Source organism: Heloderma suspectum, chromosome 4 (genome assembly GCF_057233095.1).
Source record: "Heloderma suspectum isolate Gila_16-S chromosome 4, 16-S_ref, whole genome shotgun sequence".
NCBI classification, from domain to species: domain Eukaryota; kingdom Metazoa; phylum Chordata; class Lepidosauria; order Squamata; family Helodermatidae; genus Heloderma; species Heloderma suspectum.
In genome coordinates this window covers 172,267,344-172,411,522 of record NC_139461.1, presented here as the reverse complement: position 1 = coordinate 172,411,522, position 144,179 = coordinate 172,267,344, and the positions used below count along the sequence as shown (strand labels likewise).

The following is a 144,179-nucleotide window of genomic DNA, read 5'->3' as shown; positions in this document are numbered from 1 at the left end:
ACCCTCTCTTGTGGCCCCACCAAGAGAAGGGCCTCCCCCTGACATTTCACTAAGGACATGAAATGTCACACCTCAGCCCAGATGTGACCACCCACCACTAAAGAGGAGAGGGAGCAGAGACCTACGATGCGATGGCCCTTCACACAAATGGTGGCCCTGGAAACTCAAAGCCTCCTGAGGCACACCTGATATTGGAGGTGGCCAAGGGGGCTTCAATACCAGGGACCCCACTGTCCCTTGTGGGCACCCATCCCAGATCTGGACTCTGCCCCCTCCCGCCATCATCTCTGCAACCACAGGAGTGGCAATGGATCTGGGCCAAAGCTCAGGGCTGTTGAAGCAGGGCTTGATTAGCAGGCTGAGGCTTCCCATCCATTGGGCGAACTCAGGAGGCGGCGGCAAGGCCCATGCATGCTCTGTGTCCTGGCCCCGAGCAGCTTCTGGCAGAGGTGGGGGCATTAGGCCTTTTATAGAAACATCCGCCCCTGGCTGCTCAGTGCTAATGCAGCAGTTCCATGAGTTAATTCCTCAGCCTCGTAGCTCCTTGATCAAACAGGCAAAGGGGGGTGTCACTGGCCCCATCCTCTTGACGTAAGCATAGTCAGCATGATGTCCACAAAGGGGGCATTTATGCATGCACAGGCGCTCCATTCAATCTGTGTCCCAGCACAACTGGGAGCACATACAGCTGTGTGTATGGAGATGCCCCTTTGCAGATGTTGTGCTGAACATGTTACGTCAAGAAGGAAGACCAGCTTCACAGTCCTGCTCCCTGCCCTATGCATTTCGTGTGCGCATGGATACGGTCTGAAAAGGGTTTTGTCTATTTCATATCCAGTGGCAAGTAGAGACCATCACATCATAAAATGACAAAGCTGCATCTATTACAGAGTGGATGCTTAATGACAGGTGGCAGGAAACCTTAACTCCCTGACATATACCTGTATAATATACGTATTGGTAAATACATGTTTGTCACATCCACCCCTAACATTTTTAGGTGTACATGTAAAACAACAAGTCTCCAGCAATCTGTAATTCTCTAAATTTGTGGCATTGTGAAAGTATCCCCCATTTGGCCTTTAACTCTCCCAGGTGGCACAGTCACAAAGTCTGAATATAATGTGTATTGCTCATAATAATCTATGTATGCTAACTGTAAGTATAGAGTGATTAGCTATGTATGCTGTAAGTTATACACAGTGGAAAAATATATTCTTGGAAGTAAAAAGCTCATTACCTCATGAGGAGATGGATCTCTGCAGGGCTGCTTCTGAAGTAAGCTGTAAGCTTGGCTGCATTGGAGAGAGGCCCTCCTGAGGTCAGGAGTACAAGCTATGACTAAGTCCAAAAAGTCAAGATGCACAGATGTGTGTTTAAGATAATAGGACTAGACCTATTGCTAGGTTAGATGGTAGAACTACAAGGAGTAGTATGACCAGGTCTGACACTTAGGATGAGGTCATCAACGTAGGGGTTATAAAAAGCAAGTTTGATCTGTTTGGGAGAGAAACCCTGGAGGAACAAAAAGCCTACCAAACATGTTTACCTAAGCTCTGCTAACCAAGCTTGCCAGATAAGCAACTATAAAAGCTTAACGATGACTGTTTCATCATTTCAAAGATTTGTTATTCTCTAATACTGTTTGAGCAATAAGTACATATTTGTGATACCATTTTGTGTTCTTTGGCTTGAAGAGTGTTTCAGAGACCACAACCCATATTAATTAATTCCTCAAACCCAGAACACACAGCTGAGATTCATACATCTGGTGCTGAGTGGGGTTTGTCCATATTTTTTTGTTGTTTATTCAGATAGTCACTTCCGACTCTTCGGGACGTCATTGACCAGCCCAAGCCAGAGCTTCCTGTCAGCCGTCGCCACCCCCAGCTCTCCCAAGGTCGAGTCCGTCACCTCCAGAATATCATCCATCCATCTTGCCCTTGGTCAGCCCCTCTTCCTTTGGCCTTCCACTTTCCCTAGCATCAGCATCTTCTCCAGGCTATCCTGTCTTCTCATGATGTGGCCAAAGTACTTCAGTTTTGCCTTTATATCATTCCCTCAAGTGAGCAGTCTGGCTTTATTTCCTGGAGTACGGACTGGTTTGATCTTCTTGCAGTCCAAGGCACTCTCAGAATTTTCCTCCAGCACCACAGTTCAAAAGCATCTATCTATCTTCCTTCGCTCAGCCTTCCTTATGGTCCAGCTCTCGCAGCCATAGGTTACTATGGGGAATACCATTGCTTTAACTATGCGGACCTTTGTTGTCAGTGTGATGTCTCTGCTCTTTGCTATTTTATCAAGATTTGTCATTGCTGTCCGCCCAAGAAGTAAACGTCTTCTGATTTCCTGGCTGCAGTCAGCGTCTGCAGTAATCTTTGCGCCTCGAAAGACAAAATCTGTCACTGCCTCCACGTTTTCTCCCTCTATTTGCCAGTTATCAGTCAAGCTGGTTGCCATAATCTTGGGGGTGGGGGTTAGGTTTAACTGCAACCCAGCTTTTGCACTTTCTTCTTTCACCTTTGTCAGAAGGTTCCTCAGCTCCTCCTCGCTTTCAGCCATCAAAGTGGTATCATCTGCATATCTGAGATTGTTAATGTTTCTTCCAGCAATTTTAACTCCAGCCTTGGCTTCATCAAGTCCAGCACGTCGCATGATGTGTTCTGCGTACAGGTTGAATAGGTAGGGTGAGAGTATACAACCCTGCCATCCTCCTTTCCCAATCTTAAACCAGTCCGTTGTTCCGTGGTCTGTTCTTACCGTTGCTACTTGGTCGTTATACAGATTCCTCAGGAGGCAGACAAGATGACTTGGTATCCCCATACCACCAAGAACTTGCCACAATTTGTTATGATCCACACAGTCAAAGGCTTTAGAATGGTCAATAAAACAGAAATAGATGTTTTTCCCAAACTCCCTGGCTTTCTCCATTACCCAGCGGATATCGGTAATTTGGTCTCTAGTTCCTCTGCCTTTTCAAAACCCAGCTTGTACATCTGGCAATTCTCATTCCATGAATTGCTGGAGTCTACCTTGCAAGATCTTGAGCATTACCTTCCTGGCATGTGAAATAAGTGCCACTGTTCGATAGTTGGAACATTCTTTGGTGCTTCCCTTTTTTGGTATGGGGATATAAGTTGATTTTGTCCAATCCGTTGGCCATTCTTGTGTTTTCCAAATTTGCTGGTATATGGCATGCATCACCTTGACAGCATCATCTTGCAAGATTTTAAACAGTTCAGCTGGGATACCGTCATCTCCTGCTGCCTTGTTATTAGCAATGCTTCTTAAGGCCCATTCAACCTCACTCTTCAGGATGTCTGGCTCTAGTTCACTGACCACACCATCAAATCTATCCCCGATATTATTATCCTTCCTATACAGTTCTTCTGTACATTCTTGCCACCTTTTCTTGATCTCTTCTGCTTCTGTTAGGTCCTTGCCATCTTTGTTTTTGGTCATACCCATTTTTGCCTGGAATTTACCTCCGATGTTGCTAATTTTCTGGAAGAGGTCTCTTGTCCTTCCTATTCTATTATCTTCTTCCACTTCCACGCATTGCTTGTTTAAAAACAATTCCTTATCTCTTCTGGCTAACCTCTGGAATTCTGCATTTAATTGGGCATATCTCCCCCGATCACTGTTGCCTTTTGCTTTCCTTCTTTCTTGGGCTGCTTCCAGTGTCTCAGCAGACAGCCATCTTGCCTTCTTGGTTTTCTTTTTCTTTGGGACGTTTTTTGTTGACGCCTCCTGAACAATGTTGCGAACTTCTGTCCATAGTTCTTCTGGGACCCTATCTACTAAATCTAGTCCCTTAAATCTATTCTTCACCTCCACTGCATATTCATGAGGAATATTAGTGAGCTCATATCTAACTGATCTGTGGGTCTTCCCTATTCCCTTTAGTCTGATTCTAAATTGTGCAATAAGAAGTTCATGATCTGAACTACAATCAGCTCCAGGTCTTGTTTTTACCAACTGCATAGACGTCCGCCACCTTTGGCTACAAAGGATGTAGTCAATCTGATTTCGGTGTCAACCGCCTAGTGAAGTCCATGTATAAAGTCGTCTCTTATGTTATTGGAAGAGAGTGTTTGTTATGCACAGTGAGTTGTCTTGGCAAAATTCTATCAGCCTATGCCCTGCTTCATTTTGTTCTCCCAGACTATGCTTGCCTGTAATTCCAGGTGTCGTTTTACTACCCACCTTAGCATTCCAGTCTCCTGTAATGAAAAAAAATCTTTGTTTGGCGTACTATCCAGTAGGTGCTGCAGATCCTCATAGAACTGATCTACTTCTGCTTCTTCAGCATCTGTGGTTGGGGCGTATATTTGGATCACTCTGATATTAAATGGTTTACCCTGAATTCGAATTGCGATCTTTCTGTCATTTTTTGGATTGTATCCAAGCAGTGCTTTAGCCACTTTATTATTAATTATGAAGGCTACTCCATTTCTTCTGTATATTTTATTTTATTTTTTACAATATTTATATACCGTTCCACATCAAAGATCTTGGAGTGGTGGACAGCAAGATAAAATAATTAAAACCCATAATTAAAACAATTAAAACATTTTAACAGAACAGATTCTGAACATAATAAACTGCGGCTGGTCACTCCGGGAAAGCCTCTTGAAATAACGCCTTCAGGAGGCACCGAAGGCAACACAACATTGGCACCTACCTGACCTTCAAAGGCAGGGAATTCCACAGGAAGGGCGCCACTATGCTGAAGACTTTCTTCCTGGTGGACTTCAGCCAGACCATACGTCCATGTGGAACCACCAGGAGCGAGCCCTCCAATGACCTCAGTGCCGGGCAAGTTGGTAAAGAAGGAGGCGCGCTCTCAGGTATCCTGCTCCCAAGTTGTTTAGGGCTTTGTACACTAGTACTAATACCTTAAACCTGGCCCGGTAGCAAATAGGCAGGCAGCCAGCGCAGTTCCCTCAGCAAAGGAGTAACATGCTGAAAAGGGGCAGCTCCCAACAACAGCCGAGCTGCTGCTAGCTCCAGCTTCCAGACCAGCCTCAAGGGCAGCCCCACATAAAGCGCGTTGCAGTAATCCAGTCTTGAGGTTACTAATGTGTGTACCACTGTGGCCAAGCTATCCCTGTCCAGGAGAGGCCGAAGCTGGTAAAAGGCACTCCAAGCCGCAGTGGTCATTTGGGCTTCCAGCGACAATGATGGATCTAGGAGAAGACCCCTGTTCAGAGAAGAGAAACAAGCTAGCTGGGTGGAGCAGCCCATCCCAGCACAGCCCCTCCCCTTTGGAGAAAGGTGTGTGTGGAAGGTCAGGTGGGCCGGTGCAATGGAGGAGGGGGCTCTTGGACATTTAAACCACCATTTAATCATTGTGCAGGAGAAAGGATTTCAGCAGGCACTGCTGCAGAGGGTGGAAAACGCTGCCGCGCTTCCTTCTTCTCTGCAACTGTAAAAAGTCTGAACAGCACTGCTCTCCTTTTGTGTCTATTCCCCCACATGGGGGGGAGAGGGATGCAGGGAAAAAAGGAAGCACTGTATAGCTCTGTCTTCTACCCTTCAGGAGCATTTCTTTATGCTTTGTTACCATTTAAATCTTAAATATATTCTAGAGCAAGCATTTGAATATTGGTGTGAATCTCCCTCCTCCATGCCCCTCACAGCACCCCCCATTTCTCTCACACAAACCTGAAATGGCACCCCAACATTCCCATGTGTCAGCCACAAAACACTCAAGTACAACAATCCACCCAATCTCATTCAGATTTTTTTTCAATTTTTTTCTTTTGTTTATTTCTAGACTTGTTCAGGGACTAAGCAATGCTTTGGAGTATGATGTTTCCATGGTTACTTTGTGTGGCAAGGGTAATTGAACTCTTGGGGTTCACTGTTGAGTAGACGCCTTTTGCCTTTGCATATCCCCTGTAGAAACACACATAGCCTGTATCGACTTTATATTTTCAAATACAAACCAATATGAATTCTAACCCCCTTCATCTGCTTTATAGGGATTAACCAGAATTTGTAGCCTCCCTCCACTGCCCCATATGCACAGCCTGTTCAATTTCCCCAATTTTTGCTGTTCCCAGGAAAATCCCCTAAGGCATGAGGGATAATGCCGATTCCCCCCTAACCAAAGGGCAAGGTATCCAAATCCAGACCCAAAGGGAATTACAGTATTATTCTGACTAACACTGTATCTTACTTGCAATTCAGTCCTTCGCTGACATTATCAGAGCCAAGATCTTAGTGCCGAGACTGTTGAAAAAGATCACAGCTATACACACCTGTGGAGTATCTCTATAAAAGCCTGCTTAGGTTGTATGCCTGGAGTTCTATTATGCGATGTCAAATTTAAACTCAAGTTCATCTCCTAATCCACAAGATGTTGAACTTCAGAGCTCCACACAGGGGGAGTGATATCAGATTTTAGTGAGGGAGCTTTAAAATAAAGCTTGTCCTTTGGTGGATTCAAGATTACGTTGTGAAAAAACTGATGTGAGAGCTTTTACTCTGGGTTCTTTTTGTACCTCACAATACAATGACAATGTTATGAAAGGCTCGCCTTTTCCCCTTAAGAGGCCAAGTAGAAATTGACACTTTTTATGAAATATGGTGTCCATTTATTGTATTCATTAATATTAAGAGTACACAACAACCATAGAATTAGTACACAGAATTCTATAGCATGATTTATTAGGACGAATTCAGGTAATCTTGCTTGTACCAAATAGAAATCCTGAATGATCAGAACAACTGTAAAGATACTGTCTCACATGTGGTATATTTGGATTTGTTACTGTCCATTGTTACTTGGGGAAAAAATCAATAAAAATAAAAGGAAAGCGAGTAATTCTTTGGCATGCACAACTAGTCCACAGGCCCCCTTAGCTGCTTTACTCAGCACATAGAATAAGTGAATTGTTTGGAAATAGCAGCACAACTTGGGAGGGATCGGATGTGGCTTGAAACAGAGGGTGGGGCCATGTGCTCCCCCCATCTAAAAGGCCCCCCTAGCTGGAATCTCGCCAGGGTGGAGTGTCACTTTTTCTAGGTTTAACCTTCACAGTCAGAAATCTTTACACCAAGAGTGAGCAACACATTAGCCCTGCATGTATTGCACATTCCCATGCCACAAAGCAATGCATAGAGTGGGAGATGTATGAGAGGAGGGAGGTGGTTTCCAGGTCATGTGGGCTGCTCCTCCGCACACCTTTTTTCCCCTGTCAGGTAAATGTCTGTGGGTCTGCACATAGTACATTGTGGATGGTGTCACTGCAGTCTTTTCTGGAGCTCTCATCCTTTACCCTGTTTTCAAAGGGAGAGGAACAGATAGACATGGAGAAGCTTCCCTGGGCACACCCCCCCACACACACACACACACACAGCTGACGTCCCTCCACTGATCTTCCTCCTTTTGCATCCCTTCACTGAAGGAAACACCAAGCCACAGTGCTTGCTGTCCATAGAGATGGGCGTGTCACCCGCTGGAACTGAACTGGGTTGCCTTTACCCATCCGTGAGTTCCTCCACCCTTCCCAAAGAGACTGTGCACTGCGGAGAGAATCTTCCAGGAGTCCATCACCTCTGGTGCCCTTCCACCATCTGTCATAGTTGCATGGAGATGATGGAAGAAACCTTTTGCATCTGATGGTGTTGCTGTGGCTTTGCAGCTTCTCAGTTTTTCCCCCAAGTCCACATTATGCTCCACTCCCCACCCTCCAGCAAAAACTATTCTCCACCATTCCAAGCCAACAGGAAAGCCAATGCTCCCCTCTCGTATGGCACACACATTGTCATATCTCAAGTACACCTCTTTACTTTTTCCTGTACCCTCCTCCTGAGTTATCTGCTACTACTGTGGGAAAGAATTGGGATTTGCTTTTTTTTTTTTTTAAGACAATCCACCATGTCACTCTTTGGCTGCAATCCTATTCCGGGAGTAAACCCCCCTGAAGTCAATAGGACTTACTTCTGAGTAGACATCTATAGGGTTATGCTGTCAGTTTCCTCCTTTTTGGCAGGGAGGGGAATGAAAGAGAGAAGGGAGTAGCTGGGAAGGCTAGAAAAGACATTCTGAACCTCATTTCTTTTGAAGGGAAAAGTGGGGGTGGGGGGCACATTGATTTAAGTCCCTCCACTGGCTGAAAGCTCCAGTGGAAGCTTCCATGAACAGGAAGGGAAGTGAGGTGATCTTTCTTCTGCAGTCCTCAGCACCATCTCCTATGCTGTTCCAAATAACCCTCCAACTTTCTGGAGCAGATTTGGAGGGTGCAGGGAGCTGGAGAAGGAAGGGAAAAATCAAAGAAACTCATCTTCCCTTCTCTTCTATTCACCTAAGCCTTCATTGAAGAAAAGAGCTGCACAGCTCTGCAAGTGTGTTTTTATAGAATTTTTAAAAAGCTGCACAGCTGCACTGCTGTGTAAGTGCACACTGAAAGGACGCATCCCTCCTGCCCCACAATCAATCAATCAATAGTTGGCCATTCAACCTGATCAACAAAGGTTAGGATATGGTGAGCAAAATTCTTGGCCACAGAACCCACCCCCCCACCAGCCAAAGGGAAGGTAGTATGTTGCTTGTCTACACCATAAAACTAGCAAAGTGATGAAGAAAAAATGAAGAGAAAAACGATCACAAAACAGATCTGAAAAGGTAGCAGAATAAAAAGCAGAAATCATTGGAGCACTACAGGTTCGACCTCACAATAATGGAAAAAGACACCTTGTGTAGATGATACCAAAGACAAACTAGATAAGATGCTAATTATATCAAAAGACGTTTCCCTCATGATGCAAATAGCAACTGAGAGGTGTGACTTTCATTTGAACCTCAGCCAGAGGGAAGAGTAACCTCTCCCTCCCAAGCCCCTGTAGTCCCTATGCTGATCAGGCCCTCTCACAGCTGCTATTCACATTTTCAAAATACATGCACGTTAATTGCACCCACGCCATTAATGCCATGTCTAGCTTGACCCCCTCTGCCAGCTTTACTAGGAACTGCTGCCATGCTACTCTCCCCAAAATAGCTAAATATCTTTTGGATATTGGAGGTAATTGACACACCTAGGAAACAGACAGGATATTGGTAATGACTGAGCACTGTTTTTTTTCTTATAAGTCCACATTTTGTATCCAGGATAGTACACATCCCTATCTCTTAATGACATTAAGACATCACCCAAAGTGTCTGAATGGACCGGCCTTTGGATTCCATGATAACAAAACACATGAATGTTGGAATATTGGTGGTGCTATTCAACTGATAACATGGGATGGGCTTTGTATACACACGAAAACTGCCCACCTGGGCTTCCACCCCAAACGACACCACAAGGCAACGCAAGGGCTATCTCGCAGTTTTAAAATGTTCATTGTTTTAATTGTTTTATGTAAACTGCTTTGGAAAGTCTTTCTGAAAAGTGGTATATAAATATCTTAAATAAATCATAAATATGCAGCTAGTACATTTGGTATGTCTTTACAGATGTAAAGTATGTCTTAATAGCAACTCTTACTGGTATGATTTATTTTTATGTATAAATTCAGCTCTCTGTGGCTTTCTTTCTTTTCAGCCAGTGACACACACACACAAATATATATATATATATATATATATATATATATAAATATAAAATCAATCTGTCAATCTGTAATGGTTCACAATATCCCCCTTTGGGCCTTGTTTACCATGAGATACATAATAGAGGACCAGAGAGCAGGTCAACGAAGAGTTGAACTGCTCCATGATAAATCCAGCATTCAAGCAGTGAACCACATCTGCCTGCAACTACCAGCTAGGTTTCAAATTGACAGACACACACACACAGGGAGAGCCAATTCGGAACACATGAAATTAACATTAAAAAGGTAACAGCACCCTAACGAGATTGTCATAAACAAGATGGAGAGAGCTAAACTCTCAAATTGCAGTAACGCCAGAGCAAAATTAGAGAGCGGGCTAACATTTTGCTCAAAAGCAGTGAGATGAGACTGCTTATTCCCACACAGGGGGGAGACACTCATTAAAATATATAGCAGGCATTTATGTGATGAAAAACTAAGCAAAGGCCAAAAGCAATTTTGTTCTTTCCAGGGAAATGGATGGTTAGGACAACAGGATTGATAGCTGATTGTGGCCAGAGAAACTGTGTCTACAAAGTACAAATAGCAAGCAGAAACAGGAGGTTTTTTTAAAAAGGGGAGAAATTAGCCTTTTGCTAGCGAAATAAAAAGATACAACCCTAGCGGGGGAACACCAAAGCTATCTGCATTCACACAAGAGTTCCAAAGTAAAAGTCAGCAAACAGAAAAGTAAAAAAATTCTGCAAGAAGGATACATTATATGAACTTTGCAAATGTTTCAGTTAATATGAGGCAGTCAAAAAGTCACAACCACCACTATAATAGCAAAGTAATGTGAGTCCTTATCAATAAAACAATGGAAAACATTATTCAATCAGTTATTTGGCAATATAATGGGATATCAGAGACATTACAAAGAGCACTTCAATATCCAAAATCACAATAACCCAGCATCACTGTACATGTGTGCGTATAATTTTAAATCAAATATCTTCTAAAAAGATGTAACTCCTCTCCAGCAATATCACAGAATCATAGAATAGTAGGGTTGGAAAGGACCTATAAGACCATCGAGTCCAACCCCCTGCTCAAATGTAGGAATCTTAAGTCAAAGCATCCCTGACAGATGACTGTCCAGCTTCATCTTGAAGGCCTCCGGTGTGGGAGAGCCCACCACTTCCCTAGGTAACAGGTTCCATTGTCATATTGCTCTAATAGTCAGGAAGGTTTTCCTGATACTCAGCCAGAATCTGGCTTCCTGTAACTTGAGCCCATTATTCCGTGTCCTGCACTCTGGGATGATCGAGAAGAGATCCTGGCCTTCCTCTCTGTGACAACCTTTCAAGTACTTGAGGAGCACTATCATATCTCCCCTCAGTCTTCTCAAGGCTAAACATGCCCAGTTCTTTTAGTCTCTCCTCATAGGGCTTTGTTTCCAGTCCCCTGATCATCCTCGGTGCCCTCCTCTGAACTCTCTCCAGTTTGTCCACATCCTTCTTAAAGTGTAGTGCCCAGAACTGGACACAGTACTCCAGGTGAGGCCTAACCACTGCTGAAGTAGAGGGGAACTAGTACTTCATGTGATTTGGAAGTGATACTTCTATTAATGCAACCCCAAATAGCATTTGCCTTTTTTGCAGCCACATCACATTGTTGGCTCATATTCAGCTTGTGATCCTCAACCATTCCAAGATCCTTCTCACTTGTAGTATTGTTGAGCCACGTATCCCCCATCTTGTAACTGTGCATATGGTTTCTTTTTCCTAGGTGCAGAACTTGGCATTTATCCCTATTAAATTTCATTCTGTTTTCAGCCCAGCACTCCAACCTATCAAGATCACTTTGAATTTTGTTTCTATCTGTCATGCCTCCATTGGACTCCTCCGAGGATGAAGGGAAATGGCAGGCTCCAGACCGAGGGGAGCGGACCAGCACAGAAGGAGCCCGAGACCCTGAGCCCCCTGTGGAGCTTCCAGGCCCAGCTGCAGTCTCCCCAGAGGATTCGAAGGGCGAAATGCCACTGACCCCCGCAGAGCGAAGGCAGCCAGTTGCATGTCTGGGAGCAGCATAGGCAAGCCTCAGTCCATTTAAGACAGAGAGGCTCTCAAGGACAGGAGGACTGATTGGATGCAGCTGCCTCAAGTTGTGGCCGTTAAAAGGGGTCAGCAGGCTGGGGCTAGACTGCTGAAGAAGCAACGTTGTCTCACATGCCAGATCTCAGCCTTGGACCTTGCGCACCACCATGCTCGTGTTCCTTTGTGTGTTTTGGACCTCAGACTGGACAACGAACTTCACTTTGCCTCGATGCTTTGGACTCACTGCCCAGGTAAAATATTCCTTGCAAAAGCCGCTTTTTCATTCCCCCAGGCTTGGACAAGTTTATAGGGATGTCAGAGAATTCCACGACGGATCTCAGTGAGGCCGAATGCCAGTGCATTCGGCCCACCGAAATCTGTCGTGGAATGAAGCCCCTGCCCCCCCAACCCCCGAAAGGCGCACGAAACGGAGCACTTACCTGCTCCCGTCCGCGCTACTCTGCGAATGGCGGCTGTCCTGCGGCCGCCATTCGCTTCCTCCTCTTCATAGCCGTGATAGACTACGTAAATATTTGCGTAGCCTATCATGGCTAACACAGGGACGCCATTTGCGTCCCTGTATTGAGCCGTGATAGGCTACGTAAATACTTACATAGCCTATCACGGCGGGGGGGGGACACCCAGCGTACGCAAATGGTGCTGGCTACCGCCATTTGTGTACACTGGGTTTTTCCCCCCTGCCGTGATAGGCTACGTAAGTATTTATGTAGCCTATCACAGCTCAATACAGGGACGCAAATTGTGGCGGCTACAACAGCCACCATTTGTGTCCCTGCTGGGCTATCCAGCAGCCGGATGTCCGGCTGCAGGCAGCCGGAGCCAGCCAGGCAGGATTCTGGGGAGGGAGGACCGGAATGCCTCCCCCATGTCGAGGATTCCGGGGGGAGGGATGGAGCGCCTTCCCCCCACCGTGGATTGCCCGGCGCAGAGCCAGGTAGGTGTTTCATACATCCCTACAAGTTTACAACCCTGTTATCAGCCTGTGATTTATTTAGGGATGGCAGAGGATTCTGCCACGGATTCCAGTGAGGCTGGATTCTAAAGAACCCGGAATCCATGGCGGAACGGCCTCCTGCCCCCCCCCGCCGCGGAATCCCCCGGGATGGAACTTACCTGGGGCAGATTCAGTGGCGGTGGCAGTGGTTCCAGCAGCGGATTCGGCGGTGGTGGCTAGTCTCCTGGCTGGCCATGGCCAGGCTGCTGCGGCCGCCATTGCCATCCTTCCAGGCTGCCATGATAGGCTATGTAAGAATTTACGTAGCCTATCACAGCATGCCCCCCGCCAAAAAATGGCATATGCAAATGGCAGCGGCTACAGCAGCCACCATTTGCGTTCCCTATTTTTTGCCATTCTAGCCTACATAAATATTTACGTAGGCAATTACTGTGAAAAAAAGGGAACCGCAAATAGCGCCCACTACGCTATTTGCGTTCCCCTTATTTTCGCCGTCTTAGTCTACGTAATTATTTACTTAGACTAAGACAGCCCAAAATAAGGAACGCAAATGGCGGCGGCCATAGCCGCCCCCATTTGCGTACGTGGTTCCCCCCCCCCCGCCCTCCGAGGCCGGAAATCCGGCTGCGGACGGCTCTGGCCTGGCTGGGCCTGGTCTGGCCGGCTGCTCTGCGGAGCTGCTGCGGAGCACAGCCGGCCGCGGAGGATTCCAGGGGGGAGGAACGGAGCGCCCCCCCATCCAGGATTCCGGGGGGAGGGACGGAACGCCTCCCCCCCACCATAAACATAATCAGCAAACAGGTAAGTGATTTTCATACATCCCTACTTCTGAGTCCCACTGTTTTCAGGGAATTGTCCATGCACGTGAGTCTCTGAGCAATTCTACACCAGCCTAAAATCCTGCATTTAAAATGGGGCTTTCTGCTTCCGTTTTAAATGCAGGCTCATGACTCCCTTTACATGCACTTCCTTCCCTCCGCCCCTCCCCCCCCCCGTATCTGAGTTTTCCATTATCTTTCATTGATCTTGTTCCTCTTGCCGCTTTTACTCTTTTGACAGAGGAAACTGAAGCGAACACAACGGGGTAATTTGATAGCTCATTATCTTCGATCTATGTCATTGCGTCATGTAAAGAGCCTGCAAAGTTCCTTGAAGGAGCAATCTCAATCGCAGCATAAAAGCTCCATGTGATAAGCCCCCCCCCCCCCGAAACCGAGATCTGCAGTGCAATCCTATGAGTGTTTTCACAGGAGTAAATCCCATGAGTTCAGTGGGGTTTACTCACAAGTAACTGTGCTTCAGACAGAAGCCTTGGGTTCAATGCCTGAAATGTGAGAAGAAAGAGCTGTGGGATGGTGGAAAGAGGCTTCCTCACGGCTAATGGATCCCTGGTGGCCAATGGGGGCCTAATAGTGGATCTCCTCGACGCACTTCAATTGCCCCTACAAGTGGCCGTCATCCACGTCCGAGCTCATGGAAAGGAGAAGGAGGACAGATGGAGAAAAGGAAATAAAAAAGCTGATGAGGTGGCAAAGAGGGCAGCCTGAGAGGGAGTTCAAGGGGTGTTCCTAGTCCTACCGGGGCAGGAGGACCCACCCACATATTCCTCCTCTGAGTTGCAGATGGCGCAGGAACACGGAGTATATCCTCGGGCCGATGGGTGGATCCAGATAACAGATGAGAGGTTACTTCTACCACAGACCTTGCAGAAGGCCGTCTTAGAACAGGTGCATCACTCCCTCGGACACCCAGGGGCCTCAGCTATGATTGAATACTGTAAAAGACTGTTTGTGTCCTAGGGATGTACGAAAGTCACTTACCTGGTCCCGCAGCTTGCTTCGCGGCGGGGGGGAGGCACTTCGGTTCTCCCCCCGAAGTTCAGGCTGGGGGGGGAGGCGCCCCGCCTCGCCCGGCCGAAATTCAGGCCGGGGAGAAGCGCCCCATCTCCCCAGCCGTGAAATAAAAAAGTGAATTTAAAACACACACACACACACACACACACGTGATAGGCTACGTAACGATTTACGTAGCCTATCACGGCTAGATTTCCAAAGTCAGCCGTGATAGGCTATGTAAATCGTTACATAGCCTATCACGGGTGACTTTGGAAAAAAAAAAAGCGCGTACGCCCTTATTTTCGCCGTAGTCTACGTAAATCTTTACGCAGACTACCCGGGCCCAAATAAGGAACGCAAATGGCGGCGCCCATGGGCGCCGCCATTTGCGTACGCACTTTTTTTTTTTCCCCAAAGTCACCCGTGATAAGCTACGTAACGATTTACGTAGCCTATCGTGGCTGACTTTGGAAATCTAGCTGTGATAGGCTACGTAAATCGTTACATAGCCTATCACGGGTGTGGTGTTTTTTAAAAAAAATTCACTTTGTAATGGCGGCGGCGGCAGCCAGTCGGAAGACCGGCCCCCGCCCCCGCCGAACCACTGCTGAACCGCCGCCAAGATGGACATTCGAGGGAGGTAAATCCCATCCCGGGGGGGCCAGGGGGTGGGAGAATTTCACCGCCAATTTCGGGGGGCCGAATGCATTGGCATTCGGCCTCCCCAAGATTCGTGGAGAAATTCTCCACCATCCCTATTGTGTCCTCAGGTTTGACAGTCCGCGCCCATCGGCTAGCATCAACTTGTGAAATCTGCCAGAAAACTAACCCTGCAAGATCACCTCCTCCACTCAAAGGGGGGAGGCCTTGGGCATATTCTCCCTTGCCACCTTGCAGGGTTACAGATACCTGCTTGTCATTGTGTGTCAAATGACATGATGGATAGAGGCATTCCCATGTAAAAATTGCCAGGCAAAAACTGTAGTCTCCAAACTATTGCAAGAGGTAATACCATGATTTTCTTTGCCCAAAACTATTGAGTCAGACCAGGGTTCGCACTTTACTTCCACCGTTACCCAAGGGTTGGCCCAAGCTTTGGGGATAGATTGGCAGCTCCATTGCCCCTGGAGACCCCAGGCAAGTGGCCAAGTTGAAAGGGCCAATCGTAGCCTCAAGGAAACTTTAACTAAACTCCAGAGAGGGGTTAGGCTCACGTGGGTTGAGGCCTTGCCCGTTGCTCTGACAAAGGTTCGAAGGATGCCCAGAAAGGGGATAAAACTTTCTCCCTTTGAATTAATGTTTGGATTTCCCCCCCGGGTGCATTGCGGAAGAAGGGAGGAGGTTAAATGGGAATTGGGGGATCAGATGTTGAGGGGGCAATTAACTACTCTGCAGTCTGTTCTCTCACAGCTACAAGCTTACTCTGTGCCGTTCCAGAGGCTACCGTTCGATGCACCAATCCACCGATTCCAATCAGGGGACGAGGTGCTGCTGAAAAAGTGGAATAAAGAGACTCTAAAGGAGAGGTGGGAAGGGCCTTATTTGGTGGGACCAGTCACTCATGCGTAAAACTTGTAGGATCAAGTAAGTGGACCCACTGCAGTCGAATAAAACCTTTCCGGAGGCCCCTGTCTCCTCCTGTCACCCGGAAAGAACAGGAGGACACGGGCAAGAACAACAGCCCTCTGCTCCCTGGCGCTCACCCGGAAGCTGCCAGGAACACAGGCGAAGAGATCAACCAGGAGCCACAATCGCCTGTTATTTACAAATTCCAACACTTGGGGAAAGCTAAGGTTTGACTCAGCCGAGCCTGAGATTCAGGGGATTGCCTACTGACAATCAAGGTAGTCGTGTAATAGAGGCAGAAAATCCCATACGCTGACAAGTGATTGGGAAAATGGAGTGGTTCTGGGTCCTGGCACTGCTTGCCAATGGGGTAATGGGATCAAAGCAATCTTGTTGCCAAGAAGGAGGAAAAATAGTCTTCAGAACCTCTCTAGGGGCAGAATACTACAAATCCATGAAGTCTATCACTTGCTTAGGAAGGAAGGTTTTCGAGATACAATTGACCAAACCCTACATCTATTACACTGGTAGTCAGAGAAGCCAATTATCAGTAGGGGCCAAAGTTTGCCTCACTAAGGGAGGGCAGTGGGGATTAGATAAATGGAGCCTGCAGCGGGCCCATCAGACCATTAAGCAAGCTGGGTTAACCCCTGCAGCCCCACGTCAGCCGCCCTTCATAGAAGTCCCAGAGACAGAAGATCGCCCCTGGAAAGCCCGGCTTGGAATTCAAGTGGCCCAAGATACTGACAATGTATGGTTAGAATGGGTAAAATACACCGCCAAATCCTTGAACAAGTCTGATTGTTTCGTGTGCGCAGCTGGGAGATCTGTCACCAAGGTATTGCCCTTCCCTTTTGGCTGGGATCAGCCCTCCCTCCTCACTTGTATAATCCGTTTGTTCCAGCACTTCAATGCATGGGGGGATAAAAGCTACCAGAGCCTTAATAAACTCCCCCCCCCCCGCGCCTCAAGAGGGAGGATCGCGTTGTACCTCCCGTGGCTTCTGTAGAGGGATGGAACCATACTGGGTGCATCTCTCGGGCCCTTGAGGAAGATAGTATTTCATTAGGAAACCTCTTGACCTGTACCAACATCACCATGTTTGCTAATGACTCTGCCAATTCCCCGTGCTGATCTTTGGTGGTATTGTGGAGGCTCAGAACTCTTTGAGACCCTTCCCTCAAGCTGGTCTGGAATCTGTGGACTGGTCCAGCTTGCGGTCCCCTTCTCCATCGCCTTCCACCCGTCCCAGCAACCCACTCTCCGCCGCCAAAGACACAGCGCAACCCTCTTTGACAATCAAATATACATAGATTCGATAGGAGTCCCGAGGGGGGTCCCAGATGAATTCAAGGGAAGAAATCAAATAGCTGCAGGATTTGAATCCACCCTGTTTTGGTGGGTAACCATAAATAAAAATGTTGATTGGATTAACTATACTTACTACAATCAGCAGCGATTCATAAACTACACCCGAGATGCCATAAAAGGACTAGCCGAGCAGCTAGACGCCACTAGTCAAATGGCCTGGGAAAATAGGCGTGTCCTTGATATGATGTTGGCAGAAAAAGGAGGGGTGTGTGTGATGTTGGGCGGAAGGTGCTGCACCTTCATCCCTAATAACACTGCTCCTGATGGCATAGTGGCAAAGGCACTACAAGGTCTTACCACCCTATCTGAGGAATTGGCCGAAAATTCCGGGATCAGCAACCCCCTCTTCATTTGGCTAGAAAAGTGGTTCGGCAGATGGAAGCATCTGACAGCTTCTGTCCTTATCTCATTGGTAGTAGTGGTAGGAATCTTGGTGCTGTTTGGCTGTTGCATCATCCCATGTGCCAGAGGCCTGTCCCAAAGACTGATTGGAAGTGCTTTATCAAAACAAATGCTTCTATTATATGACACAGCTGAAACAACTAGCTAAGCACTCGGACCACCAGAAACCAAGCTGTGAGACATGAATAAAGACTTAAAGGGGGGAGTGTTAGATAAAAAGGAAGGTCATAAGTAGCTAGTGTAGCTAGTGACTCGGACACGAAGGCATGATACGTGACAGATGAGTCAGCTTAAACAGAGCAGGCAAAGAGACAAAGAACAATGGGTCAGTTTATACTGAGAGCATGCGCAGAGACAAGACCTGATGGAGAAGTATTGAGCTGTTAAGGGGGGTATAAAAAGATTGGGCGCGCCATGTTCTGGGTCCAGACTGCTCTGTACCCGTTTTGCCAAACGATCAATAAAACTTTGTTGGTTCCACTGTCGCCTACCTGGCCCTTCATTTGACCAGAAGCAAGAACTTTTTCTAACAGTTTCAAATTTGGAGTGGGGAGTGAGATGGTTAGGCCAGACTCAAGTCTCTGAAATGCAGAGTTTTCTGACAGTCCGTCTGAAATTTAAATTGGATTACATTTTATACCTACAATGTCAACACCATGTACTCTTTCTCCAAAAACTGTGAAACTCTGCTTGAAGAGAAGTAACAGGCTGTGGTGGTTGATTTCTCCCTATTAAGTATCACCCAAATTCTGCATTAAAACCATCAGTTTAAAGCTTGACTCCTCCACAGCTTCATTAGCAAAAGAACAAATGCATCCTTCTTCTGTTAACACCGCTATTAATAATGTCATTTCTGAGAACTTACATGCCAAGTTAACAGCTTCTTTCAGCCATTGCAGCTTTAGTTTAAAACAAGGGAGTCCACACAGCACCAGTTTTCTTTACCTTTTCGATATTGCAGCCAAGTAAAGAATCCAGCACAGGATGTGATGTGATGTTCTTATTTCTCAACAAACAGTAGAGAAGGTGCATGGAAAGAGGTAAAGACCACCACCCCTCCTCCTCGAACGGCCACAGTCCCATCTGCAGATGAGTTTAAGCATACCATCCGACATTGTGCAGATGTAAATAAGAACACTCTTGTGCCTTTGTAACACTCTTTTTCTCCTACTAAGGATCACGGCCTGACTACCACCACACCCTACACACTGCTGAAAGTTCTTCTCCAACTGCAGTAAGTTCTTTTTCAACTGCTGTATTCAAACGTTTTCCATGTGCTGGTACTGTAGTGCTTCTGAATTACATTGTGTTCATAAGCTGAACAAAGCAACTGCATTGTTTTTTTAACTTAACTGTTTAAGCCAGAGCTTTCCAAACTGTGTGCCGCGACACATTAGTGTGTCGGCGGCAGTGTGTAGGTGTGTCGCGCGAAATGCAGAAAATTGTGCGGCCGCCATCTTGGCCAGTCGGAACGGAGCTCAGTACAGGCCGGAAGCCTCGGACTCAGCATGCTCCCAATCACCCGGGCGAGTGCAGCTGCAGGCTGTCACGCAGTCAACCTACCTGCTGCTGGCTGAAGGGAGGCCACCCTCCCAAAGCCAATGTGGCACACAGCAAGGCACCCACCACGTGGCACTTATGATTTGATTTCTGCCATTTATTTTTATTTTTACTCTGCTGTAATTGTGGATTAACCACCCACTGGCAGTGTACCACCGGAGAGTGCTGGAACGGGACTCTGGACATAGGCATTGCAAATATTTATAGCGGTATAGCCTTGTAGTGAGACATATATATTTACACCATTTTTGTTGAACTTTTGCTTCTCTACTTCATGTATTTTTGCAGCTGAGCTCCTACCTGGACCTATGTGTCCTAATATGTATTGTAAATACTTTAGTTAATTTGGTTTATTTTTCACATTTTCTCCTGGTCCTGATTCCTATCTTTATCTCACTTTATCACTGTGGGAGTAGAGCGCAGGTGCTGTTATTTTCATAAGAAAAAACAGAGAAAGATAAGCGCTAAAAACAGTCCTGTTATTTTCATATTTAGTTAATGCTAAAACCTAGAAATAAATTTGCATAGATTTATTCATTTAATTGCAGTTGAATTACCCGTAAAATGGATACCTTTCTAATTAAGAAAAGGAAAGCTGGTGAAGATGATGTTTGCAATGAACAAAATGTAGCCGCTATAGAGGAAACTACACAAGAATCAACTGTTGAACAGTCTGTATTAGTACGTAAGAAGTGTAAAAGAACAATTTCCAAGCCTCGTTTATACAGTAAAGATTATATGAAACTGGGGTTCACATTTTCTGGTAATGAAAACAATCCTTGTCCCCAGTGTTTAGTTTGTGGGGATATACTTGCAAATGAAAGCATGGTACCAAATAAATTAAAGTGTCATTTTACCTCAAAACACTGTCATTTGTCAGAAAAACTAGTAGAATACTTTATTGAGCTTTCAGAATCTATAAAGAAGCAGTCTGCATCATTCATAAAGAGAATGAAGACATCAGAGAAAGCTCAAAAGGCAAGTTACTTGGTTGCTCAAATAATTGAGCAATTATTTGAATTATTTGAATTATTTAATAGCGTGTGGGTCCAAAAACAAGGACCCACACGCTATTGGCGAAACCACCGTAAAGGAATCTTGCTGTGCTATTGTTTGAACAATGTTTGGGCCTGAATTTGAGATAGAAGTTAATAAAATCCCTTTGGCAGATAACACAATCGGAAGACGTATTCAAGACATGTCTGATGACATTAAGCAGCAAATGAGGGATATTTTTCAAGACGATAATATGATCTTTACATTGCAATTAGATGAAGCAACAGATGTCAGTGGGTTAGCACAATTATTGGTTTTTATACGTTTCATTCATACTGACAGAATTATTGAGCAATTCTTATGTTGTCTAGGACTTCCAATGAGAACTAGAGGTGAAGATATATTTAAAACTTTTGATTGCTTCATGAAGGAAAATAATTTGTGATGGTTAAATTGTGTAGGAATATGCACAGATGGCGCACCCTCGATGGTTGGTTCAACAAAAGGTTTTATAGCTTTAGCAAAGAAAGAGAATGAAAATATTATAATTACTCATTGCTTTTTACATCGCGAAGCACTAGTCGCACAAACCATTGGAAATGAATTAAGAAAAGTTTTGGACAAAGTGGTTCAAATGGTCAATTACATTAAAAGTAGACCTCTTCAATCAAGATTAGTTGCTCATATTTGTGAAGACATGGGGGCAAGGTTTAAAAAGCTTCTACTACACACACAAGTTCATTGGCTCTCAAGAGGTCGAATGCTTTGTTGTGTATATGAATTGAGGGAAATGATGCTTAAACGTTTTGAGGAAAATCAGCAAAATGAATTCTGTGATCTAATTCAAAGCAAACTTTGGTACACAAAATTGGCATATCTTGCTGACATATTTGAACATTTGAATAAAATAAACACCAGTATACAAGGAAAAGGAGAAAATATCTTATCAGCGGTAGATAAAATTTGTGCTATGAGAGACAAAATAGCAATTTGGAAAAGGAAAGTGAAAGAAGGAAATTTTGAAATGTTTTCCAAAACTGCTGAGTGCCAGCAAAAATGTGATAATCAGCTCGCTCATTGTTGACCATTTAACATTGCTTGGAGAGAAAGTTCATCATTACTTCCCAAATGTTGAAATCCAAGACTATGACTGGATCAGAAATCCATTTCTTTCAACTGCAATGAGGAACTTTTCACTTATTGAAGAAGAATTAGCTGACATAAAAAATGATCGAAATCTGTTAATGATGCATGAACAGGGTGATGTAGACAGCTTTTGGATTTGCATTTCAAAAATGCATCCAAACATAGCTAAAAAAGCATTAAAAATTCTTCTGCAGTTTTGTACTACATACATTTGTGAAGTATCCTTTTCAACGATGGCAAACTTAAAAGACACTGAAATGTGGAAGCTTAAAAATGCTTGATGACGAAATGCGAGTGTCTTTATCTAATATTCTTCCACCAAATATTGAAAATCTGTGTTCATCCCATCAACCTCATACATCCCATTAAAATGGTAAGTAGTTATTGGTGTTATTCAACTTTTTTAAATTCTTGCACATATTTTTTACATACTGTTACTCATAAATGACAACAATGTATGTTATTATCTTACAAATCATATATTTTAAAAAATATAAATGAAAGGTTTTCATGAGATATGTTGTATCCCCATACATTTCGTTATTACAATTTATGTATGTGTCCGTATCTCTTATAACGGGTTAGTTTAACCTCCAGTTTGCCAGTAAAACTGAATTACCATGTCACAAAATGATGCATGTCTAAAAAGTGTGTCACCAACATGAAAAGTTTGGAAAGCTCTGGTTTAAGCTTACAATGGATTTGACCGTACATACAGAGTTGTTGGTAACTACCACATCATCCACATTGTTAGATTTGCTATCTAGACAGGCGGCAGCTATGTGGAAAGGAGGGAAGGGAACCATTACAGTGGCATTTTGTTTCCATGTCTGCATATATACATACATGGGCAACAGAGTCACAAACAGAAGCATCCACTTTTCTCACTGGGACCACAGAGACCCAGAAACAAAGCCCTGCTCAGCCATAAAACTTACTGGGTGATCTTGGGCCAATCACTATCTCTCAGCCTAACACACCCTTCCCCAACTTGGTGCCCTCCAGATGTGTTGGACTACAAGTCCCATCACCCTCAGCCAGTGTACCCAATGGCATGCTGGCTGAGGATGGTGGGAGATGTAGTCCAGCACATCTGGGGGGCGCCAAGTTGCTGTGAGGGAAAAAGAGGGAACCATGTATGGCACCTTGTGGTAGTTGAGGGAAGGGTGGGATATAAATGCAATAAATAAATCAGGCACCACAAAACAGGAATTGTTCCTGGTAAATATGAGCAGATAGTTTACGCCTGCTCTGGCCCCTGGCCTGTGAGCAATTACATCATCTGCCTCTGAGCCCTTGGACTTCAGTCTCCCTGTACCAGAACTGGATAACCCCCCCCCCCCAAATGGTCTGTCTGTGAGCTTGGCCAAGGCCTTACAATGACCGGAGATAGCAGGGAGATGCTCTCTGAGGGGGTTCCTCCAGGGGCAGAGCCTGGTGCTTAAGCCTTACCCAATGGAGGAACCCCAGGAGGCTGTGTGGGCTGGATTGGGGTGTCCCGCCGGGCAGAGATTCTGCACCCCTCATGCTTCCTGAAAAGAAAGGTGCTAGGGTTAAAGCCTGCCCGGAAGTCATATCTTCTGACCCAGGAGCCTGTCCTGGCTTCTTTCCTCAAATATGTTTGGACCAACTATGGTTATTCAGTGGTGAAGGAAAGGCACTGTACATGTACTCAAAGAGCATTTGTTTTCAGTTTGCATATATCAGGTCTTGCTACTGGCATTTTAGCAGGAGCGAAGACCTGGCTGAAATGCAGCATTGTGCTAGGAGCTTTTTGCTTTCTGGGTTTTATTCCCGAGAGACTGAAATCTCACTGCAGGGCCTTAGACCCTTTCTTTCAATCTGCCCTTGCAGACAGCCTGGAACAGATTATGCTAAAACACCTATCGCTGGCCTGTGCTATGCTGCCCCCCTACAAATCTTGGTTTGATGTTCATCAATACATCTGACACTGAGTTCCCATGCTGGGAACCCAAGTAGGCACTTAAGTTACTGCACTTAAAAATTATTTCTGACTGAAGGGTGTAAATATACCACTCCAGTTTCCAGTGTAAGACAATTCTGAAAGAAATCTTGTAGTAACTCAAGGACTTGGTCTCAGCTGTTGCCACATCTACCTTGAGCTGCCTGGCCATGTCTCCTCCCTAGGGATGGCGGAGAATTTCTCCCCGAATCTTCGGGGGGCCGAGCGCCAACGCATTCAGCCCCCCGAAATCGGCGGTGAAATTCTCCGCCCCCCCGCCCCCGCCCGGGACGGGACTTACCTTTGGCGAATGTCCCTCCCGGCGGCGGGTCCCGGCGGCGGTTCGGCGGCGGTTCGGCGCGGGCGGCAGCCAGTCTCCCGACCGGCTTCCACCACCGCCATTGCAAAAAAAAAAAAACTAAAGTAAAAAAAAAACAAAACACCCGTGCATAGGCTACGTAATAATTTACGTAGCCTATCATGGCTAGATTTCCAAAGTCAGCCGTTATAGGCTACGTAAATCGTCACGTAGCCTATCACGGGTGACTTTGGGAAAAAAAAAAGCGCGTACGCAAATGGCGGCAGCCCATAGGCGCCGCCATTTGCGTTCCTTATTTTGGCACGTCTAGTCTACGTAAAGATTTACGTAGACTACGGCGAAAATAAGGGCACGCTATTTGCGTTGCCCTTATTTTCACCGTAGTCTACGTAAATCTTTACATAGACTAGACGTGCCAAAATAAGGAATGCAAATGGCAGCGCCCATGGGCCGCCGCCATTTACGTACGCGCTTTCCCCCCCCCAAAGTCACCCGTGATAGGCTACGTGACGATTTACGTAGCCTATCACGGCTGACTTTGGAAATCTAGCCGTGATAGGCTACGTAAATAGTCACGTAGCCTATCACGAGATCTTTTTTTTTTTTACTTTTTGTTTTGCGGCCGAGGAGACGGGGCACTTCTCCCCGGCCTGAATTTCGGCCGGGTGAGGCGAGAAGCCTCCCCCCCTTCGCCTGAACTTCGGGGGGAAAAGCGAAGCGCTTCCCCCCCACCGCGAAGCCAAGCTGCGAAAAGGTAAGTGACTTTCGTACATCCCTACTCCTCCCCAAAAAGCTCTTCCTTATTTATCTTCATGAAATTATTCCCCCACTCCTCCAATCTTGTTTAATGCATGATTGCCCCATTCCAGTATGATGCTGGTGTTCAATAGCAAACCTCCTAGAAAGTCAATCCAGGACAGTGGCTTGAGGTCAACCTTGAGGTCAACCAAACAGAATCCAACACCAGCTAAAGTGTGGGAAAAGAGATTGATGTTGATTATTGAAGCATGGGCAGGGTAGTGGAAGGGGCTATAATTCCATGGGAGTCCAGAACCACCCACACCCCCGGAATATGGTTCTGGGTCCAGAGTTCAGCTTAAAAATCTAAAAGCTAATGGACAGAACAGATGCACAAACCAAACAGCGAAATAACCATTTCAAGTCCAAACATCAAGCTATAACACAAATCTCTGTGTGCCTAAGACTAGAGCAGTCAGATATCCTCTTTTACAGACGGCAGTCCCCTATTTGAAGGGCTGCCAGAGGACTGTGCTGTATTTGAAGGACTGTCCTATCCAAGCCCAGTTTAAAGATAAAGAACCATCAACAGAAGGGCCTTGAAGTTGCCCATCAACAGTACTTGGCAACAGACTGAGCAAGGCACACAGGTCACTTGGTTACAATCTTCCACGCTATGATGAGATTTACTTTACTTTATTTAAGTAACATATAACAATTACTTCTAAATTTGCATACATATAAATTACTATATGCAAATTTTATCAAAATCAGCATCTTTTGTCCTCGTTTGGGGAGATGCATATTCTCTTTTTTGGCAATTCATAAGTTGCTGCTCTATGTGCCTCTTAAAAGCATTCTGTTATGCACTCCCCATGAACTTGAGCACGCTCCGGGAGAGAGCGGAGGACAGGAAGGCCTGGCGTGCTATGGTCCATGGGGTCACGAAGAGTCAGACACGACTGAACAACAACAATGCACTCCCCAATTCCAAGCAGGGGGAAGTTCCTGGGGAAACCCTACAGAGTTAAATTTCCTTTGGATGAAATTTAAGGCCTAGTGCCTTTGTAATTTGCTTAATTTACACATATTCATGCAGTGCTTAGCAGAAACAAATATACTTCAGTAAACAGGTAGTGCAGCTGCTACTCCTGCGTGAGGCCCCCAAGAAGAGCAACTTCAGCCAACTCACATTCCCTTCCTTTCTCTAATTCTCATTAAATTCAAGGAGCAGACACACTTGCACTCTTGCACGCTCGCTCTCTCTCTCTCTCTCTCGTACACACGCACACACAGACACACTCTCCACAAGCAATGGTTGCAGATTCCTGCAGGTAAGTTGCACATTCAGTTGGGGGGAAAAAACATCCACAGTCACTGAGAACCATTACATTCTTTTGTCAAATCCCCAACTCCCATCGGGCAATAATTTAGGCAAAACCCTAGTGTCGGACCCATTCATGGTAATCACCCAGAATGACAGACTCATTCAAGGGAGCCCAAACTACTAACAGTATAATGACAGATTCAGGCAGGCCTTCCTGGGGAGGGAACACCACAGGCAGACGGAGAGAGGCCCCTTACCTCAGCTGCTTAAGAAATGCACAGTCATTTTCAATAGAGCTAGTAGTTACTTTCTGCTTTGTTCCAACTTGAGTTGCTTTCTTCAGCAGCACACTGCCTTGCTCAGAGATGTTATGCTACATTATACACTTGAAAAGCAACATCTCTACAATTAGCGATCGATTTGCTTTGCACCAACAAAAGCCTCCCCAGATCTGGGTCACTGCCTGCTGATCTTCAGGACATGGGGCGTTTTGATTTTATGAGCACGTAAGGCATGGAGAGGTGGGGGAGGAATTTGCTCTTGTTTTGTATTGTATGACAAATTCGTCCACATTTCTAAGCTTTGCTTTAAAAAAAAAAAAAAACTCCAGAGAGGAAATTTTGGCTGGCAGAAGAGCTCTTATTGATATTCTGACAGCCATTCTATTTTCTTTCCCCTGGATATAAAGTAATGCCATCTGGAATAGCCACCCACTACATATATGGTCGCATTATCACTGTGCCATTCTCCATGCAGTGTGTATGTGTGCATGCCATGGGCAACAGTGCCTGTCTCATATCATTTTCAACACCCTGGCGGGGGGCGGGGGAATGCCTCCAGCCTAAATCCTCTTTGCTTGGGAGGAAATTGTCTTGGGTAAATGTGATTGTCAAGTAGTCTTATGAGCAGCAAGGCTGGCTGTAAAGGCAAACTAAGTAACTGGGTGCCAAAATTCCAGAGGTGCTTAACTCAGCTATATAAATGCCTGGGGTGGGGGGGAGGTGGCGGCACACAGAATCAGCTTGTTGGCTAGGCAATATCCCTTAAGAACATCAGAAGAGCTGTGCTGGATCAGACCAAGGCTCCATCTAGTCCAGCATTCTGCTCACACAGTGGCCAACCAGCTGCCCAAGGGAAACCCACAAGCAGGACATGAGGGCAACAACACCTTCCCACCCATGTTCCCCAGCAACTCCTGTACATAGGCATACTGTCTCGGATATGGAGGTAGCATATAGCCTTCAGGACCAGTAGGTGTTGATAGCCTTCTCCTCCAGAAATTTGTCTAACCCCCTTTTACAGCCATCCAGATTGGTGGCCATCACTATGTCCCTTTCATTCCTGGGGACATAACTGAGTCTTCTCATCTCTAGGAGTGTCGGACACTGGCTTGTACCAAATGACACTGGCTTGTACCAAATGTACCAAATGACACTGGCTTGTACCAAATGGTCCTCCAGCTCGGTGTTGCCAGCGGTGACTACCACTGAGATACAAGCCTGTTGGCTGCCCAAGGGAGAGATATTGTAAAAGGAAGGAAGAAAAAGAAATGAGCGTCGTTAACAACAGAAACGAGAAAAGAGTTTCCTAGTCAACTTGAACAACAAGGAGTCTTGTGGCACCTTAAATACTAACTAATCTGTTGTGCCATACGCTTTCGTAGACACTGATCACTTCATCAGAGGTGTCTGGTGAAGTGGACCGTGTCCTCAAAAGCATATGCGAAACAAATTTCTTAGACTTCAAGGTGCCAGCCTACAGAAGTCTGTTGTTTTTGCTGCAGCAGACTAACATGGCTACATCTCTGGAAACCAGTCATCTTTTGTTTTGTCTATGGCAGCAAGAACAACAACAACAACACCTTCGTTTGGAACCAACTATGTGCCAAACTAGCCCAAATTTGGCAGCCTTTACAATTATGCAAACAAGTATATTTGCATATATTATTTCCATGGGAAGGGGTGGAAATATTAAGACAATGATGCCCAGTCTGCTGACCACTGGAAGTCTCCCCTCTGCTTCCCACAACCACACCCAGGCAGGCTTCTGAAATCTTAATACTCTGTGTCCAGACATTTTCAAACTTATTTTCTCAGCCTTATGTGCTAAAAACATGCTTTTAAAAAAACCTAAAGAATAAAAATGATACTCTTTCCATGCTGAATTCCACAAATTCTGCATGAGCACAACGCAATTATAGTCTGTAACAACAGAATGCAGATAATCAAGGCCCTACTTGAAACCTCGAGTATTTTCCTTTCCCAAGGAATAATAGAGAGCCCTATATAAATTTGGGGAGGGGGGAATGGTCACTTTACCCACCCTGACAAGCTGTAGTGAACCCCAACAGTTATTCTTTTCAGTAAATAATAATTACTCCACCCAAAAGCAACCACCTACATTTTTGGTCTTAGAAAAGATCTTTTGAATCTTTTAAAAAGATCACCTTTAAGAAAAGCAAGTATAGAATATACATCACAATCACCTTTTTAAAACAAATATGAATTTATCTTATTTAGCATTTCAAAAATAATCCACCATCCATCACTGTCGAGTGCCAGTTCTCCCCCCTATACACACAGACTTTCTTTGCTGTTGTTAAAAGTGAATTTATTTTTAACGACATAAAAGGTGATCATAAAATGACCATTTCATAAACAGATTGTTACAGCTAATAAAATAACAGTGCAATCCCTTATGCGTCTACCAAGAAGCAAGTCCCATTGCATTCAGTAGGACTTACTCCCAGGTAAGACTGTACAGGATTGTAGCCAATGTTCCAAAGGCAAACAATTCACTTTTAAGAGTTCTGAATTCTCGGTTAGCTCTTTGTAAGGCTCAGGGCCGGCCCAAGCCATTTCGCTGCCTGAGGCAAAAGTCAAGATGCTGCCCCCTTCCCATTCCATGGCCAAAAGCGCCAACCCTTTCTCAGGCTGAGGTCCAAATTCAACTTCAGAGATGCTCCAGGGGCCTCCATTCCACCAGTGATCGATAGGGCCAAAGGCAAAAGGGGCAGGATAAAAAATACCAGCATATCGTAGCCTAATGTTCTTACTGCCAGTAACTTAGCGTTCAGAGAGGCACTTCAACTAGTGCTGTGCCAAACATTCCTTCTACATTTTTATCGACCCTTCTCATTCAATCTGATAGAAAAGAAATTGCTTTTGAAAAGAAACTCGAAGGAGGAGAGGTTTCAGAGAAATTCTCATGGGTTCGGTTTGGGGTTCTTGTCCTTACTTTACGCATGAGGTGGCTGAGGAGTGTGCATGAGTGTCCTGCCTGTAATCATACAATAATCTCTGTGGCAGCCTGTAGCCTCCTCGGCTTCCTGCACTTCAGTTAAAGCCATCATGAGGAAGACATCGTGAGGCAATTCCTCCCGTGGGGCTTTTCCAGTTCAGAAAGTGCAGGTGGCCCGGGAGGCTGCAGAGCAATGGAAAGATGCGTAATAGAGAGAAAACACACAGAGCATCCTCGGCCACCTCGCAGTGATTAGGTAAGCTCAAAAATACCACCCAAAGACATTCTAAATTCTGCTTCAAAAAAGTATAAGCCTCAACACAGTTGATGCCGTTGCCACCTACTGAAGCAGTGCAATAAACCAAAAACCCTTAGGAAAAAAGAATTTGTGCTACAACCCCTGCTGATAGTGAGCCCTACCTGTGAGAACCTGTTGGATAATTTCTCCTCCCCTAGGAGAAATTTGGTGAAATGGTTCTCCCAGTTTCTCTGCCCAGAAATAGGCTGGAGAATTTTGAGAAGCCATTTGCATACAGCTCTAATTTCAACCTTTTTTTAGAACAGGGAGGGGACGTGTGCTAAAGCTGGGAAGCCACTGAACACTTGGCAGTTTGCAGGAAAGGGGTGTAGCCATCTGTGGAACCCTGGAAGGCCAGACTGGGACCCTGGGCAAAGTGGGCTTGACCCCCAGGCCTGAGATTAACACCCCTGCTTTAAAATATAATTGCAGAAGCTGGCCCAAGGCGTGTGGCATTCTGTTCAAGCCTGGACTAGAAAGCTGAATACAAACAGAATTTAGTCTCGCTGAGTGAGGGGGATCCAGGACTTCCTGTGAATTCCCAGGAGGCAATGCAATCGCTGGAGCGGCTTCCCAATAACTCCTGGCACCAGGCAGCCAACAAACCTGTTGAAACAAGAAAATGCAAAGCCAGATTTGTTGCAAAACCATGCTTATTGCTCCATTATCCCCATACATAAGCAAAAAATATACAGCCTGAGTTCTGAACTCCAGCTCTAAATAAGACCTAGCTGTCATCCATATGTTATCCATGTGACATGAGCACTGCTCACCTGTGTGTCCTGTCCAGCTCCTTGCTGTGCAAACACACGCACAGTTAATTGCAATGGAGGAGTCAGTTAAGGAGGCCAAGAGTAAAACAGAGTTTTACAGCAAACAAGGATTTTCCAGAGGTAAGTCAGCGACCTAGTTAAGGTACCGGATAGCAGGCAAGTATATAATCAGAATCCAGAGGTAGCATCAGGTAGAACTCCATGGTTGATAACACAGAGGTCCAAATATGACCTAAGGTCAGGAAGTGAGGATACATTAAGGTGAAGCTGAGAACTGGTGTCGTTTTCAACAAAGTCCAAACAGACAATGCAGGCTTATATTCCCAGGGACTCCTGAGCCCCACCCACAGCTCAGCAGCTGTATTTTACAATCCTAAGCAGTTCTTCCTTGGAGTCGGCTACTTAATCTTAAAGGAGCTTTACTTCTCTGCCTCTTGAGGCGATGGCGTTCTCTCAGATTGCATGGACACTCAGCCTCTGCCTCTGAAGCAGGACTCCCCTCTTCTGGCAGGGACAGACCTGTGGTCTTTTCCTCTGAGGGCCCAGGCTCCCCCATGCCTCCTGACAGAGATGGCTCCCTGATGTCATCTGCCTCAGGGAGCTCTAGCTCCTCAGAAGAGGAGGAGGATCCCTCCCTCCTCTGTGGCTGGATCCCACAGCATACTGGTAATGTCTGAATGACAGACTTCCATAGGATAGGCAGGTCACATGGGAACTTCCCATGGCAGCACTGCTAGTCTGAAGGAGTGGTGGCATTGATGTACAAACTTCCCATATAATACATCTACCATACCATGGTGCAAGCCCCATGAGGGACGGTTGAAAGAGCCTGGAAAATAGAAGATTAAGGGGAGACATGATAGGGGTCTTCAAATATCTGAAAGGCTGTCATGCAGAAGAGGGAACAGAATTATTCAATGTTGCTCCAGATGGCAGGACTGGAACCAATGGGTGGAAACGGCAGGGGAGCAGATTTCGACTAAACATTAGAAGATGCTTCCTAATAGCTGTTTGGCAGTGAAATGGAGGGCGAGGGAGGTGTTGTTTCTCCTCCCCTCCACTGGAGGTATTTAAGTAAGCAGAGGCTGAACAACCACCTGTCAGGGATGCTGTCGCTGCATCCTGCATTACAGAACCTGCACTGAGCAGGGGGTTGGACTAGATGATCTCCAAGGTCCCTTCAAACACTATCATCCAGCCACAGGGAAACAGCAACTATGCCACACTAGTAACATATGGATCAGGCCTACAAGCTGAGTTATACAATTAGCAAATCCAATGATACAGTTCTTGCTAGACTGTGCCCACTTCAGACCGCTGGTAGGGGACCACACACCTTTCACTGGACCACAATCCTCATCATGATCATCCCATCCAGTAGCAAATTGAGGTGGACAAGTGCCAATCAGACTGGAAGCAAAATGAAGCCACACAGATAAGTGTTTTTTTACATACTCCAGAGACACCCTCGATATGAAGAAGGATATAGATGTGTAAAATGAAAGATTTTTTTTAAAAAAATCAGCCCTATCAGCTTCCATGTTTCCCAGTGAACACCATGTTTTGTCTTCCCCAGGATGGAAGTGAGAGAGCTGACTAGAAAAACAACAGAGAAACCCAGAATTTCAGTGTACATAAGAAGAATCCCCGCTCCCACAGGGGTTGAAAGAACAAACAACCTTCAATTGACATTACTGGAGGTTTTTCCTCGTTTTTTAACCCCTGTGTGGTGGTAGTCAGGAAGCAAGCAGCCAAGGAGAAAAGGTTTACACCTCCCCTCCCGGCATGTGGTGGTCCACATCTGGATCATAGCTGAGTGCACTTACTCTAAAGAAATACAGAGAGGGGGCAGCTGCGCACTATGTAATTAACGTAACATGTAGTTCAATCCTTAGTTTTCTACAAAGAGGGATTTTATTTATTTATTTATCTATTTTGGTATGGCGGAGCATTTAGTCATGTGAACTGGTACAACCTAGACACAGCTTTATCACCTTAGTAAGAACTAGGCCATAATGGAAAGGAGTATTTGCTTATACTTAAGTATTTATACCTATTTCCTGAGGCAGGTCCACCCCTTTGTACTTTGAAGGCCATGGCTAATGGTGTAACATGGCAGGGATCGGCAACTTATTCTGAGCTGGAGAAACCATATTTACCAAGAACATGAGCTTAGAGGCCTCTGCTAATTTGCACACCTCAGTGGCGCGTCACATAATTTGCAAATCAGGTATATGACCTCTCCAGATGCCAAACTACAGTGAGTGGACATGAAGCTACATAACTCTGCATCTCCAGGCAAGGCATGTTCTCATCATCCTGCAGGGTATCCACTGGTGGGAGGAACTGGTGATGTATGCAGGACTGCAGGTTCAGGCACACACACCCCACCCCAGCCAGCCACACCAATCTATTTTTACATGCAAGTAGGCCTGGCGTCAAGGGCAGGCATGGTTGGTCACTTGCCAAGGGCCCACACCCCAACAGGGGCCCACTGACAAACACCCTCTGCACTTGCTCTTCCTTTTCACCTTTGCAACCTGCTTGTTCACCTGCCTCTTGCTCTGGCCCAGGCAGCGGTGGTGGGGAGGAGCAGATGCCACTGTCTACTTGCTCCCCGGCTCTCTCACTGTCAAACAAGCAAGTGGTAGTAGCAATGATGAGAAAGAGGAGGAGGAGCAATCTCAGTTGGTGACAATGTCGATGAGAAAGCAGACTCACTGAGGGAGGGGGCCCACTGAGGATGTCTTGCCCGGGGGGCCTCAAAAACATGGACCCGGCACTGCATGCAAGCTTGGCACATCAGCTGATGAACTTCAAGCAGGAAGAAAAACATCAACAAGTAAAGAAATAGCATGGAGGAAGGGGCAAGAGAAAAGAAAAGTGGACTGTAGACCAACATGGAATTCAAGATGGAGCAATAACGCCTGATCACGAGGAAAGAAAGAATCAGGATGTGAATCTGCCTTGCACTGTCAAACCGTTCGTGTATCTAGCACAATACTGTATTCTGAGTGACAGTGCCACTCTAGGATCATACACAGGTATTTTCTCAGCTCTGCTTTTTAAACTAGAGATGGCAGGGACTGCACACAGGACCATCTGATTGCAAAGCCTCTTCTCTGCAGTTATACCACAGTCCTTTCCGTAGGCCTTTTGGATCAGGCCATTTGTTTTAGGGAGCAGCAAGCATGCACCAGTGGAGTGGTGAGCTGGTGACAGCAAGGTGTTGGAGGCCACAGCTGTGTGTACCACGTGGCCCATCTTACAACACCTACGTTAGCCTGGTGCCCTTGGGAGCTGAGCAGAGGACACTGTCATATTCCCAGTGCTGAAGTAAGAGTCATCTGCCTGTCTCATCAGGTTCTGTGTATGGAGGAGGGAAGTGCCATGTTCGCCTTAGGCAGCAAAATGTCTTGGGCCAGCCCTGATTAGGGAGAATGAAGGAGACCCCGATGGGGCTCAAACAAAGTGCAGGACCAGTCAGGTAGCAACAAGGGCCAGAATCTAGGGTGGAGAGAAGGGCAGGAGCTGTTATGCAGGCCATGGTAGATTTTAAGTTAGCTTTATAAACCAAATTTAAGCAAAAATGGCCTTAAACTCATCTGTGAAAACACCTGTAGTCTCCCCCAGCGATCTGAGACAAAACTAAATTCTCAGCTACCTACAGGCGAAGAACACAGAGGAAGCCATCACAACAGCTGAAATTGTTCTCTGACAACCTGAAGGGCCTATCAAGATCACAAACTTAAACAAAATAATTCTTTCTCCCCCAAGGATCCCCGGAACTGTAGTTCTGTGGGAGGCAAGCGAAGGATCTCTCTGGAAGAGAATTCTCAGCAACGTCACTAAACGACAATTCCGAAGATATTTCGGGGGAAGCCGTGAGTGTTAAACTGGGTGAAAAATTGAAAACCATAAGGAAAACCCTGCTGGATTAGATCAATGGTCCATCTAGTCCAATATCCTACTTCCTATAGTGGCAGAAGCAGATGCCTCAGCCTAGGAAGGCAAGAGACTTCTCTTGTGTTGTTCCCTAGCAACTAGTACGCAGCAGCATACTGCCTCTCACAGTTCAAGAGTAAATGAGGTATTTCTGCATGAGGTATTTATTGTGTGCTTGTCATTCCCTACTTATGGTCGTTTTCAGGTTCTTTAGACAATGACATAACCCTCCAGTTTCACTTGTGTTTTTAAACTTTTGGCGAGTTTTTTTTAGAGCAGCGGAAATGTGGTATTATTCATGAAAGTGACAGAAGGTGCTTTTGCCACTTGTGTATTGCACTATTCCACTATACCGCAATGCCACCAAAAGGTGATATAGTGGGAAAGCAGGAAAAGAAACTCTCTTCGTGTAATTCTCTGATCTCAATTCTGCAATGAAACTGAAAGTAGATACAGTAGATTAATGGTCTTGTCTAGAAAAGCTCTGAAACTCAGAATGCTGCCAGCTGAGGCTTTCATCCTGCAATCATTCTGCCTCAAACATGGAATTGGGGGTGGGGGCTGGACATCATCATCTTCCACGTGTAATCCTCCCAATTTTCCCACTGTTTCTTCTGTCTTTTTTCTTACCAGAAAAAAATCCGATGAGGAAAAGACTAGGTGGCGTAATGCCTTTTGATTTGTAGTGCTAGGAGCCTTCTGTCTGGAAGCACCCTCAGTATACGGTTCTGGGTGTTCTGGAGGTGCTGAACCATTGTCTGGACTCAGTAATGTGCTGGATGAGGACCAATAAATTGAAGCAGAATCCTGTCAAAACAAAGGCAGCGTGGGCTGGTGGTTTCTGGGTCCAGGAAGCTGGTATACAACCTGTTCTGGATGGGGTTGCACTCCTTTTGAAGGAGCAGGTGCGTACAATCATAGAATCATAGAATAGTAGGGCTGGAAGGAGCCTGTAAGACCATCGAGTCCAACCCCCTGCTCAATGCAGGAAAGTCAAAGCATCCCTGACAAGTGGCTGTCCAGCTTCATCTTGAAGGCCTCTAGCGTGGGAGAGCCCACCACCTCCCTAGGTCATTGGTTCCACTGTCGTATTGCTCTAACAGTCAGGAAGTTTTTCCTGATGTCCAGCCGGAATCTGGCTTCCTGTAGCTTGAGCCCCTTATTCTGTGTCTTGCACTCTGGGATGATCGAGAAGAGATCCTGGCCTTCCTCTCCGTGACAACCTTTCAAGTCCTTGAAGAGCGCTATCCTATCTCCCCTCAAGTCTTCTCTTCTCAAGGCTAAACAAGCCTCATAGGGCTTTGTTTCCAGTCCCCTGCCTCGCAAAATGCTTACATACTCAACACTCACAGATTTTGATTTAACCCAAGCGTGGATTACAGGCATTTTTCCACTGGTTTACTGCTGTATGTCTTCTTACCTCTGCCTCTGCACAGTTTGCACATCAGTAGTAGTTCAGTGTTAAGTTGCCCTTGGAAAATGCAGCAGGTGGACTGGCTCTGGCCCCTGAACTGCTTGGGAGAGAGATGGTACAAATGGTTCAGGACTAGAGTGTAACAGTTCTGAGCAGAAATAATTGCTTGCAGCATCCTTCCAAACCCCGGCTCCCTGACTCAATAAAGGGAGAACACGGAATAAGCATTCATCTCGGCGGGTGCAAGTACAGAAAACCGGAACACAGTGTATTTATCAGTGAAGTGGCCGTGCAGGCAGTACAGAAATTAAGTACTTGGTTGCTGAAGTTAACATGGAAGTAAATGAGTGCCGTTTAGAAAGATAGGGGTGAACACCCCTAATTCCCCTGTTGTGTATAGCTGAGCCTGCTGTCTCTTCTAAATGTTTTTCACAAAGTAGCAGTAAAGCAGATGGACCATCAGCCCTCAGGGCTCAGAGATGATCAGTACATTCTTTCAGCCCAGTTCAACACTTTGTTTTTTACTCTTTAACCACCAGTGCAGTATACTGTCCTTCTCCAAATTCTGGGTGTCTCTACGTTAAAGAAAAAACCTGCAGTCCTACGGTTGTGGAGCCTTTCTGCATGCACTGCATGATTGCTGGGAGGGGAAGTTTTTAATTTTCAATGTTCCATAGATCTCAATGAAACAGTGCCATCTAATGGCTGTTTAATATCACAACAATGAATGTTCACAGTAAGTCACGTCCAGGATATTTAAATACCTCATTATCTCCAGAACTTTTTAACATGGAGGAACTGGGAAATACCGCCAGAGGTGCCCTGGAGGTTGACGACGTCATGAAAAGGACTCGCAAACTTCTGTGAGTGACCTGCCACAAGTGCACCATAAAAGCTTTGTGTGATGGCACCCACAGAGAGCATAATGTGATTCTTCAGCTGCTCACCAGCCATTTGTACAGGGCTCCAGACATCATCATAGCCTGTGGTCAGTTGGTAGTTGAAGCCCGTGCCCCAAGCAAACTCCCAGCCGCCAGAGGCCACTGCATAGCCAACCCATTCCCCATAGGATACCGACAAAGCCTTTGGCAGCCCCAAGAAAGGCACAAGTGCACTCTTCTGTACTTGGGCATCTTCCCCTAGGCCCAACATACTGTCATCTGCCCTGCCCTGGCTGTACACAGTACCTGTTGCAATGGAGGAGAAGCCCACCCATTCAGAACGACAAGGATGCTTAGGGTGCCTCCAGCCTGCGGTTTCTTGTGCGTCTATCTGGGTGCAGGAGTGCTCAACCAGCACCATAGGAAGCATCCCAGGAAATAGGAAATGCCTTTTCCTGCAGGACACTCAACTCTCATTTCAGGAAGTCAGTTACAGGAGCAGTCCAGCCTCTCCTAGTCTCTATCAGCCACATAAGATCACTGAAGAACCAGCATGAGCTGATGTAGCATGGATGGATGTCTGGTCTGTGTGGATCTGAAGCAAGCACCTAATCTCTGTAGCTAGTCATCCTCCCCCTTCCAAATCATGTTCACATTCAGCCTTAAGATAATGTTTTCAGAGAGGAAGATGGTGCAATAGAGCTGGAGGTAGCATAGAAAAGCCATCCTTGCTGCAACACACACGCATACACATTCTACTATCATCTCTAGCCAAAAAGGTGAGTTTTTAAAGAAACCCTGCTAAGCCTATTTGATATGAGCTCAGAGCAGAACAAAAGAAATGAGTGTACATCACCTTTAACTCCCTGAAAACAAACATTGTCTATTCAACCTTCCCCAACCTGGTGACTTTCAGATATGTTAGAATATAATACCCATCATTCCCACCCAACATGGCTGTGGATGATGGGGGTTGTAGTTCAGCACATCTGGAGGGTACCAAGTTGGGGAAGGCTGGTCTCTCCCTCGCCTTTATTAAGCAGAACTGTTGCTTCCTCTTCATATTTTGTTGTAAATGGAACCGAATGGAACCCTGCAGCCCAGCTAAACACTCCAACCCACAAGATTTACCCAACAGTGTGAAAGTGATTTTTTTTTTATTGAGTTCTCTTTTTCTGTTGCTGTAGGGCACTGCGTCTGGTAACTACTATTAACAGGGGGCATATTTTGAACAGAGCAAGTCCTAAATGGCTAGGTCTAATTCAGTCCCACACACAAGCCAAGATATAGGCAAACTATGTGTCACCTCCAAGTCCTGAAGGGTTTTTTAAAGTGAAAAGCAACCACAGAAGGTTGCAGTCTTGCGCAGATATGATTAACCCTTTCCCCCAGTTTTCTGTTCAAAATCGCCCCACAAGCTCATTCACACACACACCCTGTGTTATTCCAGATGCAGGTTTTTGAGGGTAAACAAACAAAACAACTTCGGGGGGGGGGTGAATTTGAGCAGAAAAACAGCCAGGGAGGAAACAGTTAAGCACCGCTACCATTTATTTGCTCAAAATCACAGCCTCCCATGCCTGTTTTTCATTTTAAAAAACAAGCAAGTCAGGAGTTCATTAACTGCATTTGCACATAACATATTTCATTTGCCCTCACTCTTGTTTATTAATGAAATCTAGATCCTCAGGATTATAGTAGGAGCCCATGAGTCAATCTTTAATATAGGCTCTTTTCACACCAGAGTTTTTTTGCAGGATCATTCCTCTTTAATCACTGGTTTTCACAGGAGATTTAGATGATACCGCTGCTCTCCTGCTGCTATCTCACAACTTCCACTACCTCTTTCCGTGTTATCTGAGAACGGGAAAAACTCGGCATTTTCTGTGCTTGCAACTGAAATCACCATTTCCCCCCTGTGTATTTCCCCTTTAGAGCTTTGTCCTTCTTCGTGTAGGCATGTGCTAGGGGGCGTTGCTGGGTGGTGTTTAATAACATTGTCATGACAACAAATTGGTAGGAATGGGGGGCAGGTCACTGACTGGGCTTCCAGTGATCATTTCTGCCTCTTTCCCATTCCACTATGGGCTCTGAGATCCCCTTGAACACAGCAATGCTTACTTCTGAGTAAACCCATTTGGCTGTAAGCCTTTCCTTTCCTGGTAGTAAGTGCCATTGAAATCTGTGTGGCTTGCTTCTGAGTAGGCATGCACAGGAGTGCATCCCCTTCAATGCATTTACTTGGAACTTCCCCCTTCCATTGACTCCACTGACTGCTTCTTCTCCCTTTTGCTCACCAGTTTGATGGGCTTTTTTTCTCCCACTGGGGAGTCTCCCTTCTCAGCCACGCAGGAGAAACACTTGACAGGATTTCAATGGGTATGAAAAGTGCCTTTTCTCCTCCCCTGAATAAATTCATCATGCAGAGCTTGGAATGGTCATTTTTAATAGTTCCCTTTTTAGGTGTGGAGTTGTTTTAGGTAAGGCAGTAATGCTGAGGTGGTTTTCCATAGTACTCCCTCCCACCTAGCCAGCCACAATCTCTTCTCCTAGCCCACCTTGCAGGGTCATTGGGAAGGCAGAATAAGAGGGAACAGCAACAACATTGTGGGGGGGGGAAGCAAGCCAGGTCTAATGAAGGTGTCCCCCCAATGAAGTGGTCACCTGGGGGCAGGGGCTGCTAGAGATGGCTTGGAGCATTGACTGAATACAAGTCCATTTGTGGATTTCTTACTTCTTGGGAACCTGGAAATCAGTATACCCTTCAAACTCAGTAGTGCAAGCAATATACTGCATTTAATTCCATCAAACACTGACATATTTAGCAGAAAACGACTAGCAGCAACGGGGTAAGCCACCGAGAAGTAGGGATGGGGGAGAATTTCTCCCCGAAACTTTGGGGGGCCGAGTGCCAACGTGTTCGGCCCCCCGAAGTAGTTTCGGGGAGAAATTCTCCCCCGCCCCCCGCACCCCCCCTGGGACGGGACTTACCTTTCCCAAATGTCCCTCCCGGCGGCGGGTCCTGGCGGCAGTTCATCAGGTCTTCGACAGGGGCAGAGGCGGCAGCCATTCCAATAAAAGTAAAACAAAAAACAAAAAAACGCCCCCATGATAGGCTACGTGACGATTAACATAGCCTATCATGGCTAGATTTGCAAAGTCAGCCATGATAGGCTACGTAAATCGTCACATAGCCTATCACGGGTGACTTTAAAAAAAAAAAGCGTACGGCTAATGGCGGCCCCCATAGGGAGCCGCCATTCACGTTCCTTATTTGGTCGCTGTAGTCTACGTAAAGATTACGTAGACTATGGCAAAAATAAGGGCAACGCTATTTGCGTTGCCCTTATTTTCGCCGTAGTCTACGTAAAGATTTATGTAGACTACAGCGACCAAATAAGGAACGCGAATGGCGGCTCCCTATGGGGACCGCCATTTGCATACGTGTTTTTTTTTTAAAAGTCACCCGTGATAGGCTACGTGACGATTAACGTTGCCTATCACAGCTGACTTTGCAGATCTAGCCATGATAGGCTACGTTAATTGTCACGTAGCCTATCACGGGGGCGTTTTTGGTTTTTTTTAAAACTTTTTATTTCGCAGCCGGGCGAGGCGAGGCGCCTCCTCCCCGGCCTGAATTTCAGCCAGGCGAGGCGGGAAGCCTCCCCCCCCCGGCCTGAACTTCGGGGGGAGCAGCGAAGCGCCTCTCCCCCCACCATGAAGCAAGCTGCGAGACCAGGTAAGTGGCTTTCGTGCACTCCTACCGAGAAGACCCTCTCTCCCTCGGAGGAAGGAGGGGATCAGCTCCCATAGCCCCCTATCCAGATCACTTCCGACTTCCGTCCTGCTGTAGAGGAGTGGATGGATGGGCAGAGCCATCAATCATGTTACAGGAACCAATGATGAGGGGAGGGGCAGGGGTATGGAGCCGGCAGCCCCCTTCTGTCCTGATTGTTCCGTGCAGCTCGGCCCAGCCATGAAAAGATATAATGCGGAGGGACACCCTATGAGAGATGCCTGTATACCGGGCCAGTCTAAATCCCGGAAAGGATCAGAAATCAAAAGGAATGGTTTGTAGTGGAATAAAATGCCAGGTGTGAAGAGAGCCATAGAATGTTCTAGCCTCCTAGTCTCCCGGAGTTAAAAAAAAAAAAAATCAATGCAAATTAATGTCATCTATGCACAGTTGATAATTGTGCATAATCTTGCCCATGCTGCATGCTAAATTCTGAACCCAGTGCTTTAACATCTGCAGATTTGTGAGCTCTCTCAAAAGAGCAATGTGCTGGAAATAGAAGGAAATACACAGACCAAGGATGGAGTAGACAGATTTCGGTATTTAAGGGAGTTGCTATTCTCTAGCCAGTATGTCAGGGACCAAAAATATATTTGCATCTCAACACACACAACCTTGCTGGGCTATATAACAAACTCAGCAGCACCCACCAGCAAGGACTTTATAGTTATGGAGCTTTTGTATATAACTGTTATGGTTATGGAGTTTTATAGATTTATATGGTTAAGGAGCTTTATAGTTATGGAGCTTTATAGTTATGGAACTCTGCCAAACACCAGACACAAGACAAAGCAAAGCTATGCAGCCTAGTCTTGCACATTTTCTCAGTATGAAAAAAAGACAGCATTTAGAAAGACTAATTAAGAGGGGCTTACTTTGGGGTTCTCCCACACATTTGCTGAGCAATTTTGCAACCCAAGAAACACCAAATGTTTGAGAAAGCAGCTCAACAGCAGCACTCGGGGCGGAATATCATCAGCATCACAGCAAAGGAATCTCAATTTCTCAGGGTCTTCCCAGGGGTTGTTGTTGAAGTCACTGGGTTACATTACACAGCCAAATTACTGCATAGAGAACATGAGCTTATTGCAGGAGTGGTGCTCCAGTTGCCACCGAACTGCAACTCCCATCTGCCCTAGCCAGCATAGCCACTGGTGAAGGATTATGGGAGATGCAGTCCAGCACCACCTGGAGGGTCACACATTCCTGGCTTAGTGGACCCTTGCAGCTTTCAGAGATTGTGCGATTGCTTCACTATATGCTTATAACGCAGTCCACATTTACAATCCTACCAATGGAGCTTTTGGCAGCTCTTCGTCGGCACAATAAAGATGATTTGAGATACAAGCTAAGTGAAAGGTAAAAAAACAAATGCACAAAATAATTGATTCACCATGCATCAAAATCTGTACCAAGCTGTCCAACCCGTATTCTCAACATGCTAACTGGATTCCATGAACTGGCTTTAACAAGTATATTGTACCCACAAACCAGTACTCAGGGTTAATAAAAGCACATGTGACACTGGAGATCCCTGATCGGACTCTCAACTCTCTCCCCTCTTTGAAGCAGCCAGGAGCTGGGGAGTGTCCAATTTTAGGGATGTACGAAAGTGACTTACCTTTCGCGGATTATGTTGATGGGGGGGGGAGGCATTCCGTCCCTCCCCCCGGAATCCTGGCTGGGGAGGGAGGCGCTCCGTTCCTCCCCCCGGAATCCTCGAACGGCCGACTGTGCTCCACGGCAGCTCTGCAGAGCAGCCGGCCAGGCCCAGCCCAGCCAGGCCAGAGCCGTCTGCAGCCGGATTTCCGGTCGCGGAGGGCTCTGGGTAAAAAACAACAACCGCGTATGCAAATGGTGGCGGCTACGGCCGCCGCCATTTGCGTTCCTTCTTTTTACCATCTTAATCTACGTAAATACGGCGAATCAGAAGGGGATGCAAATAGTGCCTGTTACGCTATTTGCGTTCTCCTTGATTTTCGCCGTCATAGTCTACGTAAATATTTACATAGATTAAGACGGTAAAAAGAAGGAACGCAAATGGCGGCGGCCATAGCCGCCATTTGAGTACGCTTTTTTTTTTTTAAACCCACCCCCAACCATGATAGGCTACGTAAAGATTTACGTAGCCTATCACGTCTTTTTTTTCTTTTTTTAAAAACCTAGCCATGATAGGCTACGTAAATCTTTACGTAGCCTATCACAACTTTTTTTTTTTCCCACAAGCCTGGAAATGGCGGCGGCGGTGGCAGCCAGTCGGAAGACCGCCTGCCGCTGCCGAAGCCGCCGCTGCCGCCCGGAAGATCCGCCTCAGGTAAGTCTTGTCCCGGGGGGGATCCGCGGGGGGGCGGGGGGGTGGCAGGCCGTTCCGCCACAGATTTCAGGGGGCCGAATGCACGAATATTCGTGGCGGAATTCTCTGACATCCCTATCCAATTTTGACTAAAAAAGCAGTGCTGGAGGACAGGATGTTTAATCCTTTCCCCCTGCACTGCTTTCCTGAGACCAGCAATTTTTAAAAAAAGAGAACTGAATCAGATGATATGAGAAACCCATTATTACTCACAGAGAACATATGAATTTCTGTATCCCATCAACACTGTTGGTCAAACAGGTTTTTCAGGGTTATGTAGCACTTTAAAAAACCTGCAGCACCTGTTTGTCTAGGAACAGAGATCTAGTTCTCACTGAAGTTGAAACCTGTCCCTGGGCTGTACACACTGAAGGTGAAGGCTCACATGATTTAACGTTTCAATGTTTAAAAATGCCTTCATACACATAAAAAAAAACAAGTGTGTCAGGGGGAACACTAGAAGCCTTCTTCCTGACATCTAGTTTTCTAGCTAGGTTTTTTTGTTTCATTTTGCATGGTGGAGCATTCAGGCATATCAGCCCCCACCTATGGTTTGAAGTGCTAGAGTCAGACCAGATATAGGTTTCCACCTTAGGCCATAGTGGGCAAGGGAGGGGGGAGGGAGGGGGGAAAGAGTGTAGGCACCATAAGCAAAGATGTCTGTTACAGCTTTCCAGGGGGCTGAAAAGGCTATCTTTACTCTTTAGCCTTAGTTCAATGGCGAGTAAAAACTTTTAAGAACAGATAAGGATATTTATCCACCTTTCCCATAATCAGCAGTGTCCTGGTACCTTTTGCAGCTCACCTTCTGAATCAAGGCAGACTGTGTGGTGTTGCCCAGCTGAGAATACAACTCAAGAATGCAATCTGGTGGAGCACCTGAATGACATGGGGACCTCTGGTGAACAGAACATCTCAGCACCTTGAGAGCCTAGCAGATGGTAGTCAGAGAGGCCAAAAACATTTCTGTCGTGGGCAATGGCAACAGAAGGGTAAGAGCCACAGAAGACATCCTGGAAGTGGACTTTGGCCTTCCAGCCTTCTGGCCTAAGGACAACAGGCTGCAGGAGAAGCAGCCCTTCTAGCTCATTCCATGCTCCCAGTAGAATGGAGGGCGCAGGCACCTGTCCCAGCTGGCCGTAGTCTCCACAGGTATTCATGATGCCACTGACTGAAAGCAGCACGAAGTGGCTCCCGGAAGCAACTTTAAGGGCTGACACAGCCAACGCAAGGTGCGTGGGGAAAATGCTCCCCTTTATGGGCTCCAGTCCCCCACTCTCTCCCACAGGTGCCAGTAAGCCAATGACTGCATTCTTGTCCCAGAAAGACCCCCAGATAAACATGCACTCATCTTCCAGGAGTGCCGCCGTGGGGTTATCGCTGGCAGTCACCTGCACAATCTTCTCTTGCGGATCCACCAAACCTGGAAAAGTATCAGGCCTGTCCACAGAGGTGTCATGCCCCAAGGTGCCCTCATAGTTGCAGCCCAAAGCATAGATTTTGCCAGTCTCAATGGGGCACACCGTGGGAACTGTTGTCCAGCTACATTTAGTACCTGGACAGCAGACTGAACAGGTAGGCATATTGAACACCTAGTCACCGTTTCCTGAACTATTTAACTTAGAGTATTTTACATTTGCATATATACATATGTATTGGCATATGCACATTTTATGTAAATCACTGTCCTCTTTTGCCCTCTTTTTTGGTGATGCATTTTGTCTTTTTTGACAATTCATAGGGCGGAATCCAACAGGGTGCTTATGCACCTGCCAATTCTCTTCCACCATGCAGATTCTGTTGTGCAAGGGGTGGGTCCCACAGGTTCCACACCAGAGATTTAGCACTTCCCAGAGGAAGCCCTGAAACAAGTGAAAATGCTCATTTGCTGGAATGGAACAAAACAGTGAACAGGGTGGCCACTTAAGGGCAGAATCCAATGGGGCGCTTATGCCTCCACTGATTCTCTTACGCCCCACCAACTCCCATCTGCAGGCGACGCCCACCGCTTGCGGAATGAAGATTTAGTGCTCCCAGGGCAACAAGAAATGAGTGACAATGAGCTCCCTCATGCGAGTTCCACCAGCCTGCCCCATTCAAGAAATGAGCATTGTCGCTTATTTCCGGTTGCCCCGGAAGCATTAAATCTTTGTTCTGCAACCAGTGGGCGCTGCTTGCAAACAGGAATTGCCAGGGCAGAAGAGAATTGGTGGAGGCGCAAGTACCCAGCTGGATTCTGCCCTTAAGCGGCCACCCTATTTGCTGTTTTGTTCCGTTCCAAGAACACCAGAACCGAGATAGCCTCCAGGAATACCTAAGGATACATGTACATTTGTAGCCTCACTGATGAAGATTTATTCTTCCCAATCGAAAATCAAACAAAGCATTAGGTGAATAATCTATCGATTAAAACTTCTGGGCATAGCTCATGGGTAGTAGGAAGAGAGCCACATCCCAGTTTAGGCCTCCTAGTCTTTGTAGGAGTGCAGGTCTGAAATCAGGGAGAGGGCAAGGAAAAGCTCACACCTGCGAGAGCACTTCCATATGGGAGACCCATCTCACAATGTGGGAGCCATGATGCATCAGTGGTGGGAACCTTAGGCAGCCACAGGGTAAAGACCTGATAGGCACAATTGTGATCGCTGTTTTGTCCAGGCAGAATCCCAGCCTCACCCAGAAACCTTCCAGGTCAGAGGGGGAGAGGGGCTTACAGCCCTGATAGCTCAGCACAAGGGGCAGTGCCTAGGAGGAAGGGACTTCCTGGCTCCATCTGAGCATTCCTGAACCTTAGGCCTGCAGCCTAGATCTGCCCCAGCTGGAGTCCCAGTCCTGCCCTCCGGAGTTCCCCAGATGGCCATGCCCCCTTCCCCTGGCCCCACCCATTTCCCCTTGACCACCAATTGTTGGGTGGCTTCCCTGCCTTTGTGCAGTTTTTCCCACATTCCAAAAGGTTGAAATGCTTCTCCTGAGACTTCGTGAGTGGCAGTAAAAGCTTTAAGCTAAAACATGCTGGTGCGAGAATACAGCCCCTGAGAGCTCCTCTGAAAGTGAAGGTTTGATAGCCCTGATCGACCCTCACCAGTTCTTGGCACAGCAGAACTGTAAGACAACATTAGGGCTACTAACCAATTAAAGATGATTCATATGTCTTGACTCTTGTTATCAATTAACTAAATTAAAATTTGTTTCCTTATTACTAAAGTTCTGTTCTAAGTTCTTGCTTGAGATAATGAAGAAAGTGTCTGTTCACTACACCCTTATCTGGACAGAGACAGCCTTGCTGCAGTTGTCCATGCTCTGATAACCGCTCGTCTCATCTGGATTACTGCAATGCGTGGCACTGCCTTTGAAAATGGTCCTGAAACTTCAGCTGGTCCAAAAAGAGGGTAGCAAGATTGTTAACAGGGACTGGCCAACATGGTCACATCATGCCAGTACTCTTCCAGCTGCACTGGCTGCCAGTCCACATTCAGGCCCGATTCAAAGTCCTGGTATTGACATTAAATGCCCTAAATGGCTTGGGGCCAGGTTATCTGAAGGATCATCTCCTCCCACATGTACCTGCCCGGACCCTAAGATCATCTTCAGGGGTCCTTCTCTGGGAGCCCCGGCCAAAGGAAGTGAGGCGGGTGGCTACCAGGAAGAGGTCCTTTTCTGCAGGGGCACCCTGGTTGTGGAATGAGCTCCCTAGAGAGGTTTGCCTGGTGCCTACATGTGCTCCTTTCAGCACCAGGTGATGACTTTTTTATTTTCCCAGCATTTTAGCATTCTAGTCTTTTAGCTCTGCTGTTTTAAATCTGTATTTTAAATCTCTGCATTGCTGCTAGGTTTTATGCTGGTTATACTTTTATATTGTGGTTTTAAGTCTTTATATTTTCTATTGTTTTATGTTGTACTATGTGGTTTTAATTTTTGTGAACCGCCCAGACAGCTTTGGCTATTGGGCGGTATGAAAATGAAATAAATAAATAAATAAAAAACATTTTGATTAAAGTAACCACATAGAAGCACCTGTTTCGTGGACTTCTTTAATATTTTCTTTTTTCTTTCTGTATTTAAGTAACCCATAAGAATCAAACAGCCTCAAAACAATAAAAACAACGAAGTGAGCTCTTGACTTTCAACTCCATTAATCTAGGTTTTGCCCTCACCAAATTAAAACTACTCCCCAACTAAAGCTATAGGTGAATATCTACCATTTAATGGGTGGACCCCTAGTAAAGGTACTGAATATTAATGCCTCAAACACCAAGACTTAAATCTTTTTTTTAATGTAAAGTATCTTCCCAAGTTGTATTTCAAAGGTAAAACTTCATAACCTTCATGATTCTGAATCTGAATTAGACTTCTGAAATATTATAATAACCACAACAGCAAAAAAAAGTGTTATACATACAAAAATGATAAGGAGGGAGAGAGGTCAATGTTAAAGACTTACAAACAGGTCATAAGGAAATACAAATAGAATCACGTTATTCAAATGACATGTGTTACTGAAACATAGTATTGAAATAGGTAGTATGTTTTTAAGTATCACAGAGCTCTTCTTTCCTCCCTAAGAGTTCTTTCAAACCTGATAGTTTGTCACCCTACTCTAGCAAACATTTGGTCTAATCAAAGCTAGTATCGGAACAATTTCTTATTCAGTGTGAAAAGAGTTCTTTGCAACATTCCGTTTACACTCTACTGCTAACATTTACAGGGTGCCAGCTTTACATATTTTTTTAGTTTACAATCTTTAGATTTCCATTAAGGCCCACGCATGGCAAATGCCCCCTTGAAAAATGCTGCAACATTCTTGTCAAGAGCTGTAAAAGCTTCATGAGTTCCTACTACTCCTCCACTTACAGCATTTGTCAGAACATGGTACAGGTTGATGAGAGAGGTAAAAATCACCCAGCTGCAGCTGCAAACCTGCTTCCCTTCTGAACAACTCACAGCCAGGCACATCTGGCGCCTGCCTAATAACACACCACTATCGGTCTTGCATTTACCAGAACAGAAGGGCAATTGTCTCAGCTTGGAGGTGCACTGAACTTGGAAGGAGCCAGATGTAGCGTGTCCGTTAATAAACAATGAGAACAAGGCAGCAACAATTAGTCATGCCAAAGGGACTAACTGCGTGTTATACACTAACACGTGTAGCTGTGCCCCCACAATTTTTTTTAAAGGAAACATACTTGGGGAGGAGGGAATTTTAAAGTGTAGAAGTAGTAGCAAAGGGAGAGAGGGAATGTGTGTGCAGCACTTTCTGCACCCACCATTTCACCGATCAAAATGTAAGAATTATTGAGACCACATGTGGGAAGTGTTTTGAACGCATCACAGTTTTGTTTAAATGCTAAGTACTGTTATTAATTGTTGCAGTTGTTGATCTTCCTTCCCTGAGGCCCATCCAAAGCAAAGGGCTGGTTCCCACAGATGCATTCGCCCATGCAACCACGTACACAGGACCTCGACCACACAGAGCAAGGTTAAGGCAGGATTTATGATGGGACTATTCTTGGGGTGCAAAACCTCAGGGCCAATCCCAAGCCGGCCCTCCTGCATTCCCCAGATGGCTACACCCCCTGCTCCTGGACTACCCCTTTTCCCCAAACCACCAATCATTCGGTGCTTTTCTGGCTGTTCGGGAGTTTTTTTTCCATTCTAAAAGGTTGAAATGCCACCCTCACGTCTTTATGACCTAGCAGCAGCAGCCTCCATGACAGCAGATGCTGTGGCTATGAAGAAGGCTATTGGCTCCTGGGAAGGACGTGAAATTCAGCATGGTCCAGAGGCCTGCTCTTGGGAATCTTCAAAGGTACATTGTGCAAGAGCAGTGTGTTTTAAAAAGAAGTTTTATGTAACCACATATCTCACACAGGCCCACAGCCGGTCATTTTGTAGTGAGGGGGCTTAAAGGGATAGGAAATCATTGCAGAATGGCCAGAACATAAGTACAGGCAGCTTAATGTGTTTTAAATGATTCAATGATTCTACTTCTTGGTGAGCAATTGGATAGAGTACTACCCGCACGCTTTCCCCTATATCTCCACAAGTAAATGTTCTGGAGACCTGTCTATGGTAGCTTAACATGCAGGGAGAAGGCCTAAAGGAGGGACAGGAAGCCTTTGCCCACCCAATCTTCAAGGCCTCCAGTGAGCCCCCTCCACCCCAAGCCCCACACCCCAAGAACATAAGAGGAGCTGTGCAGGATCAGACCAAGGGTCTATCTAGTCCACCATTCTGTTCACACAGTGGCCAACCAGTTGCCCACAGGAAACCCACAAGCAGGACATGAGTGCAACAGCACCCTCCCACCCATGTTCCCCAGCAACTGGTGTACATCAGCATACTGCCACTGATACTGGAGGTAGCACATAGCCATCAAGTCTAGAAGCCTTTGATAGCCTTCTCCTCCATGAATGTCTCCAGTCCCCTTTTAATGCCATCCATATTGGTGGCCACCACTACATCTTGTGGTAGTGAATTCCATAGCTTAACTACGTGCATTGGAAGGGACAGTGGAAGGGGCAGAGGGTGAGATCGCAAAGGAAGAGCAAAGCCACATCTCAGTGGGTTCTGCTCCCCTTGGGCTTTCCCTATCTGGGGAAAACTGACTGAGGGGTCCACTGGAGCACCCCTGACCCCATATAGTACTCCTATCTCAGCAGTGTCCCTGAGAATTGTTCTCTACTTTCTGCCATAGAAGTGAACTGGCTCCTTTCATTAACAGACTGGGGTCAATACTATGGAGAACAACTCCTACTTCATGGGTTGGCATCTCCCTTTACTAGCGCTGTGATGGTTGAGAAGCCCTTACCCCAACTTGGTTCTCTCCAGTGGTGACCCTGGTTGATCTCAATCTACCTTCTCCCCACCCTGAAATAAGCCCTGATCGTGCCTAATTCCAGGGCAACTCAGGGCTCAATGTTTATTCATTCACTCATTATATTTCTACACCGCCCCATAGCCGAAGCTATCTGGGTGGTTCACAAAAATTTAAAATACATTAAAATACATTATATAAAGTATAAAACCATTCATGCAATGACACAGAACAAATAGCACAACAAGAAGAACATATATCTAAAGCAATTTAAAACCATCAGCCAGAGACATTCAAAGAGACTCATTATATGCTGCCAAATGCCTGAGAAAAGAGGGCAGTTTTAACCTGGCACCGAAAAGATGACAATGTTGGTGCCAGGTGGGCCTTGTCAGGGAGATTATTCCATAAATAGGGAGCCACCACTGAGATGTCCCTCTCCCTTGTTGCCGCTCTTCAAGGGTACAACAATCGCTCATTGATTGTTGTACCTTCAAGGTGGGAATCAGTCATAACAGCGGGATCACCGCAGACAGAAGCAGTTTTATCAGTTTTATCACCCTGTGTGTCCACTGAAACACAGTGCTTTATCCTAGAGAGTCTGTTCACACATTCAGCAGCAGTGATTTAGTGTCAGAGTAATCAAGTGATGTACCTGCATGTGTGAACCAACCTTCATTTTCAATGGAAATAAGAAAGGTGTCTCCTTATTTAAAGCAAGAAAAAAATGATTCAACATTGCTCTTCTTTTTTTTAAAAAAAAGGTATTTTCCTTGACAGTGCAATGTATTTCCATAATGACCACAAGATTTCCATAACGACCACAAGTACCCAAGCTTTACAGCTGGCTGATGGCCATGTTGTTGCCAACCACTCCTTTGGGGTTTCCTCTTTTTCCAGGTGCTATGCCATCAATCCATTATTTTTAAAACATAGATCTAGCAGTCTTAGGTGGAGCTCAGTGAAGCTGAGGGATTCCAACACAGAAAGCCGCAGGTTTCCATATGGGCACTCTACGAAGCAAACCTCTCTCTGCAACAAGCATTTTCCCGACTATTTTCCCATCACAGGTTTATTTTCTTTTTCTCCCGTCATTCACGCAGTCATTCAGATTTTGTTCCCTTAACAGAAAATTGCATCTACAAGTGGATCAAAGGAGGAAAGAGTTGCTATATTTAACCAATGAATAGGGTTTTTTTCCTTTCTCTCTCTCTAGATAGCATATGTTGCCAAAGCAACTGATGTCTTAAAAGCCCCCTCCTCCAACTCCTGGCCCATGGAAAATTGTTTGCTTTTATTCCATACAGAGAGCAAAATAAAATGCACATCCCAGCTGTAAATGACAATCACGGGGAACTAAGTCAGAGATAAAGCTTTCAAGCATTTCATGGTCTATCAAATTCTTATGACATAGGAGAATTCTTCCCTTCGCCACACTCAATGATACGTCTGGAAAATGTTTGTACACCTGACTGAGCCCATCAAGGATTTTTAAAAAATGAACAACTACTAAGTGGACCTGGCTTTGCATGGGTGGGAATAGCAATTACGTTATTACAGTGAAGGCTGCAAGCAGTTGCAGCTCCAGGTTTGGGGGGCCCTTGGGCAAGTTGCCCTCAATGGACGCCTTCCCGCATTGAGTCATTATTACTACTACTTGCTGGCTTGACAGGCAGAGAGCCAGTGAACAAGTGTAACCCACTAGTATATTTTTCTTTAAGAATTCTGAGAGAATATTCCTGCGCATGCTCAGTAAAGGAGTGAGATAGGGAGTGGTCACCGTTTTCGGCAGTTACCAAAATTGCAGTGTAGAAGAAGCTTGTTTTCTCCTCCCTGTAAGACCTTGAACCTTTGAGATGGGTTAGTAGGGAGGGTTCCTTCTGAAAAAAAATTAAAGAGTTATAATTTGTTTTTTTACAAACACTATGACTTCCTTGTTTATGTTTTTATATTGTATAAAGGGCTGTTTAACAATGTTTCTGTGTTGCTGGATCCTGATCCATATTGAGAAGATAGCTGCAGAGCTAAAGTAAGCTGAGTAGAGATTGTTTTCTTCCTTCAGCCAGCAGAAAAATCAAGCTTCAGAGAGAAGTTTAATTATATTTTTGTTATGGACTCAAGCTGAAAAAAAGACAGAACTTTGGGAGGGCTGTGCACTGTTTTATTGTTTGGGAGGGCTATGCATGTAAAACTATTACCTGTGCATTATTATTGTTTTTAGTTAAGATATTAAAACATATGTTAATTGTCCCTGTACAAAGCCTTTGCGGTGAGTCCCTTTAGAGACTCTGAAGAAAAAGTGTTACACAAGCAGACAATGACATCAGCTGCTCCTCCTCACCATCACCACCACTGTTGTCTGGGCCAGGGCAAGTCAGTGGGCCCTTGCTGGGCTGACAGCCCCCAGCAGGTGCCCAACCATGCCCTTGATGCCAGGCCATGCTGCTAGCAAATGCCAGAGTTGGACACGTTGTGCCTGCTCCATCTGAGTGACGCCAAGCCTCTGGGGTGGCCCCTCCGTGGTACGCTCCTATAGCACCCTGAGGGAAGGGTTGGTCCACTCCATTCCCTTGGGGGGGGGGAACTGCCCCACAGCAGGGAGGAAGGGCAGCCACATAACTCTGTCCCGTTACCTGCTAATCTCTCTGGGCTTCAGACTGTGTTGCTGGTTTGGGAAGTCTGCACCTAGTGACTGAAAATACTTCAACCATGCAGATACATTGGAATTAATTTAAATTATTTAATGCATTTGAAAAACAAATTAACCCCAAGGTGCAAGCCCCTATGGTCCCCTTACTATGCATGTTGAGTTTCAGTTGTCTAGGTTTCATGGCCTTGGAGTTAGGGTGATGGTGGACTGACGGATGGACACACATCCTCCCCTATTATTATAGGTAAGAGTTCTCTAAGGCACCAGACTGGTAACACTGGCAGCCATCCATAGCAGCTTGTTCCCTGGGCCACTATGGTAGCTTATCAGGGGCTGCCTGTTTGTTAGGTGCTGCCAACGCAGGTGGGCTAGAAGCGGTTGTAGCTTACCTACTCTGTTGTTGTCTGGTGACATAAGAGACCAATAGGATTTCACCTGGCTCTATAAATGCTTGAGCCCTGATTTGATTCTTCAGTCTGATGAACTTTACGAAGGGAATTGCCAGAGTAAAATAGCCACTGGCCTTCCTTTGAGCATCTCTACACCAGCCTAAAATCCCACATTTAAATCAGGGCTTTCTGCTTCCGTTTTAAATGCAGGATCAGGCTCCCGTTACGCGTCCCTCCCCCTCTTAACTGAGTGCTATATGTTTACACCAGCCACTAGATGGCACTGTGATCTACCTCCTCATTTGTTGTTGTTCATTATCTCCCATCTTTTAAAAAATGTAATAAAGGTCATTTAGCGTGGGAGATGCCTTGGAGGTTGTTGACGTCGTGTAAAGGACCCATAAACTTCCATGAGTAACCAATCTCAATAGCAGGATAAAAGCCCCATGTGGAGAAGCCCTCTATCTCGCCTCACCCAGTCTGCCTACTTGGTTGTAACTGGCCAGTTACACCTTGACGGTGTTTAATATTTCCCTGGACTCTTGTCACATCAGACAGCAGATGAGGGGGGATCCAGATCACATGGTTGAATACTCCCAAAATGAAATTCTAAAGGATAAAAGTCCTCTGCCTGACATCTAGTGTGCTATGTGAGATTTGATACCACCTGCAATCTTCAAATAGCATAGTCCGGGAATGTTTTTCCACCTCATCTGCTGTTTTGTGAATTTAATCTCTCAGCATCCACCTGGCCACGCCTGACCAGTTCTAAAAAGATTATAATAATCCAGCAAATCAACCTTCCCCAACCTATTGCCCTCCAGATGTTTTATTTATTACATTTCTATACCGCCCAATAGCCAAAACTCTGAGTGGTTTACAAAGACTAAAAACATTTAAAAATACAGTATACAGATTTTAAAGCCAATTCCATAAAAAAACACACACAGACAAACAATATATACAAGAACCTATATCTAAAACAACTTCAAACAAGCAATCTCAAAGCAGACAACCATAACCATAAGACCATCCAGGGTGCTGTAGGCCAGAGCTCCACAAGTTGCCCACCCCTGCCCCAGAATGATAACCAGCAATGCCTGCCCGCAAGTGAAGGCAAGTCCATATTCCTCTGTCTGCACGATTCCCCCTAAGATAGCACTGTCTTCTCCACAACAGCTTTTGCTAGTAGAATTACACAGATAGCTTAACGCAGGGGGTCTGCAACCTCTTTGGGCCCATGAGCACATTTGGATGTTTGAAAAAGTGTCTTGGGCACCACCACAAATTGCCAGGAGGAGCACACAATGTTGGGGGCGCCCCCTTTCCGTTACAGTATAGATGTGTGCTCTCTCTTCCCCCCACCCCTCACTCTCTCTTTTTTGATCTCTTTTTCTTCAGCTTTTTCTTTCTCCCCAGTCTCCTGATACTGTCTTCTCCCAACCCCCATGGTGCCTTTCCTAGCTCCTGTGCCTTCTCCAACCTTCCTGCCCCACAAAAATCCCCTGACCCTGTGCTGCCTTCCCCAGCCCCAAGGATTTCTTACGGTTTGTCCTTGAGTTATGTCTCTGGCTTGTTTTGGACTACAATTGCCCTCAGCCCCAGCCAAAATGGCCAATCGTCAGGAATGCTGGGAGTTCCTAGTCCAAACCGTATGGAGGGCACCAGGTTGGGGAAGGCTTAAGTAAACAATTTCAATGGATAAAACTTTACTGATGATTGACATTTTTATATTTTCTGTAGGAGTAAACTATAAAAAGTGGGTGATTCCTTTCATGCAAACCTATTTATTTATTTATAAGACTGCTATCCCGTTTTTAGATCAGATGATCCCCAAGGCAGTTTGCAGCAGATTGTAATAATACACACACATACATATACATACATATATATATATATATATATATTCAGAACCCCCCAAACACCTAGAGCCCTTGGTCCCATGGCCAATGGATGGGAGGGCAGACTTTGTACTACCTAATGGTTGTCCACCTTCTCTGGTACAGGAGCAGAGCAGTTCTGTGAATGTCCCAAATTGTAGGGTAACGTGGTATCTTGAAGTCGGCGGCCCTGTTCAGGACATTGGGAAAGGGTGGTTGCTGCTAACTATTGTGAGCGCTACTGCCACATGTCAGGTAACCATGTTCTGCAACTTAGACTAACCATTCTCTAACTACCATCCCTCTCACAGGAATCTGCAGTCCTCCAGATGGGCAGCTGTGCATCCCAGCGGCCTTTACACTGTCAGCCATTTTGGTGCTTGGCAGCTACTCCTTATTTGGCTGCTCTTGCCACAGAGCTCTATGGCAGCTCTCAGTCAACCACAGAGGCTGTTCAGACATCATGCTAAACGATGGTAGAGCCCACTAACCATCTTGCAGCAAGTGGTTAGTGAAAGTGGTTAGTGGTTAGGCCATGGTTAATAAACCACCATAGTTGGGACAGACGCCTGTTCAGACATCACACTAAGCCAACATGGTTAGCTTAAAACTCCTAACCATCATGGCTTAGTATGATGCCTGAACAGGTCCAGTATTTTACAAATTCTTTGCAATGGCATGACAACAGATCCCCCCACTGACACCATTCGAGCAGCTCACTCGTTACTGTACAATGAGCCCCTTATTCCTCTCCTATACAACAGTAACTCCCAAATTTTGTGCAAGGGCACACTAGTGTGGCATGACAGAATTGCTGGTGACTCTCACAGAAAATACAGGCAATGGCTCCTCTGGGGGTGGGCAGTTCCTATCCTTAGACATTCTAAAAATGAATTTCTTTACACATAAGAGTGAAGCATATCTCCAATTTTAATTCAGAGGAAACATTTATCTTATTTATTTCCAAAATGTATTGGCCACTCCAAGATTCCCAAGCAGTGAATAATAAAAAGAGAAAGAATCAAAATGCAGAATAAAAATATTTAAAATCAAGTCAATCAAGGAAAGTTTGTTTGAATAAAAATGTCTTTAGCAGGTGCCAAAAACAAAACAATGTTGGTGCCAGCCTGAAATCAACAGGCAGGGAATTCCAGAGAGCGAGCCAATACACTGTGCTCCAAGTACATTCCTAATGTGCCACAGGTCCATGCAGAACCCCAAGGAGCCCCTCATCTGATGACCTCAGGTAAGGGAGAAGGCAGTCCCTCAAACGTAACTAGAAACATGTAACTAGAAAGTACATACATGGGGAGACAAGGATCCCTCTTCTGGGAAGTTGCCATCTCCGCTGCTTTTCCTTTGACTGACACACAACAGTTTATTTTTCTCCAGCTGTAACTTCGGCTTTGTACTTCTGCCATTCTCCCAGAGATTGCCCATTTAGGAACCTGACAATGTGCCCCAATCAAACTTTTAGCCTTTGCACACACCAAGTGGAAATAATTACCACAATCAATTGCAGTGTCAACTCATGTCAAGCACACCATTTAAGCCTTTAAGGCTCATCTACATTGCAGCCTCCCACATCGCAAGTGTTGGCAGCCTGTTGATTTACAGAGCACCCCCTACCTACCTGCCCACACACACACTTTTGTATCTGGCTGTCGACTCTTATAACTTGCAGGTGGATTCGGAGTAAAACCTTGCTGTATAAACCAAACTGCTGTGTGGCTTTCTGATTGTCTCCTGTTGGTGGGGATTTTGCTTGTCTGTCCCCAAAGACAGAATTGCTTAGCCAACCTATGATCTATCATATTTACTGCAATACTGCTCACCATAGAGCTGCTGCCAAAAAATGGTAGCCCCATGTTCTCCCCAGCATCTAAGCATGCTATGCTTAATGTTGTGATGTCATCACGGGATGCTTCCTCCAGCTCTGCAACACATCACTGATGGGGGGAATGAAATGGCACAGGCATACAACATGTAGTGATGGCCACCAATTTGGATGGCTTTAAATGGATCTTAGACAAATTCATGGAGGGTACGTCTATCGCTGGCAACTAATCCTGATGGCTATATGCTACCTCCAGGACCAGAGGCAGTGAACCTACGTGCACCAGTTGCTGGGGAACATGGGGGATAGGCTGCTGTTGCACTTGTGTCCTGCTTGTGGATTCCTGGTTGACAGCTGGTTGGCCACTGTGTGAACAGAATGCTGGACTAGATGGACCCTTGGTCTGATCCAGCAGGGCTGTTCTTATGTAAGTCTGGCTAAATATTTCAAGGAAAAGTAGGACAAAACACAAGGCTACCCCCTTTTTATTTTCATGTTTTGCATCAGCCCCATGTCAAGTATCATACCTGGTTGAACTCTTATACCCCCGTTCTTCCTCCAAAGTGTTCAGAGCACTTTATACATAGTCCCCTAGCAACCCCCAATCCAGGCAGTTTACAGAACCAGGCCTGCTTTAGTTTCAGCAGTAGGGGATGTGATAAGAATTCCATCCGATGCCTTCAGACCAATACAGAGCCAGGGTGGGCTCAGACATGGTCGCTCAGTTGTCTATAGCTTTGAACCCAGCCTTTCGAAGTCTCATCAAGAACTGAATCCGTTGAACTACACTGGCACTGTTGCTTATTCATCTTGTACTCTGGAAAAGGACTGTCTTGTTCCCATGTTTGCACATTGCTGAACTAATCTTGCCTGTGTCTCACCTTCTAAGTGTTAGAGTTTCATGCCTTCACTAGAAGAATGCTCCTCAGAGGAGGAACTAGAGCCTCGAGAAACTGTGGGTGCACTAGATCAGTCGCTGGCACCAGACCAGGAGAAGCTTGGGCCTTCAGGGGAGACGGCTACAGGTCCTTCCCTGTTGGAGGGGTGGGGATGGGATGCTGGAGCAGAGGCTGAGCAACCCCCTGGCCCTCAGGAGCCAGGCCAGGTGGCCTCCTGTAAGAAGGAGTGCTTGCTTACAAAGAAGGTCTCCTCAGGAGAAAGCAACTCCTCTGGAGTTGAGCTCCAGCCAGAGAGCACGAATGGACAGCAGCTGAGCCAGGGTGAGGCTCAGCAGCTTTGGGCTAAAAGCCTTCTGTCACAGCTTACTAGGAGCTGGAGACCAGTTCCTCCTATTCTGGAGCTCTTCACACTGAGCTTTTATCCTGCAATTGAGATTGCTCCTTCATGGAAGTTTGTGGGCTCTTTACATGATGCCTGACCCTCCAGGGCATCCCCTGCACTAAATGCCCCCTTGTTCGGTTTTTAAATAGATCACAGATAATGAGCTATCAAATCACCCTGCTGTGTTCTGCTTGAGTTCCCTCCGTGAAAAGAGGAAAAGCAGCAAGAAGAGGAGCGAGACCAATGGAAGACTTGGATAGGGGGAGAAAGGGGGGAAAGGAAGCGGGTGAAAAAGGGAGTCAATGTGAACAGAAGCAGAAAGCTCTGTTTTAAATGCAGAATTTTAGGCTGGTGTAGAGAGGTTCTCTGTCTTCTGACCCTGCCTTGTGAGTAAACCTCTGTGTTACAGTCCTCAAACTCCTGCTTGACTCTGTTGCTGGATTGTGTATGTATCTCACTGCCTAAGGGAGCAATCCTATGGCCGCTAGTCAGTGGCTAGATGGCCATAGGATATCTTGTTTTCTGGGAACAGACCTCGGAGCCTGCGCTCCAAGGTCAGTTCTCGGAGAACTGACCTTCCCCCCTTCCGCACTGACTTGCAGGCAGCGCAGAGAAGCCCTGTGCTCCATGCTCGCAAGGGGCGCCAGAGTGGCAGAAACGGGGCATTCCGGGGCGGGCGGCAATACCTGTATGACACATCCTATGTGTCGTCCGGCAGCCTCCTCCCCAGCTCTGCCCTCCCATGGCTAGACAGCCAAAAGCGGCTGTCTAGCCGAAAATGCAGGGCAGGAGGAGCGGGGTGGGAACGATCCCCTCTGTGCTTCTCCTGCCTGCATTGGGTAGGTGGTCACCTCCGAGTTCGGAGGCAGCTGCCTATCTGCATACGATTGCACCCTGTGTTTGACCAGTGCCTGTTTAACCCCTCTGCTTTGCCTGACTCCACATGCTGGACTGATTACCTGCGCTTTGACCCTGTGCCTGTTATCTTGATCCCTTCTGCCTTTGCCTGCACTCCCTTGAACTGAAACCTCTCTGCAGGAACATTGGCCTGGTTTACTACTTGGCCTTGTGGCCAGCTGGATCACTGAGACTGCTGCAGCTAATGCAGCACAGAGTTGGAGTCTCTTGGCGCCCACCAGGCTCCCTTCCTGATTTTTCATTGATTTAACTGGGAGGCTGGCATGCTGCAAAGGGAAGTGCCAGCCTTCAGTGCCATCAGGATGGATTGATTTAAATGAAGGTGATTTAAATCAGCAAGAAAAAAGATCAGTTTAAATCAATGATTTAAATCAAGTTCCCCATTGAAACTTCATTTATTTCCTAAACAATAGTGCAAATCTAACCACCAAACCATGTTAATTTACAGTTAAATAGTGTTATTTACACTGTTTTAATTCCCACAAGCCGGCTTTGCATCCCTTTATCACACTGTGTATATTTTGTATGCTTTCCTTTTTACCTTTAGCGGGGTTGTTGTTAAATTTATTTATACCCTGCCTTTTCCCCAGTACTGGGACACAAGGCGGCTTACAAAAATTAAAACATATACAATTAAAACATATGAAAATATACAAAAGTTAAAATATACATTAAACAATACAATTAAAATTATATTAAAACAGCATTTTAAAACAGCATTTAACAGCTTACCCCCAGGTTCCAACTATGGCCCAAAGGCCTGCTGGAACAAAAATGTTTTAGCCTGCCTCCAGAAACACATCAAGGAGGGAGCCATCCTAGCCTCCCTGGGAAGGGTGTTCCACAGCCGTGGGGCAGCCACCAAGAAGGCCTTCTCCCAGGTTCCCACCAAACATGCCAGTGACAGCAGTGGGACTGAGAGAAGGGCCTCCCCAGAAGATCTCAGGACACGGGCAGGTTCATAAGGGAAGATACAGTCTTTCAGATAACCTGGACTGGAGTCATATAGGGCTTTATAGGTCATAGCCAGCACTTTAAATTGTGCCTGGAAACAGACTGGAAGCCAATGAAGCTGTTTTAACAAGGGAGTTGTACGCTCCCTGTAACCAGCCCCAGTCAACAGTCTGGCAGCAGCTCTTTGAACCAACAGCAGTTTCCAAACATTCTTCATAGGCAGCCCCACGTAGAGTGTGTTGCAGTCTTTAAAATATTCTTTAAAGACATTTAAAATATTTTAAATGTCTTTAAAATATTCCTGCATATAAGTTTTGTCTTATGACTAGTGCCCATAACAGTTTGAGGTAAACAGCACAATCCTACACGTCTCCTCAGAAATAAGTTCCGATGAGTTCAGTGGGGCTTACTCCCAGGTAAGTGAGTATAGAATTATAGCCTTACTATGGGAAGACAGGAAGATGCACACTAGACAACTTTGTCTTCTCTTTTTCTTTCCAGTATTGCACCTTTCTGCTTCACTCGGTCTTAGCCCAGCCTGACCTGCACAAAGTAGCAAACAAAAATGAAATGTGTAGGCCCCTTCCAACCCTACTATTCTATGATTCTATTATAGGTCTAAGCAATCTGCCTTGTACTTAGCTTTCTGGGCAAGTTACTTTTCTTTTAGTCTCACCAGTTTGTCTTCTGAGAAATGGGTGTTTTGTGAGCAGCCATGCCCAACATGGCAACCATTTTGTGAATGGACAACCCCCTCACCCATGGCAGCCATTTTGTGAGTGCCATGAAACTCTCTCAACATGGACACCTGTGTTAGTGAACAGCAACAGTGTGGGACATCCAGGTGCAAATATTGTTTGTGGACAATGCCAATAGCTGTGATTTGAGCCATGTTTCCATGACAACTGAAGAAGAAGCGAATGGAGGAGTACTAGGTTTTTAAAAAGGAATCAGCTTTGCTATGTTTTGGTCCATGCAGGGCTCCCTGAGCAGGTTCTCCGGACCACTAAAAATAGCTTCACAGAACATACTTCCTGGTGGGTGGGGGTTGGAGTGAACGTCATCTGACTGGCAGTGGCTGCTCAACCAATAAGAGAGGTTTTGCCCCCTCTCCCCCTTTCTCCTTTCCCCTGAGAGTCCAGATGCACCTGCATTTCAGGAGCAAGCCTCATTGAGCACAATGGGAGTTACTTCTGAGTAGACACACATATGCTTGTGCTAGGAAAGAAGGGGGGAACACAAAGATGGAAACCAGCCCCCATTTTAACCCACAGGACTTCATTGGCCCCAATGAGAGTTACTTCTGAGGAGATAGTAATGGGTTTGTTGTGGGAAAGTCAGCAGTAAACACACAGAGACAGAAACCAGCCCCCATTGTAACCTGCAGGATATCTATAACCAAGCTGTGAAGAACCACTTCCTAAGGCAGTGAATCGGAGCCTTCACGCTCAATCGCACTTAAGGGATTGGGCTTTCAGTGTGCCATTTCAATTGAGGGGGAATCTCTTTAAGTTCTGATGTGGGCATTCAAAGGCAAGCCTCATTCAGCACAGCAAGAGTTACTTCTGAGGAGACACTAATGGGTTTGTTGTGGGAAAGAGAGGGAAACCAGTCCCCATTTTAATGCATAGGAGTTCTGTAAGGAAGCTGTGAACAAGTTACTTCCTAAGGCAATGAATCGGAGCCTCAAGATCACGTTTAATCACACTTAAGAAATTGGGCTTTAATATTGGCCTGTCAGTTGAGGGGCTTCTCTGTTATTTCTGTGGTCATTGAGAGGGCAAGCCTCATTCAACACAATGGGAGGAAACACCCCTTGACTGGGGTCACGGTGAAAGGCACACCCCTGGGCAGGGCTAGCATACCCAAGCTAAATGCGGGGGTTGGGGCACACAACACCTATACCGGTGTTGTGTGCCCCAATTTCCTTTCCCGATTTAAGGGAAAAAATCGGACTGTAAGCAGTCTCAGGAAATCCGGTTTTTCCCTCATAAGCTCTAGGGTGGCTGCTGGACGATTACGACGTCATGTATCCCTAACGACCTCAACGTACAGCCGGCTCTGAGTAAATCGCTGGTGGAAACAGGCCCTTGATTTATTGCTTTTAAGTCCAAGAGGTGACAGAGTGTTTGCTTAATGAAAGAAATACCCAAGTCATAATGCAAATTGGTAAGGAAATTCTTGGCAACAAAAGACAACTTTCTACCCCAGCATCAGCGATGCAAAATAAGGGACATTTTTCTTGGGCAGACAGCAGAGGGAGGTAAGGACATATGGAATGGCTAAATTAATTCATTCCCCTGGAGGCTCAACATTTGTACAATTTGGCCACTTTACTTGGTTGTAAAGTTAAGAGAAGAACAATTATTGATTAATTGCACCATTTACCCTAAGATTACATTTCCCAGGCATACTCTTTTACAATGTACAAAAACAAAAGGAAAAAACAGCAACAAGAGAAAAAGGATTTGAAAAAGGGGGAAACAGCCAAATACTCCAACTGTGTCTTTTTACTAGGGAAAGTCCTATTTTCTGGTACATCTCCTTGCTAATTCCTCCTCCCTGTGTGGTATTTGGAATGCAGAAAAGAAAAGAAAAGGAACATGCACACCTCTGCATTTGAATTGCCATTCTTGGGCTTCCAGCCCCCTTCCCAAAGTCTCTAGAACTTTATTCTCTAGGTGGGGTGAGGTGGGGTGGGGTGGGGTGGTTGCATCTTGACTGTAGTGCACAGGCATGGAAATACAGGCACATAAGCATTAAGGCACCATGTAGTACACAGCCTGCCACTTCACACACTGCATCTGATGAGGTTCATCCTGAGCTGTTAAGGATAACATACTGTAGAACAATAATGTTCTCTGGGGTATCCTTTTAACCAAAAGGACCTGCTTCTAAATCATATGAAGGTGCGCGCGCACATACACACACACACCCCCTCATGTGATGTGTCCCTGTTTTCACCTCTGAAATGTTGGAGGGCAGGGTAAGCACTACAAAAAGCTGGGATTGATGCACCAAGGACAGTAACCCGTAGCCTAGGAAACTGTTTATCATGGGCCATGAATACTTTCAGACATGTATGTCCAGCATTTGATTTCAGGAACAAGTGATGATTTGCATGTGTGAATGAGCCATCCTAGCTCAAACACCATCTGTAGCACTGTCTCATGTTGAGCTTGTTGCTTCGTTGTTGTTTCTAATTCATGATTTATTGGTACTTGTTTTAGAGATGGGAAGGCCTAGGGAAAATGAAAAAATCAGACCCCACCTCCTCTTTTTCCCAGGAACAAAACAAAAAACAAAAATCTCTGAGAAAAAATGGGGTGGGTTTTTAGATGGGCGTTGTTGTTTTGTTTGTTTTCTTATGTGGTTTTTTGCCCAGGCCGTCACATCTCTAGTTTTATATTACTATTAGCATCTTGAAGTCCTACGTGGAATCAAAAAGCAGGGCACTTAAAAAAAAAAAACAACAGTAAAAACAAGCACCACAGACATAAGACCTCATCTCACAGACATCATGTTTTTCAATCTAATCTGTTCATTCCATGCTCATGTGAGACATGAAATGCTGAGTTATCAAGTAATGATAAGTTGAGAAATGTATGTGTGTCTGAACTACCCAAAGAAGACATGCTGACACTCAACGCATAATAATTTGGGAGAAATGTCTAAACCTGTCCTGTTCTAGCAAGTCTCAGCAGTCCTGAACAGCTGGCCTGTAGTGTGAGTCATCCACCAGGAAATAGCAAGTATCCATGTCCCAAACAGCTAAGGGTGCGTCAGACAGAACAAAATCAGAGCCAGCTCCCAGTACAAACCTGCAAGAGCAGCCTTCCCCGACCTGGCACTCTCCAGATGTGTTGGACCACAACTCCCAGCTGGGAGATGCTGGGAGTTGTGGCCCAACACATCTGGAGGGCGCCAGGTTGGGGAAGGCTGCGCAAGTGCAATAGAAGTCTGGTTTGGTCCTCAGGTACTTGTCAAGCCAACAGTACGAGCTTCTCTCCATTAAGGAAAAATCCCACAGGTTTACTGGAGCTTTGTCTTCTGGAGTCTTTGCGGGTTTACAGTGGGCACAATACATGTCCTTCCCCCCTCCCCTTGTTTTTCCCGGTCCCTTTGTGGGCACATTCCATATGTTTCATTGATTCAGCCTGGAGATGGCACTGCAAGGTTTCTAAAATATCACACAATTCTTGAATTACACCACTTCTTTGATGTGTTTTTTGGTGTGGGAGGGGTTGTTACTGCATTTTCAGCGGGTTTTAAAATGATGGAATAAACCTAAAAAACTATGAGACAGGTAGCGGAGGTTGACGACGTCATGAAAAGGACCCGCGAACTTCCATGAATGAACAATCACAGGTGCCTGATAAATGCCTCGTGACTACATGTGGGCGTTTTTACACATCCCATGTAATGCTCTCCTAACATTTTTTTTAATGAAAAGCAGCCTCAGGTGGCTGCAATTAAAAATAGGAAAGCGATGGGTGCTTTAAAGTTCCCCAGTGGCCATTTTTCTGCCTACAAGGCCCCCGCTCTCCACAAAAAAGAAAAGAACCTGAAGCGGGGCAGGATGACTCGATTAGCTTGATTTTGAAATGTTGGTAACTGGAAACTGTAACCATCAGCTCTGGGCAGCGCTACTCAACTGGAAACTCTAGCAGTAAGAGCCTTACTAGCCATGTAGCTGTGGAAGCTTACTAGAAGAGGGAGCTCCTGGCTTGCCCACAGCAGTGCTTTTGGCCTCACCACCAGGGATGACTGGAGGGCAAGATTTGCAGCTACCAGCCCAGAAGCGGTCAAATGACACAATGTCACTAGGGGCTTTCCCCTTCTCCCTATAAGGCAAGAGTGCAGGACCTCAGGGGCCAAATCTGGCCCTCCAGAGCTCCCCATTTCCCACCCCACCCCGCCTGCCAATAATGTGCTGCTTTCCTGGCTTTTGTGTTTTTTTTTCCCCCATTAGGAAAGGCTGAAATGCCTCTCAAAGGCCGAGTTAGTGGCAGTCAGAGTTTCAAGCTGTCATTGCAGGCTTTTAAGAAGGCCTTGAAAACATATTACTTTACCGTGGCCTTCTCTTGATATGACTGCCATTGTTGCTGTTACTGCTGTTCTTGCTGCTGCTGTTTTTATTGTTTTTATGTTTTTATCACTTTTAATACTTTTAACTGTTTTGATGTATTTTATTGCTGTAAGCTGCCTTGGGAGAGCTTCTCCCCTGAAAGGCGGCCAAGAAATGTTTTAAATGAATACAATTTAAATAAATACATTAAGCTAAAATATGCTGGTATTATTGGGATTGGGGGGTGGGGCACCCCTGAGTGCTTCTCCAAAATGGAAGTCCACCCTCGGGCTGAAAGAGGCTCTGCGTCCCTGCTGACTCTGGCCTGGCTTCTCAGACTGCTCATTCCTGCCGGCCTACATGCCTTCCCTTCAGACCGCCCTCCCGCCTCCTTCCACCTCCTGCCCTGCCACTACATCTCTCCAGGAGCAGACTGAAATTTGACCGGCTCCTCAGAGAGCTGCTGCAGCAACCAAGGAGCTTCTTCTTCCACCGGCACCCAATGCTGAAAGGTGTCAGCTCAGCTCCAGTAGTACAGCTTAGCAACTTCAGAGCAGGCGTGAACAACACAAGCCTGAGCATGCCACACTAGTGTTCAGAAAAGAGCTAGACTGATTTCCCCTCCAGACGTTTCAGACCTGATAACTCTGTGTGCACGCCTGTGTGTGTACGTATTGAAAGAGGTATTTAGGTCAGAAGATGCAGAATGATGTAAAATGTGAGCCCCCTGTTAAAATGAAATGAATTATAAATGCCGCCTAAATATCTGTTGTGGGTGTGTGTCTTTAATTAGTCATAGAGCATTTCTACACCTGGCTTAAATCCTGCAACTTTTCCAGGACTTCCATTTTAAATGCAGGATCACAATGGGCTCCTTCTACATGCGCTTCCCTTCCCCTCCTTTCCCCCCTTATCTGAGTCTTCCATGTGTTTCATTATACAGCCACTAGATGGCAGTGTGGTCTAGCTCCTCTTATTGCAGGACTTCCTCATTTCACCAGGGAACTCAGTGTGCCATAATTTGATAGCTCATTATCTCCAATTTATTTAAAAATGGAATAAAGTTCATTTCCCCTTCATGGATCACTGCCTTGTTGTGGCGAAGGGGCTTGCGTAACTCAGTGAAGCCATAAGCTATGCTGTGCAGGGCCAACCAAGACGGACAGGTCATGGCAGAGTTCTGACAAAATGTGGTCCACTGGAGAAGGAAATGGCAACCCACTCCAGTATTCTTGCCAAGAAAACCCCATGGAACGTATCACAAGGCTAAAAGAGATGACGCCGGAAGATGAGCCCCTCAGGTCGGAAGGTGTCCAATATACTACTGGGAAAGAGCAGAGGGTATTTCCAAGTAGCGCCAGAAAGGGTGAAGCGGCTGGACCAAAGCCGAAAGGACACTCAGCTGTGGATGTGTCTGGTGGTGAAAAGAAAGTCCAATGCTGTAAAGAACAATATTGTTTAGGAACCTGGAATGTCAGATCAATGAATCAAGGTAAGCTGGAGGTGGTCAAACATGAGATGGCAAGATTGAACATCGACATCTTGGGAATCAGCGAACTAAAATGGACAGGCATGGGCGAATTTAATTCAGGTGACCATCATATCTACTACTGTGGGCGAGATTCCCTTAGAAGAAATGGAGTAGCACTCATAGTAAACAAAAGGGTGGGAAAAGCAGTACTGGGGTACAATCTTAAAAACGATAGAATGATCTCAGTACGAATCCAAGGCAAACCATTCAACATCACAGTAATTCAAGTCTATGCCCCAACCACTGAGGCCAAAGAAGCTGAGGTTGATCGGTTCTATGAAGACCTACAACACCTTCTAGAACTAACACCAAAAAAAGATGTCCTCTTCATCATAGGGGATTGGAATGCTAAAGTAGGAAGTCAAGAAATCACTGGGATAACAGGCAGGCACGGCCTTGGTGTACAAAATGAAGCAGGACAAAAGCTAATAGAGTTTTGCCAACAGAACACGCTGATCATAGCAAACACTCTTTTCCAACAGCACAAGAGACGACTCTACACATGGACATCACCAGATGGTCAATATCGAAATCAGATTGATTATGTCCTTTGCAGCCAAAGATGGAGAAGCTCTATACAGGCAGTCAAAACAAGACCTGGAGCTGACTGTGGCTCAGATCATGAGCTTCTTATTGCAAAATTTCAGCTGAAATTGAAGAACATAGGGAAAACCACTAAACCATTCAGGTATGACCTAAATCATATCCCTTATGAATATACAGTGGAGGTGAGGAATAGATTTAAGGGATTAGACCTGATAGACAGAGTGCCTGAGGAACTATGGACGGAGGTCCGTAACATTGTTCAGGAGGCAGCAACTCAATCCATCCCAAAGAAAAAGAAGTGCAAGAAAGCCAAGTGACTGTCTGATGAGGCTTTACAAGTAGCTGAGGAAAGAAGGGAAGCGAAAAACAAGGGAGAAAGGGGAAGATATATCCAACTGAATGCAGAGTTCCAGAGAATAGCAAGGAGAGACAAGAAGGCCTTCTTAAATGAACAATGCAAAGAAATCGAGGAAAACAACAGAATGGGAAAGACTAGAGATCTTTTCAAGAAAATTGGAGATCTCAAGGGAACGCTTTGTGCAAAGACGGGCATGATAAAGGACAAAGAAGGCAGGGACCTAACAGAAGCAGATGGGATTAAGAAGAGGTGGAAAGAATACACAGAAGAACTATACAGGAAAGATCTTAATGTCCCTGATAGCCATGAGAGTGCGGTCACTGAACTTGAGCCAGACATCCTAGAGAGTGAAGTCAAGTGGGCCTTAGGAAGCATTAGTAACAACAAAGCTAGAGGAGATGACGGTATTCCAGCTGAGCTATTTAAAATCCTAAAAGATGATGCTGTTAAAGTGCTGTATTCAATATGCCAACAAATTTGGAACACTCAACAATGGCCGCAAGACTGGAAAAGGTCAGTTTACATTCCAATTCCAAAGAAGGGCAACGCCAAAGAGTGTTCAAACTACCGCACAATTGCGCTCATTTCACATGCCAGCAAGGTGATGCTCAAAATCCTACAAGCTAGGCTTCAGCAGTATGCGAACCGAGAACTACCAGAAGTACAAGCGGGGTTTCGAAGAATCAGAGGAACTAGAGATCCTATGTTGTCGCCCTGCTTATTTAACTTATATGCAGAGTACATCATGAGAAATGCCGGGTTGGATGAATCACAGGTCGGAATTAAGATTGCCGGGAGAATTATCAACAACCTCAGATACGCAGATGATACCACCCTAATGGCAGAAAGCGAAGAGGATCTCAAGAGCCTCTTGTTGAGGGTGAAAGTGGAGAGTGCAAAAGCTGGTTTGAAACTCAACATTAAAAAAACCAAGATCATGGCATCTGGCCCCATCACTTCCTAGCATATAGAAGGGGAAGAAATGGAAGCAGTGACAGATTTTATTTTCTTGGGCTCCAAGATCACCGCAGACGGTGACTGTAGCCATGAAATTAAAAGACGCTTGCTCCTTGGGAGGAAAGCTATGGCAAACCTAGACAGCATAGTCAGAAGCAGAGACATCACCTTGCCGACAAAGGTCCGTCTAATCAAAGCTATGGTTTTCCCAGTAGTAATGTATGGCTGTGAGAGCTGGACTATAAGGAAGGCTGAGCGCCGAAGAATTGATGCTTTCGAACTGTGGTGCTGGAGAAGACTCTTACGAGTCCCCTGGACTGCAAGGAGGTCAAATCAGTCCATCCTAAAGGAAATCAACCCTGAGTGCTCATTGGAAGGACAGATACTGAAGCTGAAGCTCCAATATTTTGGCCACCTAATGCAAAGACAAAACTCTCTGGAAAAGACCCTGATGCTGGGAAAGACTGAAGGCAAAAGGAGAAGGGGACGGCAGATGATGAGATGGCTAGATAGTATCACGGATGCAATGAATATGAACTTGAGCACACTCGGGGAGAGAGCGCAGGACAGGAAGGCCTGGTGTGCTATGGTCCATGGGGTCACGAAGAGTCGGACACGACTGAATGACTGAACAACAACAACAACAAAAGGTCATTTAGCACGGGAGATGCCCTGGAGGTTGACGATGTCATATAAAGGATCTGCAAACTTCCGTGAGTAACCAATTTCAATAGCAGAATAAAAGCCCCATGTGGAGATGCCCATAGGCATAGGAGAGCAACCTCTGAGTGGTGGAAATTAAGCAGGAAAGCTTCCCTGCTCTTACAACGTTCTGTGCAACTTTAACCATTCCCTACAACAAGGGAATGGTGGTACTGGTTCCATCTTGCAGGGCTGTTGTATGAATTACTGAGATAATTATATATGTGGCCATGCATGAAAGACACCAATCAACCTGTGGTGATGTTAGCCATGCATGGAAAGCACCAACCAACCCATAGTGAAAGCCTTGCCAGGCTACTGCACTTGGCCTAGACAGCCTCTGGGCCAATAAACCAAATCTCTGGGTAGTGTGGGCTCCTGGAAGCTGCCACCACCACTGCACTGCCCCACTCCACCTGCCCGGCCATTTCCCCTTTCTTCCAGTTTAAAATGGAATGTGCATTGTTCTGCTTCTCTTCTCCTGCTCCTCTTCCAACTGGCCTGGAAGGAGAATGATATCCAGCTCTATTTCTTTTCATCATCTGGGGGCTTTTCGACTCAAGCTTTATTGTGCACTGATCATTCCTTACTCAGATTCTGCCTTCACTGAAGCATCTGAGTCCTCTTCAAGGGTAGCCTGACATATAACACACTACAGCAATCCAACCAGGATGTCACGTTACTGGAGTATGGATTACTGTGGCCTGAATATCCTTGTCCAGGAATGGCGACAGCTGCTGAACCAGCTCATATTGGTAAAGGGCACTTCATGCTACCAAGGCCATCCGAGCTGCTAGTGACAAAGCTGTATCAAGGAACACCCCCAAGCTGCAAACCTGGGCGAATGCAACCCCATCCAAAACAGGTTGAAGTGAAAACCACTTCCCCAAACCCAAGAACCATCTACCCACAGCCCTCCATCTTCCCAGGATCCAGCTTCGGTTGATTGGCCTTCATCCACCCTATTATCCATTCCAGGCAATGCTTCAGCTCCTGCACAGCCTCACCTGACTCAGAGCTTTTCTATAAGAGGCTGTTAATCCTCTGTATCTACTTTCAGTTTTATCCCAGAACTCAGATCCAAGCACTATGCAAGATGTGTTTCCTTTCCTGCTTTTCTGCTACATAACCTCTAGGTGGCACTATAATATAGTGGAATAACACAAATACACAAAAGGAAATCGCACTTTCTTTCAATTTCGCAATTAAATGCTGCATTTTCCCTGCTCTAAAAAAATCTTGCCAAATAGCTGGTTAGACACAGAAATGACACTGGAGGGTCATGACTTCATCTAAAGAACCTGTAAGCAACCATTAGTTGGGAATCACAAGCGCACGATAAATGCCTTGTGTAGAAAAGCCCGTTATAAGCATTTCTCTACCTTCATCTGTGGAAATGTTGGAGAGTATAGCTTTGTTAATCCAGACAAATGAAGCACCAATCCTATCTCCAGTAGAATTACCACTTTTGAGTCTTGGATCTAGGAGTTTTGCAGCAATGTAATTAACTGAAACACTATTATTTTAAAAGATTACTCTGACATAAGCCTATCACTCAACATTCTGAAAAAGAAAATATTGCAAAAGTGTTTTACCATTTCTCCCCCCACCACATTCCTAATTTTTCCATTGGATGAATTATTTGGGATGTGGAGTGTAAAAAAAAAATGGGTGCGACCTTTTTTCCTGATCCCCTCCCTTTCTCCCAGGCCTTCACATCAAGGCTCTGCCCCTTTGCCACTTCAGAATAAATCTGCATAGAATCAGGCTGTAAAAAATGCAAAAAAACTTTTTAAGGTTGTTTCAAGACCACCACCATCTCACCACCCCCCATCCCCCAGGGCTTCTAGGCTGCTGCAATCAGACAGCCACTGCTGTCTCTTACCTGCCATCTTTCCACCTAGGAGAGCAGATGCCCCGCTGAGCTCTAGGGAGCTTCTTGCTGGGCAAGCTGTAATTATGATCCGTAGGAAGCATTAAGTTGGCTATCTTCCCAAGGGTCTCTTATGCCATCCAGATGCACATGACTACCAATCTCTCTTCTCTTTCCCTCCCTATTTACCTTGGCTACAGTATTGACTGATCAAGCACAAGGACTAATTACTTCCTACATGAAGGAGCTGTACAGGATACAAGCCAAGTGGGACACAGCGAGACAATGAAGAGACTTATATAAACCACAGAACAGATATGCAATGCAGTAGTGAGCAAAAAGAAAACTAACCACCCTGCACGGCTGTAATTTTACTGCAAGTCATAAAAAAACAACTTCCAGCATGATAGCCAGTGACCATCAGATTCTGTAGAGTTCTAGTTTAAATGAGAGCAAGTTTCTAGCCCTCACTGTGGCAGAAAAGCCTTAAAAGTGGAGCAGACTCTTCCCAAGGCTCCAAGACCAGAGGGTATATGGGTAAATGTGGCTTTGGGCAGCCATTAAAAATCTCCTTATCCTTTCTCATGACTGTTAGTCTCAGCTCCCTTCAGTGCCAGCGTCAAGAGTAGGCATGGTTGGGCACCTGCCGAGGTCCCACACCTAGCAGGGGCCCACTGACAAGAACCCTCTAGAGTTGCTCCTCCTCTTCACTGTTGCACTCTGCTTGTTCACTCTGCTTGTTCACCTGCCTCTTGCTCTGCTCAGACAACGGTGGTAGTGAGAAGGAGAAGCAGTAGATGCCACTGCATACTTGCTCACTGATTCTCTGCCTGTCAAGCAAGCAAGTGGTAGCAGTAATGGGAAAGAGGATGAGTAGCAACAGCAACTGGTGACAAGTAAGAAGGCAGATTCCCTCACGGAGGGGTCCCAGTGATGGTGTCTTGTCCAATTGCCCTCAGAAATCTGGAGCTGTCAGTGGCTTCTTTCCACTTGCCTATAACCCATCAATATCTGAGGTTTTCCTCCTCTGCCTCCACACACAAAAACCAATGTTTCCTGCACTGGAACCTACCTTACAAGAGAACTTATAATAGGCTGACTGCAAAACATCCTGTTGATCAGCAAACTAGGAATGGGCCTGTCCCCATACATTTTGCTGCCTGAGGCCTCCCCCTCATGTAGTCAAGCTGCTTTGTACCAAAGACTACTCAAGATATTTTGGCAGCTGAGGCAGAAAATCCCTCTTCCCCCAATAAAATAAAATAAAGTAACAATAAATTAAATAGCTGACAATTTGCTGCCCTTTCATGACACCCAAAGTCAGCTGCCTGATGCGGATGCCTCTCCCTCTGCCTAATGGTAGAGCCGGCCCTGAGTAGGGAATATAACAAAACACTCCTGTTAGAAACAGTGAGGGCCTTGGGTCCTCCCCTTTCCCCCACCCCATAGGATTAGAAACCGCCTCTTTTCATATTCTCCTTTTGGATCCATTCACAGCTCCCAGTATGAGGGTTTTGCCTGTGTTTCTCCACAGATTTGAAGCTGCTTTTTCATTCTCTAAGCTTCACCTTCTTCCTCTCCACCCACTGAGGCAATGCCAGCTCTCTTTGCCTCCTTTGTCTGGGAAGATCTGACGCCAGACAGCAGAGGCACTTGGTTTGGTCTTTCTGGTCTCTCACAGCAGGCTAGATTCAACACACTTACATTAAAGGTCACTGTTTTGGACCTTATTATACACGACTGGCTAGAAAAACATCTGGAGCACTGCTTATTTCCCCTTTTTTCTCATGGCTAGCCACTCTATTTTGGAACGTCTACTCTCCCTCCCCTGGAGCTTCAGACAATGCCTTTAAGGAAAGCAGACCTGGTAGATCCGATTGATTTTTCCAGTTACTAAGCTTTAGGATTTAACTCTTCAGTGGACCTGGTTGCACTATCAGCTTTTGCCAAAACCACTAACAACAGGCAGAGAAGAACAGCAAGAGGGAGGCCAAGGCTAGAATATGCAAGCTTACGAAGTTGAAGCCCAAAGCTGGAGTTGATAGGGGTGGGGCCACGGGGGAGGGGGGCACCTCAGTCACTTATCCTAGTGATCTTCCAATGAATTTCATAGTGGACCCAAATCTTCCAGCAGAAATCTGTTTCTTGGGTGCAGGTGAACTGACCACACAGCACCTCAAAAAGTGAAAACTGGTGCACACACTATAATTGGTTTATTTTTTACTGCAATACACGTGTAATCCAAGACACTGTAACTCAGTGTTCTTCACTGCAAGGACTGCCAGCAGCTCTTAATCCCCCGGAGTGTGGCCCTCTCCCTCTCTCCACCTCTCTCTCTCACATCCCACTTGCTTCCAAGGAAATCCAGTTGATTGGTTGGTTGATCAGGCTGAGCACATGCACATCAGCTCACTTCCAAGGAAACCCAAGGAAATGATTGATCGGTTAGGCTGGGTGCACTCACAGCAGCAGCATTCCTCCCTGGAGCCATGCCTTTTCCACATGGGCCCGCTTGCCTAAGCAGCTGCAGGAAGGAGGACTCATTCATCATTCGTTTCATACTGTCCAATAACCAAAGTTCCCTGGGCAGTTTATGAAGTTTTAAAACCTTAAAAATACAACATGGCACATAATATAAAAACATACAAACATATAGACATATAGACAGCACGCATGCATGCATACATGTACATCTGACCAACTTTAACAATCAACAAAAAGAAATCCAGGACCTGAATTAAAAACCTTATCATATGCTGCTAAATGCCTGAGAGTAGAGGAATGCCTTGACTGGTGCCAAAAAGATAATAATATTGGCACCAGGCAGGCACCAGTGGGGAAATTATTCCATAATTGGAGGGCCACCACCAAGAAGGCCTTTGCCCTTGTTGCCACTTTCCAAACTTCCCTGAGCATCTAGCGCCTTAGCTGATGAGCGTAGTATACAGGAAGGTTCATGCGGGGAGAGGCACTCCATGAGGTGTGTCCTAGAAAGGTGAAAGACATTGTCCCAATTTGCAAGATCTTGGTGGCTGAAACAAGCCACTGTGGGCTTGTTGCAGCCATCACACATACTGAGTGCATGCTGGGCAGATTTTGCTAATTACCCACACCAGTGTGGTTTGCGCTGTTGTCCAAACCCAGGTGGCATGGCTTGTTTGGGATGGCCAGCAACCCTCAAATAGCTCATGGGCTGTTGTTGGGTTATTTGAGGGTTGCTGCCCACCGCAAACAACCCATGCCACCTGGGTTCGGATGACACAACAACCCACGCCAGCAAGGGTAATTAAGGAAATCTGGCCAGCACACACAGTGGTTTGATCATGCAAACTGGGTCAGAGAGAGCTGTTCTGGGATTCAGCAGGCATTTATTGGCTGGGGCCATTTTGGAGACTCCTAGCCAGATGTGTTTCCTGCCCACCTGGCCGAGGGAGCTACTACTATTGCCCACCCAGGGAGGGCATGGACTAGCATAGACATGTAGGAATATCAGAGAAATCCACAATGGAATCAAATAAGTTCAGATTTTTATGAATCTGACCCAAAGATTCTGCCGTGGACTGGCTTTTCCCCAGTCAGGTGGATTCTACGGACTTGTGGACCATTTTTCTAACTTTATGGAATTTGTGTCAATTTAATAATAGAAAAAATACAGTTAAAAAAAGACACACACACCCCGAAAATGCACATTTCCCCCATAGGCTACAGCATGAACATGTGCATTGGGGGGCGGGGTGTTGCGGACTTTTGCAAGTGAAAATTTGTGCAAGAACGAATTTGCACAAACCTGGAAACTTAATAGAAAATCTGATTCAGGCAATAAATGGAACAAAAGGCGCCTGACCATATGTCAAATGCAGATGGAATGGATGTTTCACAATCCATACATCCCTGCTGTCATGGGCGGAGAGTGTCTTCACCTTTCCCTGGCTCTTCCTCCCTTCCGAGGAGGTTGGTTCTCCTTTTTCCTACCCTCAGTGAACTCTGGGGATATTTCGGAGACTCCAAGCCAAGCGCACTCCCTCCTCACCTTTCTGCTTCCATCATCAGAGCATCCCTGGAAAGCATGGTGGGCACATCCTGGAGCAGCCCCCGAAACTCTCAGAATGGTCCTGGCCCAAGTGTGTCTAACCAAATGGAGAGTGTCTCCCCGCCCTCTGTACTTGGAGGTGGCTTGCTCTTTCTCCCCACTGAAGAATTTGGTTCTCCCTTCCCCAGCCTTCCACAAACACAGGCTATTCTGGAGACTATCCAATCTTGCTAAGGGTAGCTGCCACTGTCGCTGGCCCATCTCTGGAAAACAAGGCAGGCCTGTGTGGGAGCAGCCACTAGAAGATTCCAACAGGCCCCGGTGTGGGCATGCATCCTTCTAAAGGGGGGGTCCGTGGGCACCATGGCAACTGTGGGGGCCTCCGACAGTGCCCATGAAGATGTATTTTTATTTCTTAAAACTTGAAGTGTCAGTTACAGTGTCAGGTTCTCCTTCCTGTTCCTGAATCTGCCACTGATCAGCTGTTCAGCAAGCAAGAAGAGAAGGAAAGAGTTCCTTCCTGGCCCCATCCAATCTTTTTCCATCCACACGGACCTTTTCCCTTTGCACTCTCTCTATCTCTCCACTCCGAGCCTCTAGCCTTGCCATTTCTCTCCACCCAACCACTTTCCTCAGTATTTTTCTCCCTTCCCTGTCCCTAGCCTTCTTCTTTCTCTTCCTTCCTAGCCCGTAGCCTTGCTCTTGCTCTCCCACTCACCCCTTTACTTACTCTTTCTCTCCACACCCAGCCTTTGTTGTTTATTCGTTCAGTCGCTTCCGACTGTTCATGACTTCATGGACCAGCCCACTCCAGAGCTTCCTGTTGGCCGTCACCACCCCCAGCGCCCCCAAGGTCGAGTCCATCACCTCCAGAATGTCATCCACCCATCTTGCCCTTGGTCGGCCCCTCTTCCTTTTGTCTTCCACTTTCCCTAGCATCAGCATCTTCTCTGGGGTATCCTGTCTTCTCATTATGTGGCCAAAGTACTTCAGTTTTGCCTTTAATATCATTCCCTCAAGTGAGCAGTCTGGCTTTATTTCCTGGAGTACAGACTGGTTTGATCTTCTTGCAGTCCAAGGCACTCTCAGAATTTTCCTCCAACACCACAGTTCAAAAGCATCTATCTATCTTCCTTCGCTCAGCCTTCCTTATGGTCCAGCTCTCATAGCCATAGATTACTACAGGGAATACCATTGCTTTAACTATGCGGACCTTTGTTGTCAGTGTGATGTCTCTGCTCTTCACTCTTTTATCAAGATTTGTCATTGTTGTCCTCCCAAGAAGTAAAGGTCTTCTGATTTCCTGGCTGCAGTCAGCGTCTGCAGTAATCTTTGCGCCTAGAAAGACAAAGTCTGTCACTGCCTCCACGTTTTCTCCCTCTATTTGCCAGTTATCAATCAAGCTGGTTGCCATAATCTTGGTTTTTTTGAGGTTTAACTGCAACCCAGCTTTTGCACTTTCTTCTTTCACCTTTGTCATAAGGTTCCTCAGCTCCTCCTCGCTTTCAGCCATCAAAGTGGTATCATCTGCATATCTGAGATTGTTAATGTTTCTTCCAGCGATTTTAACTCCAGCCTTGGATTCATCAAGCCCAGCACGTCGCATGATGTGTTCTGCGTACAGGTTGAATAGGTAGGGTGAGAGTATACAACCCTGCCGTACTCCTCCATTTAGTTTTCATGGCAAGAATACTGGGGTGGGTTGCCATTAACTTCCCCAGGGATCGTATTTAGTCTAACCTCTCTGCCATGACCTTCCCGTCTTGGGTGTCTCTTCACGGTTTAGCTCATGCGTCATTGAGGTGCTCAAGCTCCAGCACCACGACAAAGTAACGGCTCACTCTTTCTCTCCCCTCTACCTTGCTATTTTCCCCTCCCAGCCTCTAAGCCTCACTATTTCTCTCTCCCCACCACCTCTTCTACTAGCCTTGCTCTTCTCTTTTGACTTGCTCTTTTGACTTGCTCTTCTTTTTCTACCTAGCCTTGCTCCTCTTTTGACTAGCCTTGCCCTTGTCCTAGCCTTGCCCTTGCTACCTCTTTTGCTCTTTCTCTCCCACTCACCCCGTTATCTTGCTCTTTCTCTCCACACCCAGCCTTTAGCCTCACTCTTTCTCTCCCCTCTACCTTGCTGTTTTCCCCTCCCTCCCTCCCTCCCAGCCTCTAGCCTCACTATTTGTCTCTCCCTGCTACCTCTTTTGAGTAGCCACGGCCCAACGGCATCCATTATGCAACTGGCCACATCCTCCATGGGAACCATTTTGTAGTGGTGTCCACAGCAGTTTCTCAAATTCCCAAATGTGCCCATGGGTCCAAAAATATTGGGGACCTCTGGTCTAAACACATGGACAGAGTTCTCTCCCCATCGTATTCCAAGGCAGCTGGTTTTTCCTCCTCCTGCTCTCCATGAATACTGGCTTCTGTGCCTAGTGGGGCTGTGGGGAGGAGCACTCATCATGGGTTTGTTTACATATGCAGATTCTGGAGGAAGAAGTGAAGGTGATGGGGGCCCTGGTAGAACAGAGAGAGTTTGTGAAAGTCCCAGAGCTTCCCCCCTACCCCACTATTATTTCCATGCTTGGTGGCTTCTGACCCAGCTGTGTGTGTGTGGGGGAACATGGGGTCATTGGGGGAGTGGCAATGGGAGGCTTTTTGCATTGAGAATAGTGGAAGAAAGGAAGGAGCATAGAGCAAGGGTGTGTGTGGGGTGTGTGTGTGTGTGTGTGTATGAATGAGTGTGGTCAGGAATGCTGAGAGTTGTAGTCCAAAACATCTGGACTGGAGAGCACCAGGTTTTTATTGTTCTATTGTTTTTTCCAGTAGATTTTACTGTATTTGGCGTGAAATTTTAAAATGTTTAAGCGTAAGCCACCTTGGAAGCCCTTGGAAGGGCTGAAAAGCAAGGTATAAAACTTTTAAATAAATACATACACATAGATAGCTGCGTGGTGCTTATATAAAAAGGCATGTGCCACATAGAATTGTGGCTGAATGTATCCTTTCGCACACTGAACGGTATTAAGAATACTGAGGGAAGTGACTTGACTGTCAGCCTGCCTGTAGATTAAACTCGGTAACCTGGAAGTGAAAGGCAGCCCTCCGGAGGTCCCACATGCCTTGAGCCAACATGATGCCCCCTTTGGGGCCTTCAGAGAATGAAAGAAGAAACCTGCTGTGATTGCAGAGAGTGGAACGAGATTGTTTTGCCATTTGAACAAGACCATGAGGAAAACCGTTCATTTCACTCAAGTCATCGCCAATCTGAAGTCTTCTGTTTTATTACTCTGATGATGATAGCAAAGGTTAATTTATTGATCAGAGGAGACAATGTTGTTCCAACAATTAAAATTAATTCTTGCCTCTGTGTACAGCAAAGGGACAGATGGCAAAGTGGTAGGAGGAAAGGTAGAGAAATCGAGACTGGAGGGAAAAAATTAGCAGGAGATTTTTTGTTTCTGAAGGAAAATAAAAAAGAAGAAATATACTTCAGACCTTTCCAGGAGGAACTAGAGATTTCTAGATTAAAGACCATCCTTCTAAAACCAGTGAGAACAAGATCTGGAGATTGCGCCATACATCTCTGATCCAAATACCACTGATCTCTGATCTAAATACCACCACAACAGTAGGCCGTTCCCCTACATGCTGCCTTCCCCTGGTCCCACCCCTTTTCCCCTGACCCCCAGTGGTTTGCTGGTTTCCCGGCTCTTTTACATCCCCCGCCTCGGTTCTAAAAGGTTGAAATACCTCTCCTAAAATTTAGTTACTGGCAGTAAGAGCTTTAGTGCACAATCCTATGCATGTTTAGACAGAAAAAAGCCCTCCGATTCCCAGCATGCCCCAGCATGTTTTTGTATGTGCGAAAATGAGCATGTTTGCAAATGTGCATATTTGCGTGTGTGCGAAATGAGCGTTTTCACATAAATGTTCATTTTGTGCATACGCAAATATGTGCATATGCACATATGCACATTTTTGCCCATGTGCAAATATGCACATTTTTGCAATCGCCATTTTATTTCTCAAAAAATGGTGACCACGACGCTCGATGAGGCCGCTGGTGTGAGTGCAAGTCATTCGCCAAGTGCGGGCAGGGGGCGAGCAGGGGCATGGGCTTGGCGAGAGAGGCTCGGGGGTGCAGGCAGGGGCGGTTCCCAGACTGAATTGGGCACCTGCGTCATCCCTACTTCATGGTGGGCTGTGCTCCCGTGGCTGCTACACTTCATGGCCTCATGATAGGTCACTGGTCACGAGACCGAGGGACTGGGCATGCCAGCACAGAAGGGACTGGTGTGGTACAGGGAAGGCTTGGTTTTGGAGCAAACCAGGGTCATGAGGGGTGAGGAAAGAACCTGGCTCATTCGCTGAAAAGTGCTCCTTTTTATTTTATTTATTTACAATATTTATATACCGTTCCACATCAAAGATTTCGGAGCAGTGAACAAAATATAAAAGAATAGAACACAATATTAAAATAACTAAAGCATTTTAAAAGAAACAGATTCCAAATTTAATAAACCACAGCTGGTCACTCAAGGAAGGCCTCTTGAAATAATAATGTCTTCAGGAAGTGCCGAAAGCAGCACAACATTGGCGCCTGCCTGACCTCCAAAGGCTGGGAGTTCCACAGGAAGTGGGCCACCATGCTGAAGGTTCATTTCCTGGTGTACTCCAACCAGGCCATAAGTCTATGTGGAACCACCGGGGACATGCCCTCTGAGAACCTCAGTGACGGGGCAGGTTGGTAAAGAAGAAAGCGCTCTCTCAGCCTCTTTATAATCTCTACTTGTCTTTTTAATGCCAAATCAAACCTTCTTACCTCAGCCATGGAGACAGGTCCTATCTGGGAAAGAAAATCAAAGTCTTGGGAATTAGCTCCAAAATCTAAATTCATTGGAAGAGGCATATTCCAGAGCATCAATTTTTTAAATAAAATTTCAACAAAACAAAACCACAAACAGAAAAAGAAAAAAGATGTAACTATACAGATTTGAATATCTCTATTTCAAAACATGCATATGACATGTATATAGTGAAAATACAGCTTTCTAAAAATTACACATAAACTTCAACAAAGGCAGACCAAAGATCAATATATGTATCCATTCACAAGTGGATACCACCCGTTGAAATATTGAAAGCGTAGTTAGGTCCTCAATGCATTGCATTATAGGAGGCGACCGTTTATCCTTCCAGTGTTGCAATGTCAGTCTTTTCGGGAGCAATCCTATGGCTGCTAGACAGCAGCTAGATGGCCATAGGATATGTTGTTTTCCGGGAACCGACCTCGGTGCCCGCGCTCCAAGGTCAGTTCCTGGAGAACTGACCTCCCTCCACTTCTGCGCTGTCTCCAAGGCAGTGCAGAGAAGCCCCGTGCACCGTGCTCACAAGAGGAGCGTGGAGCAGCTGGAAAGGGGCATGGGTGGGGGTGTTCCGGGGCGGGGAGAGCGTAACTGCCTGTATGACACATCCTACGTGTCATACAGCAGCTTCCTCCCCCGCTCCATCCTCCCGCAGCTAGACAGCCGCAATCAGCTGTCTAGCCAAAAAAGCAGGGCAGGAGAAACATGGAGGGAACGATCCCCTCTGTGCTTCTCCTCTCCTGCTTTGGATAGGTGGTCGCCTCCGAGTTCAGAGGAGGCCGTCTATCTAGATAGGATTGTGCCCTTAGCTGTAAAAAGGGCTCGGAGAATCCATTTGTGCTGACCATGCATTAACTTCCAGGAAGCAGATAGATAATTTAAGAGGACATGCACATCAGTAAATATTAAATTTCAATATTTTTGTTTCAATACAAAGTTTATCTATATAATAACCTCCTCTGCCAAAGAGGCAACTATTGGACATTGCCAAAACATATGGTTAAAAGAGGCATTAGCTGTGTTACACCTCCAGCAATCAGTTGACTTAGACAACCCTTATTAAAGAGATGTTGTGGCATCCAATAAACACGGAACAAGAGTTCTTGCTGAATATGACATAACCTGAGATCCATAAATGCTCCAGATACAGACATTAAAGCAGCACTCCATTGATAAGGAAAAAATGGGACAGTCGAGTTCCTACTTAATCCTGTGTATCATATTTATTCACCGTTATACATGTTATTTATAAACATGGATCATGGCTCGATATAAGTGATCAGCCTCAATAAGTACTTCCAATAGCAAAGGAGACTCAAGCTGCAAAAGCAGCAGGGCCAAACCTACAGGCTGTCTTCACAAGCGATTTGGTGCAACGTTAGAGCAGTTTGAGTTCGTTCGTGACAGATGATGTCATCACAAATTCGCTGCCAACCAGCCACTTCCCTCTTGAAAAGCTGCATTTTCCGAAACTCCTTTTACTCTGACCTTTTTACTGAAAGAAACTCCCTGGCGGTTTTACTACAGTGTGCCATATCCCTCCCCTTCATTAATTCCTCTGTGACCTGGCAGTGACATGGTCAAGGGGGTGGGACATCCCATTCCCTCTTCTTTGCCCAATGGAAGTAGTTTTTCCCATTGAGAAAACCCCCAGGAGTGCAGCAGTGACCCCTCACATTACCACAGTAGTAGGGACACTCATTCACCTTAGGTAGACTGATTTTAATCTTTAACATATCACCCCTTCTGTGCATGTTTACTCAGAAACATGTTTACTCATGTTTACTCAGAAGTAAGAAATAAAGCTTGCTCTCCTGAAGTGAAAGGGTTAAAGGCTAACTTTAGCAACTCACCCTAAAGCACTCTTTTGCTTCTCCGATGCTCTCTTAAATCGCTATTGTGATGTTGTGCTTCTCTGCTGTAAAGTCTCTTCTCCGCTTTGTCACAGTAACAATCTTCCCAGTTTACAGGAGCTTCTCAGGGAGAACAGGGAGAAGGAGAATGGGAGAAGGGTGATGGTGGAAGTAATAGGCAAAAGTGCACACATGAGGAAAAATGGGGTGGGGGCAATAACTCTGCAGCAGATTGCTGGAATGTGGTGAAATTGGGGTAGGGACAAGCTTTCAAGGGGAGCCTTCAATGCTGCACTGGAGAACTGGGGATTTTGGCTTCTTCAGGGAAATCTGCACACCTGGGGAAAATTAGTTGCTCTCCATACATAATAATGTAGTAACAGGGGTAGGAAACAAGCTTCTCTCATTGGTTAAGCAGGCCCTGCCAGCTTGATGATGTTCAATTCTACTCCCCGCACCCCACCCGGAAGTATGTTCCTTTCAAGCACTGTGTGACCCCTGAAAACTGGATCTTAAAGGTACAGTACACTCAGCTTATCTTGCTATGTGTGTCCCTGATGGACCAAAACTGATTCTATGAAAATCTGAGTAATACTCCAATGTGCTTCTCATTCCGTTGTCATGAAGATCCACACCTAGATTCTAACAAATGTTGCAATTGCAAGTATTGCCATTCAGCCATAGCAGGCAAATCATATTTGGCATGCAAAGCCAAGAATGAAAAAACTCATAATCTGCACCCACTAGTTGATCCAAGTTTTTTAAAAAATAAATCTTATCCATCCAGGTCCACCACAAAAATATTTTCTTACCAATTTTTAAATCTGGATTTCCCTATAGAGTCAATTTAGCATGAGAAAATGGATCAAAATGTAACTGATGCGACACATTCTGTGCCACATGGCTCTGACATCCATAGCTGTGGAAACAGGTCAACAGTGTCAGTGGAAAGAGGCCGGCCCATCTCCAATCCAGCTGGGAAACAGGTCCTTTTTTCTGGGTGCCATGCGGTTCAGGGCCCTGGGTTCCCTGATCAAATGGATGAGAGGGAGCCATGGCTACTTTTCTCTCCTGCCACGTTTGGAGTACCAGCACAGGCTTAGGCAACCATAATCCCTGATCACTGTCCATGTTGACTGGGGCTGATGGGAACTATAGTCCAAAACATCTCTTGGGCACCAGGTTGGAACATCTGAGGTGGAATTTGAGAGAGGAGGAGGTGGGTCCCACAGCTAGCAGCTTCTCCCCAGAACTATTATCCATGGGATCAACATTTCACTTGGCCAGCCTGCACAGGGAACTAAGGGGATTTCTCTGCCTACAAATATCCAAAACTCACGAACCAAAGTTGGTTCATGGTCAGACTTAAATGCCGTCTCTGGAAGCTGAAACGGAGAGGCATAACGATCACTTCAATCCCAGCAGAGCAGTTGCTAGGCGACAGGAGGCGGCCTCCCCGGGCAACACTTGGTAGGAGGTGGCCCTTGGCTGCAGCAGCAGGTGGAAAGTGCCATCTTGGTAGAAATGCTCCACCTTCTAGGAAGGATGGTGTAGGAAGCATGAAAAGCCCGATGCTGTCTGGGGAGCCAAGGAAATGTCAGGCAGAGGCTCCCAGTGTCCAGAGTGCTGAGAGTTGTGGGTGAAATGTGGAATGCTGACCGGCAGGCCTCCACAGGGAGCCGCAGTCATGCCCCGGCGGAGATCGAGCTTTGGACCTCTGGAGGGGCTGACGCTGCTGAGGCACCACTGCTGGAGGTCACCATGCCATAGGGCCAGAAAGAATGGGCAGCCAGCCCCACATCCTAGGGCCAGGGCCAAGTGTCTGTGGGCTCCTGGGTAAGGGGCCATAAATGGACCCCCTCACGCAGCCTCACGCCAAAGAACAAGCCAAATATTGTGCCCGTGATGCACCCAATGGGACAGATCTCAACTCCAAGTACCTCTGCCCCTGCCTGCATCTGAAACCAGCAATGCCAAGAACTCACTTCTCTGATGAGGGGAGGCATGTACAACTTTGTTGTACATGGGAGGATGGGAGGAAAAGGTTCAGCTAGGATGTCCCAAAAGCTTGATCTATGAAAGACACAAAGGAGGTATGGAAGGAGAAGAGACCCACTTGCTCCCCTTTGGCTTCCGTTAATGAAGCACTAGCGATTCGCCAGTACAAGAGAGGAGACGTTTGAAACAAAGACTTGTTGGCACCTGTTGTATTCTGCAGTAGTAGCACTAGCAGCAGCAACAGCTAGAGCGTGGTCTGCAGTGCCACCAGGTGGCCTGCCTCAGAACGCCCATACCCATCGCAGAGCCATTCATCTGGCTCCAGGCGTGTGCTAGTGAGATCCATCTGCTGCACATGGTGATGATTCCAAAAAGAAGCATTTGGCAGAAGACTCCGTGCTCTGGGGCAGTCGCGCTGTTCTGACCTGACCTCCCTGCTGTCACTGACTCCCAGCTGAGCCAAGCTGCTGGTCGTCGAATTTGGTGGAGCAATCTGGTTTCAGTTTGACCCTTATCTGGCGATAGGGTTTTTTGACATGACAAGATATGCAAATGATACCAAAAGAAAATGAGAATATTTGCTACCATGAAAAAAGCAGCAGCCAGTACCCTGGGGCAAAAAAAAATCCCAACTTCAAGTGTAAGCTGATGGGATCTGAGCTAGAGGTGACCAACCAAGAAAGAGATCTTGGGGTTGTGGTGGACAGCTTGATGAAAATGTCAACCCAGAGTGTGGCCGCTGTAAAAAAGGCAACTCCATGTTAGGCATAATTAGGAAAGGAATTGAGAATAAACCTGCCAATGTCATGCTGCCCTTATACAAATCTGTGGTGTGACCATACTTGGATTACAGTGTACAGTTCTGGTCACCACATCTAAAAAAAGGATATTGTAGGGCTGGAAAAAGTGTGGGAAAGGGCAAGTAAAATGATCAAGGGGCTGGAGCATCTCCCCTAAGAGAGAAGGCTACAACAGATGGGATTGTTTAGCTTGGAAAAAAGGAGGGTAACGGGAGACAGGATAAGAGGTGCACAAAATTATGCATGGTGTGGAGAATGTGGAAAGGGAGACATTTTTCTCCCTCTCTCAAAATACAAGAACCTGGGGTCATCCCATGAAGCTGACTGGTGGGAGATTCAGGACAGATAAAAGGAAGGACTTCTTCACATGGCATGTAGTTAAACTGTGGAATTTGCTACCACAGAATATAGTGACGGCCACCAATTTGGATGGCTTTAAAAGGGGGCTAGACAAATTCCTGGAGGAGAAGGCTATCAATGGCTGCTAGTCCTGATGGCTATATGCTACCTCCACTATCAGAGGCAATATACAGCTGCAGCACTACTCCTTCCCACACTGGGCCATATGGAGTCAGCTAAGGCGGGGGGGGGGGGTCTACACTGCAATGTAGAGCTGTCTCCAGCTTTATGAGGGTCCTCAGCACGTGGGCCTGAGAGTGGGATTGGAAGACATGAACGCAAAGGGTGGCCGTAAGCCAAGGATGCCCTAAGCCATTGGTAGAGTACCTGCTTTGTATGCAGAATGTCCTGGGTTCAATTGCTGGCATCTCCAGGTAGGCTCCTGTCTGAAACCCCGGGAAGCTGCTTCCAGGCAGTACAGACAATACCGAGCTAGATGGACCAATGGGCAAAAACGAGTCCAGCAGCAGCTGAATGGAGCAGCCGCCTCGGCCTCCCTTGGTGCGGGGTTGGGACAGGTCAGAGGTCGCGCATGCTGGCTCCGACCTGGCTGGACCACCTGCCCCAAGGAAGCGCGGCTGCCTTTCAGCTGCTGCATCCTGGCAACTGCCCAGCTTTCCCAGCCTCTGGCATGAGTCCTGCCTCAGCTCTTCCCTCACATCAGTGTCACGCTTCCAGAAGCTGCGGGTAATGCTGGTGCAAGGGGGATGCAATGCTTGGGCTCTGCCCACGTGGGCCCAGGCCGATCCATGCTACCCCAGCAGTGGAAGAAGGAGCAAGGCTGCAGCTGCGGACTGCATTTAGCATACACATGTATTTATTACACAGATCAGTCCTAAACAAATAAAGGTGTGAGTACCTGAGATTGGAAAGATTTGGGGTGACACGCTCTCCAGAGTCAGACTTGCGCGACTATGACATCTGGGAGGGGAAGCTTCCTGTCAGGGCGCGCTGCCTGCCCTTACTGACCTTCTCACTGAGGAATCACTGCCAAGCCTCTAATGCAGGGGTGGGGAACTGCTGGCCCTTCAAGTGTGACTGGACTACAACTCCTGTCAACCCCAACCACTGACCATACTGGCTGGGGCTACTGGGAGTTGGAGTCCAACAACATCTGGAGGGCCACAGGTTCCCCACCCCTGGTCGAAGCAGCCTCCTGTGAAAGCCACTGTTGCAGGGCACATTGCTTGTTTGCACAGGGAGGCAGGGAAGGCTGGCCGGTCCTCTGCAGAAATGGACCTTCTGCCCTATAACACAGTCCAGGATGCTCTGTGATGTGCAGGGCTTTGTTGAAGGTAGAAAGGTTGAAAACCCACTACAACGTCTGCAACATGTCCTAATACCCTGGAAGACAGAAACAAAATTCAAAGTGATCTTGATAGGCTGGAGTGCTGGGCAGAAAACAACAGAATGACATTTAATAGGGATAAATGCCAAGTTCTGCACCTAGGAAAAAGAAACCAAATGCACCGTTACAAGATGGGGGATACTTGTCTCAACAATACTACAAGCGAGAAGGATCTTGGACTTGTGGTAGATCACAAGCTGAATATGAGCCAGCAATGTGATGTGGCTGCAAAAAAGGCAAATGCTATTTGGGGCTGCATTAATAGAACTATCGCTTCCAAATCACGTGAAGTACTAGTTCTCCTCTACTCAGCATTGGTTAGGCCTCATCTTGAATAATGTGTCCAGTTCTGGGCACCACACTTTAAGAAGGATGCGGACAACCTGGAGAGGGTTCAGAGGAGGGCAACAAAGATGATCAGGGGACTCAACAAAGCCCTATGAGGAGAGACTGAAAGAACTGGGCATGTTTAGCCTTGAGAAAAGAAGACTGAGGGGAGATATGATAGTGCTCTTCAAGTACTTGAAAGGTTGTCACGGAGAGGAAGGCCAGGATCTCTTCTTGATCATCCCAGAGTGCAGGTCACAGAATAATGGTCTCAAGTTACAGGAAGCCAGATTCTGTCTGAACATCAGGAAAAACGTCCTGACTGTTAGAGTAATACAACAATGGAACCAATGACCTAGGGAGGTGGTGGGCTCTCCCACACTGGAGGCATTCAAGATGAGGCTAGACAGCCATTTGTCAGGGATGCTTTGACTTAAGATTCCTGCATTAAGCAGGGGGTTGGACTTGATGGTCTTATAGGCCCCTTCCAACCCTACTATTCTATGATTCTATGAACATGATCACTTTTCTGTCTCGGGCATCACGACATGCTCCTGAGAAGTGTCTGGGTGAACTAATTGCACACTTCTGATTGGAATAGACCCGAATCTTGGGAAGAGATTAAACAGTCAGACTGGGATAACCCATCCCAGCATAAGAAGCCATTTAAAGAACAAACTTTACCAACTGGGGAAGGGAGGCATGCAAAGTATTTCAAGGAGGCAGGAGGCAATTAACTCAGATGGGAATAAGGCCAGGGCACCACAGTTATTTGTAATGGAGTTATATTTGTAAGGTCACCATTAAACAGTTCCTGAAAATAAAACACAAATAACCCCTTAGACTTGTTCAGGCATTGTACAAGGAAGCTTTAAGTGCTGTTTGCTATTTATATGGCACCACAAGGAGTCACCAAGGTTAACAGCAGACAAAGTCACACAAACAGATGAGAAATCTAGCAATTATGCTTATTATGAGAGAAAAAGTTCCAGTGAATAGAGTGTGTTTGTTTGTTCAGTACATGTCTATACCACCCATTCGCTGAAGCTAATACAATAAACACAATAAAACAATATAAAAACCTTTACAAGTTTAAAACAGAATAAAACCAAAGTAAAAACCAAAGTAAAAGCCAGCAGCAATGCAAAAATCTTAAAACACACACTGTTTTTGAACTGAAGGGCTAAAAAGCCTGGAGAAACAAAAAGGTCTTCGCCTGGTGCTAAAAAGATCAAAACATGGTTGCGTCTGGCGAGGGAATTCCACAACTGGGGTGCCACCACTGAAAAGGCCCACACCTTAGTAGTCACCTGCCTCACCTCATTTGGTGGTGTTGCACAAATTATGCTTAAGTTCGTTCCCTCTAGGAGGGGTATGCCAATATCCCCTTAGGGACACACAGAACTCTGAGAGTCAGTCCAACACAGTTTTATTCAACAGGAGACAACTCGGGTATAGTTTATAAACCTTTGCTGATTATAATAGATGTAGTTAATCCAATCTACATTTTTGTTAATGGTTGTCCACCAAAACAGAGTAGATTCGAATCCCGCAGCTATCTGGTTCTGCCCTTTAAACTCATCAGGGACTCCTCTTGGCGCTCTTATTGAATCGATATATATTCGATTGTCAAAAGGGGTCGCACTTCGCCTTCGGCGGGAACGGGCAGGCTGCTGGGGTGGGTGGAAAGCAATGGAAAACGGGAACGCAAGCTGAACCAGCTCACAGGTCCCAGACCAATTTGAGGGAAGGATCTCAAAGAGCTCCAGGCCACCACAATACCACCAGAGGTCGGCTCGGGGAATGGGCAGAGAGTTATTATGGAATGTTGTGGTGTTGAGGCAGGTTGAGAGATTGCCCAGAGGGGTACTATCTTGCTCTAGGGACCGGTAGATGCATCCGGTGTGGTTCCATCCCTCCATGGAAGACACAGGGGGTAGGACATGACCTTCTATTTTGAGGGGGGGTAGAGTTTATTGAGGTCTTGGCAACTCTCGTCACCCCATGCATCAGGATGTTGAAACAGATTGATCATGCAAGTAAGGAGGGAAGGCTGATCCAACCCTAAGGGAAAAGGTAATACCTTGGCGACGGATCTCCCAGCCGTGCATACAAAACAATCGGATTTGTTTAAGGACTTGGCTGTGTATTTTACCCACTCTAGCCATACATTGTCAGTTTCTTTTGTCATTGGGATCCCTAACCGGGCTCTCCAGGGCGGTCTTTTATTTCTGGGATCTGCACTAAGGGTGGCTTGGGAGGGGCTTTTGTGGTTAATCTGGCCTGTTGTATGACTTGCTTGATGGTTTTATGGACCCGCAGCAGGCTCCACTGATCTAATCCCCGCTGTCCTTCCTTGGTGAGGCAGACTTTGGTTCCCAGTAGTAACTGGCTTTTCCGGCTGCCAGTATAATAGGTGTAAGGTTTAGTTAGTTGCTGTCAGGAGCGCCCTAGCAGCCTCTTTCAGTAGACTCCGATAGCCAACTCAAGACACAGATGAAAGGATTCTTTTCGAGGCTTTAATCCTTTTACAACTTAATGACTCTTTCAGATGCTAGTCACCAGTGACTAAGCAAGGAACAGCAGAGTAGCTTATGCTTCGAGTAGGCAGTTGATCCCCGTTTGAAGGAGAGTCACTTGAAGACCCTGAACTTATGGGCTAGGGAGAGATCCTCCCTCTTTCCCTTGGGTCCACGGGAGGCGGTCGTTGTTTGCGCGCCAAACAGGCGCTACGCCTCCTTTCCGCGCCCTCCATCACTCGTCGCTCCCTGCGTCTGCATCAAGCATCTAGCAAGCCCCATTCCTGCACTTTCTCACTGGCTGGGTCACTATCTATCTCAGGAATGCCGGCAGGAGGAATCGCTGCCAGCTGCTGTGCCTGTGAGGGATGAGCTGGCTCCTCTCCCACGGATTGCTGATCCTCCTCAGAATCAGAACTGCTCTGGGGTTCTATCGGCTCAGTTTCCACCCTGACATCTGCACCTCAAAAACCTTTTTTCCTAGGCAAGTGATAGACTTCATGGATTTATAATATTGTGCCCCTAAAAAAGTTCTGAAAACTGTTTGGCCACTTTCTTGACAACAAAATTGCCCCACTCCCACTACTCCATTGGTAAGTAATGCTGGGACCCACAGCCACTTCATTTTCGGCGAAAAAGTCCCTTCAGCCCCTCAAGAGCCTGATAGTCCCACGCCGTCTCTAAATCTTGCCCTGTGCCTCCCCGAGCGTCCGGGGTCAGGGAGGGCAGAGGGTTGTTGCTTGTGGACCCCGGGTCTCCTTGGGCACAGGATGCAGAGGTCTGGTCTGGATATTTTTTTATCCTAGTATGATGAGTCCACCTATCCCAGCCCAAAAGTTTTATCGCTATGTGGCTAGTCAGGGCCACAGCATAGGGTCTGTCCCACCTGGTAGTCAGGGGCTCCTTTTTCCACTTTTTGACCAGTACTTGGTCTCCAGAGCAGAAAGGGTGGACGGCCTGGTCAAGTGGCAAAGACTGGAACTCCGCAGCGTGGCGGTGTAACTGAAACAAAACAGACTGCAAACCAGTGATATGGTCCCACAACATTTGCTTTCCCACTTCCCAAGGGGCTCCCTCGCATTGTCCAGGAGGTAGAACTTGAGGTGGTCACCCAAACGTGAGCTCGAAAGGGGACAACTTAATTCCTTTGCGTGGTGTTTTCCAGATTTTAGTCAGGGCGAGGGGGAGGGCCTCGACCCATTTGAAATGAGTTTCTGCACAGATCTTAACTAAGGTTTCTTTTAGGGTCCTATTCAGCCGTTCGACTTGGCCAGAGCTTTGGGGCCGCCAGGGCGTGTGAAGGTGCCACTGGATCCCCAGAGCCTGGGTGGTTTTCTGAGTAACTTGGGAGACAAAGTGGCTCCCCATATCAGATTCAATGGACTCAAGGAGAGAAAACTGGGGTACTATTTCATTGAGTAGGGCCTTAGCCACAGCTTGGGCTTGGCAGGTACAGGTTGGGAAACACTCAACACATCCAGTGAGCTGATCAACAAACACAAACATATACTTAAAACCTTTACATGGGGGCACCTCAGCAAAATCGACTTGAAGCCTTTGGAATGGATAGTGGGCCCACTGTCTCCCTCCCATCAGGACAGGAGGCTGTTTTCCCTTGCTGTGCGTTTTTAGGCAAACAGGGCAGTGTGTGACCATTCTCTGTGCCTCTGCGCGCATGGCGAGCCCTAGGATGGTGTGTCTAGCTAAATCTACCATGGGTCCAGTTCCCCTATGGCCCTGGGTATTGTGCAGGTCTTCCAAGATCTGCCTTAAAATTACTAAAGGGGTGTAGACGATTCCATGGGGCAGGAACCACCACCCGTCTGGCCCCTTTTGCCCCCCGCAGATCTTGGCCTGTGTCTCTTCTTCCTCAGAATATTGGGGCTTTGTTACTGGCATGGGCTTGGCCAGGCATATCCAGGTCATCCCGTCCTCGGCGGCTTCTTTGGCTGCGATGTCAGCTTGGTGATTCCCCCGCTTTTGAGCGGGATTCTTGGCCCATCCATGTACATATACATGCACAACTGCTAATTCCTTGGGCAGCATCAGGGCTTCAAGGAGGGCTGTGATCAGATGTCCGTGGGCCACCTTGTGTCCGGAGACGGTTATGAAACCTCTCTCTCTCCATAGCTTGCCACGTTCATGCACTTTTTTTAAACACATACTTGGAGTCAGTGTAAATGTTTGCCCATTTACATGAAGCCATTTTTAAAGCTTCTGTCATCGCGACCATTTTGGCGGCCTGGGCCAAAAGGTGGGCTGGGAGTTTATATAGCCAGCGGTTTGAGCCAGATACCACAGCTGCTCCACTGTGTCGATGCCCATTTTTCATGAAACTGGACCCGTCAATGTAGAATTCTTCATCGAGGTCGGGCCAGGGAACATCTCACAGGTCTGGTCGAGCCAGGGTTTCTTCGTTGAGGACCTCTAGGCAGTCATAGGCGGTTCACTGGCCTGTCTCCAGTAAGAAGGTTGCTGGATTCAGAGCTGTGGAGGTCTTGAAGGTGAGATTTGGGGCAAGCACAAGGGCGATCTCATAGCGCGAATGCCGGGCAGGGTTGAAGTATTTTTCTCCCCCCCCCGAGCCTATTATCTGGGGAACCCCATGGGGAACAACCACTTCCATGTCCCCTCCTAAGGTTAGCTTTTCTGCCTCTTGAATGCGGAGGGCGCAGGCTGAAACAGCTCACAAACAGGCAGGCCATGATCGAGCAATGGGGTCCAGCACCCTTGAGTAATATCCTACTGGGTGAAGGGAGGGCCCATATTCCTGGCAAAGCACGCCTGCCACCATCCCCCTTCCCTCATGCACAAAGAGGCGGAAGGCCTTGGCAGGATTTGGGATCATCAGGGCCAGGGGAGACATTAGGGACCGTTTAAGCTCTTGAAAGGCTTTTTCCATATCCCTGGTCCAGGTCCAGTTGAGCACTCCTTCCTTTGTTAAGGATTCATAGAGTGGCTTAGCCTTGCCACCATAGTCTGCAATCCATAAGCAACAGAATCCGGTGAGGCCCAAGAATGCCCGAAGTTCATGCGGGCAGCTCGGGGAGGGGCAGTCTTGAATGGCCTGTATTCGGCTATGATCAAGGCGGCGCTGGCCTTTTGAGACTTCTGCTTTTACGAGTTGCACCTTTTTGCCAGAGACTTTGTACCTGCAGTTGGCCAGCAAATTAAGCAATTCACAGGTATAATGTTCATAGTCTTGAGGGGTCTCAGCGGTGATCAGCAGATCGTCACAATACTGTAAGACTTGGCCCTTTTTGAGGCCCCCCTTCCAGGCAGCCAGGTCTCTTTGCAGCTGGGATCCAAAAATCTCAGGAGCGCATGTGAGCCCCTGAGGTACTACTGTCCACATTAGCTGGGCCTTGTGGTGGGTGTCAGGGTCTTCCCATTCAAAGGCAAACAGGGGCTGGGCCGTTTCATGGAGGGGTATTGAGAAGGATGCATCTTTTAAGTCGAGGACAGAAAAGCAGGTGCTGTTTGGAGGGATCTGGGTCAGGATCGTGTGGGGATTCGGCACGACAGGATAGGGAACTATAATTAATTTGTTGATAAGATATAAGTCTTGCACAAGCCTGTAGTCTGGGCCCCCCAGATTGGGCCCCCCCCCCAAATGGGGGTGTTGTTCGGAGAAGTTCCTTCACGGAGCCAGCCGCAAGCCTTGAACTTTTCGATGAGGGGTTTCAGGCCCTTCCGAGTAGCCAATTTCATTGGGTACTGGCGGACTTTGACAGGGCTGTGGCCGGGCTTTAGAGTAAAAACAACGGGGGCTGCAGTCTTTGCCCGGGCCCATCCTCCGTTCTCAGCCCAGGCGGAGGGGTCTACACCTGGGAATCGTGACCACTCAGGACTCCCCTCAGGAGCCCTGACCATGTAAGTTAACAAGGCCATCTGGTAGTTGGACCCCTGTCGTTTAGGAATTCTAACTTCTATTTGGCCATTGCAGAAGCTTATCTCGGCCTGTAATTTTGTCAAGATGTCTCTTCCCAGGAGGGTTACGGGGCACGCAGGGCTGCAAATGTACTGATGAGTAAGGTGAGTGTCACCAATTTAGTGAGGAGGGGTCGGGTCTTTTCAAGGTGGGTCGTACGACCCTCAACGCCCTGAATCTGCGCACTCCCTCTTGAGCCCCCCGGAGCCCTTGCAAAGGGGACGAGGCTAAGGGTAGCCACAGTGTCAATAAAGGCAGGCATGGTCTGGCCCCCGACTTCAATTTTTACTACAGGGTCCAGGTGTGCTCGTTGTTGAGCCAAGAGGGGGTACCCGGCACCCTGACGCCCCTATTCTGGATGATTTTCATCATAGAACAGGGGAGCTGGGGGGGCCGGTGTCTGTGCAGGACCAGTGGGCGTACCATTGGCCTGGTTCTGGGGACATTCGTTCTTCCAATGGCCATGCTGTTTACAGCGGGCGCACTGGTTCCTGTCTAAACGGCATCCCAGGTTTTTATTACTCTCGCCGTGCCCTGATCCGCTGTGCAAGGACTCTCCCCGTCCCCTGCAGCCCCTTCCTTGGCATCCAGGACCTTCACCCCGGATGGCCATTGCAAGGAGCCTGGCCCCCTCGACTTTCTCTTTTTCTTCCCACCTATCATAGACTTTCATAGCAATCTCAATAAGCTCTTCAATGCCCTTTCCCATTAGCCCTTCTACCTTTTGCAACTTTCTTCTAATGTCATCATAAGACTGGCTGACAAAAAGGGACACCAGAACCCACCGATTGTCAGGGTTCTCAGGATCCAGGTCAGTATACTTCCAGCACAACTTACACAACCTTTCACAGAATCCCACTGGGGATTCCTCTTTTGTCTGCTTTACTTTATATAGTTTAGATAAGTTTATTGTCTTTCTAATACACTTTCTCATGCCCTTCATGATCAAGTTGGCATAACTAGTGTGCTGTTTGCGCGCCGCATCAGTCCCATGTGACCACCCTGGATCGGTGTCGGGGATGGCCTCAGCTCCGCTAATTTTATCTTCGTCTTCGCCTTGTGCTCGAAACGTCTCAAAAACACATTCCTTTGCTTTCGTTTTTACTAGCCTATGCTCCTCAGCTATTAATAGGGTGCGCATGACAATCTGCATGTCTTGCCAAGTGGGCTTGTGAGTGTCAATGATTGTCTCGAAGACCCCAGCCATTCGGCCGGGGTCTTCGGAGAATGTGGGATTTTGATGTTTCCAGTTATAGAGGTCACTGGTTGTAAGGGGGACAAACACATAGGCCATGTGTCCTTCAGAATCAAGGACCTCAAGGGAGCTTAGAGAGATGTTTATGGTGCTGCCTCAGGGTCATTTTTGGGAGGGTCCGATTCGTGGCTTCGGAGAGACTCTAACCAAGCCTTGGCGGTGGCCGCCTCCCTCTCTTCACATTCCTTTTTCCAAAAATCCTCCCAAAAATTTTTCTCGGCCTCAATCTCGGCCGGCATTTTCTGGGACACAGGTTGTGGGAGGCTGGGATATAAAGGGGGGGCCCTAAAAGGTCCTTGGGTGTCGGGGGAATAACGGGGGCTGACGGGGGGCAGAGGCCTTCCAAAGCTGCAGCCTTCGGGGGGCCTCTGCGGACAATCATCATTTTACACTGAGACATTTTATATTTCAATAACCATGTCGGCGAAGGTTTTCTTGTAACCACGGATTCCCAGGAATCAATATATGGAAGTTGGTCAAATGGCCGTCTCTGGTGACTACTTGGTAAACAGAAGAGACTAGGGAGGGGTCATAAGAGCCTCCCTTGGGCCATCCAACGCCAAACGTTGGCCATTCACGATTACAAAACTTCTCCAAAGTTTCTCTAGACATTTTGACACCATAATCACCCTTAAACTGCTTCCAGTTTTGAAGCATACACTCCAGAGGTGTGTTCTCCGAACATTTACTAGAGGCAGAACCCATGGTCCTCCTGGCCCCTGTTCCAATATTAATCCCAAAAGAGAGCCACATTCTTACCTCGTCTGAGGTGGCCGCGTCCGGCTGCTTCAAACTGTCACCTCTGAACGGAGGACTGTTTGTTCTGTGTCCAGAAAGGGACTTCCCCCCTAGGGTCCCTGGCACCGGTCGACACATGTCCAAGAAGCAGGGGAATGGTGGATCCTAATTCAGGCTTCTGGTGCACACTTCATTTCTCGCTGTCGGAGGTCGTTTGGCCACGGGGGTCGACTAGAGGAAAAGTCCCGGCGGAGTCACCATGTGTTGCACAAATTATATTTACGTTTGTTCCCTCTAGGAGGAGTATGCCAATATCCCCTTAGAGACACACAGAACTCTGAGATTCAGTTCAACGCAGTTTTATTCAACAGGAGACAAACAGCGCTGTTTGGGTGGATTCTTGCAGCTAGCGCCACAAAGGAGAACCACACTCTGGGGGGTTTGGGGTACAGCTTATATACATTTGGGTCACATGACTTATTTCTTTATTGGTTGGATACTCTAAGGTTCATAACTTTTGCCCTGCCTACATATGACGTCTCCTTGACATGTTTATCCTCCTACTACATACATTGCATGTACATTATAATGACCTCATTAGCTATGCGGGGTGGGTCACACAGTATTCATGAACTTCATTAAACATGCATAGTTGACATGTCTCTATGGCTGATGTGTCTTTGCAGGCTGGGCAGGAAGCGATCTAACTGGAACTGGTTCTCTAGCTGTAGGCGTGGCGGCTTTGCAAGGGTGGGGGAACTCTTCTGGCTGTACGTGATATGAGACAGACCGTTGCTCTATTGGTGTCAACAAGGCAGTTGATAAGACTATCCTCCTCTGGGATTTTCCACTGCAGGAGGCTGCCTGAGATGGCTGCCACTACTTTAAGATGGTGTCTCTTTGGTTCTATCAGTGGGGGCACCCAGAGGAAGACCTCTGAAGGTGATCTTAGGGTCCAGGCAAGTATATATGTGAGGAGAGGATCCTTCAAAGAACTTGGCCCCAAGCCATTTAGGGCTTTAGGAGTCCAAAACCCTGATCAGTCACAGACTCACCAAAAGCCAATTCTCATTTTATTTTTTAGACTGGGCTACACAAATCCAAATGCACGCCACTGGCCACACTTGTACTGCAGCTCCTATAGTTGGCAAGTTGGGGGACTAAAGGTGGCCCAAGAACCCTTGCCACCATGATTCATTACCATAAAGAACTTGCAGCTTTAGATTAGCAGAACGGTCTTTATCCAGCAGTAGGTGCGCTCAGCCCATAGTGCTCTCGGCAAGTGGCACTAAGTGAGAGACCTCTTACAGACTTCCTGTCCCATCACTTCCTGTTCTCTTGCTAAAACCTGAATTTCTCCATTTAGTTCCATTACTCATGATACACTTAGGTAGCCAAAATTCCAGGGATGGTTGCCTCCAGTGCCACCTGCACGTTTTTCAGGACCCTTGGGCAAGACACCCTAGTGGGCCCCCTCCCTCAGTAAGTCTGCCTTCTCGCTGCCATTGTCACCTGCTGCTCTTGCTCCTTATCGGCTTCCTCATCATTCCTACCGCCACTTGCTCACTGGACAGGCAGAGAGCCAGGGAGCAAGGAGGCCGTGGCATCTGCCGCTGCTCCTCCTCACCACTGCCATTCCCTGGGCCGGATTGGGAGGCAGGTGAGCAAGAAGGCTGCAACGGTGAAGAGGAGGAGCAACTCCGGGGGGCTCTTGTCAGTGGGCCCCTGCTGGGCTGTGGGCCCTTGGCAAGTGCCCAGTGATGCCTTCCTTTGACGCCAGCCCTGCCTGCCTCCACGGTGTTAATGTCAGGGAAGAGAGAACCTCTCTGCCTGCACTTTTGCAAGTGCAGAGGCGGTACAGGGAAGAACACATTGCTGGCGTAATATCCGTTGTGTTCCACAGGGGATATGAATCCAAAGAAAACTGATCTCAACTGGCAACCGGGGATGGACTGGTGGGTTTATTCATTCATTTGTATAAACATATTAGTCTTTCCATCCCCAAATGGAGACTCATGTGGTTGCTAACAGCCATAATGAAAAACTCAAGTCCAAAAAAATTCACCAATAGCAGACACTCACCAGCAGACCAATAAAGCAGCATTAAAAAAAAAGAATAAAATAGTAAAAGAACAGCAGCTCTAACCAGCAAAAGAAACTACAAAGAGCCAAAATGTTCAAGGACCACCCATGGCCAATGCATTTCTAAACAACAGTACATTGACCTGGGCCGTGTTTCCATGACAACGGAAGGAGAAGCGAATGGAGGAGTATCAGATTTTTTAAAAAGGAATCAGCTTTGCTGCGCTTTGGTCCATGCAGAGCTCCACGAGCAAGTGCTCCACACCAGTGAAAATCGCCTCACAGAACATACTTCCTGGGGGGTTTGGGGATTGGAGAGAACGCCATCTGACTGGCAGTGGCTGTGTAGCAGCCATATCGGGGGTCAGACTAAGTAGCCTCATGCAGTCTCATGCTTCATGTTCTTGCTGAGCTCTTTCTCCCTTGAATATATTGTTGTAAGCTGACGAGACACAGGAATTCCTTATCTTGTCAAAGGTCAAATGTAGCAGCCATATCGGGGGTCAGACTAAGTAGCCTCATGCAGTCTCATGCTTCATGTTCTTGCTGAGCTCTTTCTCCCTTGAATATATTGTTGTAAGCTGACGAGACACAGGAATTCCTTATCTTGTCAAAGGTCATACAACTGTATATCTTGTTCTCTGCTGTTCTCTCCTTATCATGGCTACCCTATAACCCAGTTCTTGTATTATAAACAATAGTGCTAAGAGAAGAAATGTTGAGGATTGCAACCCCATGCGGGAGGAAGAGGAGGAGCCATTTCATATATGTCACAATGTCTATAAAACCAATGTGCTAATGTAAATCGGGGCTTCTGGCTCTTTGGAAACGATTCCAGCCTTAAGCCCGCGCGTTAAATAAAGAATCTCTTTTTCCTTCACTCCGTGGTCTCTCTGACTCAGGGTTCTGCAACATAAATGGTGCCGTGACTCGGATGTGGCAGGCTCTGAGCCAGACAGGTGGCAGTTGCCTGCTCTTGATCGCCGCACCGGGAAGACGAGCTCGGCGCATGCCTCCCTTTCTTGGCGCCACCGACCTTTTTGTCGAGTGAATGGGAGAAAGCCTGCACCGGGATCGCCCAAACGGCAGCGAGCAGCAAGAGAACCTTGGGAAGCGGAGGAAGGAACTTGAGCCCTGCCTGTATCGCAGCTGCAATTGAGTTGAAACCCACATTGGAAGCCTTCAGGAGAAAGGCAAGTATATGGGAAAAAGAGGGCCCCGCCTTTAGGGAGAAAGGCCACTGGGCAGAAAAAAAGAGGGCCCCGCCTTATGAAGAAGGTCAGTGTTGGTGGTATACGTATACAAAAGAACCTACTCCTTGCGGGTAGAAGGGGGGCCTGATCACACCCCCGAGTGGGCGCCAGTACCTAGCACGCCAGTACTCAGTAGGAAGCTGAGGAAGCTGGGGAAGCCGTTTTCCGCTCTGGTAAAAAGTGGGAAAAGTGGGTGGCAGGGACATATGGATGTAGTGGAGAGATTGATGATTGTGTGAGTGGCTACTGCGGTTTCTGAAGCATACCATTGACCGTCCGGGTGCCCAGGCCAGTAGCAAAGTGCGTGATGTGAAAAATCCTCTTGTGTCGGCCAGTGAGACCCCTTACTCACTGACCAATTCCCATTCCCTAATTGTGTCTGTCTTCAATTTAGGAAGGAGGCTATGGGTGGTGGGGGAAGCAAACCTTGCACCCCCTTGAGATGTATGTCAAACAAAGAAGGAAAAAGGTTTTTTTAAAAGATTCAGAATAGAGAGAGAAAACAGCAAAAAGCTCAAGGTCGAGCTGAGAGGAAAAAAAACAAGATCTGAGGCTGTTAATTAGAAAAATGTTGCAGGACAGTCTGGCTTTTAACAAAGCGTGGGAGCGTGAGAGTGTAAGGCCAAAGAAGTAGCTGTTAGCCTAGCGCGCCGAGAGAGGGGGGGCAGGAAAATTGCCCACAACGTTCTGAGTTGTGCAACATCATCACCTCGCCTAATTGAGATGAAATCCCTAAGAAATGGAAACTGAAAATGAAGACTCAGAAGATGAAGGCAAAATAGAAAATAAAGGTGAAGAATCAGCCCCCAGAGCACAGGCTAGACCCCTCTTCGAGTGAAAAGTGTGCCATAAGACTGTCCCAAAGCAGAATGAAGCGGAAAGACCACGTTGAAGATCTCTGTCAAGGTAACCGTGTTTAGCTTTGAACTGTGTTAAAATTGCATAGAGCCTGTAGCTACTGACCATCAGCTATATGATTTCTGAAGAGCGTAACCATTAAGCTTTTGCCGTGGGATTCCCTGCAATGAAGAAATCTCACTGATTTGAGTGTCCAGTGTTACACTGCCTAAGTGTGTGTGCTAAAGAGACTGAGAAACCAGACAGCATGTTCCTGGCCAAGCCAAAATCACGCTACTGCCATGCTCCTGAAAGCTGCAATAAACTGTGTAAGCTGGGAGACCCAACCTGATTGAGAAGAAAAGAAGATATTGGAGCAACTGTCTTGAAAAACAATGAGATCTGTGTAGCTGGCTGGCTGACGCTGTCAGTGATGTTACAACTTTAAATTAAGACTGTTTTCCTGTTTGAGACCCCAGCGAAGAAAGCTGACCTGAGTTATTTGTTGCCCGTGCCAAAGCAAGAATTTGGTGGCCCTGTACCTCATCGTGTCCTGTTTTGAGCTTGGGATTTACAAATACAAACAAACTGAGAAGCTTGCCTTTGAAGTCCTGCAAATCACCCCACCGCCTCCCCGAAGATTAATGGCTGCCTGAAAAATGCAAGTATAAAGCGATGCCCATCACCCCCCAGCGTCCTGAGTTTCGGCACTCAGTGTTTCAGTGCTTTCGTGTACCAGGTTAGAAGAGAAAAAAAAAAGAGTAAGTTTTTAAAATGTCTGTGAGAGAACCTGACAGAAGTAAAATAAAATTTACAGAGGAGTTGCCCAGGTTAAAGTGTCACGGCTAGAGAGCTGAGCTGTGCCGCTCTGTTTAGACAGAGGCCTTGCTAAAAAGTCAAAGGCCCTTGTCTGTCAGAAGGGGTGTAGGGCCACACTTTCCCTTTTTAAACTGATGCAAAAGTGGAGAGCCTTTGCTGGAAACATCACATCTTCATTGCCCAGAGCCGTCTCTGTTTGCTTCCATCAATGTCTGGGCTTTTTAGAGACACTCTGCACATGAACTAAAATTTTAAATTGTCACAAACTTGCCATGGACAGTGCTATGAAGCTTTTGATAAACTTGAACTCTCATCGCTGTGGACCGTGTGTCTATGTTTGTAGTCAGCTCAGTGTACAGCAGGCTGAGTTTGATCTATAACTTTTAGATTTCCTTCTGCCAGAACTCATGCAGCATAGAGTTGCCGATGCAAAAATGGTGACCTAGAACTCTGCGTGTGTGGGTATGCCCGTCCCTTGATTTTAATGAGCCCTGAGCTTTCAGCCAGAAGAGCAGTATAATTGCTGGATCTGCTCCATCATGCCTTACCATGCAAGAAGTGTTTTCCATTCATTGTGTTAAATTGCAGAAAAAGTTTGTTGTATATATTTTATGATTTCTTAAATATCATAAAATATATGTGATATTTGCAGATTAGTGTTAGTTGCAACTCCAAATAATACTAAGTGTGGTTCCCAATGGATGACAAGGAAAGAAAGACAAAAGCAAGTAGAAAAGAAGGAATAGAGAAAGTAGAAGACAGATAGAGTAGAGAAGAAAACGAAAAAAGAAAAGAAGAAGACCCGGCAGAGGCAGAAGATTCTTAAAAAAGAACCAGTGTGCCCAGTGTGGACAAGATGGACATTAGTGGCATGAATGCCCAAATAAAATAAATCAAATACACAAAGGAGAAAACCAAAGGGGCCAGAATGGGCGAAGAGGGAGACAGCTTGAGAGGGGCCGTGACATTGACTGTGAGGGGCAGTGACATTGACTTCATGATTGACACTGGAGTGGCATCAAGAGCAAGCAAACGTTAGCCTTAAACAAGAAGTCCAAACACTGAGCAAAGGTCTTCAAGCCCAGCGTCGCTTTGTCTTAAAAAAATAAGCCATTCCCATCACAGAAGTTCATCCTTTCCAACCAAGAGTTAAAGTATGAGTTAAAGAGGGAAAAATAACCCTTTGACTCCCAGATGGAAAGAACTCAGAACTGTCATACTTTCCACCCCCGCAGCTATGAAAGCAGCTAGAGTTAAACCCTAGATACATTGGACACGAGTCAAGAGAGCGAGAGGGGGAGAGTAGACTGTAAACAGAAATCCTGAAAATCCTTTAAAAATCATTCTGAAAAAGCAGTAAGAAGACTCAGGCTAGACCTTACTGTGGACACACCGGGAAACTGTCCCCCTGCGTACGGTCAGACCTGCAACTGGAGAATTGAAGAAGGGGACTAGACCCTACTGCAGCTTGCCAGGTGAATAGCTGCCCAGCGTACGGTCAGATCCCAAAGAAGATCAAACATGCGTGTTGTAGTGTTAGTAGTGTTGCATTGTGTTTCCTTAATAAGGTGCAAAAAGGGGGGTCTGCCCCTGGAAAAAGAAGTTTGTCCCAGTGATTTGCTGATAATTACTGGCTTCACCTGGCTAACATCACGAGAGTAAAACATTTTTGTTTGCCAAGAGGTATACCTGCAAACAGGCTTATTAGCTCTTGCCTAATACCTGTCTGTAGACATCCTGGGAAAATTCAAAAAGATACCATGTTAAAAGTTTATGGTGTAAGTTTAACTTATTCCCAAAATGCTAATTGGGGCGTGGTTGCAAAGATCCTACCCCCTACAGAGTTCACTCTACGCACCCCCATCATTGCTGAAACAAATGCTACGTGTGCACAAATGCTTAATTGTCAAAAATTTTCCAGAAAATACAAAGCTATCCCTGGCCCCCTTCCACTGTAATAAAATTCAAAACATATCTTTTAATGATGCCCACATACTTTTGCCTCATGGATGGTTTTAGACATGTAATTCCCGCACTTGGTCATTCATTCCTGCCAACTTGTCTGATAACCACCCATGTTGCCTCAGCCGCCAATTGAACTGGTGCCAATTCTTCCCCTGTAGCCTGAGAAAATCCGTCAACGGCAGCCTCGAGCACTCCAACTAACTAAAAATTGTAATAGTCATGTGCAGTTATATTCTGACTCAAAAAAATTGGCCTTAGCAATGTCACTAGTTGAGGTTCCAGGTTTAGCCTTGGCTGATGGTCTGGAAATCAACCGGTTAGCTTGCAGCTTAGCCAAAAGCATAAATGCCACCTCACAAGCATTGTCATTGTTAAATAAAGAGTTGCGTGATCTAAGAGGTGCAGTTCTAGAAAACAGAGCTGGTATAGATTACCTCTTCCTTCTTCATCATTTAAGTTGTGAGACACACCAAAAGCTCTGTTGTTTTAACTTAACTGATAATGGCAATGCTGTAGATGAACAGATCAACAAGCTGCACAATATAGTAGCTAACAAAACAATAAGACAAAACAATTAGCTCAATTAGTTAACCCCTTGGCTTCCAGATCTTAGCTAGCTTAAAAGCATTGTTCATCCTAATTCTACCAGTATTGTTCATAAAAGTTCTGTTATGTCTCTGCGTTCCTTGTCTTATGCGCTGTTTAACCAATCTGTTTTATGTCTCAGCTAGTAAAACTGCTGCCCTCTACGCTCTAATAGCCCAACAAAAGGCTAAGTAATATGTATGTCACAAAAAGCTTTGTATAGTTATCAGTAATGCTATAATTGTAATGAAATTATGCATTTAAGGGGGGAATGTAGCAGCCATATCGGGGGTCAGACTAAGTAGCCTCATGCAGTCTCATGCTTCATGTTCTTGCTGAGCTCTTTCTCCCTTGAATATATTGTTGTAAGCTGACGAGACACAGGAATTCCTTATCTTGTCAAAGGTCATACAACTGTATATCTTGTTCTCTGCTGTTCTCTCCTTATCATGGCTACCCTATAACCCAGTTCTTGTATTATAAACAATAGTGCTAAGAGAAGAAATGTTGAGGATTGCAACCCCATGCGGGAGGAAGAGGAGGAGCCATTTCATATATGTCACAATGTCTATAAAACCAATGTGCTAATGTAAATCGGGGCTTCTGGCTCTTTGGAAACGATTCCAGCCTTAAGCCCGCGCGTTAAATAAAGAATCTCTTTTTCCTTCACTCCGTGGTCTCTCTGACTCAGGGTTCTGCAACAGCTGCTCAACCAATAAGAGAGGCTCCCCCCCGCCCTTTTTTCTTTCCCCTGAGAGTCCAGATGCACCTGCATTTCAGGAGCAAGCCTCATTGAGCACAATGGGAGTTACTTCCGAGCAGACACATGTATGCTTGTGCTGGGAATGGGTGGGGGGGAGAACACAAGGACGGGAAACCAGCCCCCATTTTAACCCACAGGATCTCTATAAGGAAGGGTCAAAGTTAGGGATGGCGGAGAATTCCGCCACGGACCCCAATGAGGCTGGATTCAAAAGAATCCGGCCTCCGGAGTCCGTGGCGGAACGGAGTACTTACCTCCGCCTCCCTGTGGAATCCTCCTCAGCCAAATCCTCCCCGCCGGCAGCTCCATAGCGACAGTGATACGGCCGCCATTGCCGTGCCGTATCACTGGCTAAGGGCTTACTCCGGACACAAATGGCGTATTGAGTGCCATTTGCGGCCATAAAGCTCTTAGATTAAGCTAAATGCAGCCATAAATGGCTGCATTTAGCTTAATCTAAGAGCTTTATGGCCGCAAATGGCACCCAGTATGCCATTTGCATCCGGAATGAGCCATCAGGCAGCGATACGGCACGGCAATGGCAGCCGTATCGCTGGTGCTATGGAGCCAGCGGCCAGCTCCGCAGAATCGGCGCAGAGTGGAGCCAGCCGAAGAGAATTCCAAGGGGAGGATCGCTGCCCCATAAGGGTGGATTCCCCACTGGAGCAGCAGGTAGGGAATCCGCCCATCCCTAGTCGAAGTAGTTACTTCCTAAGGCAATAAACCCAACAAATGAGAATCAGAGCCTCCAGATCGCGCTTTACCGCAGTTAGGGAACTGGGCTTTAAACTGTGCCATGTCAGTTGAGGGGGATCTCTGTAAGTACTGATGTGGGCATTCAGAGGGCAAGCCTCATTGACCACAATGGGAGATACTCCTGAGGAGACACTAATGGGTTTATGCAGGGATGGGAAGCACCCCTTGACTGGGGTCACGGTGAAAGGCATACCCCTGGGCAGGGCTAGCATACCCGAGGTCAGTACGGAGGTTGGGGGACACATCAACTATACCAAGGAGAACCCGACTTAAGGAAAAGAATTAGACTTTAAGCAGTCGCAGGAAATCTGTTTTTTCCCTGATAAGCTTTGGGGTGGCTGCTGGATGGCCACAACCTCTCAACACACAGCCAGCTGGTAGTAAATCGCTGGTGGACCCCCCCCCCCCCGGTGGCTAAACCCAAAGGCAGAGGAAGGGTAGCAGCCAAGTCCTTCAAGACAGAGTTCCATAGCCCTAAATGGCATTTCAGCATGCCAGGCTTTTAACAGCCTGACATGCAGAAATGTAACAGATGAGGCATTTTCTACTGCTTAACTCCATGCAAAGAAAAGCTTATTCATTTGCTAAATTTCTGCACAGGAGGCAGCAGTCACCCAAGTTTCTTCTGAGGTGATTGAAGGAGATGCTGGGTGGTTTGTTTGTTTTTTGTGGTTTTTAATGTGCCTTAGGAAAAGACTTCTTCAGCAGACTTCTTTACAATCTTTTTGATTACATGCTTTCCTCAGGCTATTAATTAAAAAGCAACTTCAGTATATTGTGACATGGGAGTTAACGCTACTGAAGCCCTAAGGGTCAGATTAACAGCAAGGACATGCTCACACCAACACAGCACTTTGACATTGGTGTTTATAACTTTGTACTGGTTTGTATTACTATTTACATAGATGAGGCAGGTCAGATTAAACAAATGTAGTTTTATAAGCCTCAGTGACAATCAAGGCCAGCAGGGGGCCCCAGAGAACTGTTTACATACTTCCAGGAGCCTCAAAGGTCTTATCTATACCAATAAACCTTTCTATTAGACTAATTGCCCTAATTTTCCCAGAGTACCCTGGGAGCTGTAGTTCTATGAGAGAGAGCACGGTAGTGGCTAAACTGGTTTAGGTTTGTAGATATACGCAAGGAGAAGCAGAGTGTCACGACAACGCTTTCCACAGGCAGCAGTAGAGATGTTAAATGTCCAGAAATTTTGAAACCAAGGGAAAAAAACCATCCCCCCCTTTTTTTTCCCAGAAAAAAAACCCTGGAAATTTGGGGAAAATTGAAAAATAAGCAATACTTATTCTTTCAGCACTCTTTACGGATCTAAAGCCCCTTCATGGATCACTGCCTTGTTGTGGCGAAGGGGCTTGAGTAACTCAGTGAAGCCATAAGCTATGCCGTGCAGGGCCAACCAAGACGGACAGGTCATGGCAGAGAGTTCTGACAAAATGTGGTCCACTGGAGAAGGAAATGGCAACCCACTCCAGTATTCTTGCCAAGAAAACCCCATGGAACGTATCACAAGGCTAAAAGAGATGATGCCGGAAGATGAGCCCCTCAGGTCGGAAGGTGTCCAATATACTACTGGGGAAGAGCAGAGGGAATTTCCAAGTAGTGCCAGAAAAAGTGAAGTGGCTGGGCCAAAGCCAAAAGGACACTCAGCAGTGGATGTGTCTGGTGGTGAAAAGAAAATCCAATGCTGCAAAGAACAATATTGTTTAGGACCCTGGAATGTCAGATAAATGAATCAAGGTAAGCTGGAGGTGGTCAAACATGAGATGGCAAGATGGAACATCGACATCTTGGGAATCAGCGAACTAAAATGGACAAGCATGGGCGAATTTAATTCAGGTGACCATTATATCTACTACTGTGGGCAAGAATCCCTTAGAAGAAATGGAGTAGCACTCGTAGTCAATAAAAGGGTGGGAAAAGCGGTACTGGGGTACAATCTCAAAAACGATAGAATCATCTCAGTACGAATCCAAGGCAAACCATTCAACATCACGGTAATTCAAGTCTATGCCCCAACCACTGATGCCAGAGAAGCTGAGGTTGATCGGTTCTGTGAAGACCTACAACACCTTCCAGAACTAACACCAAAAAAAGATGTCCTTTTCATCATAGGGGATTGGAATGCTAAAGTAGGAAGTCAAGAAATCACCGGGATAACAGGCAAGCATGGCCTTGGTGTACAAAATGAAGCAGGACAAAGGCTAATAGAGTTTTGCCAAGAGAACACGCTGATCATAGCAAACACTCTTTTCCAACAGCACAGGAGGCAACTCTAGACGTGGACATCACCAGATGGTCAATATAGAAATCAGATTGATTATGTCCTTTGCAGCCAAACACAGAGAAGCACTATACAGTCAGTAAAAACAGACCTGGAGCTGACTGTGACTCAGATCATGAGCTTCTTGTTGCAAAATTTCAGCTTAAATTGAAGAATGTAGGGAAAACCACTAAACCATTCAGGTATGACCTAAATCATATCCCTTATGAATATACAGTGGAGGTGACGAATAGATTTAAGGGATTAGACCTGATAGACAGAGTGCCTGAGGAACTCTGGACGGAGGTCCGTAACATTGTTCAGGAGGCAGCAACTCAATCCATCCCAAAGAAAAAGAAATGCAAGAAAGCAAAGTGGCTGTCTGATGAGGCTTTACAAGTCGCTGACGAAAGAAGGGAAGCGAAAAGCAAGGGAGAAAGGGGAATGCAGAGTTCCAGAGAATAGCAAGGAGAGACAAGAAGGCCTTCTTAAATGAACAATGCAAAGAAATCGAGGAAAACAACAGAATGGGAAAGATTAGAGATCTTTTCAAGAAAATCAGAGATCTCAAGGGAACGTTTTGTGCAAAGACGGTCATGACAAAGGACAAAGAAGGCAGGGACCTAACAGAAGCAGATGAGATTAAGAAGAGGTGGCAAGAATACACAGAAGAACTATACAGGAAAGATCTGAATGTCCCTGATAGCCATGATAGTGCGGTCACTGAACTTGAGCTGGACATCCTAGAGAGTGAAGTCAAGTGGGCCTTAGGAAGCATTAGTAACAACAAAGCTAGCAGAGATGACAGCATTCCAGCTGAGCTATTTAAAATCCTAAAAGATGATGCTGTTAAAGTGCTGCACTCAATATGCCAACACATTTGGAACACTCAACAGTGGCCACAAGACTGGAAAAAGTCAGTTTACATTCCAATTCCAAAGAAGGGCAATTCCAAAGACTGCTCAAACTACCGTACAATTACGCTCATTTCACATGCCAGCAAGGTTATGCTCAACATCCTACAAGCTAGGCTTCAGCAGTATGTGAACCGAGAACTACCGGAAGTACAAGCTGGGTTTCGAAGAGGCAGAGGTACTAGAGATCAAATCGCCAGCATTCGCTGGATCATGGAGAAAGCAAGAGAATTCCAGAAAAACGTCTATTTCTGCTTCATTGACTATGCTAAAGGTGTGGATCACAACAAACTGTGGCAATTCTTAAAGAGATGGGAGTACCAGACCACCTTACCTGTCTACTGAGAAACCTGTACGAGGGTCAAGAAGCAACAGTAAGAACCAGACATGGAACAACCGATTGGTTCAAAATTGGGAAAGGAGTATGACAAGGCTGTATGTTGTCGCCCTGCTTATTTAACTTATATGCAGAGTACATCATGAGAAACGCCGGGTTGGATGAATCACAGGTCGGAATTAAGATTGCCGGGAGAATTATCAACAACCTCAGATACGCAGATGATACCACCCTAATGGCAGAAAGCGAAGAGGATCTCAAGAGCCTCTTGTTGAGGGTGAAAGTGGAGAGTGCAAAAGCTGGATTGAAACTCAACATTAAAAAAACCAAGATCATGGCATCTGGCCCCATCACTTCCTGGCATATAGAAGGGGAAGAAATGGAAGCAGTGACAGATTTTATTTTCTTGGGCTCCAAGATCACCACAGACGGTGACTGTAGCCATGAAATTAAAAGACGCTTGCTCCTTGGGAGGAAAGCTATGGCAAACCTAGACAGCATAGTAAGAAGCAGAGACATCACCTTGCCGACAAAGGTTTGTATAATCAAAGCTATGGTTTTCCCAGTAGCAACGTATGGCTGTGAGAGCTGGACTATACGGAAGGCTGAGCGCCAAAGAATTGATGCTTTCGAACTGTGGTGCTGGAGAAGACTCTTACGAGTCCCCTGGACTGCAAGGAGGTCAAATCAGTCCATCCTCAAGGAAATCAACCCTGAGTGCTCATGGAAGGACAGATACTGAAGCTGAAGCTCAAATATTTTGGCCACCTAATGCGAAGAGAAAACTCCCTGGAAAAGACCCTGATGCTGGGAAAGATTGAAGGCCAAAGGAGAAGGGGACGGCAGAGGATGAGATGGCTAGATAGCATCACCGATGCAATGAATATGAACTTGAGCACACTCCAGGAGAGAGCGGAGGACAGGAAGGCCTGGCGTGCTATGGTCCATGGGGTCACGAAGAGTCGGACACGACTTAACGACTGAACAACAACAACGGATCTAAAGTCACGTTGTTGCTTTAGGACAGCCTTCCCCAACCTGGTGCCTTCCAGATATTTTGGACTTCAGCTCCCATCTAGCCTCAGGCAACAATAAATGTAGAACTACATTAACTGACTGCTACAGCATCTAACCAGAACAAGCCCAGAAACACAGGCTTCCGTAGAAAAAAACACAAACAGTCAAGAATGCACATTTTCTTCCATATTATGATATGGTGACCCTACTCGCATGTTGGGAAACTAAGCATGACTTAGAGCATTCCTAAATGTCTGTCAGTAAAAGATACACTAGATCAATCATTTTAATAAGAAATGGGAGAAATAATTATGCTAGGCATTTTACAGAGGGGATTAAAATAGCATTTCCCTCCATGGCTTCATTATTTCCAGACATTTTACATCTCCAATCTTTCTATAAAACTATATAGTTTTTTAGAAATCATTTGTGGGGAGTACAGGCTGGGTAACAATATATAAACACCATACCTTAAATTCTAAAAGAAAATATTTCATAATCCAAAATTGTTCAATTGGGGGGAGGGGGAACCAAAAGTGGTCCTTGGGGAAAAAAACACAATTTTTTCCCTGAATTCTTCTGGGCCTTCACATCGCTAGGCAGAAGTTGCCCTGACAGTGAGGGAGCCTCTAGGTGAAAGAGAATGCTTTCTCCCCACAAGAGAAGGCCTTGTTCACAGCTATTACAGCCAGCGCTTGTTGACTCAACTCACAGTATGAACGTGTGAGCCAACTGACTCTTTTGAAAACTCATGGTGAAGCAACTTCTGTGACAGCTGATTCACACATTCAAACTGCAACTTGATGCCGCAGTCAAGCGATAACCGGCATTTGTGAAATGGCTTCTCGCGACTGTGATCCTGGAAAAATCTGTTCTGAGCCAGGAGAAATCTTGACTGAGCAGTTCAGGTGGGTGAAGACGGGAGCGCTGCCGCCTCTTTGGTGGGAGGATAGGTATTTTAAACCAAAGTGGCTTCTGTTCTTAAAACAAGCTCTCGTTCTTAAAATGGACATTGTCATACCACATATTTTAAAAGCCCGTTTCCCTACCCCCATCCCCACCCCCTACGCCAAGTACACCTAGTGACCCCACTCCAGTTACAGCCCTTGATCCTATGGAGATAAGAGCGGGGGCAACACAGAGTCCCAAACGTTATTTAGCCTCCTTTGGATTTTAACGCTGCTGAGAAAATAATGTTCTTGTGTCCTTGTCCCAAGCACTTTGCTGACAAAACAGACTCCACAAATGCCTCAAGCAATTCCTAGGATCAGCGAAGAATGAAAAGCCCTGGACTAGTTGTCAGCACCAGTTCTGCCACTTACTTGTCTCCATCTTCTGGTGACTCAGCTGTAGGAAACAAGGAGAAAGGAGGCCTTTGCCACCTTTGCAGCAGATAGAGGAAACACAGCCGACATGGAAGTAAACCTGGGTGTAAATGGGACCAGTTCTTCATGCAAGGACAGCCTCCAGCCTCTGTCATTCCTGTGTCATGCTGGTTATAAATGACTCCTCCTTGGGTCTGGAACGTGCTTTGTGCTTCCTTCTGAATCTGATCTATACATGATGCTGAATGAGATGCTAGCATCCAAAGGCAGCAGCGTTGCTGGCTTATGACTAGGGGTACTTGAGGAATTTGATCCTTATGAATTCCAGTGCAAACTGAGTCGACCTGCAACTCTTGGACTAACATGTGGGTCAGAAGTCCCTTGTGCACCAGCTCAAATCCAAACAACAGACTTTTTAATCAGTACTTAATCCTCAGAACTAGACAATGGCACACAATTGAATGGACAGAAATTGAAATCTGGCACATTAATAAGCAATGGCCATTTTTCCCTCTAGGGTGAGGTGGCATCCTTAGGAACGTTCCTCACTATAAACCTCTCTCTCCTTGAAGAAAGAAACAAAATGCCATGTAAATATATAGTGTATACTTTATAAATATAAAAATGAAGGATCCTGTAGAGGGCAGCAGTGTGTGACTTATAAAAGCATTCAGGCAGGTTCAGGTAGCCAAGGCAGCCACACCGTTTAGGTAAGTAAGCTCAAGCTGGGATGGCTTTAAGATTTCCATAGTTTAGTGGAAGGAGATTCTGGTAGTTCTGCTCCTCTCCTCTCTTCCACAGGTCTCAAAAAGCCTCTTAGACTCATGTGTCAAATCCAGCCCTGGTGCCTCTGAATTCTTCAGACAAGCCCTAATAGAGATGGCTGTACCTTTAGGAACCTGTGGCCCTCCAAATGTTGTTGGACTCCAACTCCCATAATCCCTAGCTAGCATGGCCAGTGGTCAAGGATTATGGGAGTTCTGGTCCAACAACATCTGGAGGGCCACAGGTTCCCCACCCCTACCGCTTTAGGAGAAGGGCCATAGCTCAGTGGCAGAGGCCATGCTTTGCAAGTATAAGGTCCCAGGTTGAAACCTCAGTATCCCCAGTTAGTCTGCAGTCCTTAATACACTAAGAAATACACCCCATTATCACAGAGGGACTTAACTTTCAAGTAAGCATGGGAAGAAAGCATGCTTGTGTGGTGCAGTGGTTGGGCTAGGACAGGGGGAGGCTTCGTTTCAATCCCTGCTCAGCTGTAAAGTGACCTTGGGGCAGTCACTATCTCTAAGCTAACCTACCTTGCACGACTGTTGTAAAGACTAAGGAATGGAGAACCATGTACACTACATTGAGCTCTTTGGAGGAAAGGTGGGGCGTAAATATCAGAAATAATAATAATAATAATAATAATAATAATGTGCTGTTAATGGATCTCAGATAGTAAGGTTGGGACAGTCTTCCGGAGAAGGGAGCCACTGCCAGTCAGATCAAGGGTCTGACTCAGTATAACGCAGCTTCAGATATTCACCCACAGTTGTCTCCTTAGAACATCACATCCTTCACCTGCCGATATGGCAGCATTAACTTTTATTGCCAGCTTATCCCTGACCTTTTTGAAAGCGGGATAAAGGGGAAATGTGTGGGAGACGTCCTGGAGGTTGACAACATTGTGTAAAGGACCTGCAAACTTCCATGAGTGACCAATCAAGAGTGTGCAATAAATTGCTTGTGTATAGAGACATCCTATGTCTTTCTTCCTTACTGCACTGTCTTTCCTGCGGAAAGAAATTTATTTTGTATGCTGGAGCATTCAGTCATTCAAGACATACACCTTGGCACCTGTACTGTGAAATGGTACAGTTCCAGGGAAGATGCATTGTTGATTCCTCTGCACGTGTAGATGGGCTCTTAGGCAGCTGCCTACTGTTATCTCCTGGCAAGTTCAGTTCTGCCCATGAAGGGGGGGGGGGAATAGCAACCTATCTTCCAGGTTTTAGGGGGCCTTTCGCAGGGCCCAAGCATAGGGGAAGGAAAGGTTCACTTTATTGGGGCCCAGAGATCCGGTAGAGGGGGCTAGGTTGCAATGCCATTGCCACAAGGAAAAAGGTTGAGGCTAAATTGCAGGTCATGTCCCTATTGCCCAGATATTGTGAGATGTTCTGGAGCCAAAAAAGCAACACTGAACAGTAAGTTGCTGCCACCAGGCCCTTCTCTAGAACAGATGTGCTTATCCAGTTAAAGGAGGACTTTGAGTTTGAGAGACAAGAGAGATTTGTGCTTCCCTATGTGACATGCTCTCTCAAGAACTACCCGTTCCAGAGTTCCTTGTCGCTAGGCAGGAAAGAGGGACACTGCCAGGATTAAGCCCAAGCTCCCTGGTTTTGTTTGGGACTCTGATTCAGATTTGGAGGCAGAGCTAGGAGAAGCCCAGCCCAGAGAGGGAGCAGGGGAGGAGATTCCCAGGGCTGTCCAAGAGGCAGGGATGAATCTTCCCAGGGGCTTATCGAACAGGAGGCCCAGGTTCAGAGACTCATCCCCCCTCTCTATGGGAACTCACCCTTTGTCAGCGGGCGAGGGAGGATGGGAACTGACAGACGCCAGAGTTCGGCGCAGAGTTAAGCGGGTGGAGTTGAGAGGAGGTGTGAGGCGGTCTGCCACATTGGCTCCCCCATAAAAGTTGGGTCAGAAGGACCCTCCCTGAAGGAGGAGCCCGGTAAAAGCCTGGGCACAGCAGGAAACCATCCATTTGAGTTGACAGGCAACTGCCTTGCTTTGTTTAGGCATAATGCTACAAGTGTGAAGAGGTGTTATTAACTGAATAAAGGTTTTCTGAATTGCACAGCAAGTCTCTGTTGCCTCACTACTCAGCAGGAGGGCTTAGCATTCCCTGACAGACAGGTGGACATTGCACCAAACAAAGATGGCTGTCCAGTTTACTACATAAGGGCAGCCATCTTTTTTTCCTGCACAATTATCCAGGAAGGATCAGCACGTAATGATCTACAGCCACTTCCTGGAGCAATTTCACAGGCTTTTTCCAACTGTGCAGCTGGTGCCATGATTTCTAGCTGCTCCAAGCACTTGAACCTGCAAAAAAGAAAGGGGGAACAAACTCTAAACGGCAGCCCTCAGAGCACCTCGTAAACTGAAAGTAGTCAACTCGAACCTTGCTGTGGTAATATTAGTAAAACTGTGGCCCGATCCACACATCTACACTAGGGGTGGGGGGAATATGACTGTGTGCTAGGCTGGCCTCTTACTCCTTATTAAAAACAGGGGAAATGCAACACCAAAAAGAAGACAAGAGAGGGCACTGATCTGGAAAATGCTTGCATATGCAAATTTATATGCAGATGTGCAAATTCAGAAATAATAACTATTATTTAAATAGAAATACCAGTCATCTCACTGTAGTCAAGAAGACTGACCAGGTGACCTGTTGCCTGCTCAGTCTGCTGTCAAACACCTGTTGATGGGCAACTTCAAGGCCCCTGCTGCTCTCCCTCTGAACGGCTCTTTGGCTTTAAACCAGACTTGGACAGCCCATCAAATAGAGGGTGCCTTCAAAGAGGGAGCAACCTTCTGCCAGCTCTCCAAAATAGAGGGTTGTCCTCTGTAATATAGGACACCTGGCCATCCTATGCACAGCACCTCTTTATGCATGTGGTCCTTCATTCAGCTAGGGATGTGAATGTGGAAGCCTATGTCCATGCACATCTGGCCCCTACTTGCATTGGGGTTCAAGTCTATGGTATAGAAATGCCCGTCTGTACCATAAGGCTCTCAGGATACTTGTGAAGCCAATTATCAGTCTGGTTCAGATTCTCTCTTTTTAATTATAGTTTTCTCTGACCGCTGTGCAATTTTGCATAAGCTGCACTCCTTGCTGAGTGCATTGGAAAATGTATCATGGGGTGCACAGGAATGATTTACCTACCTACAGCAATCTGTGGCCCTAGGCGTTGGATGCAGACCTCAGGGTAATTTGAAAAGCCCGCTGTATGCAATGAGTTCAGACCTCTGGCAAGTGTGATGTGCCCCTTCCCTGGCAGCCCACTGGGCAGGGAGGAAGGGGGGGGAGGGGGAGAGAGAAAGAGAGAGGTGTTCCTGTCCACTTTTGGCTCTGGTGCCATCCATGCGGGCTTTGGCTCTTGGAAGACTACCCCAGGACTGGCACCAACAGTAGGCATGGTGAGGTATCTCCGAGGGCCCACAGTCAACACCCCCTGGACTAGCTCCTCTTCTTCAACACTGCAACCTCCTTGTTCACCTGCCTCTCACTCTGGCCCAGGCAATGGCAGTGGTGAGGAGGAACAGCAGTGTATGCCACTAACTGCTTGCTCACTGGGTCTCTGCCTGTTGCGCGAGCAAGTGGTAGAAGTGGTGAGAAAGAGGAGGAGCAACAGGAGCTGGTGACAACAGCGGCAAGAAGGTAGTCATTGAGGGAGGTGGCCCATGGAGAGTGTCTTGCCCCCTGCAGCCAGCACTGGACTGCCCTGAGGGAATGCCACCCTCAACAGCAAAAAAGGTTCTTTTGGCTACCCTACAGATTCATCTGGTGCAAAGTCAGTTTGGCAATTCTGGATGCCACAGATTTGCCAGACCTGTGTGTTATTACCATTCACCATACACAGACAACAGTACATTTCCCCCCCATGGATACAGCCACAGAACTAATAGAAAAAACTCCTGCAAGTTTATGCAGTAACTGCGTCATTCTATAAATGTCTACCAAGCATAGTTGTCTTGGCCTGTTTCCAGGTCAGGCAGAGGGAGTTCATCTGGAAATAAACCAGGTCAGTCACAGCCAGAATGAAAATACTGGGTCGTGCAGTGCCAGGCTGCAATGTAGGATGTTATGATTTGGTTGGGGAATTTTTAATGGAAGCATATTTTGGGATGGAAAAGATCCCACCACAATCTGGTTAGTCCCACGCCATGCTCTGAGGCAAGCTACTTGCTATATCAAAAGCAACTGTCACAAACAAACAAACCCTGGCCCATTGCTTTCCGCAGAGTCAACGTTTCATTGTAAGCTCCTTGGGGCAGTGAATTGTCTTTTTCGTTTATGAAAATGTATCATGTATGTTGATGACAATGTGTATGTATAAATGAACCAGAAGCAAGGGAGTCAATGTAAAAGTCAACAATGAAAACAAGAGGGAAATATCCATAGGTGCTACAAAAGGTTGCCTCTGCTTCTGGAGCTGACCTGATGTGTTTTGAGCCTCTTCAAGTCTTTTCTCAAGAGCATCTGTGTCAGCTTGTTTTCCATGGCCTTCCGTCTCTCTACCAGAGAGAGGCTTACAATGTGTTGTGTCCATTATAGGAGTAGAAGGGTGTCTCTACACAAGCGATTTATTGCACGTTCGTCATTGGCCACTCACGGAAGTTTGCGGGTCCTTTACACAATGTCGTCAACCTCCAAGACATCTTCCGCCCCTTTTCCTATTTATCCCGCTTTTGAAAAGATCAGAGATAAGCTGGAATATAAAAACCCCGCAGGATATCGGCAGTGTGAAATGCCAGCATAGCGTGATGAACTTGCAGAGGAAGGACTTTCCTTGATTCAAACCACATGTAGGCCATGTAAATGCTTGAGCACATTTCTCAACTGCAGGCCAATTGGAGGGAGAAGAGGGTAAAATGCCTTCCTGCAACAAAGGGAGACAGATCTGATCCCCCACACCACCAAGCTCAGAGCACCCCATTAAGTTCAATAGGGCTTACTCCCAAGTAAGTGTGCCTAGGTTTGCAGACTTACAGCATAATCTTACATCTACTCAGAAGTAAGTCACAGCTTTCCTGGGGGCTTTGAGGAAACAGTTCAGCACAAGTTAAGGAAAACAAGGCTCCCCACCCCTGCTCCTTGCACACATGCCAGGGAGGAGGGAGGCACTCCCTTGATTCAAACCACGTTTCTGCCATGTAAAGGAGCCCCTCCTAATCCTGCAAAGAACTGAAAGCAGAAAGCCCCAGTAAGGTTGCAGCGACACCCAAAATAATTTTCCCTAGATGTTTCTGTTTTACCCTGGTTTTCCTCCATACGTACATTCCACAATCCCATGACAGCACAGAAAAGCACAGAAGGCAGTAGTACTGGATGCAAAACTCAACTTCCTGATAACCTCAGCTTTCGATTAAAAGCAACAACAACCTACATTTACACGCCTGTGTTGTCTCTAGTCTCTAGCATCAGAGGCCATGTGCTTCTGAAAATGAGCTGCTGAGAGCAACAACAGCTGCTGCCCTCATGCCCTGGTTGTGAGGTTTCTGGGAGCATCTGTTTGGCCAAGAGGGCGCTGGACTCAACGGGCCCCTGGTCTGATCCAGCAGGACCTGTGCTCAAATGATAGGGGCGGGGGGAGAGAACACAGAGGCCATTAATGAAATCCAAGGAGGTGATGTTGGTACAGATAAACGAGGACAGCATGAATGTCCTACAGTATGTTAGCAACAGTTCAAAATATATCTCAGCAGCTGCTGTCTGTGAAGTGGCAGGCTGTGCGCTGCATGCTGCCACAGTGTTCGTGCACCCAGAGACAAGATGCATCCCACACATACACAAAGAGAGACAGATTAAACTTCTACAAACCCTGGGGAGGGAGATGAACCCTAGAGGATGACAACCCTAGCCATTTTAATAAGGCATCTACAGAAGGGGGGGAAAGGTGCAACTAGTTATTCACCAGCACAGGTATCAGCAAATAGGAATAGCCGGAGAACATGGTAACCTTCCAACCAGTGCTTTTTTTCTGGAGAAAAAGGTATCGGAACTCTTGGATTATGCTTTCTCAGGAGTAGATGAAAATTAAATTGTAATGAAAAGCATTAAAATAGTGGACAAACACTGTGTGTGTGTGTGTGAGAGAGAGAGAGAGAGAGAAAGAGAGAGAGAGAGAGAAGGTGCTGGAACTCAGTTCCAGTGAGTTCCACCAGAAAAAAGCACTGCTTCCAACTCACTCACACTCTTGAGGGTGGAATTACACATTACCAGAAACACGGGGCTGCCGCTGAAATCCGCATTCCTGTGTCAAGTTTGTTGAAATTCCCTGTGATAGTATGTGTGCTGTTGGATGGCCTTCCTTCAGGACAGAAGACCCAAGCCTCTAAGGTTCAACCTTCATGGAAACAGACATGCGGACTGAACACCAGAAGTGGCATTACAAGAACGAGCCTCAAGCTCATGCACTCCTTCCTTCTCTTTCCCTCATGCCAAGACTCGAAACTCATCCAAACCTGCCAAACTATGGCCTGCACAAACCAGGATTATAAACCATGTTCAAACCATAGTGTGATGATACATCTAAATAGCCTCACAGAGACATAGTTTCCAGGAAGGCAGGTGCATAAGAACTGGCGGTACAGGGATGTACTGAGAAATAAACAGAACAAGAAAGGTGGGAGGGGAGGGAGTTGATGTCCCAAGGAGGAAGATCTGGGGAATGCAAATTGTAGTTCTAAACTGATCCCTATTTATACCTTGGGGGAGAGCCTCCTGGGTGTCTCTTTCATTTGGTAGCCCGTTTGGCCAAATTGTTCACCGTGGCCCAGTCTATTTCAACTGTAGTACTGAATGAATATGGCAAAATAATACTAATTCTGGCCCACATACTACAGTCCTTCCCCTCCTTTCATAATCTGTAGTAACATTACCACATACTGGGCAAGTTAGCATGTCACTTTAAGCCATGGTGGTTTATAAGCTACTGCGAAACCTCACATGATCGGACAAATAAACTATGCAGAGTAATTTATCCTCCCCACCCTCTGTAGTCCTCCCGCCCAGCCAGGATGGTTTCCCAGCTTCCTTTGTGCTGGATACCATTTCCCGCCAACCCTCACAACACAACTGCATCACGTTCCTCTCTCCGATTGGTCAGCTGCGCACTCAAGTGCGTCTTCGTCTGTCTCTGCCTTGTCGCCACCGATCTCACCCCGGGGTCTATCCTTACCCACTTCCCAGCAACCCCATCCTGCTGCCTATTTCCTCACCACCCGCAGCCAATGATGTGTAGCACAGAAACACGGAACACAATGACATCATATCATGCAGGAAGTGCTAATGAAAGTACTGAGGGATATGGGGCAAGTTTGCCCCCTGCAGCAAGTCCAAGAATACCAACAGCCTGCAAGTTTTCTCCACCTTTTCCTTGTTAAGCGACTGATTGCAATTTTTCATAGAATCATAGAAAAGTAGAGTTGGAAGGGGCCTATACGGCCACTGAGTCCATCCCCCTGCTCAATGCAGGAATTCAAGTCAGAGCATCCCTGACAGATGGCTGTCCAGCTTCATCTTGAAAGCCTCCAGTGTGGGAGAGCCCACCACCTCCCTAGGGAATTGGTTCCATGGTTGTACTGCTCTAACAGTCAGGAAATTTTTCTTGATATTCAGCTGGAATCTGGCTTCCTGTAACTTGAGCCCATTATTCCGGGTCCTGCGCTCTGGGATGATCGAGAAGAGTTTTCCCCTTGCTAGCAGCTTTGGGAATATATTCTCTGTAAAATGAATAAAATTTATAACGACGGAATTATGAAGACAAAGGCTCAAGGCCTTTTTTTACAAGTAGGACATTTTGTTTCCCACCCTTCCTCCAAGGAGTCCCTATAGTAGTGCCCGGTTTTCCCAATGTTATCCCCACAGCAAACCTGTGAGGTAGGCTAGGCTGAGAAATAGCAGCTGGCATGAAGAAAGCCTCGGCTGCTCTTCACTTGGGGTTGTTGCAGGTTCAAAATGCCTTTTTAGCTTTGGCTTGGCTTGCGTGGGAGGAAGTGACTGAGGTACACAATAAAGGGGGTTTGGGACCAGGGTCTATGCTCAAGAATCCCCCAGGCTGCAAATTAGTTATTATTATGAATTATTATAATATTTTTTATCTTGCCCTTCCTCCAAGGAACTCAGCGGGTTGCCTGCCCCCATTTATCCTCAAGACTTCTCTGAAGTAGGTTCAACTAAAAGTGGGTGACTGGCCAAAGGTCCCCCATGTTTGAGGAAGGGATTCAAAACCAGGTCTTCTTCCCCAGTCCAAGCCCAACTTTCTATCCATTGTGTTGGTGTGCAGCCCTAGAAAAAGTTCATTTCAGTTAAAGCCTCCCTTTGAAGAAAGACTCTCAGGTAATGTGTGTAACCTCAAGGTTAGTCACAACACTGCAAGATACCACCTTTTGGGTGGTCATGTGGACATTTTGTACTCCCCCTCCCCTCCTTTTACTTTTTCTTACAGAACTGTTGAGGTTTTCTTTGGGCAGCCTTTGCTTGGGTGTAATGTGCATTATGAGCCCTTGCAGTGGGGTGAGCTCCAAACCCAAGTAGTGTGTTCAGCCAGGTTCACCACTCCTCAGCCCTGCATTTAGAAGGTGCGTGTGAGTAAATCTACAAAAGTGAATAAATCAGTGGTTCGATTGCACCCATCAGGGAAAGTGCAGTAAAAGGGCTGGCCTGAGGGAATCAAATCTTGATCTCCTGTTTCCAAGTCCAACAACAGGCCCCAGCTGGAGGCATTATCCTCAGAATTTTACTGCTTCCCATTTACTAGCTAGCGAATGGCATGAAGCAATTAGGCGGCCCAGGGTCCCCAGTACCTTTTAGCGGGTGACCTTTTCACCTCATTACCTATTGGTGCTATTTATTTTTACAGCGTTCCCCCCCCCCCCCCGGAACTATTGAGTTCTGTCCTTTACACTACCCCCAAGAGGCGTCTCTGGATGGTGCATCCAGCACTGTCATGACCTCAACCCCTCCCCAAGAACGTCTCCCAGCCTCCTCTCTTGCACTAATCCAACATTAATCTGCCTTTTGCCACCCCTCACTTCTCAAATCAAGGCCAGACAGCCCCTGGGCATCAATCAATCTCAGACAATACGTCCCTGCATCTCCATCTGAACGCAAAAAGAGGAACAAAAGAGAAATCCAGCCACATCAGCTGCATCCATCCAGGATGGCCACTTTGGAATAAGATGAATGCCCAGACACACACGTGTGCACACACGTGCAATAGGCCACAGATTTGTGCATTTTAATGCAATAAACTTCCAATCAAATTCTACATCCAAATAAACAAAAATGTTATTTTGCATATATTTGCTCAACGTGTATAATTTTGTTAGAATTATACTTTGCATTTCATCTACACACACACACCATTCCACCCAAAGGCCAAAGGGCTTTTTGTAGGATAAATGGCCCTGTCAGTTCAACTTCCAACATCTGTGACAGGTACCTGTTCAAACTTCCCTTGAAACCTGCAAGGATGGCAATGCCATAACCTTCCCCAAATGTCCTGGTCAACCATCGATTTTTCCCAGAGCCACACTGACTGGGGAGTGGGGACTGAGGGCATGGCAAAATGCCCTATCCCTCCATAAAGTGCTGCCCTAGGCAGCTCTCTAGGCAGATTCAGGGGGCCCTCCAGATTTCATTCCATAGGGGGATGCCTCCCCCATGGAATTGGAGAAACAAACAGCCTCGGGGAGAAAATCCTTGCATGGACTGTTCAGCCAAGTTGAATACCCAGCAAGGAAAGGCAGATATGAAGAATCCGTGCAACAGTGTGGGTAGTGAGAGTAGGAGGAAGCTATGGGGCTGAATAATGTTTATTTTCTTTCTTTTTAAGGCAGAAGGAAAGACTGCTTTGCTGCCCTTAGGTGATGTTGTCTTGGGAACCGGAAAGTGCATATAGGGGGGAAAGAGGGAGAGATTGTCTCCTGGAAATATGATCCAAAGAGTAAAGCTCCTGGGATTTACACCAGGGGCTACTGCTGCTGTGGCTATATAATTTCACTCAGGGGAGCCATTAAGACAGAGTGAAATGGTTAAAGGAGTGAGAAGAGACTGCAGCCTCCTCAGTTTGGCAACACAAAATGGCCAAACAGAGCTTCGGAACTAAATAGGAAAAGATCCTTAGCAAGCAAATCCAAAGCGAGGCCGGGTCCTGGCATTTTTCAGTGCTCTCTAGGCAGAAATTAATTTAGCTCCCTTTGCACTGGATCTGGCGACGGTGTTGTCCTCCTCAAGGATCTTGCTGATAGCAACCCATTTCCTGCTCCATGTAACTAAGCAGAAGAAAAGGGCTGCGATGGGGAAAACTTGAAGGAAAAGGTGCCTCTCCCCACAAAAAAAGCAAACATCTTTTCCTGACTGCAGCCCCCTTCAGCCCTGGGAGCAAACAAAAGAGCCTGAGCCTGCAAAGGAGGAACTTTGTGTGAGAGCCAATGGCATTCCCTTGTGAGAGTTTCCCAAATAGCAGCAGCAAATAAGAACAGCCTGACTGGATTAGAAGGGGCCATGTAAACCAGCATGTGCTTTCCCTCAGTAGCCAAGGAGATGCCTCTGGAAAGCCCACAAGCCGGGCTTGGAAGGCAGTCGCCGCTGCTGCACCCTAGCAACTGGTACCCAGGGGCATATACTGCCCCTGAACCTGGAGGTTCTATATATCCACAAAGACCGATGACTGTTGTTAAGATCTGCCTCCTGTGCATTTACCTGTTCCCCTTTTAAAGCCATCTAGGTGAGTGGCCATCACCACATCCCGTGGCAGCAAATTCCATATTATTAATTATGTGCTAGATTAGGAATTTCAGGGGCAGGGTTGTCTGTCTTGAATCTACTGCCAGGTTGCTTCCAGATGAGACTTTTGTAGCACTATCGTCCTGTTTCATTCATGGAATTTTACTGGGGGGCACAGACATCAGTGCCTTCTACTTGTATACATCCCATGTTTTCCTATCACTTTTTCCTTTCTTTTTTTTATTACCGCAGAAAATCCATTAGGGAAGAAAAGGGCATAAGACCATAAGAAGAGCCCTGCTGGATCAGACCAAGAGCCCATCTAGTCCAGCATTCTGTTCACACAGTGGCCAACCAGCTGTCAACTGGGAACCCACAAGCAGGACCCACGAGTACAGCAGCACCCTCCTGCCCACGTCCCCCAGCAACTGGTGTACATAGGCTCACTGCCTCTGGTACTGGAGGTAGCAGATAGCCCTCAAGACTAGTAGCCATTCTTCCAGGATTTTGTCTAACCCCCTTTTTAAAGCCATCCAAATTGGTGGCCCTCACTACATCCTGTGGTAGTGAGTTCCATAGTTTAACTATGTGCTGTGTGAAGAAGTCCTTCCTTTGATCTGTCCTGATGGAAAGACAGAATAGCTGCTCAAGGCTTCTAGTTGGCAGTGCTAGGATCCCTCCAGAAAGCACACTGGATTTCTTCTGTTTCTCTCCCCTCCCCCATCTTCCTTTTTCTTTCTCTCCTTTCTGTGCCCCATACCACTTGACTCCCTTTCAGACTCCAAATGTTTGCACAGAGGTGCTGAAATTACTTCATTGAGACTTTTGGTATAGCAGCCCAGGATGCTAAGGGGGGGAGGAGTAAGCAACGCCCTCACACACAACCTCCTGGCCAGGGCTTCCTTCAGCACTCTGAAACCTCGAGGCCAGAGGAAGACAACCTCCATTCCAAAGAACCTTTTCACCCACAGGAGCGACTGCCAATGCAGGCTGTCTAATTAATGTCAGTGGAGGCAGGTAGCTCCGATGTCGCAGAGGGGGGGGAATCCGCTCCGGGTTTCAGTCAGAACCTGTCAGAACTCTAAAGGAGCTATCCAGGAATTCTGACTGAAACCCACAGTGGCTTCACTGGCCCACTGACATCAGAGCCACCAGCCTCCACTGATTAATGTGTTTGCGCTACTGTTCACACATTACATTTTCAACCTAGAAACAACATTCTGGGCCTGTCCGCATGATATGGACAGGGAAATAACCCACCATGGCTTATTTCCCCACCATGTGTGCTGGCCACATGCCAGGGGGGATTTGCATAATTTTCCTTGCCGGCACAGTTTGCTGTGTTGTGTGAACCTGGGGAAGATGGCTGAACAAGCCACCCCGGGTTTGCATGACATAGCAAGCAAGCAAGCCGCACCAGGAAGGGTAATTATGCAAAAATCCCCCCAACACGCAACCAGCACACACAGTGGGAGAAATTAGCCACCGTGGCTTATTTCCCCCTCTGTGATCATGCGAACATGATCAAGGTATGAACTGGCCCCTGAAACAAACCTCCATTTGGAAATGTGTGTGTATGTTATACAGGTACATCCATAGTGGCAGGATTGGCTGCAAGCTGCAACTCCTAGTTGAGTGAACAGCAGTAGAGGGCAAACTCACGTTTGCTGTTGTATAATGTTTGGAATGGGCCTTCAGAGAAGCACGCATCACAAAGAGCCGTGTGAATTGCCAGGAAACCAAGGAAAATAGCAAGAATAGTCACAATGGCATATAGCTGTGAAGAAGCCCCTTCCAAGGTGGGGAAGGAATGTCTGTGTCGGTACAAGGCCCCCCCCACTTTCAAAGTGGTGCACTTTGTTTTAGTTGCATCAGCTGCCCATTTGGAGAAGTGTTGTGTTTCCGTGGTTCCTCCCTGCCTCAGGGTGATGCCTTGGGCCTGGGCCAGGCTTGGCACATCTCCCACTGCCCTGCTGGCTCCCCACAGCAACACCACAGAGACAAAACAGCAGCTCCTCCTTTCCCACTCACAGCCAGTCTGGCGGGCCAACCCTGCGCTCCTCCTTCCTGCTTGCCTTGACCTGTTCTGATCTGCTCCAGGACTCTGGCTCCCAAGTTTCCCTGGTAATAGATTGTCAGCAGGCGGGGAAAGCTGGAAATGGAAACATTGAGGACTGTGGTGGATGACACCAAAGAGACCGCCACCACTCTCAGATTTATCACAGGGGCCAAAAGCCAGGAGGGAAGGGAAGGGCAAGGCAAGATGCCACGTGGGACATGGACAGGAAATTCTACTCCCCAGCCAGCCAGCCAGCTAGCCCTGGCTTACAGCTCCAGAGCCAGAGGGGGAAGGAGAGAGACAGTTGCAATAATATTATTTCTTCCTCCAGCTGCACCTCATCCTTCCTCTCCAGCATGTGTGAGAACAGAAGGCTAACAGGAGCTCGGTGTACAGGGCCATCTGAGGCTGCGTACAGTCACACCCTTCCATCCTAGGTTAACTAGTCCAGAACAACTAACCCTTTCCTATTTCTGTCTACACAGGCATAAACTGGGATTCCAATCACTGTTCCACTTTTTTCAACACAAGCTCAGTTCAGAATGTTTCAAATCTACATCAGCGACTGTGTATTGTGCCTTCTGGATTGGGTCCACCAGAACTCCTTGCTGAAATAGTCTCTGTAAGCAATCATTCACTGAATTTTGTTCATGTTATATGCCTGAGTGAAGGGTCCTGCTTTATAAGTAGTATAAAAGGCTGTCATCTTGTGCATGTTGGCATTATGACAGCAAAAAAGGCCCTTCCTTTTACACCTCTATCTGCATAAGAGAACAGGTTTGCTAAGGATGCTTTGCCCAACCTGGTGCCCTCCAGAGGTTTTGGACTACACCTCCCATCAGTCCAAGCCCACATAGACAATGTTCAGGGGTGATGGGACTTGTAGCCCAAAACATCTGGAAGGCATGAGGTTGGGGAAGGCTGTACTAAGCGGTAAGCACAGGGGCAGGGAGGGGAGAGGTTTGTGGGTGCCATTGAAGGCCCCAGCGGGCACCATGGAGCCCACGGGTGCCTCATTGGGGACCCCTGGCCTACATTATGTTTATACCATAACTCTGCGGAAGCACAGAAAAGTGACAGCATGTTTTATTGCTTGCAGAATGCAGTTATTACTTGCAGAATGTAGTTTTATTACTTGTAGAATGCAGTTTCCTGTGAACCAGTCTTTTTTTTTTTTTTTTTAAGCAAGTTTCCAACTGCTAATTCTAACATATTACCAGCTGGGAGGGATGATGTAGATCTGGGAAGTGGTATGAGGGGGATAGTTACCCCCCCCACACACACCCCTATGGCACCACTGCTTCAATCAAATTCAGACCATCACCAACATGGCTTCTCTTATGTAAAAACTAAAATGATAGGGGGGTCGATCATAGATTTCCTGAGTCTCATCTAGTTTGACTCTCAGAAGCAAGAGGAGTTGCTGAATAAGATTTCTAGAGCACGTGATTTGGTGTCCTATAGCTGTTTGCTCCTCCTTATCAGCATCTTTCTAGAGTTCCTAATGCCAGTGGGGGCTGGTGGCTCCAATTTCAGTGGGGCTGTGATTCCATTCTGGAGAACCTGGTTCTCTAACGGAGCTATCCAAGGTGCTGAAACTATTTTGGGGTTAGGGTTCAGGACCTTGGATAGCTCCTTTACAGGTCTGGCTGGTTCTGGCTGAAACCCAGAACGGATTCACAGTCCCACCAAAATCGGAGCTACCAGCCTCCACTGCCTATCACTACCAATCAAAATATATTGTGCAGCTATTCCATCTTTTTCTCCTTAATGGATTTTCTGTGGCAAGTAAAATACGTAAGAAGCCATGAAAACACACAGGAGGGTTAGAAATGGAAGGCGGCAATGTCTGGACCCTTGTGAAATTCCATGAACGAGGCAGGGCAATTGCACATTAAACGCCTTGTCTGGAAGCTCCCTCAGAAGAAAGTACGTGAACTGTCAAAAGTGCAGAATTATAGAACATTAGTTGGGACCTGTGCTGAATGAAGGGCACTGGCCCCCAATTATTTTTCAAAATGTTAGCATAAACCTTTAAAGACAAACATGGCCTGTGTGAAGGTTTGAGGCCTACAGAGGCAAAGGGGGAAAAGGTCAGGCATAGAGGCCTGGAGTTTTCTGTTGGGAGGAAGTAACCCTGAGAAGAGTAGTTTCATTTCTCCAGTTAAGTGTCTGTTTCATTTCTCCACTTAGGTTTCATTTCTTCAGGTTTAAAGCAATACTTTTGGTTTTGAGGGAGGAAGATATATAAAGAGAGAGCCAGTAAGAGCAAAGAGAGAGCCTGAAGTGAGAGCAGAGTCTGAAGAGGTTGCTGAAAGAAGCAGCCTAGAAAAATCTATGCATAGCTAGGGTAAAGGAACGTATGTTTTGCAAATTTTCTTTTTTTTTTAATGCATTTTGTAACAGTCAGTTCTATTGTGTAAATACCTTTAGTTGTAATTTGTTTGCTTTAAATCCACTAGGAAACTGTTGTGGTTAAACCCTGTGTCTAGAGTGTCAGTCACCCCACATCTACAGCCTTAACCCCACGTTACTGGGAAGGGGAAGTTTAAAAGAAGGCAGGTGGGACACTTAAGGAGGCAAGAGATCCTTAAGGAGTTGCTCAGGGGGTCCAGATCATAAGGGAACCTTGACAGCCAGACTCCAGGATACCTCAAGAAGCACCTTCTCTAAAAAAGATCTGTGTTGAATGAAAGACATTTATCCTGGTCCCCTGAAAACTGAGGTCTTTCTCTGAATGCTGCTGTCCCTGTTAGATATCTGACTGTAGGACACAGAGGGCAAGGCCTTTTTCAATGGTGGAGCCTTCACTATATTTTAAGTTTCAAGAAAATGGCTAAGACTTTTCTATTCCTGCAGATGTTTGAATGTAGTGGCTGAGGTTTTTTTAATTTTATTTTTTACCCAAGAAGCAGCTATGCTGATTTTATGCTGTTTGTCTCCATTTATTAATTTTAATCTGTTCTCTCATTTTAACAGGGACCCAATCCAGTTACAGTGGTTGGGACTAAGAGACCAATCCTATGGCCCCTAGGCTGGAGGGGGGGGATAGGATACTTTGGATTCCTGGATCTGAAGCTGGAGACAGCACTCAAATCCAGGAGTCCGAGCTCCCCACCCCCTTCCCCTCGCAGCCGGCATGGAGAGCAATGTGAACAATGTGTTCAATGTGAACAGGACTGCAATCTTAAGACCTCATCAGTGACAGGAGGCTTCTGTGTTTGGCTTCTTCCAGTAGTACTTCATCTTGGGCAAGTCATCTGCTGTATCCCACCCTCGGGAATCTCTTGGAAGAATGCCAGTCGTACCACTATACATCCATCCAAGAATGAGAGACTGGAAAATTAATTTCCCTGCTGGAAATTAAATTGGAATTTTGGCTGCAGGCAAAGACACCCCCTGCTCAACCCCAAGTGACAAAGACACAGACACCTCTGATCAGCTGGAGACCAGTGGCAAAGAATAGGAAGATAAATAAGCAAGCAATTAGGAAACGGAGAGACTCACAAGGGAGTAGGAGCTATAGTATTGCTTCCTTTAAGGGGAATCTTAATCTTGCTAAACCGTGTCATGTCTCCCTTCATCTCGTCCTTGATACCTCTTTGAACGAGAAATATTATCCATGGTGATTTCTGTATATGTGACCAATTATAGAGCAAGACTGGAATTTATGTTTGGTTTCTATCACCCCATCTTAACCATGTTAGACTGCAATATCCAAAGACCCTTTCTCATGTGTGCATGTGTGTGTATGTAAAGTGCTATGTATATCAGTGATGTTTTATAAATAAGAATGCTAATACTAAGAACTTCAATGGGACCTGGGCCAGAATTACACATTGTCATTCCAACACATTTCCAAACCAAATGGGACTGGGAAGAGGGCAAAGTGGAGGGCAGGTGATGTGTCTGCTTAATCCTTTCACCACCTGCTGATTCCTCACTCACAACCCTTCCCTCAGGCTCTCCTCCCCCACCCTCCTCAGGTTTATTTCTAGTCAGAACCTGGCTGGGTGACAAATGAAGGGGAAACTATCTGAGTGGGAGAAAAGAATTAAGTGATGGAAGAGCTGAGCACCCCCTCCTGCCCTCTGATTCTCCCTAGAACTGCCTACTCCATCCCTGCATCTGTGTACAAGAGTAGGAACCCCATGTTTGCTTCCTAGTGTACAGTTGTGTCCAGGGATGTATGAAAATTTCATTCATGTTCACAAATCATCTGAAAACGTCAGGTTTGTAATCCAGTGCAAGCCGTAGAATTTTTTCCGAAAAATGTTCGCAAGCTAATGAACATTGCGATTGCTTTCAAAAAATGTGTTTCAAAAATGCACATTTTTACTCTTTAGTCAACAGGTGGAGAAGTGTACACTTCTGAAAAACATGCATAGAAAAGCCGAACTTTCCTGTTTGAACAAGCCAAAAAACTGATCAAAAATTAAAACAGAAGCACAAAACAAAACAAGCTTGAAACTGCATTTCAGAGAATTTTGGCAAGCTTGAAAATTGCTGGTCCTTCAATCCCTAGTTGTGGCCCTACTTGCAAGTACAGGCAGAACTACATATTCTCGCAACATCCTTTCCCAAATTCACACTTGCCAAGATAAATCAAATGTGAGGGCAGGGGTCATGTGTAGTGGAGAACAGCGGGGGGCAGGAGGAAGGGGGGTTAACCTTTCCTGCACCCCCCAGTTCTCCCATGCAAATACCACTTCCAAGCCACAGTCTCCTAGCGAGGTTTCTGGTTTTGGAAAACAGCTGTGGAAGAAATTACTGGACACCTTCTGGGGAGCATTTGCAGGGGAGAATTGTTCAGTGAGGGGAAGGGCTAAGCACCTCCTCTCGCCAGCCAATCCTCCCCTGCAAGTGTCCCCATGTCAATGTGATAAGGGAAATGTGGAGTCAGATCATGTGGTTCCACTGTTAGCATGGTTAGGACTCTGACCTTAGACTGCACTTCTATACACTTATGTAGGAGTAACTCCATTGAACTCTACAGGACTTACTTCTAGAAAACACACATAGGATTGGGCTGCATGTTTCATTTTTGGCAGGGAGTGGGGCAAAGGACAAGTTTTACTTTCAGTTAGGAGCTAGTAAGAAACAGAAATCTGATTTAATTTTTCCAACATAGAAGGCCAGGACAAGTTACCAAGGTCAGGAAAATACCCAGTTAATGGTCATTTTCTGACCCCTCTCACACAAATACCCATTTTTCTGCCATTGCAGAAATGTTGACACCTGCCAGCAGTTAAAGGAATAACCACTCAATGCAGTTGAGTGCTGTCTGATGTACTCTCATGGTCTTTTAAAAGAGGCCAGGGAAAGTGCAGAGTAACGTGTCAATGGAATGCTAATATCTCTAAGGAAATTTATTATAAATATGGCATCATCGGCGTGCATGACACTTTTCAGAGTACAAGAGAACAGGTCCCTGCACCAAGAAGCTCACAATGTAAAATGGAGAGCTAGTGAGGTATAGTGAACAGTGTGCTGGACCGAGACTCGGGAGACCTGGGTTCTAGCCCCCACTCGGCCATGAAGCTCACTGGGTGACTTTGCGCCAGTCACTGACTCTCAGCTTCACTTACTTCACAGCGTTGTTGCAAAGATAAAAAGGAGAGGACAACCTTGTGAGTCACCTTGGGTTCTTTGCAAGAGTAAAAAAGGTGGGATATAAATGTAATAAATAAAATTCAAAACAGGAAACAACAGAGGAAGGGGCAGAGAAATAATGTGTGATTAATTTCACTTATTTATTTACCTCTTTGAAATATTTATACCACGCTTTTCCTCATATAGTTCAAGGCAGCTAAGTTACACGCACTTGGGATTAGTTATAGTCGGGCAGCCTTTGCCAACCTGGTGCGCTCCAGAAGGATTGTGACTCCCACCATCCATTCTGGATGTGGAAGATGGGAATTGCAGTTCAAGACATCTGGAGGTCGTCAGATTGGGAAAGACTGCTGTGGGGTGATATAATAGGGACTTAATGGCTGTAGAGGGAAAATTAGGAGCCACATGCCTTTAACCGGAGGGAACAGATACCATAATCTGTCCCTGTATTGTAAAATGGGGGATTGTTGTACATGCAGGTGAGCACAAGACCTCTGCACTCCAACAGATGAGCAGAAGAGGGTACTATAACAGGCCACTCTTTTCTTTCCCTTGCATGATAAACTGCACCTGCCAAAGTCTCCTCTTCCACACAGCTATTAAACACACACCTGAACCCTTTGCATCTGGTCGCCTTAAAATTAGGACTATTCCAGATCTCTGCACCATCCTTTATCTGGTCCCGAGGATTTACATTTAAAATAATGCAAGAGAACTGAAGATTGTAAAAGCATACTGAACTCCCACGCTAGTTATTTTCCACTATGCCAGCTTTACACCAGCTATTAGGAGGTAGCTCCAACCATAAGGCTCTGGAGACTGGTCAGGCTTGGCCCTTCACATGCTCCCCAGAGAAGAGGTTTCTGCACTTGTGATGCTTCTCTACTTACTCTTGCCAAGCAGGTGTATTACATGGATGGGTAGCTCAGGATGTTCCAGGTCAGTCAGAGAAAGGGGCAGCCCCTTAAAAGCACCCCTGCTGCCCCAAGCATTTATGGTGGAAGACCTTTATGGGTCAAAACCAGGCAAGTGCTTGGGCCTGGCTGGCTAGGGTCATGTGACGCATACCTGGCAGGTGTGTTTTCCAGATCAAGGGCCCCTTGGGGGAGCGGGAAGCTTCCATCTGAGGCAGAGATGTTTTGTGCAGCAGATCAGGGCAGAAGGCTCAGCTACTAGTATTTATGCCAGCCTTGGCCAATCCAGAAGGCGTCATGTTGCCTGCCAGTCACAGCATCTGATATTGGACACCATTATTCCTCCTGCGCCCAAACAGGGAGCTGAGGCTTAAGAACACGCAGACCCAGGAAGCTCTGCACCAGGCTGTCCGCTCCTTACAGTGAAATGTGTAGCTTAAGCCCCTGACACAAGAATTTAATTTAAAACAGGCCTTGACCACAGGAAGAACGGATGGGAAATCATCCTGCTCTCACAGGGCAGCAGCCTTGTATGTATGCAGAATATTTGCAAAGAATTCACACATGCTTTCCAGAGTAACAATACTTATAATTTACATAGCGCACTCCCATTGTTCAAAGCACTCCACATACACACTATCCCAAGAGTCTCTCTTAAGGTTGCCAAAAATCATTATTATCCTTCTGTTACAGATAGAGGAGGGGGAGGCTGAGGCTGAAAGTGTCCCGCTATGGCTGGGGTGGGTCTCAGCCCTATGGCAAACTAGGGGCAAATGTGTTTAACAAAGTCAGCAAGAGAAAGGGTCAAAGCGCAGTTTTATAGTCCAGCGAAAGGGCAGTTCAAAGCAGGAGAACTCAACAGGCAGGCAAAAGGTCAAGAGCACAATATTACTAGTTCAGCAAAAGGACAGTCCAAAAGCAGGGTCTAATCAGGAGCCAACAGCACGAGAGATCAGTCCAAGGAATAAGAAGGTCAAGGAAGCAAGGTTTCAAAGTGCTGGGGGAAAGGTGTTGTGCCAGCAGCTCCAGGTCTCAACTGCGAGCTTCCAAAGCCCCACCCAGGATTCAGCTGTGGTACACAAGAGGCTTCTGGAAGAAACCCTTCTCACTGGAGGGCTCTCCTCATGAGGAGAGTCTTTTACTCCCAAGTAGTCCAGTTGCTGTGGTGGGTGAGGTGCGTGCTTTGCCTCCATGTGGCGGCCCGTGCCTCACCTTCTGAAGCCTCCTTTGGCCTCCTCCTTTAACCCCACAGGTGAGGTATGGTCCTCAGGGGCCCTGTCTGGGGTTCCTTAGGACTTGCTGCCATTGAAGGGCCTGGTGTAGCTTCCCCACCGATGCTACCACTAGGGTCAGGCAGTCCCACAAGGTCTTTAGACTTTGTAATGTCAGGGGTTTTGTCCAAAGAGTTGTCTTGGCCTGGGCCAGACACAACAGGAAGGACAGAGGCATGCCTATGGGCCAAACAAGATGCAACAGCAGAAGATCAGTGTTCTTAAACTGTGCCAATGATTTAGAAGAGGAAGTCAACTTTCAACAGTGCAACAGGCACATGGTCATGGGTTGCTGAACCGCTCCCTGCCTGTGCTTTACCTCCCCACAGATTCCCTCCCCATATGTTTTTCTCCTCATCAGATTTCCAAGTGTACTTGGCTAGGAGAGAAGTGCTTGAGGAGAGGGGTGCATAGGGGTAAGCCATGAGAGGGGAAGAGTTATACACTCCTCACCTGCACTCCCCTTTTGCTTTTAAAATAAGATCCTTCACATACATTCACACAATGCACACTTACTTTCTGCAGTGGTTGCTGCAGATCCAAATCTAAATCCGAGGATTTGCTGCGGTTAAGCCCAGGGCATTTCTACACCAGCCTAAAACCCTACATTTAAAACAGGGCTTTCCGCTTCTGTTTTAAATGCAGAATCACAGCAACTCCCTTTTTCACCCGCTTCCTCTCCCCCCTCCCGTATCCGAGTCTTCCATTATCTTTCATTGATCTCGTTCCTCTTCTTGCTGCTTTTACTCTTTTCACGGAGGAAACGGAAGTGGAACCGGAACACAGTGGGGTAATTTCATAGCTCATTATCTGCGATCTATTTAAAAGCAGAACAAAGGGCATTTAGTGCAGGAGACGCCCTAGAGCAGCAGTCCCCAACCTTTCTGGGACCAGGGACCGGTCCATGGAAGACCATTTTTCCACGGACCGGGGGTGGGGGTGGGACCGGGCCACAGTAGGGGCATGGGAACCCCCCTTACCTTGGGTCTGCGGGGGGGGCGTCCCCCCCCCGAATCCTCGCCAGCCCTGGTCGGCTCCACTCTGCAGCGAGTCCATGGAGCTGCCAGCTGGCTCCAGCCGGGGGAAGGGACTTCCGGCCACCGGGACGCAAATGGCGTCTGCATAGCAAACACCATTTACATCCCTGTTCTTTGTAGTAATAGGCTATTACTGCAAAGAAGAGGGCCGGAGCTGGCTGGCAGCTCTGCGGACTTGCCGTGGAGCGGAGCTGGCCAGGGCTGACGGATCACCTCCCCCCCTGTGGACCCAAGGTAAGGGGGGGTTCCCCCTACTGCGGCCCTGTCCCTAACAGGCCACGGATCGGTACTGGTCTGCGGCCCAGGGAGTTGGGGACCACTGCCCTAGAGGGTCACAGCAGGGTCACCGCATCATGTAAAGAGCCCACAAACTTCTGTGAAGGAGCAGTCTCAATCGCAGGATAAAAGATCAGTGTGAAGGAGCCCCTCGTTTGGCCCTTAGGCCACTTTGTGAGCTCCTGGCTGAGACTACATTCGAACCAGGGACTTTCTAGCCCACAGCTCATATCCTTAGTAGTTCACTATCTCTCATTACCCATATTCTTTTATTGACAGCCTTGTACAGTTGCAATAAAATGCTCCATTGTTCTTCCTCCCCTGCTAGTCCTTCCCCTGCATTAGACTTGTCCAAACATGTCCTTCAGCTCAAGATTAATCCCCTCCAAAACCAAAGATGATAGTTGAGGTCAGACATAGTTGGGAGATGGGGGTGGGGCGGGGGGAGGGGGGGAGGGAGAGGGGGGGAATTTCCCCCAGGAAGCTTCATGCATTCCCCAAACTAGAGTGCTGGATGTGAAGAGCAGATGGCTGAGTTGCTTTTTACAGCTGCATTAATAACTCTTGGCAAGAGAGCACCAGCACGGTGCTGTATACAGATGCATGTGAAGGCGGGGGAAGCTCACAATGCTTGTGACACAGCCAAAATAACCTTCCCTGTGGGGAAACTCCCATCAATTCTACTGGAAAAAAAGGGCTACAGCGCTGTGATTCTCTTTGGCACCAGAGGTCACTTTGAAAGCCAGGAAGGGAGTTTGCAAGGCTGGTCCCTGGCTGGCATTACTCAAGGGTGGAAACCTTCATTGCTGGCAGCAACAGCCAACAAGGTCAGTAGGTGGATTTAGCAGCACTGCAGGGCTGTTTTTGTTTGACAAAAGAGAAGGATAAAAACTGGGGAAGAGAGGGTAGTTTGCTTCTCTCCAAGGACATAACCAACCTATATACAGGGCCTGCTTTTCTTCCATGATTTTTCACGTGCAGAATTCCACACCGTTTATTGCACCTGGCAGAAAATACAGATTCCTGAGGATGTCAAGTTTCATTTCACAAAAGAAAACAAAGCAAGTTTCTAGAACTCTTTAAGGTTGTGGCATTATATTTCATCTATTCTGCCAAGCATTTGGCAGTGCTTAATTGGAGTTAGAGCATGGTGTTAGCTAGCCCCCTAGTCACATTTGCCACCATCACACACACACACACACACACGGCCATTCATTTACCAAAACCTTCTTCCCACCCACCCACCCCTTTAAAAGTCCTGCATCATCCAAAATGTCACATGCAGAACAAAACATGTAAATGGAGGGAGACCATGCCAGAAATTCCAAAGCCTCTTCTTTCTAGACATTTCTTAGCAACCCTGCCTACCCATTCCAAACTCAAACTGTAAAATCAATTATCATCTCCTTGGCAAATTGGTTTTTGAAGCCCCCACACTGGCTGGCAGGAACATGTAACACATTCCAGGAACTTGGAATAGCCAACTGCCCATCAGGCCCCTATTCTTCACTGTCAAATACCAGGGGATAACAAGGACCACTGTATAGAAGGTAATGGCATGGCTGGCAAGAGAATTACTAGTCGCAAATGCACAAGTCTCCTCAGAGATTTAAAAGGAGGGAAAAAAGCTCAGAGTACAATGGAAACCAAACATCTTAATCCTTAGGACAATCCAGCCACTGCAGACACCAGGGGAGGTACTAACAAAGAAGCTCTGCATGGAATATACCCCTGAATACAAGCAGATGGATGAGAAACAGTACTTACTGAACTGGCCAAGGCTGCGGCCCTACACCCATTTACCTGGGAGTAAGCCCAACTCAGTGGGGCTTACTTCTCAATAGACATGCATAAGATTGTGCTATAGGAGTGTCAAGTTAGAAGTTCCAGGTTCAAATTTCACCTAGGCCACAAACATGCTAGGTCTTATTTTATTACATTTATATCCCACCTTTCCCCCAAGGAGCTCAAGGCAGCACACACGGATCCCCCCCCCCATTTTATCCTCACAACAACCCTGTGGGATAGGTCAGGCTGAGGAAAGGTGAGTGGCCAAAGGTCACTCAGTGAGCTTCACAGTTCAGTGGGGGATTTGAACCTGGATCTGCCAAGGTAGTGCTTTCTTAGCCTGAATCCCTCACCTGTAATATGAGAATGATAACACTGGCCTGTCTTACAGGGTGGTTCTAAAGCTGAGGTCGGCCCTCTAGATGTTTTGCCCTACAATTCCCATCAGCCTTAGCCAGTATAGCCATTGGTGAGGGATGATGGGAGTTGTAGGACAAAACATCTGGACAGCCAGAAGTTGCCCACCCCTGTTCTAAGGATTACCAAGTTAATGTACTCTACATGGGATTACCCTTGAAGATGGTTCAGAAGCTGCAGCTGGTACAGAATGTGGTGGCTCGCCTGATTAAAGGCAGCAACCAGCGAGATCACATCACTCCAGTGCTGAAGGGGTTGCACTGGTTATCAGTGTTTTCCAGGCCAGATTCAAGGTGTTGGTTTTGACCTTTAAAACCCTATATGGTTCCGGCCCAGTCTGTCTTAAGGAGCGCCTCCAGCAACACCAGACAGGCCGCTTAACAAGATCAGCCTTGGATGGCCTTCTCTCTGTCCCATCAGCCAGGACAGCTAGACTGGTGAGGACGAGGGAGAGGGCCTTCTCTGTGGTGACCCCCACTCTGTGGAACTCCCTCCCTAGGGAACTCCACCTTGCTCCCTCTTTAATGAGCTTCCGCCACGCATTAAAAACGTGGTTGTTCAGGCAGGCATTTGGGGTGGGTTAGGGTATTTTTAGAAATATGTTTTTAATGTAGAATGTTATTGTTTTAAACTGTTCTATTGTTATACATCACCCAGAGAGGCTGGGTGAGCAGCCAGATGGGCGATTAATAAAACAAACAAACAAACAAACAAATCTGAAGGATTTTAATGGTGTTTGAAATGTGTTATACAAAATGAAGCACTGCTATCAGTAAGAGTCATCAGCATAACATGCCAAACAGAAGGATGTTCACTTGGAATATGAACATGGCTCCAGGGCGCTAAGACCAACTAGCATGGTTTTGCCAACAGATTATCGGCCTTCATGTGGCTGTTCTTTGCTTGCTGTAGATCAGGGGCAGGGAACCTTTTTTGATCCAAGGGCCAGGTTCCACCCTCCAGACCAATGTGGGGGGCTGAATGATATCAAGGTGGCAAGGCCCCTCGTGCTGAGCTCCGCCTCCCCTGGTGCCATCCCCCCCCCCCGTTTCCTTTCTCCATGCAGAGAGAGGCACAAGAAAGGGGCTCAGCTGGTGCTTGGAGGAGCGCTTCCTCCAAGTGCTGACTGCTGGGTGCCTCGTTCGTATACTGCACTGCATCCCAGTTGCAGCAGCAAGTGGCATACAAAGGAAGGGCCTTGGCTGGTGCCCCTCGAGCAGCAATCGAATCAGGTGCCTCCTTTGCACACTGCACTCTATCCCAGCTGGGACAAGGCATGCAGCAGGCGCTTGTAGGAGCTTTTGGACGCGTTGGCTGAGAATGCAACCAGGTTCATTCCCTGTGCAGATAACAAGAAGCAGGAGTGAACTGCACTCGGCCAGCAGAGTGTGCAGCGCTTGGTGCGCCTCTCTCAGTGGCATGATAAGTAGCGGGAATCCCCTTGTTATCTCCAATCAACCAAGGCCCTGGCAGTCTCCAGAGCAGGGGACGGGGCTTGGGAGGAAAGTGGGTGGGGCTCTCAACGGAAGCCTCTGCAGGCTGGATGGGGAAACTCCATGGGCCAAATCAGGCCCGTGGGCCGGACGTTCGCCATCACTGCTGTAGATGAAACTACTACTGGCTCTATAATACAGCTGAGAACTGTCTGTGTTTCTGTTCTAGTTACAAAACATTCTGTTGAATGTAAACACTTGCACTGTTGAACATGGATTTCAGTTTTATTTTCATTGTAAGTTGTTTTGGAAGGCTTTGGGAGAATCAGTGGGATATTAAACCAGTCAATCAATCGCACAGTCCCTATACAAGATTGTGACTATATCTTCCATGTGGGCATGCCAGCAATTGTAATTAGGGACCTCCAAATCCAAGGCCAATGGCTTTGGCAAAGCCAACAGGCCCCCTGTGCACGCTCATCCAAGAGAAGCTCGGTTCAGTTTTCCCTTATAAAACTCCTCCCTTTTCCATTTCTGATCACAGATATTTTTCAGGCTGAAATCTGGCAGAAAACTCAGCAGGAAAGAGGAGCCATTCTGGGATCCCAAATGTGCAATGCTCCAAGGATTTCAGAAATTGTTGTTGTTGTTGTTGTTCAGTCGTTCAGTCGTGTCCGACTCTTCGTGACCCCATGGACCATAGCACGCCAGGCCTTCCTGTCCTGCGCTCTCTCCCGGAGCGTGCTCAAGTTCATATTCATTGCATCCGTGATGCTATCTAGCCATCTCATCCTCTGCCGTCCCCTTCTCCTTTTGCCTTCAGTCTTTCCCAGCATCAGGGTCTTTTCCAGGGAGTTTTCTCTTCGCATTAGGTGGCCAAAATATTGGAGCTTCAGCTTCAGTATCTGTCCTTCCAATGAGCACTCAGGGTTGATTTCCTTTAGGATGGACTGATTTGACCTCCTTGCAGTCCAGGGGACTCGTAAGAGTCTTCTCCAGCACCACAGTTCGAAAGCATCAATTCTTCGGCGCTCAGCCTTCCTTATAGTCCAGCTCTCACAGCCATACATTACTACTGGGAAAACCATAGCATTGATTAGACGGACCTTTGTCGGCAAGGTGATGTCTCTGCTTCTTACTATGCTGTCTAGGTTGGCCATAGCTTTCCTCCCAAGGAGCAAGCGTCTTTTAATTTCATGGCTACAGTCACCGTCTGCGGTGATCTTGGAGCCCAAGAAAGTAAAATCTGTCACTGCTTCCATTTCTTCCCCTTCTATATGCCAGGAAGTGATAGGGCCAGATGCCATGATCTTCGTTTTTTTAATGTTGAGTTTCAAACCAGCTTTTGCACTCTCCTCTTTCACCCTCAACAAGAGGCTCTTGAGATCCTCTTCGCTTTCTGCCATTAGGGTGGTATCGTCTGCATATCGGAGGTTGTTGATAATTCTCCCGGCAATCTTAATTCCGACCTCTGATTCATCCAACCCGGCATTTCTCATGATGTACTCTGCATATAAGTTAAATAAGCAGGGTGACAATATGCAGCCTTGTCGTACTCCTTTCCCAATTTTGAACCAATTGGTTGTTCCATGTCTGGTTCTTACTGTTGCTTCTTGACCCTCGTACAGGTTTCTCAGGAGACGGGTAAGGTGGTCTGGTACTCCCATCACTTTCAGAATTTGCCACAGTTTGTTGTGATCCACACAATCAAAGGCTTTAGCGTAGTCAATGAAGCAGAAATAGACGTTTTTCTGGAATTCTCTTGCTTTCTCCATGATGCAGCGAATGTTGGCGATTTGATCTCTAGTTCCTCTGCCTCTTCTAAACCCAGCTTGTACTTCCGGTAGTTCTCGGTTCGCATACTGCTGAAGCCTAGCTTGTAGGATTTTGAGCATCACCTTGCTGGCATGTGAAATGAGCGCAATGGTGCGGTAGTTGGAACACTCTTTGGCGTTGCCCTTCTTTGGAATTGGAATGTAAACTGACCTTTTCCAGTCTTGTGGCCACTGTTGAGTGTTCCAGATTTGTTGGCATATTGAATGCAGCACTTTAACAGCATCATCTTTTAGGATTTTAAATAGCTCGGCTGGAATACTGTCATCTCCGCTAGCTTTGTTGTTACTAATGCTTCCTAAGGCCCACTTGACTTCACTCTCTAGGATGTCCGGCTCAAGTTCAGTGACCGCACTATCATGGCTATCAGGGACATTCAGATCTTTCCTGTATAGTTCTTCTGTGTATTCTTGCCACCTCTTCTTAATCTCACCTGCTTCTGTTAGGTCCCTGCCTTCTTTGTCCTTGATCATGCCCGTCTTTGCACAAAACGTTCCCTTGAGATCTCCAATTTTCTTGAAGAGATCTCTAGTCTTTCCCATTCTGTTGTTTTCCTCGATTTCTTTGCATTGTTCATTTAAGAAGGCCTTCTTGTCTCTCCTTGCTATTCTCTGGAACTCTGCATTCAGTTGGGTATATCTTCCCCTTTCTCCCTTGCTTTTCGCTTCCCTTCTTTCCTCAGCTACTTGTAAAGCCTCATCAGACAGCCACTTGGCTTTCTTGCATTTCTTTTTCTTTGGGACGGATTTTGTTGCTGCCTCCTGAACAATGTTACGGACCTCCGTCCATAGTTCCTCAGGCACTCTGTCTATCAGGTCTAATCCCTGAAATCTATTCCTCACCTCCACTGTATATTCAGAAGGGATATGACTGAGGTCATACCTGAACGGTTTAGTGGTTTTCCCGACGTTCTTCAATTTAAGCCGAAATTTTGCAAGAAGCAGCTCATGATCTGAGCCACAGTCAGCTCCAGGTCTTGTTTTTACTGACTGTATGGAGCTTCTCCATCTTTGGCTGCAAAGGACATAATCAATCTGATTTCGATATTGACCATCTGGTGACGTCCATGTGTAGAGTCGCCTCTTATGCTGTTGGAAAAGAGTGTTTGCTATGATCAGCATGTTCTCTTGGCAAAACTCTATTAGCTTTTGTCCTGCTTCATTTGGTACACCAAGGCCATGCCTGCCTGTTATCCCGGTGATTTCTTGACTTCCTACTTTAGCATTCCAATCCCCTATGATGAAGAGGACATCTTTTTTGGGTGTTAGTTCTAGAAGGTGTTGTAGGTCTTCATAGAACCGATCAACCTCAGCTTCTTCGGCCTCAGTGGTTGGGGCATAGACTTGAATTACTGTGATGTTGAATGGTTTGCCTTGGATTCGTACTGAGATCATTCTATAATTTTTAAGATTGTACCCCAGTACTGCTTTTCCCACCCTTTTGTTGACGATGAGTGCTACTCCATTTCTTCTAAGGGATTCTTGCCCACAATAGTAGATATGATGGTCACCTGAATTAAATTCGCCCATGCCTGTCCATTTTAGTTCGCTGATTCCCAAGATGTCGATGTTCAATCTTGCCATCTCATGTTTGACCACCTCCAGCTTACCTTGATTCATTGATCTGACATTCCAGGTTCCTAAACAATATTGTTCTTTACAGCATCGGATTTTCTTTTCACCGCCAGACACATCCACAGCTGAGTGTCCTTTCGGGTTTGGCCCAGCCGCTTCACTCTTTCTGGCGCTACTTGGAAATACCCTCTGCTCTTCCCCAGTAGCATATTGGACACCTTCCGACCTGAGGGGCTCATCTTCCGGCGTCATCTCTTTTAGCCTTGTGATACGTTCCATGGGGTTTTCTTGGCAAGAATACTGGAGTGGGTTGCCATTTCCTTCTCCAGTGGACCACATTTTGTCAGAACCCTCTGCCATGACCTGTCCGTCTTGGGTGGCCCTGCACGGCATAGCTTATGGCTTCACTGAGTTACGCAAGCCCCTTCGCCACAACAAGGCAGTGATCCATGAAGGGGTTTCAGAAATTACCACTAAGCAAAAAAAAGAAAAGTCCATTCCATCTGATTCAAATAAAGCAGCCTTCCCTGAACCTGCACCTTCCAGCTGTGTTGGACTACAATTCCCCATAATCCCTCAGCCAGAGTTGTAGTCCAGCACAGCTGGAGGGTGCCAAGTTGGGAAAGGTTGGAAGAGAGAGAGAGAGAGAGAGAGAAAGTGAAGCAAAACCCAGACTGCCAGTCGCTAGCAAAATCAGGTGGCAGATCCACCTTGAATTTCCTCCCATACACATTCCGTTCTCAAACACCATCTTGGAAACAGACATTTCCTTCCATTCTCTCACTGAACTAGTTCTCCACTCGACTGGATTCAATGACTTTCTTTCCTCTCTGGTTTGCATTACTATTGCTACACACACTGTCTCATTCGTCTCCTATCTGGGCCTTTTCCAGTGCAACCCTATACATGTCTACTCACAATTAAGTCCCATCAAGTTCAGTGGGGCTTACTCCCTCCCAGGTAAATTGGGTACAGGATTGCAGCCTCAGCTGCTTTTGCTCCTTTACTTCCAAGCCTTATCCTTAGCAAATTGCCATTTGCAAATAAAAAGCGGCTGGGTGTGCAAAGGAGATAAAGGGACTGCCAAAATTCCAAGGGAACTATTTTGACCTGCTGTAGCCAAGGAACCCTGTTTCTCATTACCTCTCCCTCAGGCAGCACAGCTCAAATCTAATCCAGAATGGTGGTGCTGAAGAGGCTGAATACTGGAGGCAATGCACCATTTTCTTACTTCATCTTTCTGTATTGGCTGGCCATTTACACATTGCCCAAAAGGAAAACACCCATTTGCCTATGCAGATTGATATATGTGCAAATTTAGAAATGATGGCTATTATTAAATGGAAATTCAGTGCATCTTACCATAGTAGGGAAGACTGTGGCTGTCCAGGTGCTGAGAGTTGATGGGTAACTGCAAGGCCCTGCTGCTCTCCCTCCTTATGGTTCTTTGACTTTAAACCAGACTTGGGCTGGGCAGTCCATCAAATAGAGGACACCTTCAAATGGGCCAGGTGTCCTCTGTGAAATAGGACACTGGGCCCATTCATTCACTTCTGCCAAGATTTTACACCCTTCCTAACCCTGCTGTGTGTTTCAGCGCTCTGACCTCAGAAGGAGAAATCAGAGATCCAACCCCAGACCCCTCCCCCTTGCAGCCAACACAGAGAGAACCATGCTGGCTGCCTCCCTGAGGTCAGTAAAGCAACCTCGGAACCTCAGGAAAGGGGGGGTTTCCAGTGGGTGGGAAGGGGAGGAGACTGGAGAGGCCAGGATACGAGTTATCCTGAGCCTCCTTCCCTCCTCCTCCAAAGCACCCTCACTGAAAAGCCCATCTAGCAAAAATACAGGGGATCGGAAGACGGGGAGGCAAAGATCACCTTCACCATTCCTCCTGGCTTCAGCCAGGCAGGGCATATGAAACTTGGAAGCCTCAGAGTTTGGGGCTTCCAAGCGGTGAGGGCACAATCGATGGGGTTGCTCTCTTACTGCTTTTTCTTCTTCACCACAGCTCATTGCAGGCACTGGGTTGTATCTAGTGTTAGCCCTACTTAGAGTAGGCCAGTTGAAATGAATGGGCCTAATAAAGCAAACTCAACAAACACTGAGCCAACCAGTTTAGTGCGGCACCCCCTTGAGCTCAGTGCCAGGGTGACTGCTCAGCTCGCCCATCCCTAAAGCCAGACCTGATTCCAGGAAAACAGGAAGAAAAAAATGTTTCCTTTTTCCTTTCCCTCCACTGCAGGCCCTGAACAGCACTACAAGGCTCTTGGGCCAGCCCTGCTGGAGCCCTAAACAGGAACATTCATGTTTCAGGGCTGCTGATACATTTCAACGTTTTGTTGTGGGTCCTTAATTAAGAACAACAAAAGAATTAAGACCACAAGCTTAAGCCAAAGCCTGTCCTATAAAATGCAGATCAAGTTACTCCCCTCATCACCACCAGTTGTTCTGAAAATGGCATGGATGTAAAATGCTGCCAGGGGTTCCAGATTTATCCTCCCTGCAACTCCACGCCCAGCGTTATTGCTGTTCCAGTTTCCCTAAAGTGGGCAACCAGCTGTTTCTTTGCAGGCTAAGGAGGGGCTACAGAAGGAATGTAGCCCCCGGAAGTTTCCTTCTCCCTCCTAGAAGCTCACAAGATTCCAGACTGCTGAGACAAGCCACAGATATGCTGTAACCATGAATAGATGGAGTTATATTTTCCCAGAATGACACAGGCCAATCAAGCTGGTCATCTCAGGTCATATCCTTGTACATAGCAACAAAGGTACAGGAAAACTGCTCCATTCTGTGGCTTGGAATGTCTCCTAACATGGCTCTCTCATTACATTTTTTTAACCATTCCTTTAAAGATCCAATTATTCACAGCAATAACATTTTACAGCTGCATGTATTTTCAAAAACCCATCTTCGCTTCATTCCAATTGCTTTCTGCAAATAAAATCGCCAGTTCCCAGCTTCCAACTTCCACCACACTCTTCCAGTATTTTATTATTTATTTATTTACTTACTTACTTACTTCACTTCACTTCACTTCACTTCATTTCTATACCGCCCAATAGCCAAAGCTCTCTGGGCGGTTCACAAAAATTAAAACCAAACAACACACAATAAAACAATTTAAAATATATAGAACGTTAAAACCACACATTTTGCCACACAAGTCAAGCAGGACCAAGAAACACAATTAGAATGAGTCTATGCGGGGAGACATTTTTCTCCCTCTCTCAAAACTCTAGAACCCGGGGTCATCCCATGAAGCTGATTGGTGGAAGATTCAGGACAGATGAAAGGACTTCTTCACACAGCGCATAGTCAAACTATGGAACTCACGACCACAGCATGGCCACCAATTTGGATGGCTTTAAAAGGGGGTTGGACAAATTCTTGGAGGAAAAGGCTACCAATGATTACTAGTCCTTATGGCTATGTGCTACCTCCAGTACCAGAGGCAGTGAGCTTATGTACGCCAGTTGCTGGAGAACATGGGTGGGAGGGTGCTGTTGCACTCGTGTCCTGCTTGTGGGTTGCTGGTCGACAGCTGGCTGGCCAATGTGTGAACAGAATGCTGGACTAGATGGACCCAGCAGGGCTCCTCTTATGTTCTTATGCAGATGGGATCAAGCTCAATTCTCAGTGAGCCAAAGTCACCTTAGGCCTCCCATGTAATTTTGCCCTGGGGTGCATCCCTTGGGGATAATTTTGCAGTGAGGGCAATGTGGTTTCCCTCAGCCCCTCACACGGGGTGGTCCAGGTCTCCCTGACAGTGATCCCAGCTGGTGCTTGGGTGTAATGTCTGTCTGTCTGTCTGTCTGCTTGCACAGGACCCCACATGTCCTTTCAGTATATCAGACCTGTCATCATAATAGACATTTGCTATTGATTAGAATAAAATATAGATTATAGAACTAGCAGAATCAAGTGGCAGTTTTACTCCAGCCTGTGCCATTTCATGCTGCATGTAAGTGGCTGCATATTTGAATGCTCACCCACATTAAAACAAAAACCCTGCATGTAGAAAGCTAACATGTCAGGACAAAAAGCTGGCCTAGCCCTCTCACCCAACATGGAATTTTTGTTACACAAAGGAGTGTTCAAACATACAGCACCCCTCTCCCCACTCCACCCGGCCATTCTGTAGCCAGCAGTGGAACACATCAGGAAAAGCATTGCCAGGAGACTAGAGGCATTTGAAATTAGACCAAACAGTCCTTCAGTCCCAGCATTCTGTTTTTATTAGCAGCTAGGTAGATGAGACTGGGAAGCTTCCAAGCATGGTATGAATGCAATAGCCCTCCTTTTGTTTTGGCTCCCAAATCAAGAGATACATTGCCTCTCAATAGGGAAGCTCCATTAAGCTAAATTTGGACTGGGGAACCTTTTTCCCACGAAGGGCTGCCGACCCACGGGAAAAGTCAATCTGGGGCCACAGCCAGTGGTGGCCTGCGCCAGATCTGATGGCAGGGAGAGTTTGAAGGATTGCATGGCTTGCCCTCTGTGCCGCTCCATCCCTTCTCTATCTCACACGTGCTGAGCAGAAGGGGATGTGATTCCCAGAGTGGCAGTCCAGGGAGCAGGAGTGGGCCCAGAGTGTCCAGAGAGCCAGGTGACGCTGAGAACGGGCCTTGGGTGGCAGGGTCCCCCTCTCAGAGCTAAAGGCTAGTCCAGTCAGTCGCTTTGCTCCCCTTCTAGTACAGCCTTCCCCCAACCTGGTGCCTTCTACATGTTTTGGACAACAACTCTCATCAGCCCCAGCCAGCATGGCCAATGGCCAGTCATGATGACAGTAGTCATCCATAACATCTGGCGGGCACAAGGTTGAAGAAGGCTGCATGAGTGGCATGGAGGCAGCTGTGGTGTAGCTTCTGCCTGAGCCACCAGGGGCACTGCAAGAAGCCCTGAGCCACGTGGGGGGACTCTATGTTATAGTCCCTTGCTGTAACAGGGCTGGGGGGGGGAGGGGCCCACGAAAGGTGCTCAAGCCTCTGCAGGCCAGGCTGAGCAAGGCTGCAGGCCAGATTAGGGCCATGAGCTGGAGGTTGCCCTCCCCTGCTATCGGTCCTCCCCATGCCAGTGTTGCCCCTCCCAAAAACCGGAAGTGCTGCCCCAGGGCTTCTCATACTACCCTGGCAGTGTTACTACGCTAGCTCTTACGTGGCTAGCGTAGCAAAGGA

The 144,179-nt window shown here is 46.6% G+C and overlaps 2 long non-coding RNA genes and 1 pseudogene across 4 annotated transcripts; 1 reads left to right on the top strand and 2 right to left on the bottom strand.

Annotated features, from left to right (window-relative positions):
• Positions 1-17,196: 17,196 nt before the first annotated feature.
• Positions 17,197-44,256, bottom strand: LOC146347766 (regulator of chromosome condensation-like; annotated as a pseudogene).
• Positions 44,257-80,454: 36,198 nt separating this feature from the next.
• On the bottom strand, positions 80,455-95,002 carry LOC146347765 (uncharacterized). Its single transcript, XR_014790418.1, has 2 exons — positions 94,372-95,002; positions 80,455-89,443 (listed from the first exon to the last, which is right to left on the bottom strand). It is a non-coding gene; the product is annotated as an uncharacterized LOC146347765 (long non-coding RNA).
• Positions 95,003-103,079: 8,077 nt separating this feature from the next.
• On the top strand, positions 103,080-126,516 carry LOC146347764 (uncharacterized). Of its 3 annotated transcripts, none has more exons than XR_014790417.1 (3): positions 103,080-121,245; positions 123,335-123,471; positions 125,829-126,516. It is a non-coding gene; the product is annotated as an uncharacterized LOC146347764 (long non-coding RNA). The 3 variants fall into 3 exon arrangements; XR_014790416.1 differs by having other exon boundaries at positions 103,080-121,254; XR_014790415.1 differs by having other exon boundaries at positions 103,080-122,914.
• Positions 126,517-144,179: the final 17,663 nt, after the last annotated feature.